The sequence below is a fragment of the Staurois parvus genome, unplaced genomic scaffold (genome assembly GCF_062004578.1).
Source record: "Staurois parvus isolate SC_StPar_1 unplaced genomic scaffold, SC_StPar_1.0 ptg000261l, whole genome shotgun sequence".
In the NCBI taxonomy this organism is placed as follows: Eukaryota; Metazoa; Chordata; class Amphibia; order Anura; family Ranidae; genus Staurois; species Staurois parvus.
Window position 1 is genome coordinate 2,037,960 of NW_028318057.1, and position 144,179 is coordinate 2,182,138.

The following is a 144,179-nucleotide window of genomic DNA, read 5'->3' on the forward strand; positions in this document are numbered from 1 at the left end:
AACGACAGGTTCAGGACTGCAAATATTCATGATGAAGGCAGGATATAGTGCAGGTGACTTCTCTGTGATATTGAAATGAAGTGTGCTTGCACTTACCAGAAGCGCAAGAATTGTTTGCATGTAATGAATCTTACAGCCATATGCTGGAACCTAGTAGTCATCAAGGATCTGGTCACTAGGGGAGTAGAGGGGGGCCAGGGGCAGACTGACCATTTGGAAACTCGGGCACTGCCCAAGGGCCCGGGGTCAGTAGGGGGCCCCATGAGATGCCCCTGGTACCTTTTTCATAGGCTTTTTTGAGTTTGGGCAAGGACACAGGGGCCCCATGATCCCCTATTGCCCGGGGGCCCCATGAGTTGTCAGTTCACCCCTGAGGGGGGCACAAATGGTTCACACTCATCCGGCGGCTCTCCAGATCACGTAGCGGGCCAATCCCATGTACAGATGATCGCAAAAAATGGTTTCTCAAGCGGTGACAGCTTCTGGTATGATGGTTTGCACTACTTGAACCTTGACATGGCTCAAAATGATGAAGCCATCAAAACAAAGGCGTAATATAGTGTAGTATGTTTATTGGATAAGGAAAATTAACTGATAAAAATAACATATAAAATCAATCGAATCTGAGCATATCAACATATAGAAGTGCTAGATTAAAGCAGTGTAATGCCAATGGCAGAGGTAGTCCATGTAGCACAAAATATGCAGATATGAAAAAAGTTGCCACTGGGCCCACTTGCAGCCTCAGTGGGGAATGCCAGTATGGACAAGGCTAATCTTTGACGAGTTTGGTGTAAAAACACGTCAAAGGGATCATCCTTACTTGTATCCTACAGCTGACATTTATAGAGCTCATAGTAAACAAAATGTTAAATTGAGTCAGCAAAGAGTATGTATCTATGTCACAAAGTATCCCAATAAAGCATAGGGCAACTGGGATAAAGTGGATGGTGTCAACAAGGAGTATACATCTATGTCACAGAGTGTCCCAGTGAAACAAAGAGCAACTGGGGTAAGGTGAACTTAATAAAGTACTTGGTCAAAGCAGGATAGCAGTCACAGCAGAGGTAGGCTCAGCAAGGAAGTCATAGAATAAATGACTGAGTAGTGGGTGTTATATAGGTAGAGGGAGGGGAAGATATCCTCTAATCTGGCCAGTGATGTTACTGGGAGCAGAGACACAGCTAACCTCACAGTTGCATAACATTGCACCATGTGATCTGGGATCCTAGACAGGTGCACGATGGCATCATGTGCCATCACGTCTCCAGTGTGCGCAGGATGACAATCACGCTGAAAATCGGCGGACATGGGCAAAGGAGACGAATCCATCACCCAGAAACCGGGCGGGAAGACTCCTCCGCCAAGCCAGATGACCTAAATGGTCCCCCCTTGAGGGGGCGGGAGAATCCACGACACCGAGAGGGACTTGCATGCCGGGCAGCAAGCCCGAAAGGGGGAGAAAATCAAAGAGAAAAAAGACCATTGTAGATTGTCAACCCCCCCCCCCAAAAAAAACTCAAATCATGTATTTTTTTTTTAATTAATGATAATATAAGGAGGTATGTGCATACATATGAAGAGAGCAGGATGCGTAGACTTGGGATGTTCAGTGAAAACACACAACATTTTGATTTCATATACAGAGATGTCCAAACATTTACAGGAATAACAATGCATATGGAAATGGTGACAACACATACCCCATAATACATACATGTAAATGCAAGAGATCTAACCAGCAACATACAGTGAAAAAAGGCCCTATGTGGATCATTATCAATTACTGTAATTACATATTTAATTCACATCCATCCGATCTGAAGTCCTCAAGAAAAGTTAAAGGCGTCATTGAGGCCAGGGGTTCAGTGGCATTGAGAGTATAGATCCACCACAGTTTACGTTGGAGGAGGGATTTGTTGAAATCACCCCCTCTGGATCTGAAGTGTGTGTGCCATGAACCAGAGCAGAATGACGCCCTAATAGGAAATCTGGATCTTGTTTACGTTTGGTCGCTAAATGTCTGTACATACAGTTTGGTTTTCCCTACATAGAAACAACCACATTCACAAGTGAGAAGATACACTACCCCTGACGTTTTACAGTTGACATAGTGTCTAGGGCGAAAAATCGTCCCATTGGGAAGGTTGATGTGGGGTCTAATGTCCATAACAGAACAGTAGGCACAGGACCCACATCGAAATGTTCCCATTCGTTTGCATGGGTCACCTCTGGATTCTTCCAGGTATTCGCTATGAACAAGCTTGTCCCCCAAGGATGGAACTCTTCTATAGATAATAGCAGGTTCATTAGGCACAAAACTGCCCACCGATTGATCCATAGTAAGTAAACACCAATATCTCTTCAAGATCTAACTAATTTGATTGTGTTGGGCCGAATATTTTGTAATTCTAGTGGTGGACTCCTGTTTGCTGTCTCTCTTTGAAACAGTAAATTTTGTTGAGGTATAGAACAGGTCCATCTGTAGGCTCTCTTTAGGGAGGTATTGGTGTAACCTTGTTCATGTAGGCGTGATAGTAACAGACCAGCCTCTCTGCGAAATGATATATCGTTCAAGCAATTCTGTCTTGTTTGTAGATATTGGCTGTATGGTATAGACATAATGAGGGGTTTAGGATGAAAACTAGTCGCATAGAGAATGGTGTTTCCTGCAGTAGGTTTACAAAACAGTTTACTAGACAGGACACTATCAGCACCCTTACGGATGCAAACATCCAGAAAGCTGACATTCAAAAGACTATATGTCATGGTAAAATGTAGGTTGTATTCATTATTGTTCATAAAGGCCAAGCACTGGTGTAGAAGATCAGTAGATCTGTTCCACGGAATAAGAATGTCATCGATGTAGCGGTGCCAGGAAAGAATGTGGCCCGCATAATTGAAAAATGATCATCAGATAATAGTTGACGCTCCCACTCCCCCAGGTATAGATTGGCATAGGATGGGGCACAATATGTGCCCATAGCCACGCCCTGCACGTGGAGGTAGTGGGAGCTGTCAAAGGAAAAAAACGTTATGCCTAAGTATAAAATCAAGGGCCTGTAGGACAAACTCGTTCATAGCAAAATCATGATGACTTCTTTGGGAAAGTACAGTACATGATGAATAACTGACAATCCCTTGGTATATGGTATCGAGCTGTAGAGAGTCTCAATGTCAATGGTGACTAATACCGTATCTGCATCAGCATGAATTCTCTAGAATTTGAAGCAAGTGAATGGTGTCACAAACAAAGGAAGGTAGACTAGAGACGAAAGGTCTGAGATAAATGTCAACCATCCGGCTGAGGTTTTCAGTTAGGGCTCCTCTGCTAAAAATGATTGGTCTACCAGGGGGACTGGCTTGATTCTTATGTACTTTGGGAAGGGCATAGAATGTGGCTATTCTGGGAAAACTGGTTTTGACAAATTCCCAGTTGGTCCTGGAAATTACTCCGCTGTGTTAGGCCTCATCAACAAGGTGATAGAACTCCCTATTGAAGGTATCACAAAGAAATCTGGGCACTTCCCTATACCAATCTGTATTGGATAATATATCCTTATACATAGGAACATATTTGTCATTATCCATTGAAACAATATTGACCCCCTTGTCGGAGGGTTTTATCGTGATGCTATGATTGTTGGATAGTATTCTAAATGCCGCTTTTTCAGAAGGAGTGAGGTTACTCATCTCAAATTTGGTAGTTTGGAGTGCATGGATCTCTTTTGAGACCAATTTTAAAAAGGACGCTACATTATGATTGGAACTGATTGGGGGAAATTGGTCAGATTTCTTTTTGAGAGAAGTATCATGGGTATTGCCAGTAGGTGGTGAGGATTCATTGGTTGTCTGAAGTAAGGACTCAATGTCTAATTGATCAATGAGATCAGTGCATTCACTTTCTTCTAAAAGGGTGACTAGGTCAAGAATGGCTCCATTCCCACAGGGGGAGGATTAGAGGAATGGGGTTGTTTGGCATACATGCTCTTCAAAATTAGATTGCAAGCAAAAAGATGCAAATCTTTGATAAGTTAAAAATTATCCAGGGTTGATCAGGACAGAAAGTCAAACCCTTAGAAAAGAGATTCATTTTGTCATCTGATAGTTGATGAGAAGATAAATTGATGACATTTAATGTGGCTTGGGGTTTGACATTTTCTTCACAAAGGTTTTTATGTCTCCCTGGTGCATGCTTGTATTGCCCCCTATTGGGCCTATAAAAGTAGTAGTCTGTGTATGGGGAAAAGGCGTGCTCATATTATTAGAATGTTGCATGTTGGTGTGATGGGTAACCTCAATAGGAGTTTGTGGGGCAGAGGATACAACCATATCCCCACATATCTGATTATAAGGGGTGAGAAGTGGGTGTGCAGCAGGAGGAGAGTGATTGTGTAATCCATTACCATGACAAAGACGTTTTTGCCGTCTATGGTTGTTCTGATGTTGTGTAGACAATTGTGAAGAAGAAGAGGCTATAGAAGAAAAAAATGGTGTTCCAAGTGCAGCAGATCTATTTGTGACTCTGGAGTGATCACCCTGTCCTCTGAAGTTTCGCTCTGTCTGTTGCCATTGATAGGCACTGCCCTCATGGAAGGCCCTTTTGTCTCCTTGGATCCCTGGGGAATCCTTTGACCTTTTGTTCGCCTTTCTTTTGTACTAATACAGTGATTGGTGCTAATAAAAAGCACTGACACTTTACTAATGACACTGGGCAGGAAGGGGTTAACTTTTGGGCGATCAAAGGGTTAACTGTATGCTGTGTGTGTTTTACTAGGGAGGCATGCTGTGTTGTATTTCTCTGCTGTGCATAAGAGATACAAAGCAGCATGTCCTTGCTGACAGGAGAGAGACCTGTGTTGTCTACACACAGGTCTCTTCCCTGTCAACTTTACATGGCGACCACCGCGCTTTGGCCAGGAATCGCCAACTGGGACCCAGTGATTGACATCCCTAGCCACCAATACCATAGGGCGAGGGGGGGGGGGGAAGCCGTTAAATCACAACATGTTTGATATCTCTTTACTTGGTATAACATTATATTTTACCAAAACAATGGGTTATGTATTGGGCTTTTTGCAAAAAAGTGTTTTCCCAAAAAAATTGCATTTGAAAAACTGCTGGGCAAGTACCCAGTGGTGTATTTAGGTTTTGTGCTGCCCTAGGCAACAAAAAAATCGTCTGCCCCAATGAACACCAACCAACACCCCACCCTTCCCCCTCCTGTGGAGAGAGCCTGACATTGACCAACAACATCCCTGCCCCCCACTCAGGAGAGCCTTCCACACTCATCTTCAAAGCTCCGGACATCCCTGGGAACGGGAGTCAGGCTCTACATACACCATCAAGCAGTCTGCAGCCTCTCTCGGATCCCACCTGGTTCCCATGGCACGCATGTCCCTTCTTTCATTCCTTCTTCTGAGGGGAGATGCTGCCCCCCTGAAAAATGCCGCCCTAGGCAAGTGCCTTGCTTGCCTTGTGGTAAATACACCCTTCAAGTACCGTGTGACATTAAGAAAAAAATGTCAAAACCCACCAATTTTCACCTAGGACCTCTGCTTTAAGAAAATATATATATCATGTTTGAAGGGTTCTAAGAAATGTTTAAGCAAAAAATACTGATGGTTACATGTAAACAAAACGTGCCAGAAAAAGCTTGGTCTTCAAGTGGGATATACAGTATGTGCTGTGTTTTCTATCTGATCTGCGGTCAGTGTCTCTTTAAAGCTGAGAGGACGAGGAAGAGAATATGAAACAAACGAGTCCAGTCATCCTCACGGGAAGAGGTCAGCAATCAGCGTTGTCAGATGTAATGACACGCAATTTCCACTAGAGGGGGTACACACCGATTGAGATGCCGAATTCGCGCAGCCGCAAACTGCGCAGACGTGTTTCCCCCGCATAGAGGAACGACAAGCTTTCCGTTTTGTCTGCAGCCAAGCAATGATATGAACATAATTTGTGCCCACACTTATAAAGAAATAACGTGGAAATAGGGTTCACCAAACTGACGTTTCCCTTAACAAATATGGCGCCCTATGTGTTGTTCCCATGAACCCCAGCGGCGGGGAACTCCATCTCCTAGTCTCCTCTAAGGCTCGAGGGCTCCCCCTGCTGACTGAATTGCAGTCCGCTGTGACAGGAGCCGATGACAGTAGTTGTCGTGCGGGCTGCGTAGCGGGTTCTGGAGTTTACAGCGGCAACATTTCGTGGGTGCGCCTGCCAATCTCCGCCGACATCAATAGAAGGGACAAGTGGAAGCCGAGGTGAGACATATACGGGGTGACCTTCAGGAGGACACGGGAGCAGCCGGGCACCCCGGGGGAGAAGAGCGGGCAACGACGACACACACGGGAGTACCGGGGAGTGCCTGAGGGGGCGGAGCTCCGGTGACACCTGTCAGTGGTCGGACACATCCGGCCAGAGGGAGGTTATTGAGGTCACAGCCGCCTCTGTAGCTGAGTGCTGGTGACAGGAGGAGTGTGGACAGGGCTGCTGTGCCCAGGGGGCTGCGGTGCCCAGTACTGTGTGCAGGAGGAGCAATCTGAGCCTAGATACACTTCTAATAGAGCGACACTACTTCATTCTATACAGCCTGCACGAGGGAGGGATCTCTAACACTCAGGCACTGCAGGTGCCGCACACAGCATTACAATACATTCTATATATATACAGCCAAGTATTTACATACTCATCAGTCCCTGCTCTCAAGGAGCTCACACTCCGAATCTGCTCATACACTAGGCTATCTGTTTGGACAATCTCCTTTACATCCACCAACAACTTGCCTGATTCGGTAGGTGCACATGTTACGTAAATCTCAACATGATTATACAGAAATTGTATGATCAGATTGTAATGTGTATGGTGACCTCTAAAGCAGAACTAAACCCATCACTTATAGGCCCCTTTCACACGAGCGGACTGATGGGGTCCACCTGTCTGGTTTTCAGGCAGACCCAATCAGTCCATCCATAGACTTCTATAGACCGGTAAGTCCCAGCGGGCAATAGTCTGCTGACACCCCACGGCATCCGATCCGATCCTGTACGTCAAAAACAGTGGATCAGATGACAATCAGGTGGAAACGGACAGGCGGTCAGTTTCCATCCGACAGTCCCATTGAAATCAGCGGGCACTGGCTGCAGCAGCAGAGTGGACAGAGACCTGTCAGCCGCCTGCTCAGCGGGGATCAACAGAAAGATTCTGCCTCCTGAGCAAGTGGATCACGCTGACTATCTGCCCCATCTGAAAGAAGCCTAAGGGTCCTTTCACACAGACGTTCCGTTTTTTTTTTCATCAGTTCAGTCACGTTTTTTTCCAAGAAAAAATGGATCCATTCACATCAGTTTTACATCCGGTTTTTCATCAGTTTACATCCTTTTTTTTCACTTTGCATCTGTTTTTTTTCATCAGTTTACATCCGTTTTTTTCATCAGTACACATCCGTTTTTTCATCAGTTTACATCCGTTTTTTTTCTTCATTTTGCATCTGTTTTTTTCATCAGTTTACATCCATTTTTGTCATCAGCATACATCCGTTTTTTCATCCATTTACATTCGTTTACATCCGTTATTCATAAATTTTTCATCAGTTGACATCCGTTTTTAATAAATATTTCAGCAGTTTACATATGTTTACTTACATTTTTAATCTGTTTATATCCATTTTTTACATCCTTTACCAACAGAAAAATGAACTGTATGTCTGTTTACATCCATTTCTGTCTGTTTACATCTGTTTTTTTCGCCCGTTCCATTTTTTTAACGGAAGAAAAATGTTTTCCGTTAAAAAAACCCAGATGTTAACAGATTTGGACATTAACAGATGTAAACAGATGATCATCCATTTACATCCGCTAGTCCATAGAAATACATGGGTGTCCATTTTTCATCCGTAAATGCCCGTGTGAAAGGGGCCTAACAGTTTAAGAAAATGGTTACATTCCCAGCACGTGCCAGAAGTGCCAACTGTCACATTGGTTGTGCCCTCAACCAAACTGTCAAACCATCAAATGTCTGGTGTCATAACTGATCACCATGGCAACTGCAGATCAAACAGAGTCTGAAAAGCTTAGGAGGGTTTAGTTCCATTTTAAGCTTGCCATACACTATACAATCCCGTTCACAATGACATATCCATGTTAAATGAGCACAGAGCTTACAGTGTAATCAAAAGCAAAACTGTTTTCTGGTTTTGGATGTAGTGGAGAGGGAGTAGAGAAACAGTCAAGTTTTTATTGCTGTCTGTGTCCCCATTTGTTCTGTTGACCACTATTAGCGAAACTGAAAGAAAATCCAAAATTGTGGGCTGCCGCAAGAACACTAAAAGGGGGGAAATCTCCCAATGGGGACACTAGTTCTGGTGACCTGGTCATACACAGGGATTCCCTCACTTTGGAGGAATTTCCTCTCGTTTCCTGATTTTTTCTATTGGACAGGAAGGAAGGGGAAATCTCCCCAATGGGGCACAGATGGCAAATAAAAGAACTGATAGGTATTATAGCCCTCCTCTGTAATATAAAAAAACCCCAAACTTTAAAGTAGAACTTAAGGCAAAACTTTTTTTTTTCATTTTGGATAGAGTAAGGGAGGGTTATAACCCCGGTCATTTTTTTTTTGTCTGTGTTCTTTTGGGGTGGTTTCCCTTCACTTCCTGTCCAATAGCCAAAACAGGAAGTGCGAGAAAATCCCTCTATAGTGAGGGAATCTCAGGGTGTCACCAGAACTAGTGTCCCCATTGGGAGATTTCCCCTTTATTGCTGTTCTGGTGACAACCCAAAATTTTAGATTTTCTTTCACTTTCACTCTTAGTGATAACATTCACCAGGATGGATAGAGAGGGTGAATCTCCCTAATGGGGACACAGACAGCGATAAAAATTTGACAAGGGTTCTAATCCATCTCCACTAAAGTTTTTCCTGTAGTCATACTTTACCTATCCATTCAATTAGTATTTAATCAGACAGTCCCTTGTACTATATAGTTTAAGGTAGATCAAAAAGTGACCACACACGCAATACAATCTGATTGTACAATCTTCTTTGAATCTACCATCAGCTATGTAGTATGAAGGCCTGCCAGATTGGAAAGAAATTGAAAGTAATGTTTAGGTTTGTCCTCATATTATTTGCTTTCAGTAAATCTAAAGGAGATTGTGTAATCTGTCAAAAGCTGGCCACACACTATAGCAGGGCTCTCCAAACTTTCTGATCAAAGGGCCAGTTTACTGTCCTTCAGACTTTAGGGGGCTAGGCTGCCCCCAGTGAGAGGAAACCATGCCCAATCTTTGTTATTAGGGGGAGAAAAGTTTGTGCCAGTGGGAGAAATAGTGCTACATTTTTGTTGTCAGTTGAAGGAATAGTGCTGCATTGTTGGTGTCAGAGACAGGAATTATGCCCCACTGTTGGTGTCAGTGGTAGAGATAATGCCTCAAGGGCCAGATAAAGGCAAGAAAAGGGCTGCAGTTTAGAGACCACTGCACTATACAATCAGATTGTTCAGTCTCTGGCGAATCACCTTTCCCCTTTAGAGCAAAGCTATGTAATAGAAGGACCTAACTAAACATGCATTCATTGTGTATCTAGTCAAGCAGGCCCTTGCACTACATAGTTGATGGTAGATCTGAAAGTGGTTGTGCAGTCAGATTGCATAGTGTATGGTCCAGATTTATTCTTCAGAATCTGATAATATGGTCGGATATATGAATTGCTGACAAGTCACACAATGCATTATCAATCGATTTTGAGCAAAACCGATCAATTTATTCAAAATTACTCTGATTGGTCTGATGGTCATAGCAAAGTAGACCAGTGATATGATTGTTAAGTGTAATGTGGATCAAACAAACTTTTCTATCATCTGATATTGTTGTATCGTATTTTTCATATGTAAAATCATTCTATGTATGGCCACCATAATGTTCACACATACAGGAGCCAAAATCAACTCACTAGCATGTATTTGGAGTGTGGGAGAAAACTGGAGTACCCAGAGGAGACCAACACAAGCACAGGGAGAGCATGCAAACTCCATGCAGATAGTGTTCTGGCAAGGATTTGACTGGGTGACTCCAGTGCTACAAAGCAAGAGTACTAACCTCTGAGCTGCTGTGTTAACCCAGAATAACTAAAAGGTGAGCATTCCAGACATTATGTTTTAGCACAGGTCACATGATCTTGTAGCATAATGGCATGTTCATCTGGCTTGAAAATGAAAGTGAATTGTTTTTCAGTATTGTACTAAATGGGGAAGGGTTAGAACCTCTGCTGGGTTTTATTGCTGTCTATGTACTCAGTAAGCTGATTTCCTCTCACTTCCTGTTCTGGAGACACCTACAAGTAGTGATAGGAAGTCTCTCCAATGTCAGGGTAAATCACACGCCTGACCGTTGTCCCCACTAAATGTTATAGTGACAACAATTTCTGTCCCTTTTACCAAGGCTTTGTTCACATGGACAGCAAAGGGGTGCAAAAATCAGGCAGTTGGTGCATGTTTTTACCGCTCCCGAACTGCCCACCTACAATTTTACATGGTGACCGCTTGGAGTGGTATACTTGGACAAGCCATGATGCCATTATTGTCCAATTTGGCAAATTTCTTTGGCATCTCACATTTGGCATCCATCGAAGTCAATATGGGACTGCACTGCAACTGTGTGCTAAACTCTTGGCGCACAGTTACGGGACAGTATTTCCATGTAAAATGCCCCTTGGTGTTAAAAAAAAAAAAAAAAGAGAGACTTTTAGGAGGAGGCAGTATTGCCTCCTGAACTCCTGTGAACCAGCCCTAAACCACCTCTGAAAAGTGATCCATCGCAAATGGCTATTCATTGGTGTATGTATACTTGCTACCCATGTGAACAAGGCCTTAAGTTCTGTGTTAACCTCTCACCACAACTCAGTGGTCACCATTTAGTGAAGGGTTAAAAAGGAGAATTATCACCGCTGCTCATAGCAATCTGTAATATTATCAAGCTTTCCAATTGTAATTCTGAAAATAAACTGAAGAATCAAGTTGCTGGTCAAGACATCTTTTCCTGAAGTTGATATTAATGAGGTCTAATGGTTTTTATAATGGCCTGACATATGTTCTTCTCCATAGTGAGATACTGTATAAGAGTTACAGCATTGGACATTACAGTGAATGTAGACTAGCCACTTGCCCCTTCCTGATCAGGCCATTTTTTCCTATTTGGCACTGCGTTACTTTAACTGACAATTGCGCGGTCATGCAACTCTGTATCCAAACAAAATGTATAACACACAAATTGTGCTTTCCTTTGGTGGTATTTGATCACAATTGGGTTTTTTATTATATTAACAACAAAAAAAAAAAGAATATTTTGAAAAAAAAAATATTTTTTACTTTCTGCTATAAGACGTCCAATAAAAAGAAAATTAAAAAAACTAAATTTCTTCATACATTTAGGCCAGGGAGGTAAGCAATAATGAGTAGACCTCACTTAGCAAAGTTTTGAGTTTGCATTCAGGCTTTGGGAGGTATACAAATGGCCTACTTCTATAGCAAGTGCATTATTCAATTTTAGAGCTGCACAATTTGTTTTTTATATACAAGTGCCCCTTATCTGCATAGGCAGTTTTTTGGTAAACCAACCCTTTAAATGATGCATCTATTGGCCCTTTGAGAGCAGAACCTACATTGTCTTGTTGAGGAGCCCAGGCAGGTGGGTATATAATTTTGTGATCCCTGCGTTCTTGGCAGGCAGTACAACCATGTCAGTGACCTCCCTTTTCTCCACTGCAGTTGATTAGTAACTGTAGCTCGGTCACTAACCCACCCCAGCTTGTGGATTGGGCAATGGAGTATTACTGTTGTCTTTGCCCTTATGGGACTGACAGCACTGTACATGGCATCAGAGCCTGATTGATTCACACTGCTAGCCTTTCCCAATCAAAGCATTGATGTGCAGAGTATGACAGAGAGCCAACATAAAAAATGTTCTTTCTCATTTATTGAGGGACACATTATTCAGAGACTATTGGGTTATACCAGCCTTTCTCAACCAGGGTGCCAAGGCATCCCAGGTGTGCCTTGAGGTTTTTCATTGGTGCCTTGGCAAAATGTCTAAAAGTTGCCCAAAACTTGTATACAAGCCAGCGGGTGGAAGAAGCCTGACTTTTAGTTACACAAAGCCACAGGTTTTCAATGTGTGCCATTATGACCTTCTAGCTGCCGATGTCCTGACAACCAATGACATCATCATTTGATAAGGAGGATATCAGTGGTCTGTACAGCATCCTTGTTTGACCCTTCCTTGCCCCTCTCCATAAGTGCTGGGGACACATTAGCTCAGTGATGGAGAAAAACTGAGGGAGAAGAGAAACACTGGAATACTAGTCAGGACCAGTGTGCAAAAATTTGTTTGATTTGGAAGAATAAATCACCTCTAGCGTTGGGTGTCCAATGTGTGTGGATGCTGCTGTGTTATATAAAACTATTAGAGTAGTATTTTACATTTTAGAATGGGGTGCCTCAAGACTGTCCATAATTTTAAAGGGTGCCTTGACTGAATAATGTTGAAAAACACTGGGTTATACCACTGCCCAAAGAAGGATATGGGCATTGTCAAACCAAAGAATAGCGATCAGCCCCTTCTACTCCCAGCATGCCTCAGGGTTTTTGCTAGTGTTCTAGGAGAATGGAAATCTTTTTACTGTGTAAAGTGTAACTATTTTTTGCTCCCCTTATTTCCCTGCATTCAAGAATAATATTCATTTTTTTACTTCAGTTAAGATTCTACCACCTGCTGCTTGAGCTGGTCTCTATGCGCAGCTATTTAGGTTGGTGTTTTCTCAGCAAAAGCTATGGAGGTCGTACCCAGACACTGCTGCTGGATGATGTCAAGGCTAACCTGGATTGTGATCTTTGGGTTAATGCTGAGAGTTGAGCACTGATATCCCTTGGGTGGAGTGTCGCACACTTGCTCACTTTGCTCTTCTTTTCACAATTTATTGTGAAGCAATGCATTCCTGTCAATGCTCCTTATCGCATGTGACATGTGGATCATCCTCTGTTGGCCTTTTCTGCCCATCTACAGTGACCTGGCTGTCTTCAGCCGTTTGATCCTTTCCTGCTACCAGCAGCCAGTTTGTAAATATTCAAGGCCTAGCGGGGTACAGTCTAGCTGTAAAGGGTCCCCTCAACTCAGGATCTACAAACAACGCCGGGGCTGCCTGTAGTGCACCCACTTGAGAGCCTGACACTGACAGCCTGGAATGTTGTCCTCTGCTTGGGACCCTGCACTCCTCAGAGTCTTTCCCAACTCTGTTAGGCCTGACCCCATCCCCTTATCCTTGGAAGATTTCACCACAGTAATGCAGGATTTCATGGGCCAAATTGCAATTTTGATTACTCAGACTGGCAAGTCCCTAAGCAAAACTCCACTCCATCCCCTGCAGAATCATAGACTTTGTCTGATGCTGAGACTCAGAAATTCTTAATGGATGACATTACCCCTGAAGAGTTTCAGGTTGCTGCCATTACTCTCAAGTTTAGCAAGAGCATATCGACTCTTATTGACATGGTGGACACCACCAAGATCAAACAATAAAAAAGAAAAATTCCCAGCTCAACTTACCAACCAGCTTGCAAACAAACCACATTGTCCTAACAGTTTGCAAATATGTGCTAACTAAACCTCTGTTTTTAATGCAAATACATGCGTAAACTGCAGAGCCCCTTCATGGCACCCCAATATTCTGCAGTTCCTAACTCTCTAAATTTTGAGAGCCTACATAGTAGAAGCACATGTATGAATGATATGAGGTTTAATGCTGATAAATGTAAGGTTATGCACTTGGGGGCTAAGAATATGCATGCATCATACATACTAGGGGGGGTACAACTGGGGGAATCAATGGTGGAGAAGGATCTGTGAGTTCTGGTAGATCACAAGCTTAATAATGGCATGCAATGCCAAACTGCGGTTTCTAAAGCGAGCAAAATCCTCTCTTGTATTAAAAGAGGTATAGACTCCAGAGAGAGAGATATCATATTACCCCTGTACAAATCATTAGTAACACCTCATATGGAATATGTAGTTCAGTTTTGGGCACCAATTCACAAAAAGAACATTGGGGAACTGGAGAAAGTACAGAGAAGGGCAACTAAACTGATAAGAGGCATGGAGGAGATCAGCTATGAGGAAAGATTAGAGGAACTGAATTTATTCTCTTTTGAGAAGAGGAGATTAAGGGGGGATATGATCAACATGTATAAATACATCAGTGGTTCATATAGTGAACTCGGTGTAAAGCTATTCACCCTGAGGTCAACACAGAGGGCAAGGGGGCACTCTTTACGTCTGGAGGAAAAGAAATTTAATCTCCAAACACAGAAAGGTTTCTTCACAGTGAGAGCTGTGAAAATGTGGAATAGACTCCCTCGAGTAGGTTCTGGCCATCTCAGTGGATTGCTTTAAAAAAGGCCTGGATTGTTTCTTGGATACACAGAATATAACTGGATACTAACATTAATACTAAAGTAGATCCAGGGACTATCCCATTGCCTCTTGGGGGATCAGGAGCAAATTGGATCGTACTTTGCTGGGTTTTTTCGCCTTCCTCTGGATCAACTGTGAGTATAGGATTATAACTTTTTTTTTTTTTAATGGTTGAACTGGATGGACTTTTGTGTCTTTTCGGCCAGACTAACTATGAATGGATAGACTGAGCGCAGTTGAGCCTGTGGGAGACCACCAAGATCAGCCTGCAGTTTCTACCAGTGTTGCTACTTGTCTGGGATCCCTAAAAGGCCCTATGAAAACCACAAGACAAATTCTAGTGCACCTGCTAGTTCCAGATGGCTTTTTTGGGGACTGGGAGACCCCTGATAAACTGTTTACACCTCCCAAATGTTTGATAGACCTCTACCTATTTGAAGAGTCCTTTTAAGAGGATTGTTTCCGTTGTAGATCCAAGAGTATCATCCCATCTAAGCACTGACGATTCCCTTAGTGCCAGATTTAAAGAATCCCATCAACAAGTATTTTGGGATTCTTTCAAAAATGTTGTTTTCTCTGGCTGGCTTGGCATCACAACCTGCCTGGATAGTGCCTATCTGAAACTTTAGGTGACTGGACTAGGCCCATGAGAAGAGATCCTGCTTTGCTCCAAACTGATCCCTCTGTTTGTGAAGTATTCAGTGAACTATTAACCATATTAAAGTTTTAAAAGACCTGCCTAGGAGCAGACACCACAAAGTGCTTGACATTACTTAATCCACGGAAGCTAGTTTCACTTTGTCACTAAGCGCTAGACTCGCCATGGTTTCAAATCGCATTACAATGCTGGCAAAATGCAGCATGTGTGTACGGGTGCCATTCACTTTCAATGGCACCTAAACATGGTGCTTTATTGTCACGAGATAAATTACGTTGCAATCCGCATCGCCCAGAAAAATAAGCAAGAGTTTCTTTTGGGCTACAAGCTTTGCTCGATGTGGTTTGCCGCAATTGCAGTGCGATTTATCATGGCAAAACCACACCCCATATAGGTGCCATTGAAATTGAATGGCACCAGAACAGGCGTGCTGCACTTCGCAGCATTGCAGTACAATTTGGAATCGTGGGCAGAATTGCAGTGATTCCGCCTATGATTTCAAATCCCTAGATGAGAATGAGGCCTTATAGATCACTGAGACACTTTCACTGGACAGGAGGATGGCAGCAGGTGTAGCTTAGACATGACATCACGGATATCGAATCCCAGGAATGAAAGTAGTGATACTGGTTTCAGAGTGGGTCAGAAAGGAGAATTTTCTGCTAGGTCCTTCGTCAGTGGGCTTTGGGCTTGTGTTGGTGGCATCAATTTGGAACACTTATGAGATCACTCAGAATTCACTTACCGATGCATTTTACCTGCAGTTGATCTCCTTCTGACTTGAATATCATCTGCTTCAAGCGGGTTTTGCATTCCTATAGACATTCAGTAACTTTCAGCAACAAGTTAGAATCCATCTTTCACTGATTTGGTTTAAACTGAATGAATTCTTCTTGGTGGGTTCTTGGCACCTTGGTGGGATTAGCCTCCGTAAGTGACGTTTTCTGGTGCCCCTGCATGAGAATTTGTAGAAGAAGTAGTGTGGGGATGGCCCCACACTACTTCTACAAACTCAGAACAAAGTATGAACTCTCCATTGTGCTAAATGGAGATTGGGGTATGCATGCACAGGTGGAATTGGAGTCAACAGTGAAGAATTTGAAGAGGAGGCTGTGTATCTTCGAGCTGGTCATACAGTGAGGATGTCGGTGGAGCAGGGAAAGGTAAGCATATGACCTGAATGAGGGGGCAAGGATGGTCATCAAAGCCCAATGATTGTAACTGCAGTAAAAAACACTCATAAAGTCATCAGAGTACAGTCAATGGGCAGGCACAATCTGACTGCTTTCAACCACCAGCTCCCTAAACACCTTTGTATTTCATCTATGAAGAAGAGCAGGGAAGTCATGCTACAGAAGCCTTTGGTGCCAGCTTTATCAGGTTTATATCAATTATATCAAATAAAGCAGTTACAAATCCAGTAGCTGCTGACTGCCTGAATAGTGCCTTTAATAAAGGGACACTTACCTGCACAGGGATCCAGTGCTGTCCTCCCCCGGGCTAGTTCTTCACTAGAATTCAGGTTCCCAGCACCGGTATCCTAACTGTGAGCAGCTCACTATGCTGTTATTGACTTCACAGCCGACTGCGCATGCGTGAGCCGCATCCCAGAAGACTGCAAGGATGGAGGCCGAGCCTAGGCGATCTGAGCGGAAGTCAGAGCGGGTACATGTCAAAGCTAGTTACCCACTCCCCATCCCCCTTCAATATAATATACCAGACGTGTTAGAGGAGGGGGGAGGATGACTTAAAGCAGAATGTCCCGTTTTAAATGATCACTCAATCTAGAGGTTCTACTGTTGTCTAATGTTATTAAAGCGGAACTTCACCCAAAAGGGGAAGGTCCACATGTTTATATCCACTCCCCTCACCACTGCCACATTTGGCACTTTTTAGGGTATTGGGCGGGTACCTGGTTTTGACAGGTACCCGCTCCCACTTCAGGTCAGATCGTCGCAGTGACATTCGGCCCCTCCTCCTTAACTCCACCTTCTTCTAGGACACATTCACAAAGCACAGCACAACTCGCGCATGCGCAGTAGGAAGCTGGCTGTGCAGATTGAAAAGATTGCTTGATGCATCATGCACTGAACGATCATCCCGAATTATCTACTTTCCTAAAGTCAAATTTTCCAACTAGACTGATCAGAATAATTTCCATTAAATGTACCTGTTTTGCTCAAAATCAATAACATATTATGGATGTTTTTGATAATTCATAGCTCTGATTATATTATCCAATTCTGTAAAGAATCGTTCAATCAGATTGTAACATGTATGGCCTGATAGTGTGTCTTCTACTAAAGCGAGATCGTTTGCTACCCACAAACTAGATGTAAAGGAGTAAAGAATTTTTGCTTTGTAATGAATGTTCATGTAGTTTAGGTAAAGATATATTTACTTCAGTTATCCAGTCACAGAAAAGCAAAAATCCTCTTGCATATGGGGTCCTCAAGTAACCAGCTTCTCTTTTCTCTTATCTAAGCCCTTGTCCACACTGGTGTGACTTCAGGTGTGACATGCAATTTACAAATCGCATCTGAAGTCACATCTAATGTATTTCGATGGCATGGTCTTAAACAGTACAATTTGAAGAAGCGCGATTTCAAAAATAGTTCCTGCACTTCTTTTTTCCAATTACCTTGCAACTTGCATTGACTTCTGGTAAATGAAGTTGCAAGCCACAGTGAAATCGGTGGTACAAATTGCACAAATCAAGTGAAGTAGTGCGATTTCAAAGTCGTATTCAGTGTGAACCAGAGTTAAGTGAGCTTTCACTTTTACAATGGGAACATTTACTCCTCTAACTGTTTCCCCTCCGCCATACAACAGAAATACTGCTACAGGGCGGCAGTGGTGCGCAAAATCACATGTATATATACGTGATTTTGCAGTTCCGGGTAGGGGTGCACGTGAGCCGCGCACGTACCCCACCCATGCCGCCTATTCGTGGCCTCGGCTGTCAATCACCGGGTCTCGGCCAGTGATTACTCACCGGCACCCCGTGATCATCAAGAATCTCTGATGGGGGAGGGAGAATGTCACCAGCATACAGAGGATCACCAATATGGGTCCAAAAGTTTTAATGAACGATCACATAGTTACAGCAAGGCAACGTTTTGGAGTCTCTCAGGACCCCTTCATCACGCATGTTGTTCATATGATCTTGTTGTAACTATGTGATCAGAGCAGAGCCATACAAAGCAGTGTGCTTACAGTGAAACACAGACACAGCCCAGGTAGTACAACAGCACACAGTTAACCCTTTGATCACCCCCCATGTTAACCCCTTTCTGCCCAGTGTCATTAGTACAGTTTCAGTGCTTTTTATTAGCACTGATCACTGTATTGGTGTCACTGGGGATGTCAGTGATACCAGATCAATTCACCCCAGTGTTAGAATGCCGTCCCACTAAAAGTCGCTGATCGCTGCCATTAATAGAGAAAAAAAAAATCCAGTATCTATACCGCCATTTGTAAACGCTCTAACTTTCAGGTAAACCAATTAATTTACATGTATTGGAATTTTTTTTTAGCAGACATGTTGCAGATTACATTTTGGCCTAAATTTATAATGAAATTTGATTTTTTTTTACTGGACATGTTTAATAGCAAAAAATCAAAAATATTGTTTTATTCTCAACATTGTCGGTCTTTGTTTATAGCGCAAAAAATAAAAAACGAACAGGTGATCAAATACCACCGTAAGAAAGCTCTATTTGTGGGGAAAAAAGGACATAAATTTCATTTGGGTGCAGCATTGCATGACCTCCACAGCGCCATATTGCAAAAAATGGCTTGGTCAGGAAGGAGGGTAAATCCTCTGGAGGGCAAGTGGTTAATAAATGAACGGCGCTGTGTCATGTGCACCTCCCACACACATAACAGTTTTTGCATAATTCAGCTGGAATCTAGGGAAATGTACAATGAGACTGTAACTTTGGTGGTTACCTTTAGATTCCCCTTTCTCATAATGATAAGTAATGAATTGTCTGCTGGTGTGCGCCCATTCTCTTTCTTTTTCAGCTTTCTATGTCGAAATTCTGTCCTGTTCATTATCACAAATTTTTGTTTAGTAAAATATGGAACAGTTTGTTTGTGAGATGTGAGGAATATTTGCAGAACTGCAGTGTTGTAACATCAGTGAGCTAATGATTGCAACATAGCTGAGATTATTGTGCGCCCCCTCCCCTCCTACCCCGCCGTTAATGTGTGTGCGATACAAGGTGTCTCAAAAAAGTTTGAGAAAATCAAACTGGTTTAGTATTTAATAGATGCCTGCAGTCACATGCAGCTTCCCTCACTGCTCCTTTGTGAACCAAGCCTGGTTTTACACAGGAGTGGCGCGGGAAACCGCATGTGATTTGGACAGGAATCAAATCGCATACCTGTTCAAGTGGCATGCTATTCTTTGCAGTGCGATTTGGACCTATTCATTTTGTATGGGCTCAAATCGCACCACAAAGGTATCTATTTTAGGTATTGGAGTATATGCACAAGTATTCGTGCAAATGCTTGCTATCGCCGTTGATGCAACCCTAATTAATGCACAAATTAACTTGGATATATAAGTGTATACCATATCCAAACCCAAAAACATCATTTTGATTGTATTCGTATTATTGTTGTTCGTTCTCTGCTATACTCTGCAAGGTTACACTTACTGTTCCTTAGTACGATAGCTGCAGGACCGTCTTTAATGCGGGGGGATAAGGGGCAGCTGCCCACGGCTCAATCATTGTTTTGGGGCCCAAACCAGCTGCCCCTTGAGCCCCCGCAAATTAGGGGCCCCATTGGCACTGCAGAACGACTGGCCGGAAACACACACTGTTCACAGATGACAGCTGGGACAGGACTCCAGGAGACAGGTAGTGGTGTAGTGTCTATTGTTTCTGACTCCCCAGCAAGGAAGGAATGGGCGGGGCCGTGAGCTCCACTGACATTCTGACCCCGCCCCATGTCATGTTGCCTGTATGCCTAGGACACCGCAGGGTAGGAGGTGATAGTGGGAGTGGCCGGCAGTACTGAGAGGTGAGCCCGCGGATGGTGAGCGGAGCTCGGCTGAACAGGACCGGGTATGTGCTTCTCCCCTTGCTGTTCCTAAACCCTGACTTGGCAGTGGCTGTTCTAGCAAGGGTGTGGCACTGGCACACACAACATCTTCCACACAGACAGCCATTGTGAATTACACAGTACTGTTTGGGCTTGATGGATTTATTTTAGGCCTGGTTCACATTTATGTGGGTTTGTGCAGGCACAGCAGCCCATTTATACTTGCGTTTTCTGCAGAAAAAATGTGCATCAGCATTTTAAAAAAGCAGTGTCCTCAAAAGCACTTACAGTTGTGACCAAAATTATTCAACCCCCACTGAAATTGAGTGTTTTGGCCAGTTTGACATTGCTTTTGATCATTCAGTCATCTTGCTTACATTTACATTAAAGAGGCACTTGTAGGTCAGACAAATATAACATAACAGTTATAATGAAATAACCACAAATGTCTTTTCTGTGCTCACAGCATTATCAGTTTTATTCAACCCCCAAGTGACATTCAATCTTAGTACTTAGTACAGCATCCTTTTACAGTTATAACAGCTTTTAAACGTGAAGCATAGCTTGACACAAGTGTCTTGCAGCGATCTACGGGTATCTTCGCCCATTCTTCATGGGCAAAGGCCTCCAGTTCAGTCACATTCTTAGGCTTGCGCACTGCAACTGCTTTCTTTAAGTCCCACCAGAGGTTCTCAATCGGATTTAAGTCTGGTGACTGCGATGGCCACTCCAAAATGTTCCAGCCTTTCCTCTGCAACCATGCTCTAGTGGACTTGGAGGTATGCTTGGGATCATTGTCCTGTTGAAAGGTCCAACGTCTCCCAAGCCTCAGGTGTGTGACGGACTGCATCACGTTTCCATCCAATATCTCCTGGTACTGAAGAGAATTCATGGTACCTTGCACACGCTGAAGCTTCCCTGTACCTGCAGAAGCAAAACAGCCCCAAAGCATGATTGACCCTCCACCATGCTTCACAGTAGGCAAGGTGTTCTTTTCATCATAGGCCTTGTTCTTCCTCCTCCAAACATAGCGTTGATCCATGGGCCCAAACAGTTCTAATTTTGTTTCATCAGTCCACAGAACACTATCCCACAACTTTTGTGGTTTGTCCACATGGCTTTTGGCATACTGCAGTCGACTCTTCTTATTCTTTGGAGACAGCAAGGGGGTACGCCTGGGAGTTCTGGCACGGAGGCCTTCATTACGCAGTGTGCGTCTTATTGTCTGGGCTGAAACTTCTGTACCCACATCTGACAAATCTTTTCTCAGTTCCTCAGCAGTCACACGGGGACTTCTCTCCACTCTACGCTTCAGGTAGCGCACAGCAGTCGAAGTCAGCATCTTCTTTCTGCCACGACCAGGTAGCGTTTCAACAGTGCCCTTTGCCTTGAATTTGCGAATGATGCTTCCTAAGGTGTCTCTTGGTATGTTTAACATCTTTGCAATCTTCTTATAGCCATTGCCCTTCCTGTGAAGAGAAATCACCTCTTCTCTTGTCTTCCTGGACCATTCTCTTGCCTTCACCATGTTTGTAACCACACCAGTAAATGTCTAGAAGGAGCTGAGTATCACAGTCATTTTAAAGCTGCCTAATTGGTGCTTATTATGCTTGATTGCTGCTCGGTGACATCCACAGGTGTTTTCAATACCTGATGGAAAGCACCTGTATGAACCTCTGTTCTTCAGAGTGGTAGTCTTTAAGGGGTTGAATAATTGTGGCAATGAAGAAACCACATAAGAACCATTTACTACTGTATTACATAAACAATTGATGTCATTTTAGTTGCATTTGGGTAGTTACAACGTCCTTGTAGGATTTGATTCTGAATACAATTCCAAATGTACACTATAGTCCCTAAACCCCTTTACAGCATTGGGGGTTGAATAATTTTGGTCACAACTGTATGTTTGTTCAAGTGTCATCATATGGTGCTCCTTCAAAACAACCACACTGTCTTTTTCCAAAGCAGACTGTATTTTTCTTGTGGTTACCTATGGGTTTCCCTTTGTATCCTGAACAATTCTTCTGTCAGTTATGGCTGCAATCTTTCTTGGTCTACCTGACCTTGGCTTGGTATCAAGAGATCCCCGAACTTTCCACTTCTTAATAAGTGATTTAACAGTACTGATTGGCATATTCAAGGCTTTGGACATCTTTTTATGTCCTTTTCCATCTTTATAAAGTTCCATTACCTTGTTACACAGAATGTTTGACAGTTCATTTCTGATCCCCATGGCTCAGTATCTATCCTAGTCAGTGCTTCCACGCAAGATCTAACAAACTCATTGACTATTTATACACTGACAATAATTGCAATTTAAAAAGCCACAGATGTCGGACATTAACCTCTAATTGGCATTTTAACCCGTGCGTGTCTGTACCAAGGCCAAACATTCCAGGGTATGTAGACTTTTGATCATGGCCATTTGGGTGATTTCTGTTATCATTATGATTTAAAAAGGAGCCAAACAACTATGTGATAATAAATGGCTTCATATGATCATCATCCTTCAATAAAAGAGCATTTTTTGGCATGATCAGTCATATTTTCAATATCAATGCCAAAATGTCACAATTTCTGCCAGGGTATGCAGACTTTTGTGCACAACTGTAGATTGCTGTATCCACTCTCCATAACTATTGTTTTTTTTTTATTTCTGTCTATTCTTTTCTAGTCGTACGGTTAAGTTGGACAAGCTGGTTACTTAACAGAAATGTGCAGTGACACTGGTGAGAGTGTTAATAATGGGTCATTGTTTGATTTATAGCTATGTGCTGGGTGAATGGGTCACAGAAAGAAATGTGTGCGGGGCCTGTCTGCTACAGTGTAGAGAAAAGCCAAAGGGCCACGTACACATTGTACTTAATAAAAGTCAATTTTAAAGGTCGCATTTTTTTCTTCTGTTGTAGCAAAGGTTGTTCATTGTAATTAATACATTTATGGAACACTTTCTGCATAAATTAAACTTAAATCAACCACGAGGCATGTAGTTATTACACCTGTAAAATAACCGATGAGTTCTAAGCTGAAATACAGTAGCGCGGTCAAACAGGCGCCCAGTAAAGATTACTCTTACCGCGCACTGTCCTCCTGTTCTCAGCTGTCAAACACATCACTTAAATTTCACTGCTATGCTTGATGCCCCCCCTCCCCGCACACTACACACCAAAACACAAACACAGCCTCCATGCTTCTGTGTCCGCTGAGCTAAATAGAGCTTGTGACTCACATCTATTGGCCTGCCTTTCATAGCTGCGCAGTTCAGTCTGTGATAACCAGTACCATTAGAATGCTCATTCAGTAGACAAATGCCTTATGTTAGCACAGGAACAATATAGATCTTTTTTATTATTCATGTTTCAGTATATAAAGAAAGAGATCGATTTACATATTCAAAATGTACTATTTGACATATCAGTATGGAAGTCATGACTTCTTCACACTCAGTCTTTCCAAAACTGAGCCTATAATATTTCATTCACCCCGCGCCCTCTAACCTTTCTGTCGAGATCAATAGCACATTTATCAGTCCCTTTGCTAGGTGTGATTCTTGACTCTGAGGCCTCCTTTTGACCCCACATCCAATCACTGTCTAAATATTACTGCCTTCACCTGCATAATATTTCCCCAAATTCTTATCCTTTTGCCAACCTTGTGATGTATACACTATATGGCAAAAAGTATTGGGACGCCTGCCTTTACACGCACATGAACTTTAATGGCATCCCAGCCTTAGTCCGTAGGGTTCAATATTGAGTTGGCCCACCCATTGCAGCTATAACAGCTTCAACTCTTCTGGGAAGGCTGTCCACAAGGTTTAGGAGTGTGTCTATGGGAATGTTTGACCATTCTTCCAAAAGTGCATTTGTGAGGTCAGGTACTGATGTCGGACGAGAAGGCCTGGCTCACAGTCTCCACTCTAATTCATCCCAAAGGTGTTCTATCGGGTTGAGATCAGGACTCTGTGCAGGCCAGTCAGGTTCCTCCACCCCAAACTCTGTCATCCATGTCTTTATGGACCTTGCTTTGTGCACTGGTGCGCAGTCATGTTGGAACAGGAAGGGGCCATCCCCAAACTGTTCCTACAAAGTTGGGAGCATGAAATTGTCCAAAATGTCTTCGTATGCTGATGCCTTAAGAGTTCCCTTCACTGGAACTAAGGGGCTAAGCCCAACCCCTGAAAAACAACCCCACACCATAATCCGCCCTCCACCAAACTTTACACTTGGCACAATGCAGTCAGGCAAGTTATAATACCAGTACAAAAAATGGCCACTGCCCCAGTCTATAACTGGCTTTTACAGCAAGGAACACATGGACGGGCAACGCATGTCAAAAAAAAGAAAAGAAAGTTCCCAGCTCAACTTGCCAGCCAGCAAGTTAATTCGGTTGTTTTCAAGCTGGCTGGCAAGTTGAGCTGGGAACATGGTTTTGTACCATGTGATTGCTGTGTCCAATCACTGCAATCACATAGTAAACAATACTAAGTGAAAGTAAAGATCGGTTCTCTCTACTCTCACTCTGAGAGCAGAGAAAAACTGTCACAGCCTGTGCGTGCACAGCAGCCTATTAGGCTGCTTGTAAACTCACACACTGCAGTGCCAGCCAGCCCTAGTGTACGTGATCACTGACCGTATCCCTGATCACTGTCCAGTGTAACCATAATGAAAAAAATGTAGCCAGCACCTGTCAGCTGTCCCAGTGCTCACAAAAACACCGCCGTACACCATACCAATTTCCTTATCACCATCATACCCCATACTAGCGCCATAATCACCTCCATTTGCCATACCAGCATCCTGATCATTACCATACGTCATACCAGCACCATGATCACCGCCATGCACCATACCAGCGTCCTGATCACCACCATACCTCATACCAGCATCCTGTTCACTGCCGTACCCCATACCAGCATCCTGATCACCCCATATGTCATAGCAGTGTCTGGATCATTGTCATACACCATACCAACATCCATATCACTGCCATACCTCATACTAGCATCCTGATCACTACCATACTCCATACGAGCGTCCAAATCATTGCCATACATCATACCAGCGTCTGTCATTTTAGGATCTCAACTGATCAATTTTCAGATATATATCCCATAGTTTCTAGACTTTATAACTTTTACATAGACTAAATAATATACTGTCTTGGGTTATTTTTACCCCAAATAATGTTGCAGAATACATTTTGGCCTAAATTTATGAAGAAAGATTATTTGCTAATTTTTCTAACAAACGTTTTGTTTTTTTTAACATTTTCAGTATTTTTTCATTTATATAGCAAATTGAAGTGGGTAATGATTGGAATACAGGGTGCCTTCTCTATCATGTGACCATGAAGGCTTGGCCCCACCCTTGCTTCCTCCTCCCTGGCTGTGTATGACAGCAGCAGGAGCCAATAGCTCCCACTGCTTCTTCTGAGCCACTGAGGAGAAAGAGCAGCAATGCTACTCTTCTGCACAGCACTGGATCGTGATGGGGCTCAGGTAAATATAAAGGAAGGGGGTGATATGGGGGAGGGGTGCACACAGAAGGTTTTTTTACCTTAGTGCAGAGAATGCATTGAGGTAAAAAAAACACTTAATCAATTACACCACAAAGCTGCTAATGATCTCTCTTGTTCTTTCTCACCTCCGCTACTGCAATTCCTTTCTCTTTGGCCTACCCCTTATGCACTGGGAGCCTGTCAATCCCTTTATTGGCTCCCAGTGCATAAGATTAAAATTACTAACCTCAACATACAAAGCCATCCACAACTCTACCCAAGCTACACCAACTTCGTCTCAAAATACCACTCAAAGGGTCCTCTTCCCTTCTGCCAAGACCTTCTGCTCTAGCTCCCTTGTCACCTCCAAGACCTCTCCAAAGCCTCTCCTATTCTCTGGAACTTCTGACCCCAATCTGTCCAGTTGTCTTCTACTCTGAATGAACAGCTGCCAGAGAGGTAAAACATAACTCTTTACTGTCCAGCAGCTGACTACAGTAGGGAGCAGTGAGGTGCACAATTCAGCGCATCACACAGCTCCCTTTTTTCTGTTGATACTTTATTTGAAGTGTACAAAAGTGACACTTCATTCATGTCATTATATAGGGAAGCCTATCTTCCCTGTACCTAACAAACTTTCTCATCAGCTCATCCCTTTATATATTGGAAACTCTCATGAGCAGAGCCCTCCTAACCCTCTTGTGTTGAATTGTAACATAACTGTACTGTCTCCTTTTCTAAAGTGCTGTGGTTCAGTATATATCCTGTATAAAAATCACAGTTTGCTGTTAAACAACCTTCCTAATTATTATACAGTATTTATATAGTGCCAAAGGGTATGCTCAGCGCTGTACAGTAGCAAGGGGGACATAACATGAGACAAGACAGTAACAATACAATACACGAGGGGTTCGAGGGCCCTGCTCTTTCGAGCTTACAATCTAGGAGATGTATTGTTAAATAGGCAGTAAACACAAACATATAGCCAATGAAGTGACCAGCTGCAAGTGATAGACAGATTAAACAAATTCTTCTATACAACCTGTACCTGTTTATCTGTAGTTTTTTCTCCTCTATATCTGTTCAACTTCCAGAATTTATACAGCTTGTTTGAGCTTCCAAAAGGCGGGGGGTTGGGGAGCTGACATTTCACGCTTCAGAGCTCAGTAAGAGATGATTGGAGGGAAGGGACACACCCACCTTCAAACAGCACACAGGAACAGAGCTGAGGCTGTCAGTCACAGGATGTGTGTTGGAGCTTTCTCTGTCACCTTTTTAGCTCTTGGTATCAGGAAAACGTATCAGAAGCTATTCATGCTACATGCTCCCATTTCAAAAACTGTTGAGCTCTTAAGACCAGCTGTGAACATATAATATCCAGGTTTTATAACATCCTGGCTGAACTGGTGGGAGCTGGAGCCCCATCGTTCTTGGAGAGATGGGAAAGAGAATGGGGTACAAAAATGAATGATCAACAGAAGAGGAAAATGGTTAAGTTAATGCATGGGGTGATGAACACAAATATAGTTGAGATGAATTCTAAATGGTTTGTCTGGATGGTACTGTACACCGAGTGTGGCACATAAACAGTGAGTATCACCTCTATGTTGGAGAGGATGTGGTGTAACAGGGACAATGGCTCATATATGGTGGGAGTGCCCAAAAGTTCAGGTATTTTGGCAAGAGATAATTCATCATATGCAGGAGATTTGTGGGACATCCATCCAGAAGGATCTGTGGGTGTGTCTTTTCTATAAAACAGATGTCAGTAAAACAATACAAAAACAGTTATTATACCATCTGATTAGTGCAGCAAAAGGCTTAATCTCTACATTTTGGCAGGCCCAGGACCCTCCGAAAATGAGGAATTGGATAGACACAACTGAATATGTTACTGGAATGGAGGGACATTGTTACATGGAGAAAGATGAAATGGAAAAATTTACAAAGATGTGGGGTAGATGGTATGAGTTTAAAACATCAGAAAAATATTTAAAAATGAAGGGTCCCCCCAGAGAATTTACCCAGCTCTTCTATACGCTCCTCTCCTGGCAGGAGAAAAGCAGTGCCAAAAATGCATCTAAAGCCACATTTCTGCAAACACGTTTAAGTGCATCAAACATTTGGGCATTTATTCATTTCTTTGGCCACAATATAAATTTTTTCTGGCTTTGAAATGAATACACACACAAGCGCTTGACGCAGCTAGTGGTGCTTAAGTGTGTTTACACGTTTGTGGGCATGTTAGCTGTTTTTTCTGACAAACCATTTCTGCTCCTGAACACGCTGGCAGTGAATTTTTTGTTTTCGACCTCTAAATGCCTATAATCACCTATATGTGCATGAACACATAGTTTAACATTGAGAGGTGTTTAGAGGCAGAAGAAAACAAAACAAAATGCAAGAAGCCTCTAGAAGAGGTGCTGTAAATGCCCAGTGTACACAAGGCCTATGTGGTATACATTAGTTATATCAGGGGTCTCCAAACAGTTTAAACAAAGAGCCAGTTGATTGTCCTAAGGTTTTAGGTGGGCCAAACTGTGGCAGTGTAAGTAGAAAATGTCCCAGCATCAATGGGAGTAAATACTGTTCCACCATTGGTTTTAACAGAAGGAATAGTTCCCCGTTGTTGGCTTTAGCAGGAGAAGCAGTGAACCATGGTTGGTATCAATTGCAAATTTAGTGCCCTATCAATGGTGTCAGTGGGAGAACTGGTGCCTCATCATTGGTCTTAGCAGGAAGAATAGTGCCCCATCGATGGTATCAGTGGGAAGAAGAGTGTCCCATTAATGGTGAAAGTGGGAGGAATGGTGCCTCCTCATTGGTGCCAGTTGGAACAATAGTATCCCAAGGGCTAGCTAGAGGCAAGCAAAGGACCTCATCTGGCCCCCGGGCCGCAGTTTGGAGACCTCTGGTTTATATGCATGGAAATAATGCAAAAACTCACTGCTGAAAAACTTATCAACAAACATGAAGATGAGATGAGAAAGAGTACTTGCATGTAACTCTTTGTGTACAAGGGAGCTGTCGGCGTGTGTTCTTGGTGCCATCATGTCCTCTGTTCTGTTGTGGTCAGGTGGATAGTGAAATATAGAGGAACGCTTGGTAAAGACTTTACTGTGCAATGTAATGCTTCACTTTAAAACTTCAGCCTCCATTCACTTGTATTTCCCTCTGTAACTACCTAGCAGCTGGCATAAGGAGGTTGATATACTAAAGGCGAAAAGGCTGTTCACTCTGCTAGTGCTGTTGCAATCTACAAGGGAATTTTCCCCAGAGCTTAAGGACTATGGTAAAGCTTCGCTTTGTAAAGAATACCGACTCATGTGCAAGGGAGAAAAAAATATTTTGATTGCACAAGTTTGGTTGCTGTCAACAGGGCCTCGCTGCATTCACTAAGCTCAGGTGAAAATTCCCTTGCAGAGCACAACTGCACTTGCAAAGTGGACAACCTGTTTGCCTTTAGTAAATCAAACCCTGTGTGTTTAATTCCAGGACCTGCGTGTATTAATCTTAACCCTAGGTTCACACTTAAGCATTTTCCGCAGCGTTTTGCAGAAACGCAGTACAGTCCATTTAACATGATTTCCTATGGGACATGTTCACACCTGTGCATTTTCACCCGGTGCGTTTTTTGGAAAGGGCCAGGGACTTTTTTTAAAGCAAAAAGTTGCATTTTTGTTTCTGTAGACTTCAATGGAAACGCTTCAGAAAAGCATGTATTGTGTTTTTGCTGCGTTCTTGATGCGTTTTGTGTTTTAAATCTGCCTAGCAACAAGAAAAATTTTAAAAAATAAATATTAAAAAAAAAATGCAGCAAAATGCAACACAAAATGCAATGCAGAAACGGCTCAAACACAGCTGGGCAAAACAGACTGTTTTTTTTTACAGCTGATCGCAAAAGTGTACCTGGTCCCAATCTGAAGATATTCTGGGAACTATGAGATAACTGGTAATCTTTTAGGTAAGCCATAGATGATTCGATTTTCTGTCCTGCCACCTCCTGTGGAGCTATTGTGTTGTGATGGGGGAGCCTTCAGCAGTAATTGTATTAAAATAAACTGACAGCCTGGTTGTACTGAATACTATTAATGGACCGACTTTCCTACAGCCAGGCTGCCCATAGATGGATGGAATCTCGGCCAGGTCTCTGCTGAACCTGCCAACATTCGATCCATCTAGGACCAGTTTTAGAGTGAGGACAGATATAAAAAATTTAGCTAAATCAAGGAAAGTTTTGTAATGCATGACATTCATTCGTTCACTAAATACATGTACTTGAGATCAGACATGCATGGCCTAGCAAATCACCAATTTGAGAAGCCATCAAGTGGAGTGAAAAGTGGATGTTTTAAAGTGAACCTACAGTCAGAATTTTGGATAGTGCGGGGGATAATGCTCTTTGGGATTCAGTTTGGTGAGTACACAAGTGATATAGTTGATCACAATGGTCAGTATCCGTTCTTCTTGTCTGACAGTCTGCAGTTGTAAATTGTGTGAAATAGGGTTGTGTCACAAAATGTGTGACAAAAACCTTCAAGCTAAACTCTGGGCACAAAAACTTACATTCAGATATTTTCCTCAATAGCCACAAAGGGTTTAAATCTTTGTGCTCTAAATTTCTTTGCAAACACAGATGTTACCTCGTAAAAGTAGCAGTGACATCATCACTTAGGAGGCCCCAACCACTACAGGCTGCCTGCAAAAAAAACTAGAGGGGGCAGATATAAGACCAGTCATCCTGCTTAAGGAGAGAGAACAGCTACTGGTCTTTATTGCAGGAAGCTCTGCACAGAGGCAAATTGTATGTGACATTACAGCACAGATCTGGAAGACGTACATGAAGAACATCAGGATTCAAGTAAGAATGCACATGCCTCTTTTATTTAGATAACATTTGTCCCAGTGTTCTCTGTTCAGCTTTATGGCAAAACCTATGCTTTGCCCATTCAGGGCAAGGCAACAGGTTTGTTTTAAAGTAGAATTCCAGGCTAAACCTATCTAGTCTTAAAAATGCCCCCTTTCCTCTCCTATTTTAACTAACATGTATAATAAAAATATACATGCCCAACTAATTTCAGCCTGTTCTGATCTGGTCACATGATCCCGTGTCAGCCAGCGGCAGCTGCAGGGTAGAAGAGAGAGAGCTTGACATTGGCTGGGAATGGTCCATCTGTTTTCAACACTTCCTCTTCTCCCCTGCAGCTGCCACTGGCTGACACAGAGGATCACGTGATCGAGCCAGAGTGGGCTGAAAATAGGTAAGTATACAGATCTTTCCTATGCAGGTTAGACAGCACAGGTATGGGAGGGGGCATTTTTAAGACTAGTTGGGTTTAGCCTGGAATTTTACTTTAACCCCCCCATATGCCCCTAGCATATACTTTTTTCCTTTGTGCCCCAGACACACTATTTAACTACTTGCCCGCCGCCCTATAGTAGAAATACTGCTACAGGGTGGCAGGGCTGTTCAAAATCTTGTATATATATGTGATTTGCATCTCCAGGTAGGGGGCGCATGTGCGCGTGCTGCCCTACCCACGTCGCCAGTAGTGGCTAGGGATGTCAATCACTGGGTCCTGGCCGGAGATTCCCCGCTGGCACTCGGCGATTGCTGTGTAAAACTGACAGGGGAGAGACCTGTGTGTAAACAACACAGGTCTCTCTCCTGCCAACAAGGACATGCTGCTTTGTATTTCTCTGCACAGCAGAGAAATAAAAAGCAAAATGTCTCTCTAGTAAAACCGCGCACAGTACACATAGTAAAACACACACAGAACACAGTTAACCCTTTGTTCGCCCAAAATTTTACTCCGTCCTGCTCAGTGTCATTAATACAGTGTCAGTACTTTTTATTAACACTGATCACTGTATTAGTGTCACTGGTTATGTCAGTGGCAATTAGTTCCCACCCAATGTCAGAATGCCCGCCACAGTCCCACTGTAAGTCGCTGATTGGCGCCACTACTAGTATAAAAAAAAAAAAAATTTCAGTATATATACCGCCATTTATAGATGCTATAACTTTCACGTAAACCAATTCATTTACATGTTTTGGGATTTTTTTTGACATGTAGGAGAATACATGTTGGCCTAAATTTATGATGAAATTAGATTTTTTTCTATTTTTTTATTGGATATGTTTTGTAGCACAAAATGAAAAAGTTTATTTTTCAAAATTTTTGGTCTTTTTTTGTTTATAGCACAAAAAATAAATAATGCAGGGGTGATCAAATACCACCGAAAGAAAGCTCTATTTGTGTGAAAAAAAAAGAACAAAAATGTAATTTCAAAATTGCATGACCGCGCAGTTGTCAGTTAAAGTAACGCAGCACCGTATCGCAAAAAATGGCCTAGTCAGGAAGGGGGTAAATCCTCTGGAGGGCAAGTGGTTTAACACTGGAAGCTGTATCTGGTACATTCAGGTAGGGAGGGGGTACATAACTTATTTCATGTCATAGTGCTGAGTTAATGCTATCACATGAGTGATATGTAATTTATAACGTCAGCAACGCCCACATTTAAATGGAGTAGCCGGGGGGGTGAAAGAAAGGAAGTATAAGTTGCCTGGGAGGTTTAGTGACCTTTCTTTTTTTGTCCTGCTGGGCAAAGCACGGGTTCATGACCATACAGACCAATAATGAGTTTTCAATGAAATCTTGAAATCAGTATTTAGCAAGTTGAGATGATCTTGCACTAACTATCTAACTGTAATGAATTGGTATTTTTATTTTTGCAGGTTTTTTTTTGTGTGCTGGGTGTTTGGGTGTGAGCATATTGTATGTGTTTGTGTGTCACCAACTTCCTGGTAACCGTATGGTAACATATTGAGGAAGCAGGATTGTGTGATGTGGGAATTACCCACACATACAGTATATTGTAGGCAAAAATCTTTTCAAAATTCTGTCTGGCCCAAAATAAGTATAAAAAAAATCTGAAGAAGTGAAGGCAGGCTGAGAGAGAAGAGGTCTTTGTGGAGTATATCATGTAAAGTACAGTGTATACAGCCAAGCAGTGTGGGGTATGTATATACAGCTGAGCAGGATAGAGTATATAATATACAGCACACTTCAGAAAGCCAAGAACTATGAGGTATATAATGTAAAGCACAATATACAACACCAAGCACCATGGTGCATATAATACACAGCTTTGTGTATACAAAGTTACATTGAAGGAAATAAGTATTTGATCCCCTGCTGATTTTGAATGTTTGCCCACTCACAAAGAGATGATCAGTCTAAAAATCGAATGGTAGGTGTATTGTAACACTGAAAGACAGAATAGCAGCAACAAATTCTAAAGAAATTTATGTCTAACAAATTATGCACTGATTTGCATGTTCATGAGGGAAATAAGTATTTGATCCCCTTCACAAAACATGACTTAGTACTTGGTGGAAAATCCCTTGTTGGCAATCACAGAGGTCAGACATTTCCTGGAGTTGGCCACCAGGTTTGCACACATCTCAGGAGGGATTTTGGCCCACTCCTCTTGGCAGATCCTCTCCAAGTCATTAAGGTTTGGTGGGTGATGTTTGGCAACTTGAACTTTCAGCTCCCTCCACAGATTTTCAATCGGATTAAGGTCTGGAGACTGGCTAGGCCACTCCAGGACCTTAATGTGCTGCTTCTTGAGCCACTCCTTTGTTGCCTTGGCCATATGTTTTGGGTCATTGTCATACTGGAACACCCATCTATGACCCATTTTCAATGCCCTGGCTGAGGGAAGAAGGTTTTCACCCAAGATTTGACGGTACATTCCCCCATCCATCGTCCCTTTGATGCGGTGCAGTTGTCCTGTCCCCTTAGCAGAAAAACACCCCCAAAGCAGAATTTTCCACCACCATGTTTAACAGTTGGGATGGTGTTCTTGGGGTCATAGGCAGCTTTCCTCCTCCTCCAAATACGGCAAGTTGAGTTGATGCCAAAGAGCTCGATTTTGGTCTCATCTGACCACAACACTTTCAACCAGTCCTCTTCTGCATCATTCAGATGTTCAGTGGCAAACTTCAGACAGGCCTGGACATGTGCTTTCTTGAGCAAAGGGACCTTGCAGCACTGCAGGAATTCAGTCCTTGTCGGTGTAGTGTGTTACCAATTGTTTTCTTGATGACTGTTGTCCCAGCTGCCTGGAGATCATTGACAAGATCCTCACGTGTAATTCTGGCATGATTCCTCACTGTTCTCATGATCATTGACACTCCAAGAGGTGAGATCTTGCATAGTGCACCAGACCTAGGGAGACTTGACAGTTGTTTTGTGTTTCTTCCATTTGCGAATGATTGCACCAACTGTTGTCACCTTTTCACAGGGTCACAGAAAGAAGGGGAGGAAAGCAGACGTTCTCCACCCACCTTCACCCGCCTTGGCGCTCCCCGGGCCTGCAGATGGGCACGTGGGGCCCAGATACGTGATGGGAGCTTGTATGTGGGATGAGGGGTGGTACAGGGGGCTGTGGAAGCAATCGGGCAGCAGCACAGCTGGCCACCTGCTTCCACCTGACAGGCAGGAGGCTGCTAGTCAGTATTATACACAATCCCGGTGTGTGTATAAATCCCCCCCCGTACAATGTATGGACCTGGCGGTGAATGGGTTAAATGTGGCAGCTACATTAGTTTTTCTTTTTTAGGCTTTCCTATATTGTTACCTGGTGTTTCTAACCTTTAACACCCTTTCTGTTTTAGGGTATCTCCACTGTGGATGGAGGAACAACGGAAACTCCTCTTGACAGCAGCAATGTCAATCTGGAGAGGGTTGTACAGGGATTTTGGATTCTTATCACCTGACACCCGGGACATGTAGCCCCGGGCGCCAGGCAGGTCGTTTTTTGTTCTACATTTAGCCCTGCTGCGGGCAAGTAGCGGGCTCACCTGTCAGGTGGAAGCATTCGGCGTCAACGCTGCCGCCGATGCCTTCCACACAGTGCCAGCCTCTCCACGCCCCACCCCCCCATGAGGTTTCCCGAGCTCCGCTTGCCCACCTGCAGGCCCAGATCACCGTCCGCTCCCTCCCCTTGTGCTGACCCAGAAGTGACGTTACAATGTCACTTCCAGGTCCCCATTGAGAGCTTGTAATGCAATCCCCGGGAAAGAATGTAATGCGATGTGCACCACATTACATTCAGTGGAGCAGAGGGGAGACATGCAGGGTCTTTTAGACCTTGGATGTCTGAAAGAGAACCTGTCACCAAAAATCATCTCATAGGTGATGAAAAAAAAGTAAAAAAAATAAAGTAAAAAAAAAAAAGTTTTTTTTGTATTTAAAAAAAATGAAAGTTACACCCAATTACATACCATCCCCCCAAAAAATATATTGAGACCACCACATATACGCACGTACAAACGTAAAAGAACATGCTGGGGCGCCTACACATGAAACGGTCAGTTGCGATACACATGTTACATATCACTGCGCACGCCAGAATAGGAGCAATAATTCTAGCACCAGACCTCCTCCGTAACACAAAACTAGTGACCTATGAGGAGCTTTAATAGAGTCGACCTAAGTTTACTCAGTGCAACCTCATCTTTTATATTTTACTACCCTAAAAAATAGGGTAATTTATTGCTTTTTTGTGCCCTAAAATTAACTTGTATTTTTTACAAAAATTTTGCGGTAAAATTATGCGACACAAAAAATTGGAAATACCATTATTTTATTCTCTAGGGTCTCTGATTACAGAAAATATATCATGTTTGGGGGTTTTATGTAATCTTCAAGCCTAAAAATATTTTTTAAACGTGTGCAAAAAATGCAAAAACGGCTCTGGCAGCGAAAGGGATAAAGTATAAGCTCTGATCCACCCTTTCCTGACGAGCAGCCAATCGTTGTTCATTACACTGCAAGGTCTCCCCCCTCCCTGCTAGTCCCCGGGTGTGGTGCTGGAGACAGACAGGGAGGGGAGGAGGAGATAAACAGGGCAATGTTAAAATGATTACACATTTAAGTCGCCAGAAAGCCTCTTTTGTTTTTAAAAGTCCCAGACATTCCTAAAATCACCTCCGATTTACATAAGGTTTTGGTTAAAAAACTTTTATCTGGACAAGTAGATTGTCATAAGGGACAAGTAGATTGGGGTCCTGATTTAGTCCCTGGACAAGTAGTTTTGTAAAAAATTTCCATTTCCCTGGTTGTATTAGATGAAGTAATAGATTTACAGTCAGGTCCATAAATATTGGGACATCGACACAATTTTAACATTTTTGGCTCTATATACCACCACAATGGATTTGAAATGAAACGAACCACACTACGGGGGGTGGGGGGGGTGGGGAGGACAACTTCCGATCGCAGCGGAAGTGGGAGCGGGTACCTGTCAAATTCGGGTACCCGTTACCCCCCACTCCCCAAAGGTGCGGGGGGACAAAGGCTTAAATCAGAACTTCCCCTTTTGGGTGTAGCTCCGCTTTAATATGCACTTGTCTGCCTTCTTGCTGCCTTCTTCTGCATGTAAACTTAGCTGTACATGCACAGCTTGGCTTATACTGCCAGCCTGGTCTCTGTGTGCTGGGATGACTGCCTCCTGGATTGACGTCATCCCTAGCCACCCATAGAAGATGGCCAAAGGCCAGTACACATCAGAAGATGTTTGGTCTGTAGTTTGTCTCAGCCCTCTGACACTTTAGCTGGACAGCTTGGTTTGTTCATAAATAGACTTACTGGCTGGATCACCAGGTGGAAAAAATGAAAAAAAGCCCTTAACAAACAAAACGAATGCAGCCGCCATATCTAAGAATTGCTAAGCTGCAAAATAATAAATTTTGAGTGTTAAGACTGATTTAATATACAATGGTGTATAAAGTGTACCAATGTGGCATATTTAATGTGCATTGAATGTAACATTTATTTTTATATTATCAGTTATTTCAGCAAAAATAGAAAGTGTGTCTTAAGGCTCCCAAAGGTGACCAGAAGATTTGCAGCAAATGCCTAACAACCTGCAGGAAAAAAATGCACGAAACTCAATGCCCAAAAAGGTGTGGTAGCTTCATGTGAATGGGTGGCTTTATGCATGTCTCAAAAAAAGTAAGAAGAAAAGCACATTCACAGGATGTTCACAGCATCAGAAACACCATTGGACTGCAGTATTGTCAGTTTGGGGGGGGGGGGGGGTATTAGATGTGCTAACTAGCAGATTTAGATACACTAACAATTTGATGCCAAACTCTTGCTAACATGGTTTAAGCATTTACAGCAGTTTGTACCTTTTGGGATAAAGGTTTTACATAAATGTTGATCATTGCAAGCACCCCTGCCAGCGGTAAATGGCCCTACCACATTTGCAGGACAGATTGTTCTGTTGAAAAATACCAGACTTACTGGCTGGATCACCATGTCAAAGCAAATCAAAAGAAAGAAAGCATTAAAAGGAAAACTTAATGCAGCCATCACATCTAAGAATTGGTAAGCTGCAATATAATAAGGCCCCTTTTACAGGAGCGGACTGATCAGGTCCGCCTTTCCATTTTTCAAGCATACCCAATCGGACGCTCTATTGCTCTCTATGAAGCAGCGAGCGTAAACAGACATGTGTCCGTTTACACCCGCCTGCATCTGATCTGATCTTTTCTGCTAAAAACGGATGGGGATCTGTTCCCCATCTATCTGGCTGATCTGATCAGATGACAGTGGGATGGAAACAGACAGGCGGTCAGTTTCCATCCGACAGCCCATAGAGCAGTGGTTCTCAACCTTCCTAACGCCGTGACCCTATAATACAGTCCCTCATGTTGTGGTGACCCCCAACCATAAAATTATTTACCCAGTAATCATAATTCATGAGTGTCCTTTTACCTCCAATACTGCTGCTTTCAACACAGTAGCTGCTTTTAACAGAGTAGCTGCTTTCAACACAGCAGCTGCTTTCTACACAGTAGCTGCTCTTTACATCGGAAATATGTGTTTTCTGATGGTCTTAGGGGACCCCTGTGAAAGGGTCATTCGACCCCCAAAGGGGTCGCGACCCACAGGTTGAGAACCACTGCCATAGAGGATAGTGGGCTGTGTCTCCTTATGCAGAGTGGACATGGATCTGTCACCCGCTTGTTCAGTGGGCAGATCCCCCAATGAGCAAGTGGATCCGCTGACAGGTCCTCCTCATGTGAAAGGGGTCTATATGTTTGCTCTTGGTTTTAATACCGCTTTAATGTACAGTGACTGGAATGTGCTGTAAATGGAGTCTGCACAGTAAAGCATTACTGTAGATTGAATAGAGTCATTATTAGGCTTTAAGTGTTACTAAACCCACAACAGTAAAATCTGTCTGTATATGTAGTAAAGCATGCTTGTTCTACTCACTGTGGAACCGAAGGGGTTAATCCTCTGCATTGTGTAAAAATGCTGTTTGATCCTGACTTCTCTGATCCTCCCCTTTTTTCAGTGTCTACTTATCTCCTGATAAGATATATCTGTGGAGTCACTCTGCATATGCTCAATTTTGTGTGTATTGCCAGAGAGGTTTTTTTTTCTTGGGAGAATGCATGTGATCAGCACAGGGCCAATCAACACTGTCCAGACAGAGGTCAGGGGTTCTACATCCGCCTAGAGAAAACTCTTCCTACAAGCTTTAACCAGTGCTCTGCTGAACACTGATAGAAGTCACAGGACGGCTCTAACTGCTGATGAGAAAAGGTATTTAGCCGTTTATATTTACTACAATAATTGCATTTCCATGTTTTGTGTACTGCTGGAGACCAGCGAGCTGTCACTGGGGTTGCACAGTAAAGGGTTAACTCCCATTAAATAGAATGGACATAGTAAGGTTCCTGGAATGTGTTTAATGAAAGGTTTAAAAAGAGGGAAATGAAAGTGCACAGTAAAGGATTCAGTGAGGAGGTGGATAAGAAAGGACGGTAATACACAGTAATTGTATTGCAGCTCTGGGTATGGTGCATGCTGCTGTGTGGTTTGTGTGTTGGGTATGGTGTATGCATCTGTGACTGCTTTGTATTGTGAGGGTTGTCATGTTTTGTGTGCTGTGGTGTGTGCCTGCCTGTGGGGTTTCCATATTGTGCCTGGTTTGGTGTATATTATGATATATACACCCAGATTGGCCGGGACTTTTCACCTTTTGTCCCGCGGTCCCTGTGTACAGGGGCTTTGTCCTGCATGACTCTATCTATTCTTTATAGGACCTGCAGCAGTGTGAACATCTAGCAAAGCCAGAGATTGGTGGGCAAGCCAGTGGGGCTTGCAGCCGCAATGAGAGTAAGCGAGCAGCTGTCAACTCCAACCTGTGATGTCGGGGATGGACGGGGCCAATATGCATTGCATGTCAAGCAAGCACTGCATAGACAAACAGCTGGCATTTATACATTGCTGGCCAGGGAAGCGGTGTATAATAAACCTGCATTATACACCACTACAGGTGCACATGCAGTAGTTCCAGTTTGTCCTGCCCCTTGCCACCTTTTTCCCAGTTGGCACTATATAAATGCAGGCCGTTTCCCCATGAACGGATTGTTTTTAAAAGGGCCCCATCCATCCCTGACATGACAACTCCGCTCTCTCATTGCAGTCGTACCCCCACCGGCTTGTTTGCCAATCCCAGGCTGTGCTGGATTGCTGGATGTTCACACTGCTGAGGGTCCTGCTCGGCTGTTCTCATTTGTTACCCATCTAATGCCTGCATTCTCGCCTTGGCTCCTGTATGCTATTGCTGTATGCTGTCAAGATTTTAGAATGCAACTGTATATTTAATTGGAGTGTTTGCGGTTTAAATAACATCTGAACTTTGCACTTGTAACGCATCCCTGAATCCTGCACTCTATATAAAACACACACCTGAACCTTGCACTCTGTATGTACTCTGTATGTAACGCATGCCTGAACCCTGCTTTTTGTATGAAATGCACTCCTGAACCCTGCAATTTTTACGTAGCACACTCCTGAATCCTGCACTCTGTATGAAACACACTCCTGAACCTTGCACTCGGTACGTAGCACACTCCTGAATCCTGCACTCTGTATGAAACACACTCCTGAACCTTGCACTCGGTACGTAGCACACTCCTGAATCCTGCACTCTGTGCATATTGCACTCCTGAATCCTTCCACACTTTGTGTACACACTCTTCCACAGTTTGTGCAAAACCATTTGTAATGGACGCTTTTTATTCTTTTTTTTTTTTTAATAATTCTGCTGGGGTTTGTGTCCGGGAGACTCTTTCTTGTGGCACAGCAATCACAGCATATTTTATAGGTACAAGGAAGTCTGAGTTTTGTTTAACCACACCCCTTAGGCTCCTCCCACTGCCAAACATGTGGCCACACCCATTTTGCCATGACGCAGGTCACTTCCTCCCTTAAGTGTCTCTCGTTCTAAAGTTCATAAGTTGGGAGGTATGTATACTGTTGTTGAGTATGGTGTGTGCACATCACTTGCAGCGTGTTTGAATATCAGTGAGGGTATAAGTCAGCTACAAGCAATAAATACTATATGATAAATGAATTCATAGGAGAGGTATAATAAAGGGGCGTGTAAACAATATAGTTCCATGGAAGTGCACAATAAACCATGTAGCTGAATTCTGTTTCACTTTGCCCTGGCCTTTTCAATGTTGGGGCTCATTCGCATGGACACATGCGTTTGCTGGCTAAGCTAGCAGATCTAGCATGAAATTTGCACCTAAAGTACTTTCAGATGCGTTTAGACGCATACAATTGAGATATGTACACAAGGAATGCACTCATTTTGTGGCATATTAAGGACTCATGCACATTGCTACAATAAAATTGCAGCATTTTTATCAGTAAATGTATTTTTACTCACTGTGGAACCTAAGGGGTTAATCCTCTGCATTGTGTAAATAGGCTGTTTGATCCTGACTTCTCTGATCCTCCCCTTCTTCCAGTGTCCCCCTCTTATTTCCTGATAAGACATATCGTGTGGAGTCACTCTGTATATGCTCAGTTTGGTGTGTATTGCTAGAAAGGTTTTTTTTTTTTTTTCTTGGGAGAGTGCATGTGATAAACACAGGGCCAATTGGCACTGTACAGAGAGATGTCAGGGGTTCTGCATTCTCCTAGAGCAGAATGAAAACTCCTCCTACAAGCTTTAACATGTGCTGGGCTGGACACTGATAGAAGTCACAAGACTGCTCTAACTGCTGATGAGAAAGGGTATTTATCAGTTTATATTTGCTAAACTAATTGCATTTTCATGTTTCGTGAACTGTGGGAGACCCGATACAGTGAATGCAGAGTCCTGGGTTTAGTAAAACTTTAAGCTGTGTACAGATCTGCATCTGTAGCCACTAATTTTACGTGTACAGTACAAATGCACTCTATTTGAATTGCCTACTTTTTAGCAACAAAAGGACTATAAGCGGCTTAGTTAAGAATCTGCCTACATCCTAGCAACAGAAGGAAACTTGATGGCTGAATTGAGAAATCATCTTCTTCCCAGCAATGGAGCATTGTTAGACTTCTAACAGAATTGGCCTACTTCATTGGGAAGTTGCCTGCTTTCTTGCAATGAAAGGACATTAGGCAGCTTTACTGAGAAGTTGCCTGCTTCCTAGCAACAGAAGGATCCTAGGCAACTTCATTGAGAAATCACCTGCATCTTAGCAACTAAGATGCTAGGCGGCTTCATTGAGAAGATGCTTGCTTTCTACCAAAAGAATGCTAGACAGCTTCATTGGGAAGTCAACCTGCTTCCTAGCAATGGAAGGACATCAGGCAGCGTCACTAAGGAGTTGCCTGCTTCCTAGCAACGGAAGGATGTTAGGCAGCTTCATTGAGAAGTCACTTGCTTCATTGCAATGAAAGTATGCTAGGCAACTTCATTGAGAAGCTGCCTGCGTACTAACAAGTGAAGGACTCTAGGGGGTTTTCTTGAGAAGCTGCCTGTGCCCCAGCAACAGGACATATACAGTCCATTCATAAAGTATTCAGCCCCCCTTCACTTTTTTCAATTTTGTTATGTTGTAGCTGGATACTATAGTTGTTTAAATTCTTTTTTTTTTTCATTAATCTACACTTAGTACCCCACAATGACAAAGTGAAAACAGAATGTTAGAAATTTCTGTGACTTTATGAAAAAGGTAAAACTGCAATATGACATTGGCATAAGTATTCAGACCCTTTGCAACAACTCTTGAAATTTAGCTCAGGTGCCTTCCATTTCTCTTGATCGTTGCTGAGATGTTTCTACACCTTGATTGGAGTCAACCTGTGGTACATTAAATTAATTGGACATGATCTCCATAAGAGGCCTGATAGCTGAAAATGCACACTGTATCAGAGCAAAAGCCATGAGGTTAAAAGAACTGCCCGCAGAGCTCAGAGACAGAATTATTGCAAGGCACAAATCTGGGGAAAGCTACAAAAAATTCTACTGCACTGAAAGTTTGAAAAACACAGTGGCCTCCATAATTCTGAAATGGAAGAAGTTTGGCACAACCAGGACTCTTCCAATAAATGGTTGCCCAGCCAAACTGAGCAATCAGGGGAGAAGGGCCTTAGTAAGGGGTGACCAAGAACCCGATGATCACTCTCACTAAGCTCCAGAGATCCTGTGTGGAGATGGGACAAAGTGCCAGAAGGACAACCATCACTGCAGCCTTCCACCGATTTGGTTTTTATAGCACAGTGGCTAGACAGAAGCATGCTTGGAGTTTGCAAAAAAGCAGCTGAAGGACTCTCAGACTGTGAGGAACAAGACTCTCTGGTCTGATGAAACCAAGATTGAACTGTTTGGCCTCAATTCTAAATGTTATGTCTGAAAGAAACAGGCAACGCTCATCACCTGCCCAAAACCATCTCAACAGTTTTCAGTAGTAGGTACTGGGAGACTGCTTTATTCAGCTTTCCCTCAACTCTGACCAAAGTCCAGAGATATCCTCAATGAAAACCTGCTCCACTGCGTTCAGGACCTCAGACTGGTGCAAACGTTCACCTTCCAACATGGCTATAAGCCTAATCACAAAGCCAACACTAGACTGGCTTGAAGACAACTCTGTCAATGTCCTAGAGTGGCCCAGCCAGAGCCCTAACTTGAACCCTATTGAATATCTCTGGAGAGACCTGAAAATGCCTCTCCACCGTCATACTTAATAGATTTGAGGCTGTAATTGCTGCCAAAGGTGCTTCAAGGTACATGTGATATTTCAGTTTTTCCTTTTTCATAAGTTCACAGACATTTCTAAAATGCTGTTTTCACTTTGTCTTTATGTGATACTGAGTGTAGATTAATGAGAAAAAAAAAATGAATTTAAACAACTGTAGTACCATGTTTACCAACATGAAAAAAAGTGAAGGGGGTCTGAATACTTTATGAATGCACTCTATGCTGTAACGCTATATGCGTGTCAGCCTTGATTCACACTGATGCGGTGCGGCATATCGCATGTGATTTGCACAGGAACCGCACTGCATTCCTGTGCAAATCACATGTGAATTCTTTGCAGTGCAATTTGAGCCATACATTTTATATGGCTCAAATCGCACCGCATCTGCACCAAAAAGGTGCAGGACCATTTTTCTGGTCCACACTAGAATCGGATTGAAAAGTTATTCACACCCATGTGATCCGATTCTGCACATCGCACCGAGTTTTGCGAACCGATTTCAGGGTGTTGTTAACTGAACATACACACTTGCGATTGTGATGCAGTGCAGAATTCGCACAGAAATTGCTGCAAATTCCACAGCGCATCAGTGTGAACCCAGGCTAAACATTGCTCAAATGTTACAAGTGCACAGCATACAGAGTACTTTTTGCACAAGCTGCTTCTGCCCACTAGTTTCTGCCTTTTTATTTAGCTGTGTGCATTAGTTGTGCTGTTTCAGTGTCACTCAGTATGTTTTTTTCTACTGGTCAGTCAGGCAGCACATTGCAAGGGATAAGTTGAATCATAAGATACAGATGATGAAAGATCTTATGGTATATTAGCGTATACTGGAATTAAAGGGAATGTACAACAAAAAGCTTATGACAAATTTCTGGATATAGAAACAGGTTTCTTGAGATGAAAACATATTTTTATTCTTGTTTTACTGTTATTGAAGTATGTGAATACATAAAGAGGAGGTGTATAATTATGCAAACATGATATTTTGTATAAAAACTATGCTTGGTAAACAGAAATGTTTTATAAGAGAATCACATTATCATCCCATACTTTGCTTACATTGTGGTATGTTCATTATGGAATACCCCGAAGTTAATGTGTCTGTCCTATTCATTTAAAAGGGGTCAAATAATACGCTTTTGTGGTGCAGCTGTCTATCTGGAGAGCATGAATGCAATTCCCATTAAGGTGTGAGTAACAAACAAGATACACTATATTGGCAACAGTATTGGGACACCCATCCAAATCATTGGATTCAGGTGTTCCAATCACCTCCATGGCCACAGGTGTATAAAATCAAGCACCTAGGCATGCAGACTGCTTCTACAAACATTTGTGAAAGAATGGGTCGCTCTCAGGAGCTCAGTGGATTCAAGCGTGGTACTCTGATAGGTTGCCACCTGTGCAATATGTCCATCCGTCAAATTTCCTTGCTACTAAATATTCCACGGTCAACTGTTAGTGGTCTTATAACAAAGTGGAAGCAACTGGGAACAACAGCAATTGAGTCACCAAGTGGTAGTCCACATAAAATGACAGCGCGGAGTCAGCGCATGCTGAAGCACACAGTCCACAGAAGTCGTCAACTGTCTGCAGAGTCAATGGCTAAAGACCTCCAAACTTCGTTTGGCCTTCAGATTAGCACAACAACAGTGTGTAGAGAGCTTCATGGAATGGGTTTCCATGGCCGAGCAGCTGCATCCAAGCCTTATATTACCAAGTGCAATGCAAAATGTTTGACGCAGTGGTGTAAAGCACGCTGCCACTGGACTCTAAAGCAGTAGCGACATGTTCTCTGGAGTGACGAATCACACTTCTCTGTCTAGCAATCTGATGGACGTGTCTGGGTTTGGTGGTTGCCAGGAGAACGGTATTTGCCTGACTGCACTGTGCCAAGTGTAAAGTTTGGTGGAGGGAGGATTATGGTTTGGGGTTGTTTTTCAGGGGTTGGGCTTGGCCCCTTAGTTCCAGTGAAGGGAACTCTTAAGGTGTCAGCATACCAAGATATTTTGGACAATTTCATGCTCCCAACTTTGTGGAAACAGTTTGGGGATGGCCACGTTCTGTTCCAACATGACAGTGCACAAAGCAAGGTACGTAAAGACATGGATGAGTGGGTTTGAGGTGGAGGAACTTGATTGGCCTGCGCAGAGTCCTGGCCTTAACCCAATAGAACACCTTTGGGATAAATTAGAGTGGAGACTGCAAGCCAGGCCTTCTCATCCAACGTGAGTGCTTGACCTCACAAATGCTCTTCTGGAAGAATGGTCAAACATTCGCATAGACACACTCCTAAACCTTGTGGACAGCCTTCCCAGAAGAGTTGAAGCTGTTATAGCTGCAAAGGGTGGGCCAACTCAATATTGAACCCTACAGACTAAGCCTGGGATGCCATTAAAGTTCATATTCGTGTAAAGGCAGGCGTCCCAATACTTTTGGCAATATAGTGTAGCTGAGGTTACCATATTTAAAGATATAGAGTATTGTAACTAGACCGTAAGACTGTGGGATGTACAAAGTACATCTCCAGTAAATACACTTAACAAATTCCCTTCCTGCACTCCCATCCTACACAAATTTAAAAAAAATGTCCTTATACAGTACATACTTTTGGGGTCCATTCACACCTCACTGTGTGCATTGGCATGGTGCGGTGGGTTTTAACCAGCACTTTTTTCCTCTCTTGCTAAAACTTGTGCTGGCCTGCAGCTTTTCGTGCATCAATGCACATTGTGCTGTGATGACACACATTACTGTTGTTGTTCTTAAAAAAAAAAAAAAAAAGTAAGTCTTTCTCTTTTTTTTTTGTCTTTTTGGCTTTGCATGCCACCATAAAGCACAATGCACGAGTGTGAACTGTTCCCATTCATATGCCTTATTTCTTACAGGTCCTTGCATTGGCAATGTGCCAATGCATCTGGCATGAATTGACTCTAAATCTCGGGTCCTCTACTTGTTGTTGCAGCAGTGGGTGGTCCTTAAAGTGTTCCTAAACCCACAATAGCAAAATCAGTCTGTATATGCAGTAAAACATGCTTGTTATACTCACTGTGGAACCTAAGGGGTTAATTCTCCACGTTTTGTAAAAAGGCTGTTTGATCTTGTCTTCTCTGATCCTTCCCTTCTTTTACTGTCCCCAATACATCTGCCATAGTACAGAGCAGCAGTGGCAAGCCTGCACATGCTCTGTTTGGTGTGTATTGCTAGAGTTTTTTTTTTTGCTTGGGGGGGAGTGTGCATGTGATCAGCACAAAACCAAACAGTGCTGTCTGGACAGAGGGTCAGGGGTCATGCAGCCTCCTAGGACAGTCAGAGAATGAAAACTTCTACAAAATTACCCAGTGCTTGGCCGGACACTGATAGAAGTCACAAAACTGCTCTAACTGCTGATGAGAAAAGGTATTTAGTAGTTTATATTTACTAAAATAATTGCATTTCTATGTTCCATGTACTGTGGGAGACCAGATAGAGTTAATGCAGGGTCCTGAGTTTAGTAACGCTCTAATTTTCCAGAAAGTGGTGTCTGAAGTATTGTATAGTTTACCTAGGCCAAGAGGGTAGTGGGTTGAGTGTCATTGGCCTTCATTCAACCCAAGTGAGGAGCTGCACTGGACTTTAGAGAGGTAAATCAGCAGGGAATGGCACTACAGAAGACCATTGTAGATGAAGTTGCTTTTCTTTAAAAGAGAAGTGCGGGGTTTAAAAAAAAATAAACATGCATACTCACCTATGTGGATGCAGCATCAGTCCGATGCTTCATCTGTTCCTCCCTTCCTCCAAGACCAAGAAATGAGTGATTAAAGACTGCTGATTGCTCAATTCTTGATCTTCAGTGAGCAGAGAGTAGGGGACTATCAGTCACCGGCTCTCTGCTCTGCCCCTCCAATGCTCACTGGAGCGCCGGATTGTGGAGGGGCAGGAGCGGCTGGCTCAGGCTCTCAGCAGAGTGCTGAGAGGTCAACCAAGGTGCTGGTCAGGTATCTGAGTGGATCTGAACAATAAAGTTGGGATCTCTCCAGAGTCAGGACTGGCTCAGTGACATCAACCGACAGTGGACTTCAGCACACACAAGGGTGGAGAACTAAGCGCACTCCTGTGAAGTAGGGCCAAAAGAGCTTTGGCTATACATCTCATTTAACCATGTGGGGCTACATTAAAAAAAAACTGGAGTTCCAATAACTAAAAAAAAAACTGGCGTTCCAATTCATTTGACACTGAGTATCTTGCGTAGACTTGAAAAGATACTTCAACATACTTGGTGATTTACTAAAACTGGTGCAGCTGCGCATAGTAACCAATCAGATTCCAGGTTTTATTGTTAAAGCTAATTAACCAAGCTGAAGATAGAAGCTGATTGGTTACTATGCGCAGCTGCACCCAATTCTGTGTGCACCAGTTTTAGTAAATCTCCCCCTCCGTGTCTGTCTGCCAAAGCTCAACATCTACTTACTGTACATTTTGCTCATGGTCCAGTTGTTATTTGGTTGCTCTGCGTCATATTTAAATTTGACACAACATTTATGCTTATGGTATAACAGGGGACTTCACTGCCTAAGGCAGCTGATTATTTACATTTTTTTAACCAGAAGTAGCAAAATATCACCTTGAGACTTGTTGGTTTCTGTGTTACACCTCGGCTTTTGTTTTCTCCAGATTTTCAAATCTCACCCTTCTTTCTGTAGATAAGATGGTGAGTCAAAAAGAAAGCAGAAGTCACACACAAACAGGCTGAGCTAAAGCAGAAGAGAGCTATTTCGGGGCATTGATTCCCCGCCCATAGCATCAGACCCCTTCTTATGAAGAAAGATTCATCTGACACGCATCCAGGGATATATAGGTAAACACCTACCTGGATAGAAGCACACTGTACACATCCAGCCATAGAGGTAGGCTACACACAAAAAGACACGCAAAGTGGTCAAATGACCGACATAGGGGTAACACTTTCTATATACGTTACACTGCCTTTCATTACAGCAGGGGACAGATGGAGATTTGGAATCCTGACAGAACATACTCTGTAGTGTAAGAGAAGAGGACATTGCTCCCAGATAAACATCTCTCTCACTATGTGCACCCACTGCAAAGTTTCTCCTTTGCATAAGTATTGCTGGCCTCAAATTAAAATGTATTTGGTGCAGGTGCATATGTTCTGGTCCACTGATCTAGCAGAAAGATTTTTTGCCTTAAGCAAGGACAGAATCTTCTGGATAAAATGTAACTAGTCCAATTCATTCTGTACAGTGGGTGACATTCTATTCTGTGATAGATCCTCTGAGCCAGTCATGCTGTGTTTTTAGACATTATGGGACTATGATGAAAATCATATGAGAAATGATTGCTGTTTGAGCTTTGGGTTACTCTCTTGTAGAAAAGTTCTTTTTATAACTAAGCAATATGTTTTAACAGTTTTTTTGAAAATATCATATACTTATTCACCCAACTGGAGTCATAGCACTGTGCTTATACTCCAACTGTAAATCCATAGACCTTTATGTGTGTGTTGGTATCTTTACATTTAGACGGACATACAACTCATAAGCTTATGTTTTTTCTTGAAGTGATTGTAAAAGTAAAACATTTTACCTTTAAACAGGTATATACTTACCTGTTTTGTGCAGTGGAATTGCACAGAGCCAGTGGCATTACTAGGGTTGCTGTCACCTGGTGCCGTATAACATGGTGTCACCTTTCCCCCTTGGCACTGGGCTTTCTGAGGAACTTCAGATCTGGATCCCCTTTAAAGAACTAGTAGACAATTACATCTTCTGGTGGAGAACCCCTGATCTAGACCCCCACCCCCAAGGAACCAATATGTGATTTTCCCCTCTAAGGAACCATTTTACCATTCCCCCCTCTAAGGATCCAGTACATGATTCTACCCTTTGAGGAACCTCGATCTATATGCTGGAATCCCCCTCTGAGGATCCCCTGATCTAGACACTGAACCTCACTTCTGAGGAACTCCCAGTCTAGAGTATGAGCCCCCCTTCTCAGGAACCCCAATCTAGGCTCTGGACCCCCTTCCTCTGATGAACCAGTAGATGATTCCTCCCTCTGAGCAACCAGTAGATGATCCAGTCCACCACCTTCCACCCATAAATGAAACACAACATTAGGGTGTATTGTATTTATATAACCTGCCAGGTTGTCCCTCTCCACTTCCATGCTGGCTTTCTCTTTGGTGAAGAGGTACACCTGCCTGTGAAGGTCGCTTATCTCCCCTTCGTACAGATCCCCCACCCTAGAGGTACCCTTGCCCTTCAGCTGCTCCAATTCAGCCAATAAGACCTTGTTCTGCTGCTCCAAGAAGCAGACCTTGTCTGTGAAGTCATTGAGCTCCTGCATCGCAGCCTTCTTGTTGGCTTTGCATTTCAGGTTGATGGCATCTGCCAGAGTGAGGTCCATGGTGTCCTGGAGCTGGGCTGGGGGGAAGCTGCTTCTCAGCCTGACCAAGGAGGACTTGAAGATCGCTGAGAGGAAGAGGTGAAAACCACCCTGCTGCTGGGCCGACCATCGCTGCAACTACCGCCGCTGCCCATGGAGCACTTGCTGCTGGAGGTGACACAGCGACTGCTGGAGGAGCTGGACCTGGGGTTCCCACCCAATGATCCTCTTGTAGGATGAAGACTTGGTGGCATCTAGGGTGGCTTATATACCTGGGGAGATAACAAGGCTTAGCAATGTTCCAGGCGACTAATCCTGGCATTGACAGCGGAGGACTACACTAATTCACAGCCAGGGTATGGCCGTCCAAAACTAATTCACATCCGAGTATGGCCGTCTGGAACTAATTCACAGCCAGGTAGGAGTAGGCGAAGCCGCTGGGTGTCACCCCTCTGACTAGTGTCACCTGGGTGCGTATCCCCCATAGGGATGCCACTGCACAGAGCAGCCCTGAACCTCCTTTTCTCTGGACCCCCGCTGGCTCTTCTTGCTCCTCCTTTCCAGCGAGAGCCCCCATAGGAAGCCACTTCCTATTGGCACACTTGCATGGGTTTGATCCCAAGCTGGACTGTGTGCGTTTGTAGACACAGCGCAGCTCGGCCTTACCCTCACTGCAGACAGGCACAGCTCTGGATCAGATGAGGTATGTATGGGGTGGGGGGGGGGAGGGGGTTGAGGGTGGATATTATTACCTAAACACCAAAACATTTTTTCCTTAATGCAAGAAATGGATTAAGGTAAAAATGTTTAGGCTTTATATCCACTTTAAATAAAGAATTAAAAAAAAATGCCTTATATACCAGATTTCTATATTTGTAAACCACATGAAGGTCATATTACCTAACCTTGAAATAAAGTCGATTTCAGAAACCTTGGATTGGAATAGTTCTCTGTTTTGGGAAAAAGTACTTCAGGCGTCTGTAGAAATGCTATATTGGCCTTTATAAAAAGGGACAGGGGTATGTTCAAAGATAACAAAAGAAGCCAAAGTAATAGGGAATATAAATGCTGCCCAGCCCTGGACAGGGCATGATAGTGAGTGGCATGTACTACCACATGTTCCATTTTCACTCTGTGTTGCTCAATGGTTGCAATGTGAATGGGCCCTTAGAGTGATATCATGCTCACTCATTCAGAAACAAAATAATGTAAGAAGGTGCTGCTGTTCGGCAGCTACTACTGTGACGCTGAGTGGTGATACAGCTTGGATGGATGACAGCATTGTGAGCAAGACAGCAATTCACAGATCACCAGCTCATTTTATGATTAGTATCAGAAGTAAACAACAGCATGGTTACTGCTTAACTCAGGCGCTAGAGCAGCCTTACAGAGAATTGTATTGGGCTTCTGCCAGCCATCTTGGGGAAGCTATAGTCTGATTAGACGCCGAGTTTTCCTAAGATTTGGACAGCCATCTATTGATGTAAATGTAATCTATTTCATTGTTGGTAACTCTGCATGGGTGGGGGTGGGAGGGTCTTAAGATCTTCTTGTGGATGGCCTTCTGTAGAAAGTATGTATTTCTAATGCAGAGATTGTTTGCATTACAGAAGAGCAGTAGACGCTCCCCATTGTCATTTGTTTGGATGATTTTCAGAATCCAAGTATATCCTCCAAACCCTGATGGTTGTTGGCATTTTGAGAATTAGGTCTCATTCGGGGTGCCTTCGGGGCTGTGCACACGCACCTGCATGGATGTCACATTGAGAGCAGTGGTTGTGTCTATGTGTCCCATTTAACAGCAATGGGACTGTCAGTACAGGGATGCATGCCTGTTCTGGTAAAACACAAGGGATACAAGGGGTGCAAGGGATACAGATAAAAGCGCCCTGTGTGAATGAGGCCTTAAAATTGCCAATAAGAAGCTTTACATTGTAACTGGAGATGACATACTGGGGTTTATTTACTAAAGCTGGAGAGTGCAAAATCAGACTCACTTCTGCATAGAAACCAATCAGCTTCCAGGTTTCATTGCCAAAGCTTCATTGAACAAGCTGAGGTTAGAAGCTGATTGCTTTCTATGCAGAAGGGAGTCTGATTTTGGACTCTCCAGCTTTAGTAAATAAACCCCACTGTATCTAAGGTTCTTTGTAACAGGTCATAAAAATCTTCTTTCTTATCTTCGTTTGCATCTTCAGTAGGTGCAGACACTTATACAAAAGTTGTCTTAGCATGTCTGGACTGCAACTGTGCAGCAGTAATATGGGCGTGGTACAAACATTTGGGCAGCACAGTGGCTAAGTGGTTAGCCCTTCTGCCTGGCAGCACTAGGGTCGTTGGTTCGAATCCCAACCACAAAACAACCTGCATGGAGTTTGCTTGTCCTCCCTGTGTCTGCGTGTGTTTCCTCTGGGTGTTCCTGTTTCCTCTCACACTCCTGTCTAAATTGGCCCTAGTATGTGAATGTATGAATGTCAGTTAGGGTCCTTGGATTGTACATTCCTTGAGCGTTAAGGACTGATATTGTATACTATGTATATGTAAAGCGCTGTGTAAATTTTGCGTCATATAAGTACCTGTAGTAAATAAAATGAATAAATACATTTAATGTTCCTATCTTGTTAACAAATGTTTCTCTAAGAATACTGGATCACATTGGAGGTTGGACACATGGGTGGGTTTCCTCCAATGTCACCATCAGAACTGAGCCTGCGCATATGTGAGATTTTTAGGTTTGTGTTTAATGTTTCTGTAGCAATAAAAGGTTTTATGGGGCTGGGTTGCTGGCCCAGTGCCCCATTCCTCTTCTTTCTTAGCAAAGGCTTGGGATTGGCCATGACACTTGTTTTTTTGCACTGGGAATGTATTTAGCTTACCTAAAGTGAAAATAAAATTGGGATTTAAGTAAACCTGTACTTTGCTTGTAACTGCTCCCCCACAATTCATGGCTCAGTGCTTGGCCAGTCACCAGGCCAGAGCAACCAAGTGGGCTCGGTGGTAGGTTGTTTAGCTCTGTGTATGTTTCTACTTTTGAGAGTCTAAATTTGCAGTAGCTGGTTGAAGGTTGAGGTGGCAGTGAGCATGGGGAAATACAAGTACAAACAATTTTACAAAGAACCTGTGACTTTGTCTAGTGTGAGCAAAGCACAGATTTGCTTTAAGTACCTCCTGAACTCTCAGAGCAGTGCACACTTTTTTGGAACACCGTTTAAACTATAAGTAACAGTTTTCTTTCTGTATCAGTTATTCAGCATTAGTGAAAAGCCTGTAGGAACACAATTCATTTTTTGAATAGGAGAATTCAATGAACCGTTTTTGTTACAATTATGGCACATTCAATTTGCAATAAAACAAAAGTGTGGTCTACCATTTATAAGGCCTAAGTGCCCTCAATACATGATGGTTTAGATGGTTTGCTTGAGAGGAGGAGAGGGGAAGTTCCAGCACTTGATAGTGGGAACTGGGTGGACATTTGGGAGTATTCCATTTTGCAGCTAGTCTTGGAGACCAATTAAATCAATTTAAACTTCTTAATGGGATATATTTTACCCCTCATCCTTTGCACAGAATTTGTACTCTCTCACTACTCTACTCCCTCGAAATGTTGGAGATGCATGGTTGATTTCACCCATGTGTTTTGGACCTGTCCTGTGATTCAGACATTTTGGGGTGACCTTTCATGTTTCATCTACATATTAACAACTGTCCTGGTACCAATAACTGTAGATATTTGTATTTTGGGATTTGTTAACTCCTTGGCCCCTACAAGGGTGCTGGGACCCTGTTAGGTCTTCTCATATTTTATGCATGGAAAGCTATAATCCTCAAGTGTAAGTCTCCTTTAGCTCCTACTCTGGATTTCTATAAACACTTGGTCAACTCAGCCATTCCACTCTATAAATATACATATGAGTCTAGGGGTTGTTCAAAAATCATTTACAAGGTTTGGGTTATCTGGCTCATTTCCAGTTCCGCTACTACCTCTTGGGAACCAAACCCTTTGCATTGAGTTTTGTACATCAGTATCTGGGGTTCCCTTCAATTCTTAGGATTCTCTGTAACATGATGTCTTTAGATGAGATGGAACAAGTATCGCTATCCCAGGAGGTGCATCTGCCAAACTGATATAATACTCATGCCTATTCTTAGGCTGCTGTTGTGATCATGAGTGTTGACAGTCGCTGTCAATCACCGGTTCTCTGCTCTGCCCCTCCAAAGCTCACTGAAGTACTGGGCTGTAGAGGGGTTGGGAGTAGCTGGCTCAGGTTCTCGGTGGCTCACTGAGAAGCTGAGCCAGCTGTCGGTTCAGGCATTTGTGTGGATCCCAACAGTAAAGTCAGGATCTCTCCAGAACCTAGACCAGCTCTGTGACGTCAGCCGCCAGTGGGCTTTAGTTGAACTATAGAACTAAGTGCACTCCTGTGACCCACAGGACATATAGGGCCAAAAGAGCTTTGGCCCTGCTTCACTTTTTTAAAGTGATTGTAAAGCCACATTTTTTTTTGTTAAACTCACCCCTCCTCCCCTACTCTACACAAATAGGGCATTTTTTTTTAAATTATTTACCTTTTTTTAACTAAAATACTTCTGGTCCGCCCCCCATGCATGTCACTTGCCTAGACAAATGATGTGCACTATGCTCCCTGTGCCTCCTGAGATATGTACGCCATATATTCCAAGAGGCATACTCCTTTTTTGACAAAGAAGGAGGGTGGTGGCCTAACAGCGTGTCATCGGGAGGCCCTCCAACTAACCCCAGAAGAGCCAGCAGCCTGATGATGTCACACAAGAAGATGGTGGCAGAGAACTGAACAGGAGCAAAAGAGAAGAGATTCTCAGAAGCACAACACTGGACCCGCTGGGTGGGTAAGTATATAAAATGTGCAGAACACAGCATTGGGTAAGCAGGGTTTAAAAAAATGAGGGAGGGGGCAGGGTGAAGATTTGCTTTAATCAATACATTCTCCCTCAGTCCAAATCTTTAAAAGCAGCTCTTAGCCTTGGAAGATGTGCTCTCTTAAAGTTAGGAGTTTTTATCTTTCTAGTATGTGCTGCTAAAATCATGCTGGTCACTGTTACCTAGATGTTCCTTATTATGAACATTAGTAATACACTTTGCAATGTTTGAGGTTACTAGGTCCAGTAGGGTAACCTTTCTAGTTTTGGCTTCTATAAACTGTACCTTAAAAATGTCTTGCAATAGGTTTATAAATTTCTGCCTGTTTCTGTTACTGTTTCAGCAGTGCCATTACTCCAGTCAACCTTAGGGTCGTTAAAGCGATACAAAACATACAATGTTTAATTGCCATCATCCCTCTATCAATGTGTAAAAATCACACCACTGTATTTAATCTAAAAAATTTTTTTATTTTAATTAAAATAGAATGTGATATGGAGCACCAATACATGGTGTGCCTCCATCCCTATATTAACATGTAACAAATATTCGTGCATTCACCCTGGGACTTTAAATGACTCGCATCAGGCACAGAAGTACTATATAGTAAATACACATGATTACAAATATTTTAATGATACTATTAGAAATTCCATCATGATAAAATCCAGTTAAAAAGATATTAGGCTAATTTGTAGTATATATCGTGTGGAACTATAAATTAATTCACAAGCATAATAATGTTATATATACATCCCAAATATGGATACATGATTGACAGTTTGCATTTAATAATTCATATATTCCACATACATACATGATTTTCAATTTGCATTTAAAAACTCAAGCACTTCGTGAATCTCTGTTCACTTCCCCAGGGCGAGTGCATTAACATTTGTTACGTAAAAAATCATCTGAGTACCTTATTTAATCATTGCTTTTCAGAGTTTACCTGACACTTCCCAGGTCTTTTCTGTCTTCAGGGAAAGTTCTGCGAGAGAAGTTTCTAGTATTCTGCTGGTGTATGAAACTGTGTCTGCATGTGCTGATTGGTGCTGTGCTGGTCACATAACATAAAAAAAGGCTTTCAGAATAGAGAATTATAATAAATAATTATTAGCAACAAGGTGTTTTAAAGCTTCATACAAATTTATATTTCAAAGCAAATATTTATAATATTTTTGCAATAATATGGTGTTGACTGACAATAGCTTTCACTTTGTTCACACTGTAAAGAGATCTGGAGGAGGTTCTGCCAATCACAGGGTTTGTTACACCCCTACAGCCTCTGTGTATGTGCTGGGCTTAGCAGGGAGGTGAAACCTCCATCAATCACTATCTTATACCCCCATAGTGTTCAACAATATGTGTACATGGAGGAGGATGGAGGGAGGGGGAGTGTCATTTACCACTTTGTATATGCCCACATGAGTGACTCTATAGACATGTGGGCTGCACAGGTAAGAAAAAGGAGGAAATTAACTGCTTTGACGGGTGCTGAAACTGGAGCATGCTCAGTAGATGTCAACAGCTGGTCTACACAATCCCATCTTCAGCAAGTGCAGAAAGTGAACAGCAGGATCAGCCAGGATTTTTTTCATCCTAGAGAAAACAAGTGCTCTAATGAATGTGTATGAACAAAATGTATGATAGCATGTATTATAGCATGTACAGTTTTTTTATGATTTGGATTTACTGACACTTTAAAATCCCCCATTATTAAGGTAATAATATATATAAAAATAAACAAAATTACCACTAGCCATGCCCTCTTAAAAAATGTATTTTACAAAACCGTATGCAAAAATTACAGGTATACCTATCCCCAATAAAAGAATCCTCCATACCTCCCCCCTAACTGAGAAGTCCCCATAATACACAATATTGACAAAGTGCCCACTGGACAAGCCTATATATTTGATTCAGCAAGAAAAGAGGGGTTAATATCCTTATTTACAAATCTGTTCAGGACTCACAAGGTAAAGTATTCAAAAATACAGCAATACACGTGTAATACAAAAGGATCCAAAATATATAAGATTCGCATTGTGGAGCAAAGTGGTTTGTGGCCTGTGTCAAATGATTTGGAGATCCAAAAATGAGTATGCATATCTTAAACAGTAAGTTGTATAACTGCAGATCCACTGCTTACTCATAAAGTAAATTCAATCGCCAAGGTTTTATTTCCAAGTATGTAAGATGAATATTGAGGTGTATTTCAGCAACTATTTACACATAATAGCTGGTACTAAATGAACCAGTTCTTGCTAGATCCAGGAACAGATGCTGTAAAATAAATCCTACTGGATATCGAAAAGCAAGAATTCACTGCGAGTGTCAAAAATCAGAATCCTTTTGGATGACTATGCTGGGTCACACAGATTGTTAAATTTTCTTGTATAGGCAAAAGGTTCCAGAGAAGTCCCAAAGGACAATGTTGATGTACAAAATCCACTTTTAAATGTACTTGGTGCACCCACATAGTAAGCATCTGGTGTCTGTAGCCACTATAACTTAAAGGGCAGCCATATGTCCTGCAACTCTTGCACAGTTTAAACCTCTGTGCAAGAGGTGCAGTACAGGTGCCAGCATAGACTAATTATCTGATCTTAGCTTTCCTAGAAGGTATCTGTTCATTTAAGCCAAACAGGCTTGAGAACACTTCCATTCTTCCATACTCCTAATTCTACTGTGTCCCACCCTTGGACTCCTTTAGTTCCGCTTGTGATGCTAGCTTGGAAACAACACCTCTATCCTGGATATCCGCCCACAGTTTGTCCACTTAAGTCGCTTCCTCAGTAGCAATGGTTCAAAAAAGAGCACTTCCTCACTCCCGACTGTCTGCTCTGTTGGCAATACAAAACCTTTTCCTGTTTCTAAATGGAATCCACTCTTGAGCTACCTGTTCTGATTGCTCAGTCATCCCTTTCACTGTCAAAGCTAGCTCTCCCCCCAAATCACTAACCTCAATTTTATAATAAGACAGTGCTTCTGTCATGTTTAGAGTTTCCTTTGGGTACATAGTGTAAGCGTTACTAGAACTGGAGGGAGGTGGGAGTTTTGAAAATTCTTATTGACTTTCCAAAGAACGTTTTTCTTTCACTAATTTGGCTTCCAGAAAGAGTTTATACATTTTTTGTTGATACATTCATACTTAACTTGGCCTAAAACATTTTTATATTGACAACGGTGCTAAATTTGTGGCATCTTGTAGTTGTGACAAAAAAGTATGTTAGTCTTCAATTTGATTATTGTTTTCTCACGGAGTCCCATTGAATCCAGGGACTAGGGTGTACATGGGGCTTAAACTTCTGGCCAAGTAATAATTAAGCCCCACTCCTCCTAGTGCTAAACTTAAAGTGACTTGGTCACTGTATTAAAGAAACCAAAACAAAACTTTCCCTACAAATGAAAGAGTGAATACTTATCTGTCCTGTCCAACGCCACCTATCTTTGCCTGTTTGAAGAACTAAGTTTATTCAGCATGCAACAGTTTTCAAGAGTGTTGAATGTCTGGTCCCCCTCTGCATGGTCACAGGTCCCAGGAGACTGCTGGACCAATTAGGAGGCACAGCACGACTCGCGCATGCGCAGTGTGCAGCAGGCTGTGAAGCTGCAACCTGTCACAGCCTGGTGCCCACAGTTAAGATTCCGGCGTCGTGGAGGAGAGAAGCGGAGAAGAGACGGCGCGGGTGAGCACATCGCTGGACCCCGGGACAGGTAAGTGTGTTTATTAAAAGTCAGCAGCTACAGTTTTTATAGCTGCTGACTTTTAATAAACACAAAAACGACTGGAACTCTACTTTAATACTACACTAGCCTGAGACAGACACCCCCAGAGGATAGGTGTGTCCATGATGGCTTGGGCTCACAGGAAGTGGCTTTGATGACTTTGGGTGCTGGATTGCAGAGCAGGGTGTCTGCAAGTCTGCAGGTAACTGAATATTTTTATTTTTACCACTGCTAAGCGGCTCCTTTTTATAGAAAATAACAAAGGTGAAGTTGGGCTTTAAACTAGACAAACTTGTCAAGTCATCCCTCTCTGACCTACCACAACTTACACTGTAGTGTCAATATGGTGAATTAAACAAGATGGCTAGAGGAGAACCTCAGAACTAAGCCAGGTCACATACTTTGTAGCTGGGGCTGGTCTTCTGATACTCTAGTAGACAGATGAATGAAAAAATTATATTTCCAAAAATGGAATTATATTGAATTCATACGCTTTAGTGAGTTATACTGTTATCTATACATTTCTAACTAGCAAAATATGTGTTATGTATAAGAATGAAACTGACCACTCTGACTTCTTTCAGCATTGTTTGCAAAGTCTTTTAGGTGTTTTCTATACTAAAGTTCCCCTGAGCTCTAGCTGAAAACAGTCAGTGAGTTGAACAGTGTTAATGTAAAAGAAAACCAGCAGTAACAACGACATAAAAGAACCTACAGTGTATTGCTGCTAAGTGCAATATTTTCACAGCTACATTATGAACAAGTTGATGACTTGTTCGTTTGCATTTCTTTAGTAGGGGGTTTTCAGCACATGCAGTAAACATTGTTAGATAGGACTAAAGGAAGGTAATAAAACAACACTAGAGTTAAAGCTGTGTTAAAAATATTGTATTCTGATAACTGTATGGAAAAAAATTATGAATAATATTCAATATGAATTCCTTTTCTTTTCACGTGGTCTTTTTCTAAATATGTTTCTCTATATTTATACTTTTCCAGCTAAAGTCACAATGACAAAGGCCAAGATAAACTATAGCATTGCCAGGAATGCTTGACCAGTTGTAACATATTATTTATTTATTTATTACAGGTACTTATATAGCACCATCAATTTATGCAGTGCTTTACATATACAGTATATTGTACATTCATATCAGTCCCTGCCCGCAAGGAGCTTACAATCTTAGGCCCCTAACTCACATTCATACATACACATATTAGGGCCAATTTAGACAGGATCCAATTAACCTACCAGCATGTTTTTGGAGGGTGGGAGGAAACTGGTGTACCTTGAGGAAACCCATGCAGGCAAAGGGAGAATATGCAAACTCCAGGCAGGTAATACCATGGTTGGCATTCGAACTGACAACCATAATGTTAATTTATACCAAGTGACCAATATAATAATCCAACAGAGTTATAGTTTGTTCTATCCCGTGTCAATTTTGATGGCCGCTTGGGTTTTCTTGTAATTGAAAAGCAAATCAGGACAGGTTTTTATTGCTGTTTTGGCTGAAGTTTGGCTTTGAGGAGAAAGGACATTTTTCTTTAATATTTATGAATAAATCATCTTTTAGTATCTGAAGGTAGCATGTGTGAATATGTGATGGTGGAATAACCTTTACACATAGCAAGATCCCCAAATAACCTGAGATGAAAGCTATATGTTGGTGAGTGATTCTGTCATTTTAAGCTATAAATATGTGTTTTTTTGCAGGGGTCAACAGCTACCCAGTCCGTGCTCCTGCAATCATGGCTTCTCGGATTGGATTACGAATGCAGCTGATGCGAGAGCAAGCTCATCAGGAAGAACAGAGAGAACGGATGCAGATACAACATCAGCAACATTTCATGCAGAGGCATCACCTTATGCCTTCCAATGCATCCCCTGCAATCAGCACACCCGACTCTTTTCAGGCACCACCACCTGTTCCTGTTGAGGTCCTACAGGTAATTTTGCCAGTGTGCCCAGAAAAAAAAAAAAAGCAGACGGTGGGCAAAAGATAAGCCACCATTATTGCCAGTGGTTTCCCAAAAACTGATCTTTCCCCCATTACTGACTTGTCTTGTTCTGCACTGCATCTGTTTGTTGAGGCGGTCATCTTGGTAGAGGCAGGGTTTTGCCTTCTCCATGTCTGAGCCTCAAGCAAGGAGAACAGTAAGCAGCACAGTGGTAACATCACCAAATCTCACTCTAAATCTTTTGAGACAAGCACTCAATACAATTATAAGGCTTTAGGTACAGGAGTATACTCACATACCAGGAAGTAGAACTATAGACAAAACCTTTTTTTTTTTTATTGTAGATAGAGTAAGGGGAGTTTTTTTATTATTCTGCTATCTGTGTCCCATTGAGCAGAGTTACCTTCACTTATTATCCCATAGTCAAAACAGGAAGCAAGAGGAAATCTCTGGAAATTAAGGGAATCCCTTCGGGTTGCCCAGGTCACCAGAACTAGTGTCCCTATTGGAAGATTTCCCCTTTTTACTTTTCTGCAGACAGCCCAAAATTTGGGATTTTCTTTTACTTTCAATGATAATGGTGAACAGGAAAATAGAGAGGGTGAACATCGCTAACGAGAGGACAGACAGCAATAAAAACCTAATAGGTATTTAATCCCTTGAGACCCTATCCAAAACTAAAAAAAAAAAAGTTTGCCTTTAGCAAAGAATTCCAGGCGAATGTAAATTTTTCAGGATAGTGCTTAGACACAATGAACACTTCTAGATGTTCCCTATAACATAGCAAATATTTATTTTTTAATAAGAGACCACGTTAAATCCTATGGGAACTATTTGGACTTCAGCAAAAAAAATAATATATGCAGAATGTTCCCAATTTTTGTGACTATTTCTAGAACTAAAACCTATACGTTAGGTCATATGTTACTAAGCAGATGGCAGCCAAGCAGTCTCTTTTTTTTCTCTCAAAAAGCTGTAATGGTCCGCAGTACATTTAAGTGCAATTTACAACTAATCTAATTCCTGTCACTGCACTGAGAAAACATGTTGGCTTGTGTAGAGGCCAAGTGATTACTACTCACTGCTTTATAGTGTTTGTATTAAAGGCCCTGGATGGCTTTTACTTAAAGACCGTTAAGGGAGAGGGGTATGCTGCAGACATAGAAGTGGGGACTTCTTGAGGAAAAGGATACAAGAGCACCTCCGTACACTGGGGCCCCTTTTACATGGGCCAGAATCCGCTTGCTTAGTGTGGGATCTCTCACTAAGCAGAACGGAGAAGGTTGACGACAGGTCTGTGTCCCTGGACAAGGGCACAGCCCACTCTGCTGTAAGGGTAATTGGATGTAAACGGACTAGCTGTCCATTTACACCAGAGAGCCCTCCAATCCGCCCAGACAGAAGACAAGGTAGCATTTCTGTTTGTTCTTAGCAGAACAAATCAGATTGGAGGTAGGAGGGTGTAAATGGAAAGAAGTTAATTTACATCTACCACTCCATAGAGGAGAATGGAGGGTCCAAACAGGTCTGCCTGAAAAAATGGACAGGCGGATAAGATTGGATCGATCATGTGAAAAGGGCCTAATGCTTATTAGAATATTGTTCTATAACATTCTAGAAAAACTTCAACATTGTAACATGCATCTTGGCACACCTGGAAAATAGGTATTGTTGTTTGCAACATCTCCAGTATCATTCACAACTTGTTCAAATGTTTATAACACTTGACATCTTTCTGTAACACTGGTATTCTTCAAGCTCCGTAACATGGCATTCGAGTTTTTGCATTTCTTATTACATTGCTCTGTGTGAGTATCTGCATATTGGCTTCTGTTTAGTAGGTGGCTGTATGGGGTGGGGCTAAAGTGGTTTGGCTTTCTGTAATGAATTCAATCCTGATAAGTATTGTAATTTCCTGTAAATTAAAGTGACTCATTCTGTCCTGTCCAGGCCATTTCTGGAGAAGCTTTTATCTTCTGCCACCTAGCATTGCATGCCAACATATTATTTCACTCATATAATTGCCATTCTCACACTTTTTTTTTTTTTTTTTTTTTTTTTTAATTTAAATATTTATTAAATTTTTCATATTAATACAAAAGTCCCAAAACAGGGAAAAAAATTCTCAATACAAATAAACATTTATAACATTTCTATCTTTCCCTTATTAAAAAAGAACTCTTTTCTTTCCCATCCCACTATCTCCCCTTCCCGCCCCTCATCCCCCCTCTTCCCTCTGCAGACTCCAATCCATTCTGATCTAATAAGGCTTATCCATTTTATTGTTAACCTTTTAGTTTATATTTTCTTATATTTCTCCTTCAATCTTGCTCTTTCCCACTTTTCCCATCTCCTAGAATACACTCCCATCCTATCTTCATGCATATGGTATGATTTTTCCATTCTACCAATCTGGTCCACTCTGTTAATCCAGTCTTCCTCCTTCGGTACCTCGGCTCTTCTCCAAAACTTGGGTATCAGCCCTTTCGCTGCATTCAAGAAGTACCAAATACCTGAATCTTTATGTTTATTTACAGATGTCTCTACCTTGTGTAGGAGACACATCGTTGGGTCTAACCCTATGTCAATTCCGGTTATTTCCCCAATCAGTTTAACTATTATCTTCCAAAAGGCCTGAATTTTCGGACATTCCCACCATATGTGAACCGCCGTGCCAATCTCTCCACATCCTCTCCAACACTTATTTGAGTTTTCCCCATTCATCTTATGCTCTACACTCGGTGTAATGTGCCATCGTGTCATACACTTGTAATTAACCTCAACCTCTCTCATACTAACATTATCGTGTATCAATCTAAACATCTTTCTTTGACTATCTTCGTCGAACTCAACTCCCATGTCCCTTTCCCATTTTGTAATAAAAGTTAACTTTGTGTTTATGTCTAATTCTGTGAGTATTCTATACACTTTTGAAATACCGTGTTTCCCATCACCTCGTGTCCCCAACAACCTTTCAAACATATTCCACTCCTGTTTTATTCTCAGGGGTTTCGGTAAATTTCCAATAAAACATTTCAATTGATGATACTTCCACTCATCTATTCTAATAAAAATATCTCCCTTCTTCTCTATTAAATCTTTAAGTGATCTCAGTTCCCCTTCCACCAAGACATCACTCAGTTGGGTGTCCTCCTTTCTAAACCATCTCCCTGATATCTTATTCTTTCCCGGGGGGAAATACTCAGTATTTGTAAGAGGCATTAATATAGAATTGAATTCCCATTTCATATTTTTGTGTAAAGTGTCCCATACCCTAAAAACATTTAATGTGTACATACTTGTGCTTTCTTTAATTCCCCTAAACTGTGTTGGGACCCATATCATCTGACTCAGTCTAGTGCCACTAAGATCATTTTCAATTGTTACCCAACTTTTTCCCTTATGGTTAAATGTCCAGTCATATATTCTTGCCAAAACCACTGCTTTATAATATCTCTTGACATCTGGTAGACCCATTCCCCCTTTCTCTTTAGTCCTACTCAATGTTTCATATGCTATTCTAGGTTTCTTATTCCTCCATATATATTTTGTTAACATTCTTTTCATTATCTTAAAGAAGGCCTCTGGGATTTTAATTGGTACCATTTGAAATCTATACAGTATTTTAGGCATAATTACCGTTTTGACCAGGTTTATACGTCCTATCCAGGCTGGGTTTCCTCCTTCTAATCTTTTTAAATCTTCCCTGATCTCATTTATCAAAGATATATAGTTTAATCTATACAAGTTCTTGAGTGAGGCAGTAAGCTTTATTCCTAGATACTTTATCTCTTTTTCTCTCCATATAAAGGGGAATTCTTTTTGTAGTTTTTCTTTTTCATTCTTTGATATATTAATATTCAGGATCTCTGTTTTCGTTGGATTAATTTTTAAGTTTGAAAGTTCACCGTACTCCTTCAGAATCTTCATTATATTTGGGAGAGTTATTCGAGGATTCCCCACATAGAACAATAAGTCGTCCGCAAAGGCCGCTACTCTATGTTCTGTGGATTCTATCTGTATTCCCTTTACCGATCCACTATTTCTTATTATTGACAACAGAGGTTCGAGTGACAATACATATAACAGAGGGGACAGTGGACAGCCCTGTCTTGTCCCATTAGACATTCCAATGGGTTCTGATCTCTCCCCGTTTACCGTGATGATTGCAGTAGGCTCACTATATAATTTGCTTATCCACTCTCGCATTCTATCGCCTATCCCCAGCACTTTTAAATTATCCATCATGAAGCCCCAGTCCACTCTATCGAATGCCTTCTCTGCGTCAATCGACAAGAGCACCACCGGGTCTTTCCCTTTTCTACTCTTCTGAATAAGCATCAGGGTTCTCAAGCCGTTATCTCTACCTTCTCTCCCTGGTACGAAGCCCACCTGATCTCCATGGATCCATTCAGGCATCAGATCCCTCAACCTGTTTGCTAACACCTTTGCATACAGTTTAGTGTCAGTGTTCAGTAATGAAATAGGTCTATAGCTGGAGCACTGAGATGGATCTTTTCCTTCCTTATGAATAAGTACCACATGGGCCTGCAGGGATTCTCTCCTCACCTCCGTCCCACCTCCCAGAGCATTCATATATTTCTCCAGCTTGGGTAGCAATACCTCACTGAATTTCTTATAGTACCTAACTGTATAACCATCCGGGCCTGGGCTTTTTCCCCCCCCTGTGCTTTTCAATGCTCTTTTAATTTCTTCCTGGGAGATTTCTGCATCTAGGGATTTCAACTGTACTTCACTTAGTTTTGGTAATCCCGCATTTTTTAAGTATGTCATCTTTTTTTTATTAATTTCCTCTTGGGCTTCTTTTAGAGGGCCTTGGGTACTGATATTATATAATTTCTTATAATACTCCGTAAACACTTTAATAATCTCTTTATTTGAGTGGACCAACTCCCCCTTTGAACTTTTTATCTTTTCTATGTAGTTCCTATTTTTCTTTTTATTCAAGGCTCTCATTAAATATCTTCCTGGTCTGTCTCCCCATCTATATCTTTCGTTCAAAACCCTGTTGTATACTCTTCTCTTCTCCTCCTCCATCAACCTCTCTAGCTCATCTTTTTTATCCACTAGCTTCTGTCTCGTATCTTTTGTTATTTTCTTCTTATGGATCTGCTCCAGTTCCAATATTTCTTTTAAGAGCCTACTGACCCTCTCTCTTCTTTCCTTTTTTTTCCTTGCACCTGCCGCGATCAAGATTCCTCTTATAAATACCTTGTGGCTTTCCCAAACTGTAGCTATCGATACTCCCTCTGTTTCGTTCTCCTTAAAATATACCTTAATCTCTTTCTCGATTTTTTGAACTATATCCTCATCCAGAAGAAGGGCCTCGTTTAACCTCCACCCCAATCCTCCAGTCCACCTTCCTCCCCATCTCATTTTCATCACAACCGGAGCATGATCCGAGAACGTCCTTGTTTCTATGTCGATTTTAACCAGATGATCTATCAGTTGGTGGTCTATTAAGATGTAGTCTAATCTCGAGTATATCTCGTGTGCATTCGAGAAGAAGGAATAGTCTCTGTCTTTCATATGCGTTATTCTCCAGGTGTCCACTAGTTGATATTCATGCATCGCTTTTTTCAAAGCTCTCAGAGACCTACTCCCCTCTCTTTGCACAGAAGAGGTATTATCCTTTTGTGGGTCCATACAGAAATTTAGGTCTCCAGCTACTATCAAACGCCCTTTTTTAAATTCCATTAATTTTTTTAACAGACCCTTCATATATATCTCCGGATTTTTATTAGGGCAGTATATATTGGCTAAAGTGCACTCAATCCCCTGAAGTTTACCTTTTAAGAATAAAAACCTCCCCTCCGGGTCGGTTCTTCTATCCTCCAGCTCAAATCTCATATTCTTTGCCAAACCTATTGCAACCCCTTTTGCTCTTTTAATTGGAGAATCTGCATAATACCATGTTGGATAGTATTTGGATCTCAGTTTTACATTTGCCTCTATCTCAAAGTGTGTCTCCTGTAAAAATACCACTGACGTCGCCCTATGATGTAACTCATTAAACAACCTAAATCTCTTCCCTGGGCAACTCAGCCCGTTCACATTATATGTTATAAACTGTATTTCTTCCATCGTTCCCAATTGGCTCCATCTCTCTTCCTGATTGCCTTTTCCTCTTTATCTCTTCTGTCTTGCAGAGTATTGACCCCGTACCTCCTCCCCTCCCTCCCTCCCCTTCCTCCCTCCCACCCAGCTTCCATCCCTCCCAACTTCCCTCCCCTCCCTCCCACCCCCCCCCCTCTTTTTAGGCCTACTATTTGCCTACTAATCATTTGTGGAAATACAATCCACCTTTGATTTAATCTCAGGGCAAAAAAAGTAAAGAACTCCACCCATGGACAACTTTTCCCCCTTCTCCAACCTCCCCTTCAACCCCTAACTCCTCCCTGAATATCTCAATAATAGTGGTTAGGAGACGGTTGGGAGATGGCCGAAAAAAGACAGGAGGGAGAGAGAGAGACAAAAAAAAAAAAAAAAAAAAAAAAAAAAAAAAAAAAAAAAAAAAACCCACATTATCTCTCTCCCTCTCCCCCTCCCCCCCCTCCCCCCGCCTCCTCCCTCCAACAGGCTGCCAGCGCTCCTTTCCTTTTATTCTAATTTCCCAGTGTTCTTCTTCCCAACCAGGGATCTCCAGTCTTTGTAGTTTAAGTCTATCACAGAAATACTGCAAATCTTCTGGGAACCTGAGATATGCTGTAGTTCCATTTCTCCACCCTATTAGGCACTCAGGGGTCCCCCATCTATATTGGACGTTCTGTTCTTTCAATCTTTCCAATAGAGGTCTAAGGATTCTCCTTCTCCACAGAGTCTCTGATGACAAATCCGCATATATCTGTATTTCTTTTCCTTCGAACATGATTACTGATTTTCCCTTAATCCTTTTCCAAATTTTATCTTTATCTAGGAAGTCACAAAATTTAACAAGTATATCTCTTGGCCTTTCCTTTCCCGAATTTCCTTGGAATTTTCCTTGTCTGAAGATTCCTTCCATTTTAATCCTTTCCATATCAGTATTGTCCATTATGGAGTTTAATATTTTACAGACCACCTCTTGCAAATTTTCTCCTTTTGAATTCTCTGGGACTCCTCGTATCCTAATGTTTCTCCTCCTATTCCTATTTTCTTGTATCTCAGTCTTATAGCGCAGTTTTTCTTGGGCTTTCCCTATATTGGTTATTTCTTTTTCTAATTCAGAGATAATTTGGGATTGTTTTTTAACTTTTTCCTCCGTTTCTTCCACTCTCACCAAGAGATGTCCCAGATCATTTCGAATATTTACAATTTCTTGTTTTATTGTTTTTTCCAGACCTTTAAACATTTCTGCCATTTCCTTTTTATTTGGTATTTGTAACTCTGTCTCCATCACTGTATTAGCTGATGTTTGTTGGCTACTAATGTCAAGGCCTAATGATAGTCTAGGGCTACATTCCAGACTTAGGTCTACTTCTCCTTTTCCACTATTACCCTGAGATCTTTCTGGAGTTATGTTTCCCTGGGAGGTATATTTTTTAATGGTACCGGTCTGAGTCCCTTTAGGCCCACTTCCTTTTGCATTTTTATTTTTCATTCTTCTATGAATCTTATTCTTCTTTATAGGCTCGGGGTTATGGAGAGACTGTTATTAATAAACGAATCGCACCTTATCCACTCACTTGGTTTTCACACTTTTCTTTCGTTTACCCTCTTCTCTTTTCCACTCCTTTACATTCCCCTGTCAGGGGGGGTCCCCTTTTTACTCTCATACACTTCTTCCTCTAAACAGTTTACAACAGGGGACCATACTTATCAAGTGTCAACCAAAGTCACTCACCCTCCTCGTGTCACTCTTCCTCTCGTGACCCGGCTAGGAGCTCTCTTCCACTGTTGTTCGGCTGGGCAGTGTGTACATTTAGGGGGCTCCCAAGTGTATCATCCGCCTTTGTCTCTCCAATCCCCAGTGCCTCTCCTCCTTCACAGGCAGGGCTCCAAGCAGTGGGCCAGTCAGCAGGACGCCGGACAGTGGGCCACTAAGTATGACTCCATATAGTTGACCAGCAGTCAAGTCTTCGGCTAATAAGCCGGCAAACAGATCTCCGGGTAGGGACCGACCACCAGGACTCCGAGCTCTGGGTTTAGCATACAGAGCTGCAAACCGTGGGCTAGCTAGCAGGGCACCGGATAGTCAGCCGGCAAACAATGGTCCGAGTATTGGACCGGCAACAGGGCTCCAATTAGTGAGCCTGTAAGTCGGGCAGCTGCTCTCCTTCCGCACCAAACACCGGCCGGCTTCCTGGTCTCCCAGCGGTGCTTAGCGGCTGACCACGTGGCCACACCGCTCCTCCACGTCTCACAGAAGCCAGACACGCCTTCACCATCGAGCACCGCAGCCGAACCCCTTCTCCCAGATCAGCTCTCCCACAGCGCTTCAGTCTATCCAAAGGGGACCACCATGCTGCAGTAAATTTTCCCACTATGCTTCCCCGTTACAGGTAGGGGTTTGGGGAGGTCGGGTGGAGGAGCTTGTCCGAGAGCTCCTACATCGGGCTCTCCTCAGCCGCCATGGTTAGGCTCCGCCCTCCACTCCATACTAAACAGGAGCTGTGCCATTCTCACACTTGACAACAATTATTTTCATACCACAGTAGCAATACAGATCTTGGCATTCTCTTCTGTCAAATTCTGAATCTCAGGGACGCTTTTAATACTGCTCTGCTACATGGGAATATTAACCTGCTGAAAGGTTCTGTTGGTTTGAATGGAGGTCCCCAAGGACATCTGCAGCTTGTTGTTATCCTATAGACAAGTTTACATAGTTACATAGTCAGGTTGAAAAAGACATCTAGTTCAACCAATGAAAACAAACAAAAATAGCCCCCATATATAGTACATAATACTGTACCCACAACCTTATTACCTTATGAACACTCTGACTACCTACAGTTACAGTTAAGCCTCATTTACACCATATGTGCAGAAAAACTGATGGAAACTGATGCACAGATTTCACTTGCAGAGACATCAGTTTTCATGAACACTGCAATGAGTTTTATACATGTTGCAGATTCCTGCACACAAAAAATCTGCATGTGATACTAGTGTTGTGGTGTGAACAGGTCACATAGAGAACAATTGATTAAGTTGTGCCCTTGCAGATAGTATGCAACAATTCTGACATCTCTGCACTATGGTGTGAACGAGCCCTTAATTTTAGATTACCTTGAGTAGTTTGCATACTGTGCTTGTTTTTTATTATAGATCACCCATCTACTCTCTGTTCCTTAACCTTTTCTGTGGGGAAAGAAAGAAAAAATAAATATATATATATATAGAGTCAGGTCCATAAATATTGGGACATCAACACAATTCTAACATTTTTGGCTCTATACACCACCACAATGGATTTGAAATGAAACAAACAAGATGTGCTTTAACTGCAGACTGTCAGCTTTAATTTGAGGGTATTTACATCCAAATCAGGTGAACGGTGTAGGAATTACAATGGTTTGCATATGTGCATCCCACTTGTTAAGGGACCAAAAGTAATGGGACAATTGGCTTCTCAGCTGTTCCATGGCCAGGTGTGTGTTATTTCCTCATTATCCCAATTACAATGAGCAGATAAAAGGTCCAGAGTTCATTTCAAGTGTGCTATTTGCATTTGGAATCTGTTGCTGTCAACTCTCAAGATGAGATCCAAAGAGCTGTCACTATCAATGAAGCAAGCCATCATTAGGCTGAAAAAACAAAACAAACCCATCAGAGAGATAGCAAAAACATTAGGCGTGGCCAAAACAACTGTTTGGAACATTCTTAAAAAGAAGGAACGCACCGGTGAGCTCAGCAACACTAAAAGACCCGGAAGACCACGGAAAACAACTGTGGTGGATGACCGAAGAATTCTTTCCCTGGTGAAGAAAACACCCTTCACAACAGTTGGCCAGATCAAGAACACTCTCCAGGAGGTAGGTGTATGTGTGTCAAAGTCAACAATCAAGAGAAGACTTCACCAGAGTGAATACAGAGGGTTCACCACAAGATGTAAACCATTGGTGAGCTTCAAAAACAGGAAGGCCAGATTAGAGTTTGCCAAACGACATCTAAAAAAGCCTTCACAGTTCTGGAACAACATCCTATGGACAGATGAGACCGAGATCAACTTGTACCAGAGTGATGGGAAGAGAAGAGTATGGAGAAGGAAAGGAACTGCTCATGATCCTAAGCATACCACCTCATCAGTGAAGCATGGTGGTGGTAGTGTCATGGCGTGGGCATGTATGGCTGCCAATGGAACTGGCTCTCTTGTATTTATTGATGATGTGACTGCTGACAAAAGCAGCAGGATGAATTCTGAAGTGTTTCGGGCAATATTATCTGCTCATATTCAGCCAAATGCTTTAGAACTCATTGGACGCCGCTTCACAGTGCAGATGGACAATGATCCAAAGCATACTGCAAAAGCAACCAAAGAGTTTTTAAGGGAAAGAAGTGGAATGTTATGCAATGGCCAAGTCAGTCACCTGACCTGAATCCGATTGAGCATACATTTCACTTGCTGAAGACAAAACTGAAGGGAAAATGCCCCAAGAACAAGCAGGAACTGAAGACAGTTGCAGTAGAGGCCTGGCAGAGCATCATCAGGGATGAAACCCAGCATCTGGTGATGTCTATGCGTTCCAGACTTCAGGCTGTAATTGACTGCAAAGGATTTGCAACCAAGTATTAAAAAGTGAAAGTTTGATTTATGATTATTATTTTGTCCCATTACTTTTGGTCCCTTAATAAGTGTGAGGCACATATGCAAACTGTTGTAATTCCTACACCGTTCACCTGATTTGGATGTAAATACCCTCAAATTAAAGCTGACAGTCTGCAGTTAAAGCACATCTTGTTCATTTCATTTCAAATCCATTGTGGTGGTGTATAGAGCCAAAAATGTTAGAATTGTGCCGATGTTCCAATATTTATGGACCTGACTGTATATATACACTGCTCAAAAAAATTAAAGGAACACTTTTTAATCAGAGTATAGCATCAAGTCAATGAAACTCCTGGGATATTGATCTGGTCAGTTAAGTAGCAGCGGGGTTGTTAATCAGTTTCAGCTGCTTTGGTGTTAATGAAATTAGAACAGGTGCACTAGATGGGCAAAAATGAGATGACCCCCAAAACAGGAATGGTTTTACAGGTGGAGGACACTGATATTTTTGTCCGTACTCCTCTTTTCACTAGTTTTGCATTTGGCTAGGGTCGGTGTCACTACTGGTAGCATGAGGCAATACCTGGACCCTACAGAGGTTGCACAGGCAGTCCAACTTGTCCAGGATGGCACATCAATATGTGCCATTGCCAGAAGATTTGCTGAGTCTCCTAGCAGAGTCTCAAGAGCATAGAGGAGATTTAAGGAGACAGACAGTTACTCTAGGAGAGCTTTACAGGGCCGTAGAAGTTCCTTAACCCATCCGCAGGATGAGCACTGCCAGAGCCCTATCAAATGACCTCCAGCAGGCCACTGGTATGAATGTCTCTGACCAAACAATCAGAAACAGATTTCATGAGGGTGGCCTAAGGGCCCGACGTCTTCTAGTCCTCCTGTGCTCACTGACCGGCACCACAGCGCTCGATTGGCATTTGCCTTTGAACACCAGAATTAGCAGGTCCGCCACTGGCGCAGGTTCACCCTGAGCACATGTGACAGATGTGAAAGGGTCTGGAGAAGCCAGGGAGAAAGTTATGCTGCTTGTAACATCATTCAGCATGATTTTTTTGGTGGTGGGTCAGGGGAGGCATATCCATGGAGGGATGCACAGACCTCTACAGGCTAGACAATGGCACCTTGACTACCATTAGGTATCAGGTTGCATCTCAGACTGTCCAGGAGCTCAGAGATGCCCTGGTCCAGATTTGGGAGGAAATGTCCCAGGACACCATTCGTCGTCTCATTAGGAGCATGCCCCAACATTGTCAGGCATGCATACAAGCACGTGGGGGCCATACAAACTACTGAGTACCATTCTGAGTTGCTGCAATGAAATTTCAGCAAAATGGACTAGCCTGCTGCATCATTTTTTTCACTTTGATTTTTGGGGTGTCTTTGAATTCAGTCCTCTGTAGGTTGATAATTTCCATTTCAATCAAATGGTGGGGCATCCTTTCGTTCCTAACACATTACCCAGTCCATATCAGCATAGATACCCAGCATGATATTTTTCCCCATTGAGATCTTATATGTTTTCAAAGTGTTCCTTTAATTTCATTATATTTAGTAACTAGTGGAACCTCTTTTATTGGAAACCCTTAACCAACTGCTTTTTAGAGTTGCTAAGCTGACCTTTACAGCATTAATGAGCACAAAGGTCAGGACTTGTGTTTTAAAGAAAATATTTTATCAATTTTTTTTTTAACCATGTGGCTTACATTATTGTCATATTGCAGGGCTCAACTTTTTTTGAGATGGTCGAGCCAGGCTTCGTGTTTCTGTGGATGCACACAGCTCGGCTCGGGAGCATGTCTGCACAGGCCCCCCATAGCACATGACTTGCTATGGAGGCACTCTCAGGGAGAAGATGCAGACAGCATAGGCAGGGAACCGTTAAAGAAGAGGTAATGGGTCGCTCTGTGCAATATCGTTCCACAGAGTAGGCAAGGTTAAACCTCTTTTTTTTTTTTTATTTAAAAAAAAAGAAGCTTTATTGTTACTTTAATTATCAGAAAAATGCCCTTATTTATTCACTGAGGGTTTACTGATTACTAGCCATCCAACCTCTGGGGCAGCAAAGCAGTCCCTAACTATTATAACTGCTTCATCATGCTTCACAGTTGGGATGAGGTATTGGTGTTAGTTGGGGCTTTCCCCCCAAACATAACATTGTATACATATATTAGTAATGAGAACTAATCAGAATCATTACCACAGAGTTAATATGTACAAGAAATGCCTGCAAATCTTTTGCTGTATCGGCAGGGTTCTCTGTAATCTTGAGAATTGCATTGTGCTCTGCAGAATGTCCATTTCTGACAGTTGCAGCACTGCTGAATTTGTTTCTGTTTGTAAACTATGGGGTGATGGCATCCTAAGATTTTGTTCAGATCTTTTTCCAGAGTGTCAACAACTCTACCCCTGATGTTTACTGAAATCTCTTTTGATTGGGCTATATCCCACTCTAACAGAACTGTGGTGTGAAGATCAGATAATAAGAAATGGATATATATATATCTTTTTTTTACTGCAGAACAGGTCCATACCACAGCTCAACTGAATAGAAAACACTTGTTAGACTAAAAGACCTGACCCTAGTTTCCCCCTTTTCAGGTTGTCATGATCCTAGAGGTTTACAGATGTTTTTCTCTGTTAAATAACACTTTTTATTATGACTTATGTAAAACATTTTTAAAACCATTCATGCAGTTATCCATAACTTTTAGGGTTCACAAACATTTGTGTGTGCATGTACAGTTGAGTTCAAAATAATAGCAGTGTGAAAAGTGAATAAAGCTCAAAATCCTTCTAATAGCTTTTATTTCCATACACACAAATGCATTGGGAACACTACACATTCTATTCCAAATCAAAACATGAAGAAAAATATATCAAATTTGTGTTGTTCCTCTAAAAAAATTGAAGAAAAGTGAATATTAGACTGTTCAAAAAAATAGCAGTGTTTGTATTCTTCTTTACAAACTCAAACATTCACTATATAAACTGAAAAATGTTTGAAGATTTTGCTTTCCTTTGAATCACTTAATTAATATTTAGTTGTATAAGCACTGTTTCTGAGAACTGCTGTACATCTGTGTTGCATGGAGTCAACCAACTTCTGGCACCTGTGAACAGGTATTCCAGCCCAGGATGATTGGACTCATTCCACAGTTCTTCTCTTTTTCTTAGTTTTGCCTCAGAAACTGCATTTTTGATGTCACCCCACAAGTTTTCTATTGGATTAAGATCCGGGGATTGGGCTGGCCACTCCATAACGTCAATCTTGTTGGTCTGGAACCAAGATGTTGCACGTTTACTGGTGTGTTTGGGGTCATTGTCTTGTTGGAACACCCATTTCAAGGGCATTTCCTCTTCAGCATAAGGCAGCATGACCTCTTCAAGTATTCTGATGTATTCAAACTGATCCATGATCCCTGGTATGCGATAAATAGGCCCAACACCGTAGTATGAGAAACATCCCCATATCATGATGCTCGCGCAACCATGCTTCACTGTCTTCACAGTGTACTGTGGCTTGAATTCAGTGTTTGGGGGTCGTCTGACAAACTGTCTCAGGCCAGTAGACCCAAAAAGAACAATCTTGCTTTCATCAGTCCACAAAATGTTGTGCCATTTCTCTTTAGGCCACTCAGTGTGCTCTTTGGCAAATTGTAACCTCTTCAGCACACGTCTTTTTTTCAACAGTGGGACTTTGCGGGGGCTTCTTGCAGATAGCTTGGCTTCACATAGGTGTCTTCTAATTGTAACAGTACTCACAGGTAACTTTAGACCTTCTTTGATCTTCCTGGAGCTGATTGTTGGCTGAGTGCTTGCCATTTTGGCTATTCTTCTATCCATTCGAATGGTAGTTTTTCGCTTTCTTCCACGTCTTTCAGGTTTTGGTTGCCATTTTAAAGCATTTGCCATCATTTTAGCTGAGCAGCCTATCATTTTCTGCACTTCTTTATATGTTTTCCCCTCTCCAATCAACTTTTTAATCAAGGTACGCTGTTCTTTTGAACAATGCCTTCAACGACCCATTTTTCCTCAGAATTTCAGAGAAAAATGCACTGTAACCAGCATGTACAACATTTGCTGCCTTCCTTCCTTAAATAAGGGCAATAATTGCCACCTGTTTTTCAAAGAATGAATGACCTCACTAATAGAACTCCACACTGCTATTATTTTGAACATGCCCCTTTCAATTAGTGATTCAATTACACAGAATCAGCAGCATGCATGTCATGACTGTTGGGTCTGTTGGATTTCTATTACTCTACTACACCTGCTAGTAAATTATTTCTATATAATTTCTACCAAGAACAGTGATTGATCAGGTTAGTGATGTCTGATTGCTATTATTTTGAACACAACTGTATATTAGTGTGTTAGTATATACAATATTTGCATGAACTATTTATTTATATTTTTATACAGGTGCAAACACACCTTGAGAACCCAACATCTTACCACCTGCAGCAGTCCCGAGACAAGAAGGTTCGCGATTATTTGTCGGAAACCTATGGCAACAAATTTGCTTCTCATCTTAGTCCACTCAGGTTGTCTCCTAAACCCCCACCTGCTCCTCCATCTCCTGCAAACCGTACTACTCGCCTTTCATCATCAGCAGGAAACAGTGCACCAAACAGTCCCATGGCCAGAATGAACTTGTGCTCCAATCCAGAACGTGAAGTAAGTACATTGAGAGTTGTACTTCCTACTACATATATCAGTGTCTGCATCCATAGTACTTACATTTCTTGAAATTAATAATGTCCTGTACACAAAAAATGTAAAGGGCAGGAGGAGAGGACCAGTAATGTTTGCATCTCAATATCTACAGTTAACTTTCCAATATCCATCCTGTCAATGAGATTTGCACTTTAGTAGACATAGCTCATATAACGTATCCAAACCATCCATTAGATGTGCTTGGCAGTGCACACTACTTACTCTTCAAGTATCCTTACCACATAACATAGCATGCACAAGCCATTCCTATGGTCGTCCTAGTCCTATCCTACGTTATTGAGAAGAAAGTGATGCCACCTTTCATGAGAGCTGTGACTGGCCATCCAACACACTTGTGTGGTTTTCTGGGTATGTTTTACCCTCCCCACCCCACTGTCACTTTATTTCTGCTGCACACATCTACCCTGTGAAACTGGGTCTCTTAACAGCTTAGGGATTTTTTGTACATCTATATTAAATGCAGTGCTCATACTACTCTATTACATTTACTGCACTATTCTTCTGCATTACAAGTAGTGTTTATGGCTGTGGAAGTCACTATGAAAGCCCACACGACCAACCCCTTGTGTCTTTGTCGACAAAAGATAAGAAGTGGTTAAGCATTGTGGACACAATCAAAAGCTCTGTCATTTCCCTTATGTATAGTACAACATCCCTTACTATTACAAACAGTGCATAGTGCTTTTATCACTCCTCATGTCTCTCTATTACTTAAATGACCTAACATGTCTACAGGAAAAATGGATACTGGACACATAAAAATGGAAAGCCTGCCCCTTTGAAGCTATAACTGCTTTCGCCATACAGAGTGCCAGTTAGGCTTAGTGACCTCAGGAGAATGGGTGTCTCATTCCTCTCTGCTAGATTTTTTTTTTATTAATTTGGAATATGTTTTACTATCCTCTGCATTTGGTAGATTCATGCTGAATATTTAAAATCCTGGAAGTCTCTCCAGTCGAACAGTGGTAGGGTTTCCATACTGGTGTTCTCACTGTGATTGTCCCACATTCTTAACAGTGACAATCCTATCTATCACAAGACTCTGCATTTAAGGTTGGTCCAGGACTTCCAGAATGCCATTTCTTAGAATCCATGCCAGGATTTCCAAAAATTCCTTCTTTCAAAAACCCTGTCAGGGCTTCCAATAGTACTTGTAGAACTTAAGCTTCAGCCTTTGAAGTAGCTAGTGCTGTGTCTTTTTGCCAGCTACTTGTGAGCTGAAGAGCTATAAATCTTGCCTGCCAGTTGTCTGTTGCCAACCCAGACTGACTGGACTACTTCCTCACGTGCTGCCTGCCTAAACCTCTACTTGGATCTGACTACTCTCTCAGTTGCCTTCCTTGACCCCTGCCTGGACCAGATTACTCTCTCATCTGAACTGTATCCTTACCTTTCCAGCCACCCCCCTTTGCAATCCTAAGGGACAAGACTGGATGTCTGTTTGCAGAAAAGTAATCTAGAAGCACAAGGGTTCTGATAGAAAACAACTCACTTAGACCTCAGCTGAGTCCATGTCACCTAGCAGGGGGCACCGTAACAGTGAGAAACAGTCATGCTGTTGGATAATGAAATGAGTTCTCTGTTTGATGAACTCTGCAGACACATTTCTAATCTCGATATATTTGTACAAGAGCTCCAGAGAGGGTATTTTCAATTAGGGGGCTGCTGCTTAGCTGTACTGTGCCAGTCCCTCAGCTGTTCTTGCCCCTGCTTTTGCTACTACGCTTAAGCCCAAGCTACCTCTTCTGGATCATTTCCCTGAAGACTGTAGCCAGTTGAGGGCCTTTCGTAATGCTGGTCTCCTCTATGTTTCTTTACAACCAAAGATCTTGGCTGGTGAACGCATTATAATGAACACCGTAGTTTCCCACATTCAGGAGAAGACCCATGCCTGGGCTTTTCTTCTCTTGGTACTGAGATTTTTGACAGTGTCTCCTTCCTGTCTGAGACACTGACTAAATTTCACAATGACCCTTATTGAGCTGCATCAACAGAGTCTGCTCTAGGAGACCTTCACCAGGGTTGAAGACCCTTAGAGTGTATCTCTGACTTTATTAAATAGAGTAGTCACACTGCAGTTACATGTGGCTGTGCTGCAGATTCAAACCATGTACTGCAGTTGTCTCATTATGCAGCACTACCGGTGAGGAATACAATTTCCTAATATTGATAATACAAGATGCGTACGGTGTTTGAAACTTTAGGGTTTTTCCTTCTTTTTGCTATTGCTTGGGCAGTGTATCTGTCATGGTGGCCGGGCAGTGAATCCTGTGGCTGGAACTCATGGAACTTGATAACATAGTTTTAATTCTGTGCATATGCATGCACATGCACACTGGCGGCTTCCTAGACTTGCTTTGCTCCAGCTCCTAACTGTATTAAAGAGGTGCTCGCATGCACACTTATACTGCTTCCTTGATGTGCTCTGCTCTATCTGTGAGGTTGTTCAGCTTTAGGTATGCCTTGCAAGTGCACAGCAGACCACTTTTGTTCCATGCTCTGCAAAGGTAAGGGGTAGTTGTATTCCACTTAAAATTTAGAGCATTCCACTACTACATCTACTACGATGTCTAGCCTCTGTTCTCCTAATTTGCACCTTTCCACAAAGATTCTTCCTGCTCATCCCCAATCTGATAGATTTATTTACAAATACTGGAAATTCCCTGATAAGCAATCCCTTGCTCCTAAATTATTCCAGACATTGTATGCCTTTCCAGAAGTGATCTGTTTCTCCTGAGTTTGGCTGTATGGTATCTTTGCCTTAGAGCACTCCAATAGGACAGCAAGTACCTTTTGCGCATGTCATCATCAAGCTTATGTGACTCAGAACTATAGGGCAAGTCTGTGACTTGGTCTTCTGTCACATGTTTTTTTAAGTCTGACAAGGTTTTTGTATCAGCCCTTTGTGAACACTAGATTTAGCTGAAAAGTTCTTTGTTTATTGCCTATGCTTTTTGTTTTTTTTCCTGTATTGGGTTGTTTCTTGTCACAGGACTGTTGATGAAATTCATGTTATCTATATGTTTCCGCCTCTCTGTTTGGACTGCTTTTCGACATGTCTACATTGCCTAATACCATAATGTGTTTTTATTTTCTCAATTGATGATAGAGAAAATTGGATTTATGTACATATTAGTTAGGTTGAAAAAAAGACACTAGTCCATCTAATTTACCAATATAAAAAAAATAAACAAATTGAAACCCTCAATATACACAATCCTCTACCCACAGAAGTTCCAGAGGTAGTCAAAAAACCCCAATAAAGCATGATCCAATTTGCTCCAGCAGGTGAAAAAAATTCCTTCCTGATCCCCCAAGACACAATCAGATATTCCCTGGATAAACCATGCACAATATTTTTTACATTTAGGAATGCATCCAGCTCCTTTTTAAAACAATCTACTGAGCTGGCCAGAACCAGTTCTTGAGGGAGTCTATTGGACATTTTCACAGCTGTTACAGCGAAAAGCCTTTCCTTGAAGGTTAGATCTCTTTGTCTCAGGATGTAAAGAGTGACCAATTGCCCTCTGTAATGAATAACTGTACACCAAGTTCACTATATGGACTGACTATGTATTTATAGATGGTGATCATATCCCCCCTCCCTTAATCTCCTCTTCCCAAGTGAGAATAAATTCAGTTCCTTTAATCGTTCCTCATTGCTGAGTTCTTCCACGCCTCTTATCAGTTTGGTTGTCCTTCTCTGCACTTTCTTCAGTTCTCCGATACCCTTTTTGTGAATTGGTGCCCAAAACTCAACTGCATATTCCAGATGAGGTATTACTAATGATTTGTACGTGCATAAAATGATGTCTTTCTCTCTGGTGTCTGTACCTCTTTTAATACAAGATTTACCTCTTTAAATGTGCACTCACTTTAAAATCCTTTCTCTGGATCCATTCACAGTTCCCTCTCCTTTTACCATTTACAGCGTACCAGTGTATCATCAGATCACTGATGCATGCTGACACTGCTAAATTTGACCTGGGCCAGATTTGGCCAGTCATGATCTCTGGTTATGAAACAGCTAATCATTTGTTCTTGTTATTGTAGAGGATAATTGATGCAAATGAATGTATAATTGACAGTTTATTAATATGTGTATGGCCATCAAAAGACACAATGATAAATAAATGTATATAACCATAGTAATAACACATTTTATGTGCTGCCTTTAGTAGATTTCCTTTAATTTCCAGTTCCATACACCAAGAAGTAGAAATCTCCATAGTAAGGGAAAATCCCCTCACTGGAAATGTTTTAAATATAGATTCACTTTAATTATAAAAATGAAAAAACTGGAACCAATCATGCCCACATCACTATTTAAACCTCCATTCAATTAATACAATTCCCCAAAATACCAGTTGTTCTGCATGTGTCATAAATTGCTGTTACCAAATGTAAGACATGTAAAAACATATGTTTTCCTACTTTGCAGATGGATGATGTACTTGACAGTATAATTAGCTTAGATGATATGTATGGATGCACTGAACCAGCCCTCTCCATGCCAAATACGGTATGAATGTTTATGTCATTTATGGGCTTTCTTGTATCTGTCCTATTCCTTATTGGTTTTATTCCATCATTCTTTTCTTTTTACTTTTTTCCTTCATTTTCTGTGCAGTTGCCATTTTCCAGTAGCCATTTGGGGCTCTATAGTGATAGTCCACGGCTTAGTGATACCATTGTAGGTATCACCAGCAATTCATGCCCAGCCGACTTACCAATAAAGAGGGAGCTATCAGGTAAGAACACTTCTGTCATATAAAATTTTTCCTGAGCACCATTCTGTTAACTGAAAGTCCAATACTCTGTTATACATGAAACATGGCATCCCAATAATTGTCAATTTATATATCATGTGGATCTCATTCTTTCTGCTTCACTTTCTTTACCTTTTAACGACCATGGGTCATTAATGTATACATGCCCAGACTAAATGTACCAGTGTCAGTATGCATTAGTTAACTTGTCAATATTTATATGACCAATCTGCAAATTTAAATACTTTTTACATTGTTTTAAGGGCAGGCTGCCTAATGTTTTTGGGCATTGTTTTTGGGACACATAGACATGTAATGAACAAAATGTATATACTTACTTGATTAGTCAAATTATGAAGCAATAGAGACCATTATGGACAAATAGAAATTTCTGTCATTTTTCCCCAAACATAAACATTTTACCCAAAAATATAATTTAAAAAATTCTTCTGATTAGAAGGATATCTCAGAAGTGTGTAATCTTTATTATTGCAGTGGAATGGTAAAGCTCATAATTTGGATTTAAATTTAGGAGAAGAACATAGGATGTATCCGTAAATTTTTAGCATAGCTAAGGTCAAATTGGGTTTAAAATTTGCAAATTAAAATGAGCATCATTTTTACAGGAATAATTGCTTAAATACTAAATGACATCACTTTTATATGAGCATTTGAGGCTCATGCAAATAATGATGCATCATCCAACCTAATTGTTGGGACCTGGGGATTTATTAGGTTATAGGATTATTTTCTAATTAGTTGATACAAATAATTAAGATATAAATAATTTTATATAGTAATTTTACATAGTTGCATAAAAACACAGGTCCATCCACTTCAACCAATATGTGTGTGTATGTGTGTGTTTTTGCTTATCTTGCTATCAGTTTCCATTTCCCAGTACATTGTGTTCGCTGAGAATTTATCTACACTCCCCACTGACACCACTAACCGTGGAATACCACTAGCATCAAACAGCTGGGTGATGAGGAGGAATCATCCAGGGTCTGAGGAGGAACACTGAAGGGGCTCTGGTGCTCCTTTAAGAGAGACTGTTGCTATTTCACATTGTTGTTAAGGAGTTGACCTCAAGTTCTACAGTTCCTCAGGCATCCCATATACCCCTAGACCCCATACAAGTTTAACCACATCCGTGCCGCCCTGTAGCAGAAATACTGCTTCAGGGCGGCACGGGTGCACAAAATCACGTATGTATACATGATTTTGCAGTTCAAGGTAGGGGGCGCCCGCCCCTTCATTCGCAGCCTCCATTCCTGCCCAGTGTCATTAGTACAGTGTCAGTGCTTTTTATTAGCACTGATCACTGTATTAGCGTCACTGGGGATGTCAGTGACACCAAGTCAGTTCTCCCCAGTGTAAGAATTCCCGCCGCCATCCCGCTATAAGCTGATCGTCGCCATTGCTAGTAAAAAAAAAAAAAATTCCAGTATATTTACCACCATTTGTAGACGCTATAACTTTCATGTAAACCAATTCATTTACACGTATTGGGATTTTTTTTTTTTTTTTTTTTAGCAAAGACATATAGCAGAACACATTTTGGCCTAAATTTATGACCAAATTTGATTTTTTAAACAAATTTTACTGGACACGTTTAATAGCAAAAAGTAAATAGTTTTTGTTTTTTAAATTGTCGATCTTTTTTTGTTTATAGCGCAAAAAAATTAAAATGCAGAGACGATCAAATACCACCAAAAGAAAGCTCTATTTGTGGAGGGAAAATGGATGTAAATTTCATTTGGGTGCAGCATTGTATGACCGTGCAATCGCCAGTTAAATTAACACAGTGCCATATCGCAAAAAAATGGCCTGGTCAGGAAGGGGGGTAAATCCTCTGGAGGGCAAGTGGTTAACCCCTTAATAAAATCACAAAACCAAGCTCAAGATCTGTTCTTTGGCTGCACTGTGCAGAGTGTGGAAAATGCACATTACCTGGCCATACAGAGCATATGGGGGGACCCAATTCAAACCTCAGTGGCCCCTAAGGGGGTATTGCTACACACATATGCATCAGCAATGGCCTATAAAGAAAATCTGTACAAATACTAATATACCATTTTAAAAAATGTTTGTGTTAATCCCACAGATGCAGAAAATCGTGCTCTTGTTCGTGAACGTCAGAAAAAGGATACACATAACATGAGTAAGTCATGAATATCTCATATAACATAATTCCTATGACCGTCTCATATCTTTAGCTGATTTCCACAGCACAGTGGAGGCTCAGTCAGTACAGATATTGCTAAAGTTTTATTATGCATGTGGGTGGCATTCTGTGTCTTGTTTATGATTGGTTTCAAGATTTGTTGGTTTTGTGTGTCTTTCAGTTGAACGAAGGAGAAGATTCAACATTAATGATCGCATAAAGGAGCTGGGTACTTTAATTCCAAAAACAAATGACCTGTGAGTTTCACACACAAATCTTTATACCTAAAAACATGAAAATAGCACAAAGTAACATACAGTATATGTATAATATATTTCCCTCTAGGCCTCTTTTAGGGGTTGAGGGAGTGTAGCTTAGCTCTTGTACATACATGTTTTGGTTTGTATAAAAGCCATGTGTTTGACAAATTTTAACAAAACATTTACAAAGCTTTCAGCAAAGCTACTTTTTTAATGTGACCCCCCCCTTATTACAGGGACACTTGTCTGTTTCCTGGCTGCTGCAAATATTCCACACTACCGGGTGTGCAGAATAGTGGCTCTTGCGCCACATGCAATGGTTTCTTCTACAGACTTGTACAGGTGCCCTTCCCAAAATACCACTTCCCCATGCTGGTAGATACCCAGTTCTTCAGCATCCCCAGTATCCAAGAAAGTGTGCGGACAGGGGACTTATATGCTGCCTATCTGCCTTATTGGCAGGAAGACAAGTAGGTGTTCACCCATCCTTTCTGAACTGGTTTTAGGGTTCCTCTGTGTGCCGGTGGAAGGGGAAAGAAAAACAAACTTACATGTTATCATTATAAAAATATTTTTAGGTTTTGTAATATTTACTTCTAAATGTTCCTGTGATACCTAAAAGTATCCACTAGCTGGCTCATTGTCAGATCTCCATTGGCTTCTTCTCCAGAGAAGGAAAACAGTTATATCCCTCCTCACTGCTTTTTAAAACATTTTTTTTACATAGGTATATGTGGAATTGCACCCCAAAACACATTCTGCTACTTCTGAGTATGGGGATACCACATGTGTGCAACTTTTGGGGAGTCTAGCTACGTACAGTGGCCCAAAACGGATGACCACCTTCAGGCTGTGAAAGGGCAAGGTTTTGAAAACAAAAATAAAAAATACTTTTTCGTTTTCCTTCTTCATTTTCCAAAAACTTGTGGCAACAAATGAGATCTTCAAATGTTCGCCATGCCTCTTAGCAAATAAATTGGAGTGTCTAATTTCCAAAAAGGGTCATTTGGGGGGTGCTTGTATGATCCTGGCATCTCCGGGCCTCTGAAAATGTGATACATAGTCAGGAAGTGAAATGAGGAAATTACACCCTTTGAAAGCCTGAAGGTGGTCATTGGATTTATACATAGCTAGACTGCCAAAATGTCTCCCACATGTGGTATCCCCGAACTCAGGAGAAGTATCAGAATGTGTTTTGGGGCGTAATTCCATGTATCCACATGACATGTGTGAGAAATGGCTCATTAAAGTGACAACTTTGCATAGGAAAAAATCGACGCCTCCCATATAAACATTATAGTTGTGGACAAATAGAGGCTTTTCAGCTAGACCAGATGCTGCGTTAATTTAGGCCGTCATGTTTGCATGAATCGAAGGCAGAATGAATACCTGTCGTTTGTCCTTCCACTTTCTCCCTCTTTCTATGTGGGGTGTTAATAAGCAATTGAGGGAAGCCCCTGCGATTAGGTTGCATGGTGCCACAGCAGACAATTTCTTAAATGACTAAATGTCTAAAAAGTGGCATGCTTGCATAAAAGTTGTCCACTATCTTGTTACTACTCCCCATGTAGTCTGGGCATCTAGGGGGCTCCACTTGACTGTTTTCCCCCTCATAAACTCTAAATCGGTATGTATAGCCTGTTGTCCATTCACAGAGTTTATACAGTTTGACCCTGTATCTGGCATGCTGGCTAGGGAGATACTGCTTTATTGCAAGCCTGCCAGTGAAATGTACAAGCGACTCATCTACACAGATGTTTTGTTTGGATGTACACACATCTGCGACTTTCTGGGAAAGATAATTTATGAGGAGCCAAATTTTGTAGAGCTGATTAAAGTCAGGGTCACCCCAAGGACAACAGAGGGCATTGTCATTAAAATGTATTATATTCTCATATCTTTTCCTGGCCATTGCAGCAGAGAACATGGGCATATGATGAATTGGGTCTGTGGACCAATATGACTGCAATTGAATCTTTTTTTAAATGCCCATGTTAAGGGTTAGGCAGCCCAAAAAAGTTTTAAGTTCAGAAACCATGATGGGTTTCCGCTTAAATGGCCTAGCAAGAATTGAATTTGGGTTGGCGGTAATGTTTGTTGGGCATGAAGATTGCTTTGGCCAACAATCAAATTGTAGAGGCCTTTGGTGAAAAACGGCTCAAGCTAGTCAAGGGGCACTGTTAAATTGGCTGTTTCCACCTGAACCCCAGGCTGGGCTTTGAATGGGGTGGACAGCCAATTTGGGGTTTGCAAGCACCTCTAGACGGCTACTACTGGCCTGTTCTAAAATTCTTGGTGGTTTGTTCTGCACTTCTGAAGCTCACCGCTTCGCCATGAGATACTGCAGTGCTGGTGTCTAAAAGGCCAGGATGTAGTAGGCCACTGGTGCTTGCCAGCTCACAAAAAATTAATGCATCTCTTGTACTGGCATTCTGCTGCATATGAACATAATCATGCATTTCTAGCACAGCTGCAACCTGGGTTTGGGTATGACTGATCTTAGCAGGAGCCTCGTCTCCATCGTCTGAGCTACCTGTTAGGGTGCTGCTGCTTTCTACAGGTTCATATTCTGATCCTGATTCTGACAGTGAGGTGTCCCTTTCGATCTCATCTCTCATGCTCAAAATCCTGTAGGCCTCCTCACTAGAGTACCTTTTCTTGAGACATATTAGGCACTAAATGTATAGGTGCCCAGTGGCGACTATGGGAAATAGAGCTCCTGGCTAGCAATTCGGGACTGCTTATGCGCTAGAAATAAAAACTGTTAGTGCTAGCAGAGATCAGGCCTGATTCTGCCAACACTGCGGTTTTGTGTACAATGCATCAGAGGTGTATCAGTGATCAGGACAGTTATACTGACACTGCACTTTTTGGGGGGGGAGGTGGAACTAAACACCAGTGCTGGCATTGATCAGACTGACCCTGTGTTTTTGGAGACACTATACTAATGGAGACACTAGTATAGTTCTCTTTTGTGATCAAAATACTGATCCCTACAGACACTATACTAGCAATAGCAGTGATCAGCAACTTATGGTGTGACTATGATAATTTGCTGCTTCAACTCACTGTGGTGTTGCTTTTTTCCCAAACTGAAAGGGATTCAAGAAGAGAAGTGCCGAGAACATTACTGTTTACAAACACGACACAGGATAGTTCTGTTATTGAATACAGTCGATCAGCAGGTTCATGGCCAAAATCAATGGCCAAAACCATTGGCCAAAACCTGCTGACAAACCGGCTAAAGCCAATGACAGCATAGGTCAGCAGGCGGTGAGTGCATGCACGCTTGCAAATCCAGAAAACTGTCCTGACATTACAGGTACATGATCGTACCTGCCGCCTGCTTGCAGTATATTTATTGTGAGCAGGTGGTTAAAAAAAGACCGTTAAGCATCCTGGTGCTGAAATGCTGAAAATACACTGAAGCAAAATGTAGGCAAGTATTTTCTGTATACATGAAATTGGCATGCTTAGGATAACAAGCTAGCCTCTCTCTTTTGTATTTTAGTGAAACACGTTGGAATAAAGGGACAATCTTGAGAGCTTCTGTGGAATATATCAAACACATGCAGAAAGAACAACAACGGAGCCGAGATTTGGAGATGCATTCAAAGCAACTGGAACAAGCTAACAAGCAGCTTTGGCTTCGGATCAAGGTGAGAGCAGTAGATATAATTACATTCACATTAAGTATGATTATCTCAAGATTACTCATCTGTGTCAACCTTTTATTTACATACACACATAAATTAAAAACTTTACCACAGGGGAAGAAAAGGAATTGTCTTGGGCCACACATAAAGTACACTAATAATAAGCTTAGCTGATAAGCAGAAAAACTCGGGCAGAACACAAGTTATCAATCACTGATATAGATAATATACCTATCTAATAAAACATATTTAAAACAAAAAACATTTTTTATTATAAAAGTAAAAGAGGGCAACCTAAAATTAGTACTGTATTTCACACAGTTTTTGATAAACAAGTGCATCAGTATCTGGTCCAATGGATGTAGTAGTAATTCTCAATGAGTTCTCAAGGTGCTTATAAGATATTTTTCTTTGTTTGGGAAGATAAAACTTATAAAAAGTCCAGTAAAGAGGTACTGACCAATGTTTCTTCACCCACATGTGTTCATTAAGTGTAAGCACATTTGTACAAAAATGTTTTTAAAAAATCAACTGCTACAGGGCGGCACGGGTACGCAAAATCACGTATATATACACGTGATTTTGAAGATCTTGATAGGGGGCGCGCGCGCCCCCTACCTGCGCCGTAATTCGCAGCCTCGGCTGTCAATCACTGGGTCTCGGCCGTTGATTCACAGCCGGCACCCAGTGATCGCTGAGTATCAGCAACGGGGGAAAGACCTATGTATAAACAACACAGATCTCTCCCCTGTCAGCTGCTGCACAATGGTTTGTATGGCTCTGCATTGCAGAGCCATACAAAGCAGTGTGCTTACAGTGTAAAGCGCACACACAGCACACAGTAAAACAGCACACAGTAAAACAGCACACAGTTAACCCTTTGATCGCCCCACATGTTAATCCCTTCCTGCCCAGTGCCATTAGTACAGTGTCAGTGCTTTTTATTAGCACTGATCACTGTACTGGTATCACTGGGGATGTCAGTTACACCAAGTCAGTTCCCCCCAGTGTCAGAATGCCCGCCATAGTCCTGCTATGAGTAACTGATCGCCGCCATTACTAGTAAAAACAAAATAAAAAAAATATCCCAGTATATGTACCGCCTTTTGTAAAAGCTATAACTTTCACGTAAACCAATTAATTTACACGTATTGAGATTTTTTTTTAGCAAAGACTTGTAGCAGAATACATTTTGGCCTAAATTTATGACGAAGTTAGATGTTTTAATTTTTTTTTACTGGACAAGTTTAATAGCAAAAGTCAAAAATGTAGGGTTTTTTAAAAAAACTTGTTCTCTTTTTGTTTATAGTGCAAAAAATAAAAAACGCAAAGGCGATCAAATACCACCAAAAGAAAGCTATATTTGTGGAAAAAAAAGGATGTAAATTTCATTTAGGTGCAGCATTGTATGACCGCACAATTGTCAGTTAAAGTAACGCAATGCCGTATCACAAAAAATGGCCTGGTCAGGAAAGGGGGTAAATCCTCTGGAAGGCAAATGGTTAACCACTTGCTGTCCGGCCGTTGTATATAAACAGCCGGATGATGGCATTCCAGGGGCGGGTTGCCGTTCATAAACGGCACTCGCCATTTTGGACTGTGCGCCCTCCCTGGGACACAGTGGAACACCAATCGTCGTACAGGACCTCTGTGCGAGGTCATGATCATGTGATCACTCACTGGCCAATCCGTAATCACGTGCAGAGTAGTAAGCAAGATGTCACTTCTGACATCATTGCTGAGTACGCGTGAAATCTGTGAATGATCACAGAGGTCACATGGTACAAGGCTATTCACAACAGCCTTGTACCATGTGACAAGCTGTGACCAATCACAGCTCACACAGTATTTCTCAATGGCTGCAAGAATGCAGCCAGAGAGAAGGAGAAATTATTGCTTTTACAGCCTTTATGGGTGTAAAAGCAATCAGTGTAAAAAAAAAAAAAAAAAAAAAAATTTCATCACCCCCACAAGTAGTACAGTGTCACCATGGTGACAGTATGTAAAAAAAAAAAAACATAACTAATACTATAAAAAAAAATTTAAATGTAAAAAAAAATTTAAATAATTATAATTTTTGGTTATAAACTAATTTGGGTATTTCTTTTACTAAAAAGATAACTGAATACATTTTGGCCAAGATTTATGATGAAATATTATTTATTTGCAAAATTTTATAAGAAAAACACTTTTTTCTAATTTTTGGGACTTTTTCATTTATATGGCAAAAAAAATAAAAATCCCAGCGGGGAATAAATACCAACAAAATAAAGCTTTATCTGTCTCAAAAAATGCAAAAAAATTCATATGGGTGTACCCACTACCCACTGTAGTATTGCATGACCGCGTAATTGTCATTCAAACTGTGATAGCGCTGAAAGCTGAAAATTGGCCTGGACAGGAAGGAGGTGAAAGTGTCCGGACATGAAGTGGTTAAGTAACTTTAGGCTTTTGGGTTGGGTCACAGGTTGGACACCCCTGCTTTACAACATTAAAATGGTGCTTTTTGTACGTAGTATTGTGTATTTGTTGTGTCTTTACCATCACTGACAAACGTCACAATAATACTTCAACTTTTGTGTTTAAGGAGCTGGAACTGCAGGCACAGGTACATGGTCTTGCTGCAACGTCCCCTCATGGTTTGAACCCCACTGATGCCGTCAAGCAAGAATCAGATCCTATGACTGGTGTTCAACAGCAACTCACAGTTCCTCAGCAAACGACATACCAGCACGCAGTGGACTTTTCTGCAGGCCTTGGATACCAAAACAGTGCCTGCGCAGACACTTCTTTCCCTGCAATATCCAAGTCAGAGCTTGATCTCATGCTTCTGGAAGACACCATGCTTAGCTCTGATCCCATGATGACATGTGATCCACTTATGTCTACCCTTTCCCCTGGAACCTCTAAGGCTAGCAGCAGAAGGAGCAGCTTCAGCATTGATGAAGTGGATGGTCTGTGACATCATAAACTATAGGACCTGGGATCCTCGTTTATTTTGTACAGTGACTGGTATTGACATCACTGCAGACTTGGACCCGGGTATCATGTTACTTTATTTATGGGACAGTTTGGTAAGAAGCACATGACCACTAAATTCTATGCACTTGAGAAGATGCAACTATATAATCAGATAGTCTAGTGCTTACAGGTAACCATGCATAAATTATGATTTGGGAAGGTCCTTTTTTTGGAAAGCAATGGTTCAGAATTTTGGAAAACCTGTAAGCGTTCTAACACCTAGGCACGCCATTATCAGACTATCTTCAAAAGAAGTACTAAATACCTACTTTCCTACCAGCATCATCTTTCTAAAATCTGTGCGTGAGTGACACTTACATACAGATGCCTCAGCTCCTACACTGCCTGTTTCCTCTGCGGCATGCACAAGGGACACTTGCCAAGAATATGAAGTGCCTTCACTGAGAACCACTGTGCGTATGGATTTTGACTAGCTTGGGTATATCAATAAAGATATACCTTCTTTAAATTAAGGATTGTTACAGTTCTTTTGATAACGTTGTTTTAAAACGTTGGAATGTGTGCTTATGTATTGATTTCCCATACAATTCGTCAACCTGGAAATATCATGACATTGGATTTTTGAGCAATAATCCACTTTCATCTCCTTTTAAATTACTGGATCAAACTGTGGCTTAACATTTTTTTAAAATTACAGATATACTCTGAGAACCTTGGATATTGTCATACATTTTTGTATACACCATGTATACTCTGTATGCTGTAGACGTTAGTGGTTAAGACCTTTGTACACAGTTTTAAATTGTCACTATTTAAAAAAACTTTATTTTCCATTGTTGCTAGTTGACTATGCACAACTATGACTGATTACTACTAGGATTGTGAGAAATGATATTGTTTAAAGCACAAGTGTGAGACATTAAGGTTGATTTACTAAAACTGGAGCGTGCAAAATCTGCTGCAGCTCTGCATAGAAACCAATCAGCTTCCAGGTTTTAGTCACTGGTCACACCACTGCAATTTCAGGTGGGATTTGTGAATTGAAATCGCATCTAATGAATGTGAATAAAGTAGTTCTTGCATTACTTTTTATCCAGTTTTGGTGCGATTTCACATACATAGAATATAATGGAAATTGTACTGCAAATTTCAAGAAATCTTCACAAGTAGCAATAAATTCTTCAGAAATTGCACCTGAAATATATTTTAAATCACAGCGGTGTGACCACTGACTTACACCCCGATCGCACAGGGTGTGACTTGGCATGCGACTTGCAATGCGTATGCCAAGTTGCACCCTATTGCCCCCAATTACAGCTGTCAAATCGGTGCCGTTCTGACAGTAGTAACGCACTACTTTACGTGCAATTTGTATAGACTTGCAAATCGCACCTGAAATCGGCAGTCCTCTGACTTTGAAATCGTGCAACTTCTTCACTGTAAAGCAGGCCATACATAGGTCAAATTCCAAACGATTTTTCGATCGAAAATAGAAAACATATTTCGTTCTGTAATCCGATGGTGCCACCAATGATTTAGAAAATCAGTTGTTTTTCATTAATTTTCCAGCAGGCCCGATAAACAAAATGGGGAGGAACCACGAAAATCGTCCGGTGCCATTGCCCCACTAACAGAGCAAAAATCAGCCGATTATTCTTACGTCCGATTTTAGAATGCAAATTCGTTCGAAAATCGACCCATGTATGGCCGGCCTTAGTCGCACGATTTCAAAGTTGGGTTTGATGTGACCGTAGACTTATTGTCAAAGCTTAAATGAACAAGCTGAAGTTAGGTGATTGGCTGCCATGCACAGCTGCACCAGATTTTGCACTCTCCAGTTTTAGTAAAGCAACCCCATTATGTTGTTTAGAGCACTTGGCTGTTCAGAAGCCGCTACAATGGATTTTCAAATCCAGTTATCAAAGCCAAAGATTTTCCTGCACAAGTCAAGCATTTGTCCCCAGTGGGGGGAACTAATTTAGCCACTCGTGCCTACGTCATCTCAACGGTGTCATCCCTTTCATTTTACAAGCCAAACCTGAAACCTTTCAGTGACCATGTGGAATTATATTTATATTCATCCAGATTTCATTCACTTTTCTTTATTTTATAATAATTCAGACTTGGGTTGGTCATACATACTGTAAGGAAAAAACTCAAGAAAAACATGCAAATTACCTCTAGTCAGAACTGTAGATCTGTACTACAGTTTTTAAATTTATACTCATGATAATTCTCTGCTTCTACCATAGAAAATGCTGTCCTAGGTTTTTAATGCCAAACCGTTTAGTGCCTGCTTTGAACTTTTAATAACAGAGTGTCCATGCTCTGTAAATGGGAAGTAAGATTTCCACACACTTCTCAGGTGTCCAGATCTGTCAAGTTCTTTGTGTTATTATTTTGATTCAAATGTTCACATTTTATAACGAACTGGATTTTGCTTGTGATAGAACTCTATACACTATACAAGTTGTATTGTCTGTTTTGCTACTGCAGTTCATTTCCTGCAATGAACCACAAGAGGGTGCTGCATGTATAAAATAAATACTGATGAAAACAGCTGTGAATTTACTTTACATTCTACTGCTCTCTATTTTTACACAAGAAAAATACTTTGGGCCTTGTTATGGAAGGCATTCTACAAACTGTGCTCAGCAGAAGTCATTTATTTTCCATTTCAGTCCCTTATGATCAATACATTCTCTACCAACTTAATTAAACTATAACATGTGCTTTAGCATCCTAATAAATGTGTTTTCCATAAAATCAACAAAAATAATTGCAGGAGAAATAAAATAGAGCATAGAGATTTTTTTTCTGTGATTAAATCTTGCAAATTATTGTATTGCCCAGCTCTCATTTTATGCATTGCTTTAGGCTGGCTATAGACAGGTTGCAGGAAAAAAAACGGGAAATGGGGGTAGGGAGCCATCCCTGGTGGAAGAACACAGTGATTACTGCTAGCGGCTATAATTGCATGTAAATTCTGACAGGCTGGTTGTACCCAAATTGATCGATCGATCGATCAACTTGGGTACATTCAGCCTACACATAAATGTTTTGATTCTTGGCCGGTCCTTGCTGAACCAGCCAAGATTTGAACCTTCTATGGCCGTCTTTGCTATTGAACTAGTAACATCATTTACTGTCTTAGGGGAGATTAGAATATATAAATTGGTTAATAGACTAACACAGGAATTTTACTCACCCCAAGGGGGGGGGGGGAACGACCTCAAAATTTAAAGTAGATCACTGACTCACCACATTAGAAGGTGGGGTCCTCAAAAGTTCAACTCCAGAAAATTTTGGGGAGACCAAGAGGGCCCCCTTAGGAAGAGGCTATATAAAGAGAACCAACCGCGGTGTAAACAATTATACAGTTTTATTGAGATCAATTCTAATATAAAGGCTAATTATCCAACAATGCTCCAGACACCATTAAAATAAAGTAAGATACCGTTATCTCCTTAATAAAAACCAAGCCCGGGCAACGCACATCCACTTACATATGCTAGATAATATATACTCTGTCTCAAATAGAGCATAACCAGTCAGGCCAGCAATCTCCAGAGTAACAGTCAATGGGTGCCAGTGTGCACAATAGTGACTCTAATGGCTACCCAAACCGTGGACACTAGAAATGATATAATGACTGTAGTCTGGAGCGTTAACCCGATTCACTAATAATCAGCAGTAACATTGATAAATGTCATAAAATGGACGTCCAGTTAGAAAGGACATTGGGACCAAATGAGGGCAGTGTAGGAAGTCCAGAGACCAGAGAAGATGAGGTGCCTCTGTTGGTAATAGAATGGTGGACTGCCAGGCTAGAGTGTGGACATGCTGGCAAAGAAAATTTCCTGGGCATTTTAGTTGGTGGGCTGGAAATGCCAATTCAGAAATGTCCATGTACAGTCTACGCTTTTAATAGGCTATCCTAAGGGACACCCATAGTGTTCACAGTGAGAGCTGTGAAAATGTAGAATAGATACCCTCAAGAGTTGGTTCTGGCTTGCTTTAAAAAAGGCCTGGATTCTTTCTTGGAAACACAGAATATGACTGGATACTAACATTTATAGGTAAAGTTGATCCAGGGAATATCCAATTGCCTCTCGGGGGATCAGGAAGGAATTTTTTGCCTGCAGGAGCAAATTGGATCATGCTTTGCTGGGTTTTTTTGCCTTCCTGTGGATCAACTGTGAGTATAGGATTATAACTTTTTTTTTTTTTTTTTTTTTAATGGTTGAACTGCGTGGACTTCTGTATTTTTTCAGCCAGACTAACTATGTAACTATGTTAATAGTAGCAAAGTGGAGTCAGATTGTAGCATAGGGTATACATAGTGACCCTTAAAGGTAGGTAAGGCCTCTAATCATATAGTCTGAGTGGCAATAAAGTACAGCACAGATCACGGCAGCTGCCGCTTAGGTATGCCCACAGGCTCTCACCACTCCAATGTGCTAATTGTGCTCTCCTCGGTGGTGTCTCGTCCTCCACTCGAGGGATATAGTGAAGTAGATGCAGGGTGTCCTTCTGTGCTAAACCATGGATAAACTGCCTCCAAACACCAGCCAAAGGTGATGCTGCCATGAGATGCTCAATGCAGAGATCCATGTGTAGAAGGTGCACAGATATTTCCACCATCCACAGTGTTAGCGTCGGGCGGCATGGAACATCACCGCCAGTGGGGTGTGGTTTGAAGCTTGTTGACACTGCCTACATGGACATTTCTGAATCGGCATACCCAGCCCTCCCACTAACAAATGCCCAGGATATTTGCTTTGCCAGCATGTCCGCACTCTAGTCTGGCAGTCCACCATTCTATTACCAACAGGGGTACCTCATGTTCTCTGGACTTCCTACACTGCCCTCATTGCCCCAATGTGGCTATGTCCTTTCTGACTGGACGTCTATTTTATGTCATTTGTCCATGTTGCTGCTGATTATTAGTGAATCGGGTCAACGCTCCAGACTACAGTCATTATGTCATTCCTAGTGTCCACGGTTTGGGTAGCCATTAGAGTCACTAATGTGCACACTGGCACCCATTGACTGATACTCTGGAGATTGCTGGCCTGACTGGTTATGCTCTATTTGAGACAGAGTATATATTATCTAGCATATGTAAGTGGATGTGCGTTGCCCGGGCTTGGTTTTTATTATGGAGATAATGTTATCTTACCTTATTTTAATGGTGTCTGGAGGATTGTTGGCTAATTAGCCTTTATATTAAAATTGATCTCAATAAAGCTGTATAATTGTTTACACCGCGGTTGGTTCTCTTTATATAGCCTCTTCCTAAGGGGGCCCTCTTGGTCTCCCTAAAAATTTCTTGAGATTAGAATATAGTTTCTTGGAACAGTCACACGACCCTACTTCCTTTAGAATTTATTAAGATGGCTCAAAAACTGTACAGGAATCAAAAACAACCAATTAATTTTTACCTTTCATTATATAGTTACAATAAACAATACTGAGAAAAGGTTTGGGAACCCTTCGTTTATTTATTACAAACATTTATGAGTCCCTTCCCTCAAGAAGCTTACAATCCAAGATCCTTATTTCTCATACATAAATACACACACATATACTAGGGCCAACTTAGGAGCCAATTAACCAACCAGCATGTCTTCCGAGTGTGGGGGGAAAACAGAGAATCCAGGGGAAATCTCTGCAAGCACAGGGAGGACACACAAACTCCATGCAGATAGTTTCCTGGCCTGGATTTGAAGTGAGGACCCCAGTGCTGCAATGCACAAATGCTTTTTTAAGTGACTCCTAAAATGTAATTTCAAAGCCATAATAATAAACAGGCATAAAAAAGCTTTTTTTTTAAAGAAAATTGCTTTCTCAGGGTCATTGGTGGCTTGGTTAATATGAAATGTAGAAGTTCTGCTCTTTCTGATCCTGATTAAGGATCGTTCTGCAGGACCAAGCTACTTTTATGGTTTTATGATTTTAGTTATAGAATATGTAAACCCAACATTTCATATTATCAATATGTGCCTGCTGTACCATGTATTTGTATGAAAACGTATCCTGTTCTCTTTATATTGCTTCCTTTGTGTGAAATCCCTGGTGTTCTTTCCAGTCATTCTGCTTTCCTATTAAAAACTGAGCACACTAGACATGAGAGCACAGCGTGATCAGTCCCCCCCCCCCCCCATCTATATACAAATGTTTTGCCTTTCATTTCTGTTTTAAACTGAATGGGTTATTGTACAAGGCGAGGAAAATTCCACTTTCATTAGTTTATTGGTCCATCATTGATTGCAAGCCATCAAGTCTCCAAGGCAATAAAGCAACCCAGTACAAGTGTACTTTGTCAACCATGCTTAAAGCAGTATTAAACCCAAAAGCAAATCTTTATTATATTGCAGCTTACCAATTCTTAGATGTCATGGCTGAATTAGCTTTCTTTTTATTTTAGACTTTTTTTTTCTTTATTTTCACCTGGTGATCCAGCCAGTAAGTCTGTTATTTTTCAACTTACTCGAACTTGTGACCTTTAATCATTGGGAAATCGGAAGTCAGTGGGGGGATTGATAGACACTGAATGGTTGGTAAGTAAGACGAGTCTGGCTGTAGCATTCAAGAGAAACTGACAGTGAACAGGCTGTGTAGAGATAGGTCTATGAGGAAAAAGGCGAGAGGTAACAAGGGAGTGACTGGTTTTGGAGAGGAAGATTTGGACAGCAATTGGATTTGAGACTGAATTGACAGGTCAGAGTCCAGATTACATTTAGCAACCTTGCACGCGGGGAGGGGATAATAAATATACTGTTGATCTTGATGGAAAAGGGCATGTGGGGTGAGAGGGATGTAACATTAGCTAAGTTTTGGAAAGATTTAGAGGAGGGAGGTTATCAAGTAATCAAGGGAAGTGTAGATAGAGAAGAGAAGGGGCTTGAGGACAGAGCCTTGGGGGACCCCTAACAGAGGAAGTGGAGAGGAGGAGACAGAGTTGTATACAACACTGAAGGAAAGCTTTGATAAGTAGGAGGAGAACCAGGTAGTAGCAGAGTCTTGGAGGCCAAGGGAGTGGAGTTTTTTGAGGAAGAAGGAGTGGTCAGCTGTTTCATAGGCAGAAGACATGTCTAGTAGTGTGAGTATGGAGTAATGGCCATTGGTTTCTGCAGTTAGTAAGTAGTTAGTGAGTTTTAGACTAAATGTTCTAGAAGTTTAGAGGGAAATGGGAACAAAGAAATGGGTCTTAAATTATTTTATGCTGGTTGGGTCCAGTATGGGGTGACCAGTGGCTGCTTTAGAGGGCAGGGGAAGGTAGAGAGGCAGAGACTGAAGATGTGAGAGAGCAAAATTAGAGGAAGAGGGTGACCGTAGTAGTTGTGAGGGAACAGTGTCCAGAAGACAAGTCATTAGGTGTCTGAGGAGAGTTTGGTAACCTCTATAGTGACAGGGTCAAAAGAGGAAAGTATTGAATATGGTGGTAGACAGGGTATGTTAAGTGAAAAAGATATCTGTACAGTGGAGCTATCCCTTGAATTGTAACACTCTTGTTTTTTAAATGATTGGCAATCTCTTGGACAGTGTGTGTTAGTGGGAGCAGGTGGAGGGGGACAAAGTGGAGAGTTAAAGGCTGAGAAGAGCTGATGAGAACAGGATGGAAGGGTGTTAATGAGAGTGACAAAAGGGCAGATTTGTGAAATCTTGCAAATATTTTGTTTTAGATGGGGACAGCAGAGGGTGCAGGTGAGTGTAGTGGTTATTAAAAACATTAGTTTAGTAGATGGCAAATTACACATGGCGATAACTGGCATGTAAGTGTAAGCACAGATACTGTATGTCAGCCTCTGCGGGTGAATCTTCTCACAGCAGGAAACACCTCCTCAAAGCAATTCCATCATCTGGGCTTATGGTAACATGGATGAGTCCGCCTCATACTGGTCCATCAGTCTTTCAGCTTCTCAGTAAACAGGAAGGCCACTTGGGCTCAAAGTAGTTGGGCTATAACAGTGGATATTTCAGAGTTGAGAAAGTGGGGTTAGCAGGCAGAGAAGCCATCAAGAAAGTGTGGCCCTGGTCCAGAAAACCGATAAATCACTGCAATTCTCAAAGAAACTAGAGAAAACAGAAACAGTGAGGCTCAAAAGATGCACAGAGAGGAAGGTGTAGAAAGGGCTTGAAAAGTGCTCAGTGGGGTTTAAAGAAGAGCCAGATTCTTGAAGCCAGGTTTCAGTAATAGCAAGTAGGTTAAAGGAATTGGAGATAAAGAGGTTATGGACAGATGTGAGCTTGTTACAGATATAGTGGGTATTTCAGAGGGCACATGAGAAAGGGGGACTGGTTCTTGAAAGCAGGGGATGGAAATTATAGTGAATAGATTGCGGCTGTTGCCGGGGGGGGGGGGGGGTGCTGGATGTGGGGATGGCAGGATTAGATAGCGGAGAGTCAGGATTAGAAAATAAATCCCCAGTCATTAGGAGAAGAGTGAGGAAAGTAAAATGGACGTGAGATGTATAAGAGCATACCTGCCCCACTGTCTAGGATTAAAAGGCAGCATTTCAATATTTTCAGGAGGTGATGATTGCAGTAATAGTGAAAAGGTATGGGTGAGGGTGATAAATGTGAGAAGGAAGGTGTTCTGTCCCACTTTAATGTAATTTTTCTGTGTTGTATTGAATTGCATTAACCCCTTGACGCCGATCGCACGCAAATATGCGGCCTCTCGGCGTCTGGGCCTTGACGCCGAGCGGCCACATATTTGTGTACCAATAGAAAATACATATGTGCTGAGAGCGCGCGCCCTGCGCGCTCCCAGCACATATGTCTGTGACTCCTGGAAAGGTCCCGATCTCTCCTTTCGATCAGGACCTTTTCCAATCATGTTACCGCCGTGATTCGACATGACCCTATAACCCCACCCCACCTCCCGGCTTCTGAAACTCTTAAAGGGCCTGGAGGTGCCAGCACCAACAGGTTAAGTTATTGTTTTGAGTATGCGGACATCTATTGGTGATTTTGGGCCACTGCAATATGTTTGCTTGTTTATTTCCTCTGGTACCTTCCTCTGGTTTAGTATTGGCTAGACCCTCCCCACTTCTTCCATGTTCCCTGAGTCATATATAGTTAGTCTGACTGAAAAAAGACAAAAGTCCATCCAGTTCAACCATAGAAAAAAAAAAAAATTATAATCCTATACTCACAGTTGATCCAGAGGAAGGAACAAAAACCCAGCAAAGCATGATCCAATTTGCACCTGTTAGGAGAACAATTCCTTCCTGATCCCCCAAGAGGCAATCTGTTAGTATCCAGTTATATTCTGTGTATCTAAGAAACAATCCAGGCCTTTTTTGAAGCAATCCACTGAGCTGGCCAGAGCCAACTCTTGAGGGAGTCTATTCCACATTTTCACAGTTCTCACTGTGAAGAAACCTTTCTGTGTTTGGAGATTAAATTTCTTTTCCTCCAGATGTAAAGAGTGCCCCCTTGTCCTCTGTGATGACCTCAGGGTGAATAACTCTACACTGAGTTCACTATATGAACCACTGATGTATTTATACATGTTGATCATATCCCCCCTTAATTTCCTCTTCTCAAGAGAGAATAAATTAAGTTCCTCTAATCTTTCCTCATAGCTGATCTCCCCCATGCCTCGTATCAGTTTAGTTGCCCTTCTCTGTACTTTCTCAAGTTCCCCAATGTTCTTTTTGTGAATTGGTGCCCAAAACTGAACTGCATATTACTAATAATTTGTACAGGGGTAATATAATGTCTCTCTCTCTCTGGAGTCTATACCTCTTTTAACCTCCCTGGCGGTATGATTATGTCAGGAATTTTGTGCTGAAAGCGGTACCATTTTTTTGCATGGAAATATGTAGTTTTTTATTGTAGTCTGTAATTTTTAGGAATAACTCACTGAAATCTATCCGAAAAAGAGTCTATTAAACATTCCGGATATGATAAAACTTGAAACACGAAATCATAAATTATAATTTAATAAATAATCATAAAAAATAATAATATAATAATAATAAATTTAATTCAATAATATAATCAAACCAAAAACACTGAAATTTGAAATACAAAGGCAAATTCGCACATCGCTGAGCAAAGTCGCAAAATCATTTTCAGTGTCTGATGACGAATTTCCCCCACAAATTATTATCACTCAATTCTGCAAGTGGTTCTGATTTACTATCGCTGTTCTCTAGCTGTTCTAAAACCGCTTTTGACGTAAAGGGATGCTTTTTGGCCGCCATGGACTTTTCTAAGTTTCCAGGCAGAAAGAACAGTCAAAATGCAGGCAGGGCACAGGACAAAGCAGTGGGGACAAAATGTATGTGAAATGCAGTGAAAAAGCAATGACAGCAAAAATGTCATTTTTTTAAAAATTTCAAATTTCCCGCCGGTTCCGCCGCCCGAACGTTCCGACTTCACAGGGACCGGAACACGGAAGCCAGATGCCGCATCTGCCGGAGGAGATGGACGGGGACGCTGCAGGGGACACATCATGGGAGCGAAGGACAAGGTAAGTGCTGCAGGGACCCCCAGAGAACGCTGCATGGTAAGCCCGAGTGTAGCTCGGGGTTACCGTTCTTGGTATAGAAATTCTACCCCGAGCTACACTCGGGAAAACCGCCAAGCAGGTTAATACAAGAGAGGATTTTGCTTGCTTTAGAAACCGCAGCTTGGCATTGCATGCCATTATTAAGCTTGTGATCTACCAGAACCCCCAGATCCTTCTCCACCATTGATTCCCCCAGTTGTACCCCCCCCCCAGTATGTATGATGCATGCATATTCTTAGCCCCCAAGTGCATAACCTTACATTTATCAACATTAAACCTCATTTGCCATATAGTTGCCCAATTAAATAGTGCATTGAGGTCGGCTTGTAAGTTGAAAACATCCTGTAAGGACGTTATTCCACTGCACAGCTTGGTGTCATCTGCAAAGACTGAAATTGGATTTTTAATCTCAGACCCTATATCATTTATAAATATATTATAAATATATGTACTATAAATATATATACTGAACCCTGGGGTACACCACTGATAACCCTAGACCATTCAGAGTATGAATCATTAACCACTACTCTCTGAATACGATCTTTTAGCCAGTTTTCTATCCAATTACATACAGATTTTTCCAAGCCTGTAGACTTTACCTTACACATTAGCCGTGTGTGGGGAACTGTGTCAAACGCTTTTGCAAAATCCAAGTATACCATGTCCACCGACACCCCTCTGGCTAGGGTTTTGCTCACCCCCTCATAAAAAGAGATCAGATTTGTTTGACAACTTCTGTCTTTCATGAATCCATGCTGTCTGTTGCTTAAAATTATTTTTTTTCCAGCAAAAACTCATCTATGTGGTCTTTTATTAAACTCTACAGTATCTTCCCAACTATAGAAGTTAAACTAACAGGTCTATAATTACTTGGTAAAGATTTTGAGCCCTTTTTAAATATTGGCACCACATTGGCCTTATGCCAATCCATTGGTACTATACGCCAATCCAGTGGTACTATATGCCAGTCAGTGTTAGTTATTCACAGAGACAGGGCTTAGGAAAGTCATTAACTTCTTACACATCAAAAGACTGGAAACACATCCTCTGTACTATAATTCGCTTAAGTAAAATTGCGTTGGATTCAACTTCTGTGTCTTATTGAAAAGATAAGCTGCGTGAAGATTGTTCCAAGTCAGCTGGGGCCATACTGTCCAGATAGACTGGGTCTAAGGAGGTTTGTCAAAGCATAAACTGGCATTTAAACCAAAACAGAAGGCTAGAGGGACAGTAGGAATCAGATTTAGAAAATAAGCAAATCTTTACAAAATGTCGGTTTTAAGTCTGTCAGGAGTAGAGCGCAGTTGTTAAACTGCTTGATACTTGTGCAAAAATATTTAGGCAAATGTAGTGCTACCCCTGAAGGAGCCGTTTTCCACGGTCTCCCCTTTCCTCTCCTCGCAGCCAGGCACAGTGTATTTCTGCAGCCAAATACACTCACACTCACTTCTGCTCGTTGTCTTCAATGACCAGTCTAGGGAATTTTTTTTTTTGTTTTGGAGTTTTATTGTAGAACTGGGGATAGGGATGGGGAATTGTATTAGGATACTCCAAATCAAAACTATTCACACTGAGGACATCTAGCTGATCTCTTAGTTGAACACTGTAGAATTCTTGGCTGACAGTAGAAAGCAGACTTCCTTTGTGGCATATAGCAGCAACTAGTTTTAGGAGTGAGCAAAGTCCCTTTTTGCAGTAGTAGTAGTTACAGAGCTGAGCTCCTCAGGCACAAGATAGTTACGATAGACTGCGACAGCCCAACGATAATCTAGCTGAGCAAAGACCTTTGCAGAAGCAACACTTGGACAAGCTTTTCAGAACACTAGCCAGTGTTTCCTTTTTCCAGACTCACGATGACTATCAAACACCAGGGGAAGTAGCAAGCACACAGTGTCCCCAAATTCCTCGATGTCACTACTCACAAGGTTAACAGAGAAAATGGTTGCTTCGTTCCAATCATCCAAGCAAAACCCTCCAATGATACCAGGCAGCTCCCCTCAGACAGCTTACTGAAGAATCAGGGTCACTATCTCCAACCTCAGACCCACCTAAGACTGCATGGCAGTGTGTGCCAGACACGACTGCCTGACTCCAGCCTGGCTGCCTGATTCCAGCCTGGCTGGTGCAATCCACTCCCGGGAAAGACACTGAACCCATGTGCTCTCAGAATATAAATACCACTCCCAGCATTCCATTGGGCAATCCTCCCCTGCAATTGGCCAGGGCGGTATCCAAATTCATGCTGTGCATTTGCCTAGCCCCTACCCATGTTCTGGAAGGCTCTCATAGCTTCCTTAAGGTGGGCAGAACTCAGACAAACTTCAACAGCTCCAGAGCAGCATGAGCAGACCTAACTAATCCATCAGCGCACTCTGTTAAGCAGAATACCACCTTAAACTTACATGACAGCCTCTCTGGTAAGCAGAGAAACACAGCTATACTTAACCTAACTATATACATCCTAGCACCTATCTAGGAGGGTGCCACACAAAAATGGTAACTATCTGATTTTTCCCCATCAACTAATCTAAATTTATACGGAGATGGAACAGTGAAGTACTCGTCAATTAATCATTTAGGAATTTATAAGAGACACTTGAATGGAACGGTACTTTTTCAAAACCAAACTAGCCACAGACACAGGCGAAAGTTATAAAAAAGATTTATTTGGTCACAAAAGGCAAAAAAGGTGACTATCTCCAAAAATAGACAGGTTTAAAAGTTTGAGAACATTTACCATGAAGCATTTGCTAGGAATGTGTCAGTTTTTTATTCTTATACAATGTCGAGATAGTTAACATGGATATTCAAAAGCAGCAACATTTAACATGGAAGATTACTAGTCTTTTTTCTTTTCCAAGATTGGTACGCAGAATATATCAGCTAGCAGGGCTTGGACTGAGGGAATGGAATTGTCCCTAGACCTGCAAGTGCTCCAGAACCTGTGTCACAGGAGGGGCACTCCAGATGTGTACCTCCTGCCCTCCAGATTCAACATCAAACTGGACAGGTTTGGCTCCTGGTACAGAGGTAGTGCCATGTTGTTAGTACACCCTTATCTGCCTTTTCTCCTCTAAAACTCCTTCCTTGTTTTCTTTTCACTAGTGAGAAGGAGGGCATTTCAGTGATCCTCACATCTTCAGATTGGCCCATGCGGATGCGGTACTCCGAATGAATCAGATGCCTGGCAGATGCTCTGAGGGCTGTCTAAGATTGACCAGATCTTCTATTCAAGAACTGATTTAACACCCTGCTTCACAGTTGACTTTAACCACAACCCTACAGGGCACTGTTACCCCCTTTCTGCCGAGGCCAATTTCCAGCTTTCAGCGCTGTTCCACTTTAAATGACAATTGCGCGGTCATGCAACACTGTACCCATATGAATATTTTATCATTTTTTTGTGATAGATAGAGCTTTATTTTGGTGGTATTTAATCACCTCTGGGTTTTTTATTTTTTCTTAAACAAACCAAAAACCTCTGAAAATTTTGAAACAAAAATTTTTTTTCTTAGTTTTTGTTAGAAAATTTTGTAAATAAGTGATTTTTCTCCTTCACTGATATGTGCTAATGAGGCTGCACTGATGGGCACTGATAGGCTGCACTGATGGACACTGATAGGTGGCACTGATGAGGAGGCACTGGTAGGTGGCACTGATGGGCATTGACAGGCAGGCATCACTGTTGGGCACTGATAGGCGGCACTGATAGGAGGCACTGACTGGCACTGTTAAGTGGCACCGACTGGCACTGTTAGGCAGCACTGATAGGCAGCACTGACGGGTACTGGTAGGCGGCACTGATGCACACTGATAGGCAGCGCTGACTGGCACTGATAGGTGGCACTGATTGGCAGCACTGATAGGTGACACTGACTGGCATTGATCACATGACCGAGCTGACATCTTCGACTCTTTCCGTGGATCGCTGATCCGCTGTGTCCGGGGGGACACAGCGCACCGCTGATTGCCACGCTGCGGGCTCCAGGAGCCGCGCATGCGCGGTTAAAATGGGAGGACGTCATATGACGTCCTCCCAGAATGAGAGAACCACCTTGCATCCGTCATATTATTATATGGCAGGAGGGAGGAGGTTAAAGGCATTGCAGAGGTTCTCTCCATTCAGTGAGTTCCATGATGTTAAAAGCCAGATAGTCCTTCTCTCAAGGTCCACCATGGCATATGGAAGGCGTATTTCACATGGTGCGAGGAAAGAAAATTCAATATTATAATCAAACCAAAAACACTGAAATTTGAAATATAACGCCACGTTCGCACATCACTGAGCAAAGTCGCAAAATCCTTTTCAGTGTCTAATGACGAATTTCCCACAAATCATTATCACTCCATTCTGCAAGTGGTTCTGATTTACTGTCGCTGTTCTCTAGCTGATCTAAAACCGCTTTTGACCTAAAGGGACGCTTTTTGGACACCATGGACATTTCTCAGTTTCCAGGCAGAAAGAACAGTAAATATGCAGGCAGGGCACAGGACAAAGCACTAGGGACCAAATGTATGTGAAATGCTTTGATACAGTAATGTTTTACTGTGTGATTTTAGTGTATTAGTGAATGTCACTTTTTGACATTTTTAAATTTCCCGCCAGTTCTTTCCCCATACACCCTGACGTCGCAGGGAACGGAACCCGGAAGACAGATGCCGGCATCGGCCGGAGGGCATTGCAGGGGACACTGCAGGGGGGACATCGTGGGAGCGCAGGACAAGGTAATTGCAGAAGTGATCCCAGAGCAACGCTGCAAGGTATTCCTGAGTGTAGCTCGGGGTTACCGCTTGTGGTGCTGAAACTTTACCCCGAGCTACACTCAGGAATACCTCCAGGGAGGTAAAGACCTTCATACAGGGTTTTCTCATATGGCTCCCCTGCTCCCACCTATGTATCCTTTCTTTCTTCCAGCACTTTAAAAAACACTTTTTGAACCTGTCAGGGATATTCTCTTTTCCAAACTTATTAACAAGGTTGCATTCCTTCTTTGCCATCATCTCTGTGAGGCATGTGTCTGAAGTGGGGGCTTGGTCTTGTAGAGAACGTTTTCTTATTCTCCAGTAATTTATATTATTATTATGTTGTTTTTTTGTTTTGTTTTTTTAAACTTACATTGGTCTAGCTTGGCTACATCTAATTCTTCATATCTCATGCCCAGAGGGCTTTTGGTAATGCAGGAATTCTCTGTAGTAACCTGTGTTGCCTACAGTCAATGCATTCATCTCTTCTGGATGTTGCTCAAGTGACTTGTCATCTATATACTAGACACAGGGGGTCATTTGCTCAGCATCTCTACCATTCAGAGAATGATTTGTAATTTTTTTTAGGATTAAACAGCTTTCTCTTATTGGATTAGTCAGAAATTGTGATGTCATCCTCCATTCCTCTCTGCCATATCCAATCAGAGAATGCCTTGTAAATGCACCCATTTTTTTTCTCATAGCAATACAAGGTAACACGTGTTTTCTATAGTATTTATTGCGGTACATTGAGGGTTAAATTTCTATAGTCAGGAAAACACTTGAGAGTTTAATAAAAAGAGTTTTTGCTAGAAAACACATAATTTTAGCAATAGACAGCATGGATTCATGAAGGACCAAAGTTATCAACTCTGATTTCTTTTTATGAGGAAGTAAGTATAAAGTTAGACAAAGGAGTGGCTGTGGACATAGTATACCTGGACTTTGCAAAAGCGTTTGACACAGTTCCCCAGACATGGCTAATGCGTAAGGTACATTCTACAGGCTTAAAAAATTCAGTTTGTAAAAGGATAGAAAATTGGCTAAATGACCGAATTCAGAGATTAGTGAATAATGATTCATACTCTGAATTGTCTAAGATTACTAGTGGTGTACCTCATGGTTCAGTGTTGGAATCCTTACTTTTTAACATATTTATAAATGATATAGAGGTTGGTGTTAAAGGTATAATTTCAGTGTTTGCAGATGACACCAAGCTTTGCAGTGGAATAATGTCCTTGCAAGATGTCTGGCTTGCCTGTATTTTGCTTGCTGGACTTTTGATTAAGTGAACATTTGATAAGTAGAGTTAAAAACCGGAGTTGGAAACAAGAGTTTATAACTGGAGTCTAATAGGGGTCTACTGACCTGTAAGTGATAACTGATATTTCCTGTTAATAATGTAACTGGGATAATGTGTGCTAGCGGTGTGGAAGGTTTTGTGCAGTGCATGTATGCAGCAATGCAGCAACAGCTTCAGGGTTGATACTGCTGCGACAGATGTGAGTGGGTTGACCTTCTGGAAACTGGCGCTAGAGATCTGAAGGAGCAAGTCGCAACACTTGGCAGAACCGACAACCTTTCAAGGGGTCTTCTGCTCTCTGAGCAGGTAGCTAATGGGATTGATGTGGAGAGCGGAGAAGCTAATCAGGATTATCAGGTAGGAAGATGGGTTACTGTAATGAGAGGGAGTGGTAGGGGCTCACAGAAAAGGAAGGCCGGCCCTGAGTTTCTGCACCCAAATAGATTTGCCAAGTTGGGTGAAGATGTGGGGGTGGCAAGCTCAGGGGTCGCATCCCTGAATGTCACTGCTATCCCTAACAGCCGGGAAGGGCAGACCATCTGGGAGAGGTGGTGAGATTAGTGCAGGAAGACCTAGACGGTAGTAGGTAATTCTATAATCAGGAGGACTGATACAATAATTTGTCGCTAGGATTGCCTCAACTGAATGGTGGAATGGGGAAAGATGGGGGGAAGGCTATGGCAGATAAGAAGGTTACAAACAACCAGTGGAATTGGTACCATTTGTATGAAAATAAAAATTATGTAAAATACGTTTGAACAAGGTGTCAATTGATTAAAGTGTTTGTTCACCAATGCCAGAAGTCTGCAAAGCAAAACAGGTGAATTGGAAGCTTTGGTGCATGACGAGAACTATGATTTCATTGGTATTGCTGAATCTTGGCTTCATTCTTCACATGACTGGACCATTAATATTCCTGGTTATGTTCTCTTTCAGAGAGACAGGGTAAATAGGAAAGGTGGTGGTGTCTGTCTCTATGTGAGAAGTGATCTCAGAGCAAGTGTGCAAGAGTGTGATGAGGCTGAAGTATTATGAGTGGAACTGCACATGGGGGTGCGTACTACAAAGGTAATCATTGGAGTTTGTTATAGGCCTCCCAGTGTTAATGAGGAAGTGGAGACTCAGCTCCTTGCACAGATCAAAAGGGCTGCACGGGCTGGGACTGTGATAATAATGGGGGATTTTAACTACTGGAAATTGACTGGAGTAATGTTACTGCAGGAACAGTTAAAGGGCAAACATTTTTAAACCTACTACAGGACAATTTTATGGTACAGTTCATAGAGGCCCCTACTAGGAATGATGCTCTGCTGGACCTGGTAATCTCAAACCATGCAGAGCTTATTATGAATGTCCATATAAAAGAACATCTGGGTAGCAGTGACCATAACATGATTTCATTTATTGTTAGCTGTAAACAGCAAGCACATAAGGCAAAAATAAAACCGCTCAACTTTAAGAGAACTAATTTTCAGAGGCTAAGAGCTGCTTTCCAAGATTTAGACAATTCCAAGCTGCGGTTTCTAAAGCGAGCAAAATTCTCTCTTGTATTAAAAGAGGTATAGACTCCAGAGAGAGAGATATTATTTTACCCCTGTACAAATCGTTAGTATAACCTCATCTGGAATATGCAGTTCAGTTTTGGGCACCAATTCACAAAAAGAACATTGGGGAACGGGAGAAAGTAGAGAGCAGGGCAACCAAACTGATAAGAGGCATGGAGGAGCTCAGCTATGAGGAGAGATTAGAGGAACTGAATTTATTCTCTCTCGAGAAGAGGAGATTAAGGGGGGATATGATCAACATGTATAAATACATCAGTGGTTCATTTAGTGAACTCTGTGTAGAGCTGTGTAGAGCTATTCACCTGAGGTCATCACAGAGGACAAGGGGGCACTCTTTACGTATGGAGGAAAAGAAATTTAATTTCCAAACATGGAAAGGTTTCTTCACAGTGAGAGCTGTGAAAATGTGGAATAGACTCCCTCAAGAGTTGGTTCTGGCCAGCTCTGTGGATTGCTTTAAAAAAAGCCTGGATTCTTTCTTAGATACACAGAATATAACTTTATAGGTAAAGTTGATGCAGAGAATATCCATTTGCCTCTCGGGGGATATGGAAGGAAGTTTTTCCCCTGCAGGAACAAAGTGGATAATTTTGTTTTTGCCTTCCTCTGGATCAACTGTGGTTATAGGATTATAACTTTTTTTTTTTTTTTAATGGTTGAACTGGATGGACTTTTGTCTTTTTTCAGCCAGACTAACTATGTAACTATATGTTATATATATATATAGTGCAGCGCTGTGATGTAATTTTTAAAATTAATAAAATAGTTCATAAAGTCTTTGTCACAATAATAACATCAAATATGTGCAGGCCTTCTCCTCATTAGGTGACTGGAATCAGATAGTAAAAATGCGCACTCACCGACCGCACATTTTAAATGCGCCTGTGTGTAATAATATCCAGAAGACCAGCCAGTCATGCAGCTCCAGAAAACACATGGATCCCCCTCTTAAGCGCTGACATCAACCTTGGGTGTAGCAATGCCTCCAGATCCAGAGACCCTCTCGCCCCCAATGATAGGTAGACCGGGATCCCCCTTCTGGTTCCAGGTACCCCAAAAATGGAAGGTGTAGATCTGCAACCCTCCAACAGGAGAGTCAAGGAAAAAAAGGGGAACGCCAATAGTGTGGTAGGTTCAAAACTTTATTGGAGCAACACTCATACAGCCAGGGTCACATGTGCATACATACACTATTAGCCAGTAAGCGGACAGGTAAGTATGAGAACAAAAAAACTTGTACTAACCCGGCAGTGGTAAAGATCAGAGACCACTGGACCTCCTCGTGGTCTCAGTGGTCAGGAAGTCACACTTGCTAATGGCTCCTCCTGAGGCCTTTCGTGCTAAATGCACTTCATCAGAGGATGGACGCCACTAGCAGTGTGACAGCAAGACTTCCTTTTAAATGCGGTTCGCGCATGCGCAAAAATCCTGCTCTATCGTCCGGAGTCCGAAAAGCGGTACTGCGCATGCGCGAATAGCCGCCATTTTGCCGTGGATCGCGGCCGTGCAGTATCAAACTGCGCATGCGCCGCCAGATCGCCGCCATATTGCCATGGATTTTAAAACAGCAGGCTATGCAGATTAACAGCTGCTGCCTGAGAAATAGGGAAATAGAGAGATAAACACATAATCAAATGTTAGTTCCCCATAGATGGTACTAGAGGGATGGATAATCCTATTACCGAGGTATGCATATACCACACCTCCACAAATAAAGAGGCCCAACATTGAGTCACTTGTTCGAATACAAAATATGTGGAATGCACCAATAAGGTGCTGTAAAAGCCAGAACCCCTCTTTATAATGGTTATTATACCCATGGCATAGGGGCTATAGTCGGTTACCCATAGATGAAAATATAAAAGTAAATATAAACGTAATTATCAAACCATGAGAAATAAACATTAAAAATCATGAGAAATATACATTAAAAATCCCAAAATCGCATATAGACATCTTAAAAAAGGTGCACCTCTACTGAATTGGGGCATAATCTATTAGCGTAATAAAAAAAAACAAAATTATGGGTCATAATATCCTGGTACCCTGTAAATGTATACAAAGGGCTGATGTAAAAAGAAGGTGTTAATTACACAGACTTAATAGTTCTATAATAAGGAAAATATCCCATTTCACCATTTATAGCTCTCTACGTTATCCAAGACTAGAGAGGTCCATCTAGGTGCTGCGTACAAAGGTACATTGGTAGGACCATAAACAATAAACCTTAAAATTATCTCAAAAAATCTAAATATCTAAAAAACTAAAAATCTGCACTACACTATATCCTGAAATAATGGGAGAAATATCCATGTCCTAGCTATTGGCAATAAAGCAATTGATATCCACCTCCACATTGTGTCCATGAGGGTAAAGAGTGCGTAATTCATAGACCCAACGGGTCTCAGCCTGCGAGACTGTCCTGGTCTTATGAAGTCCCCTCCAATACGGTGACACCATCTCTATACCCACAAACTTTAAAGAGGTGGGGTCACTATTATGAAACAGTCTAAAGTGATTGGATAACGAGTGGTCCTTATAGCCTTTTTTGATGTTGGCTACGTGCTCCCGCAGACGATCCCGCAGGTGCCTGGTTGTCCGCCCCACATATTGCTTGACAACTGAGGAGGTAGACTACAAATTTACTACTGCACGTTATACATTGCTTAATGCCATAAGACTTCCCGGTTGATGTTGAGACAAACTCGTCAATTTTCCTTTTACGAGTATTGCCGCACCTGCATATAATACATTTGTTGCATGGGTAAAATCCCTTTAAATCCCCGAAGAAAGAAGTTTTCACAGGGGGATTCACAACATTTGGTGCAATACGATTTCTCATAGCCGGAGCTCTCCTAAACATAATCTCAGGCTTGTTGGGTAATATTTGTGAAAGGACAGGGTCCATCTTCAAAATATCCCAGTTCTTCTTTATAAGTTTTCCTACCTGTTTATATTGCACTGAAAACGTTGTTACAAAAGGACATATTTTCTCATTTTTTCTTTGTGGTTTGTGTGAAAGCATCTCTTTCCTGTCCAGGCCCGCAACCTTCGCCAAAGACTCATCAAGCTCAGGTTCCCTATATCCTTTCTCAAGGAATCTATTTTTAAGGATATTCGCTTGAGACCAATACGCCCCCAGATCCGTGCAATTTCGTCTTATCCGAGTGAATTGGCCCTTCGGTATGTTACTAAGCCAATTCGGATGGTGACAGCTACTCACAGGGATATAGCTGTTACGGTCGGATACCTTGAAGAAAGACTCAGTCACTATCCTCCCATTATCTTTCTTAAGTGTAAGGTCCAAAAAATCGATCTGGTGTCGACTATAGGTATAAGTCAGATGAATATTCAGGGTGTTATTATTCAATGTCGTGAAAAAATTGTTAAGCGCACTTTCCTCTCCATTCCAGAGGAGGAGGATGTCATCAATATATCGCTTATATAAAACCAGTTCTGGCCAATCTCTGGCATAGATGACATCCTCCTCCCATCTGGACATGAAGAGGTTGGCGAGGCTGGGGGCAAACTTTGCCCCCATTGCAACACCCTTGATCTGCAGGTAGTAAGACTGATTATACCAAAAATAATTATGGTACATGGCAAAGTGTAACAGATCCAGGATAAAGTGCCTCTGTATTCCCGACAAGTGACTGCAATTTGTTAGATAGAAATCAGTAGCCTCCATGCCATCTGTATGATTAATGCTGGTATATAAGGAACTGACATCCGCTGTAACAAGAAACATATCAGGTGATATGTCTATTGTGTCAACTTCATTCAGGACCTGCTTGGTGTCTCTAAGAAATGAAGGAGTCTCGGCAACCAATGGTTGCAGATGGAAATCGATATATTCCCCAATCCTGGATAGTAATGACCCTATCCCACTAATTATGGGTCGGCCTGGAGGGTGTATCGGGTCTTTGTGTACCTTCGGAAGGATGTACAATATAGGAAGTTTTGGGGCCACCGGGCATAGAAAAGCCTTCTCCTTCTTATTTATAATTCCATTAACAAAACCTTTCTTGATGATGGCTAAGAGAGACTTTTTATAATCTGTAAGGGGATCACCAGGTAGAGGTCTATAGGTGGAATCATCCTCCAGCAATTTACTGACTTCCCCCATATAGTCGGCCTTATTCCAGACCACCACTCCACCACCCTTATCAGCTGGCCTGATCACAAGATCTCTCTTCTCCAAGAGAGTCTTAATGGCTAACCTATCACAGGGTTATCGTATACCCGTTTTACAGGCATGTTTTCCAGATCCCTTAGAACTTTCTCCTTGAAGACATTTAAGTAGGAATGTGATTGTGGAGGGGGATTGAAGGTGGATGCATTTTTTAAATTGGAGTGAACCATGCCCGAGGGAGACTGATTCCCTAAATTAGGTCTATTAAAAAAATATTTTTTGAGGGACAATTGTCTAATAAATTTGTGCACATCCACATAGGTATTAAATTTATTTATCCGTGTAGCAGGGGTATATTATAACCCTTTATCAAGAAGGTCAAGCTCTTCATTAGTCAGCTCAGCACCACTCAGGTTAAAGATACCCTGACCTTTCAAACCCGTCTCTTTTTTGGAGTGTCCTCTCGTTCTCCTTCCTCCTCTCTTTCCCCTTCTATGTCTCTCCTTTTTCGTGGTTGACCTGTCCCTAAAAAAGACTGTTTAGCTTGATTATGTTGTTGGGAGTTTTGATGTACTGGAGGTTTGGTACTACCCTGGTTAGTGGAATTGTTACCCGGTCTATTATGTTCCTGACGCTTAGGATATTAAGACACAATAGACATATCACCTGATATGTTTCTTGTTACAGCGGATGTCAGTTCCTTATATACCAGCATTAATCATACAGATGGCATGGAGGCTACTGATTTCTATCTAACAAATTGCAGTCACTTGTCGGGAATACAGAGGCACTTTATCCTGGATCTGTTACACTTTGCCATGTACCATAATTATTTTTGGTATAATCAGTCTTACTACCTGCAGATCAAGGGTGTTGCAATGGGGGCAAAGTTTGCCCCCAGCCTCGCCAACCTCTTCATGTCCAGATGGGAGGAGGATGTCATCTATGCCAGAGATTGGCCAGAACTGGTTTTATATAAGCGATATATTGATGACATCCTCCTCCTCTGGAATGGAGAGGAAAGTGCGCTTAACAATTTTTTCACGACATTGAATAATAACACCCTGAATATTCATCTGACTTATACCTATAGTCGACACCAGATCGATTTTTTGGACCTTACACTTAAGAAAGATAATGGGAGGATAGTGACTGAGTCTTTCTTCAAGGTATCCGACCGTAACAGCTATATCCCTGTGAGTAGCTGTCACCATCCGAATTGGCTTAGTAACATACCGAAGGGCCAATTCACTCGGATAAGACGAAATTGCACGGATCTGGGGGCGTATTGGTCTCAAGCGAATATCCTTAAAAATAGATTCCTTGAGAAAGGATATAGGGAACCTGAGCTTGATGAGTCTTTGGCGAAGGTTGCGGGCCTGGACAGGAAAGAGATGCTTTCACACAAACCACAAAGAAAAAATGAGAAAATATGTCCTTTTGTAACAACGTTTTCAGTGCAATATAAACAGGTAGGAAAACTTATAAAGAAGAACTGGGATATTTTGAAGATGGACCCTGTCCTTTCACAAATATTACCCAACAAGCCTGAGATTATGTTTAGGAGAGCTCCGGCTATGAGAAATCGTATTGCACCAAATGTTGTGAATCCCCCTGTGAAAACTTCTTTCTTCGGGGATTTAAAGGGATTTTACCCATGCAACAAATGTATTATATGCAGGTGCGGCAATACTCGTAAAAGGAAAATTGACGAGTTTGTCTCAACATCAACCGGGAAGTCTTATGGCATTAAGCAATGTATAACGTGCAATAGTAAATTTGTAGTCTACCTCCTCAGTTGTCCCTGGGGCGGACAACCAGGCACCTGCGGGATCGTCTGCGGGAGCACGTAGCCAACATCAAAAAAGGCTATAAGGACCACTCGTTATCCAATCACTTTAGACTGTTTCATAATAGTGACCCCACCTCTTTAAAGTTTGTGGGTATAGAGATGGTGTCACCGTATTGGAGGGGACTTCATAAGACCAGGACAGTCTCGCAGGCTGAGACCCGTTGGGTCTATGAATTACGCACTCTTTACCCTCATGGACACAATGTGGAGGTGGATATCAATTGCTTTATTGCCAATAGCTAGGACATGGATATTTCTCCCATTATTTCAGGATATAGTGTAGTGCAGATTTTTAGTTTTTTAGATTTTTAGATTTTTTGAGATAATTTTAAGGTTTATTGTTTATGGTCCTACCAATGTACCTTTGTACGCAGCACCTAGATGGGCCTCTCTAGTCTTGGATAACGTAGAGAGCTATAAATGGTGAAATGGGATATTTTCCTTATTATAGAACTATTAAGTCTGTGTAATTAACACCTTCTTTTTACATCAGCCCTTTGTATACATTTACAGGGTACCAGGATATTATGACCCATAATTTTGGTTTTTTTATTACGCTAATAGATTATGCCCCAATTCAGTAGAGGTGCACCTTTTTTAAGATGTCTATATGCGATTTTGGGATTTTTAATGTATATTTCTCATGATTTTTAATGTTTATTTCTCATGGTTTGATAATTACGTTTATATTTACTTTTATATTTTCATCTATGGGTAACCGACTATAGCCCCTATGCCATGGGTATAATAACCATTATAAAGAGGTGTTCTGGCTTTTATAGCACCTTATTGGTGCATTCCACATATTTTGTATTCGAACAAGTGACTCAATGTTGGGCCTCTTTATTTGTGGAGGTGTGGTATATGCATACCTTGGTAATAGGATTATCCATCCCTCTAGTACCATCTATGGGGAACTAACATTTGAATATGTGTTTATCTCTCTATTTCCCTATTTCTCAGGCAGCAGCTGTTAATCTGCATAGCCTGCTGTTTTAAAATCCATGGCAATATGGCGGCGATCTGGCGGCGCATGCACAGTTTGATACTGCACGGCCGCGATCCACGGCAAAATGGCGGCTATTCGCGCATGCGCAGTACCGCTTTTCGGACTCCGGACGATAGAGCGGGATTTTTGCGCATGCGCGAACCGCATTTAAAAGGAAGTCTTGCTGTCACACTGCTAGTGGCATCCATCCTCTGATGAAGTGCATTTAGCACGAAAGGCCTCAGGAGGAGCCATTAGCAACTGTGACTTCCTGACCACTGAGACCACGAGGAGGTCCAGTGGTCTCTGATCTTTACCACTGCCGGGTTAGTACAAGTTTTTTTGTTCTCATACTTACCTGTCCGCTTACTGGCTAATAGTGTATGTATGCACATGTGACCCTGGCTGTATGAGTGTTGCTCCAATAAAGTTTTGAACCTACCACACTATTGGCGTTCCCCTTTTTTTCCTTGACTCTCCTGTTGGAGGGTTGCAGATCTACACCTTCCATTTTTGGGGTACCTGGAACCAGAAGGGGGATCCCGGTCTACCTATCATTGGGGGCGAGAGGGTCTCTGGATCTGGAGGCATTGCTACACCCAAGGTTGATGTCAGCGCTTAAGAGGGGGATCCATGTGTTTTCTGGAGCTGCATGACTGGCTGGTCTTCTGGATATTATTACACACAGGCGCATTTAAAATGTGCGGTCGGTGAGTGCGCATTTTTACTATCTGATTCCAGTCACCTAATGAGGAGAAGGCCTGCACATATTTGATGTTATTATTGTGACAAAGACTTTATGAACTATTTTATTAATTTTAAAAATTACATCACAGGGCTGCACTATATATACTGTATATATAATATTTCTGATATGAGGTCCAGTGATCCCTTGAAGTGTTCCAGCTGCTGGTTTTTCTGAGCGCTCGCTATATTTACTATTCATTTATGTAACTATATGTAACTATGTAACTATATTTCCAAATTACAAGCAAGCCTTAAAGCACTATTTAAATGGGCAACTATAAGACAAATAAGGTTTAATACAGTATCTACAGTTAAGTACTTGGGAGCTAAAACATCATCATACATTCTAGGAGGAGGAGCCAATGGTAGTGAAGGAGGTGGATGTTCTATATATTTATTAATAGAATGTAATTCCAAGCTGCATTTTCTATGCCAAGTGTAGTGCTACCCCTGCAGCAGCCATTGGTTGTATTGGGTCCTTACCTTGACCTCTACAAAGACCTCTGTACCTTTTTGTTAAAAGAGGTAGAGATTCCAGGGGAAGGAGAGAGACATAATTTTGTCCCTGTACAAAGCATTAGTAAGACCTCATTTAGAAGTAGAGTTCAGCTTTGGGCACCAGTTCACAAAAACGATATCAGAGAACTGGAGAAAGCGCAGAGAAGGGCAACCAAACTGATAAGAGGAATGGAGGAGCTCAGCTATGAGGAAAGATTAAAGGAACTGAATTTATTCTATCTTCAGAAGAGGAGATTAAGAGGGGATATGATCATCATACCTAAATACATAAGTGGTTCATATAGTGAACTATGTGATTAAAGAAAATAACTGTTCACCAAGGACAAGGGGCACTCTTCACGGCTGCAGCAAAATAATAAATAATAAATATTTAAATCATAGGAAATAATCTGGTATACAATTTAGGAGTCCAGGAGTGGAGACCGTAACTTACACCCTTTTACAAATTAAAATCCTACTAGATCAATCAATTTACTTGCTGGGCCCCCACCCCCCCCACCCAACAGAGGTGGCCTGTGATGATCAGGGGTCAGGATCGAAGACCAGTTGCTATAGCAGTGTTCACCAGAACTCCTGATGGTGGAGATGGATTTTGCTGCATGTTAGTACCAGGTCCCGGTCCTCAGAATCGCCCCACCAGGAGGTGAGCAAGCCGGGGGTCCAGTAGTGGAGTAAGCAGGTAAAAATCAAGCAGAAGCGAAGTCGGTAAACAAGCCAAAGGTCAGTAATGAGTAGTCGCAGATTGGGATTAGGCAGAAGTGTAGTCGAGGAACATGCCAAGGGTCGATAACGAGTGGTAGCAAAATATGGATGGTAGCAGGGAAGACAAGAGCAAGATATTGACTGAAGATAGTACAATGATGTGGCAAACAGAAAGTGCAGAGACATTGCTTAACCTCCTTGGCGGTTTTCCCGAGTGTAGCTCGGGGTAAAATTTCTATACCAAGAGCGGTAACCCCGAGCTATACTCGGGCTTACCATGCGGCGCTGCTCTGGAGGTCCCTGCAGCACTTACCTTGTCCTTTGCTCCCGTGATGTGTCCCTTGCAGTGTCCCCGGCCATCTCCTCCGGCCGATGCCAGCATCCGGCTTCTGTGTTCCGGTTCCTGTGACGTCGGGAAGTACGGGCTCCGGAACCGGCGGGAAATTTGAAATTTTTAAAAAAATATAATTTTTGCTGTCATTGCTGTTTCAATGCATTTCACATATATTTGGTCCCTACTGCTTTGTCCTGTGCCCTGCCTGCATTTTGAATGTTCTTTCTGCCTGGAAACTTAGAAAAGTCCATGGCGTCCAAAAAGCGGCCCTTTACGTCAAAAGCGGTTTTAGAACAGCGATAGGAAATCAGAACCACTTGCAGAATTGAGTGATAATGATTCGTGGGGAAATTCGTCATCGACACTGAAAATGATTTTGCGACTTTGCTCAGCGATGTGCGAATTTGCCTCTGTATTTCAAATTTCAGTGTTTTTGGTTTGATTATATTATTGTATTAAATTTATTATTATTATATTATTATTTTTAATGATTATTTATTAAATTATAATTTATGATTTCGTGTTTCAAATTTTATCATATCCGGAATGTTTAATAGATTCTTGTTCGTACAGATTTCAGTGAGTTATTCCTAAAAATTACAGCATACAATAAAAAACTACATATTTACATGCAAAAAAATGGTACTGCTTTCAGCACAAAAAATCGGAAAGAATCAAACCGCCAAGGAGGTTAAATCAGGAGGTTCATAGGAGGAGCACACAAAGTCCAAAGAAATTGATCCCCACACTCTTGACGGAACAGGGAGTGGTTGGAGCAACCCCAAAGAAGATGCTTGAGATGTCTTATTGAGTGCTCATGTCAGGCATAAGGCCACATAGCTCTTGACATTTTTTTTGTAACCAAGCCACCAAAAGGAACGTGACAAAAGTTCTTCTGTCTTAGAAACCCCATAATGCCCTGCAAGTTTTGAGTCATGAACTAATTTGAGGGCTTCAACTCAAGCAGACTCAGATACATAAAGACAATGAGATTAAGTCCAAAATCAGTTCTTGTATTCAAGGTTAATGTCCTTAGGAGGAAGATTGAGAATCGGATCATTCTCATACCCCTCTTTAAGGAGATTTAAGAATGTTTTGGAGCTTGTGGCCCCTAGGAAGTTCTTTTGAGGTAGGATAGTACATTCAGAGCTGCATTCCTGGGGGGGTTCAGACAACATCCTTGATGAGGCATCAGCCTTACCATTTCTTGATCCAGGTTGATATGAGATAATATCATTTAACCTAAAAAAATAAAAAATAGAGACCAATGTGCTTGTCTAGAGGACAATCTCTTGGCAGAGTGAATGAATTCCAAATTTTTACGATCAGTTGGAACAGTTACAGGATGATTAGCCCCCTCTAGCAGATGCCTCTATTCAAAAAAGGCTTTCTTAATTGACAGTAACTCTATATTCCTGATATCATAATTCCTTTTGGCTGGAGACATTAAAACAAGAGAGGTAAGCACAAGGATGAAGCTGCATCTTTTCACCACTTCTCTGAGAAAGGATAGCTCCCATGGCAGAATCAGAAGCATCCACTTCCACTATAAAAGGTAACTCAGGATCAGGATGTACCAATACTGGCGCAGAAGTGAAAAAAGATTTGTTTAGCTTCCCAAAAGCAGCCTGTGCCTCAAGTGACCACATGAAGGGACACCTTTCTTTGTCAGCTGTGTCATTGGACACCTTAGAGAAGTTTCTTGAATTTTCTGTAGAAGTTGGCAAACCCAACAAATCGTTGAATTTCCTTAACATTTCCTGGGGCTGGCCAATCTACCACTGCTTTAACCTTCTCAAGATCCATGCTCACTCCTTCTGGAGAAATAGTATACCCTATGAATTGGATCTGGTTTGTTCAAACTCACATTTCTACAGTTTGATGTAAAGTCGATTTTTCCTTAATCTTTTAAAGACAGTCAAACATGCTTGCGGTGCTCCCCAGTTGATAGAGGAGTTGTGAGTGGAGAACCAAGGAATGCCCAGAATGACAGGGAATTTGAGTGATAGATCAACTGAAAGCTGATGGTCTCACGATGATCAGCCTCAACCTGGAGTATCAGAAGAACAGTCTTATGGGTAACAGGTTCTGAAGATAAGGGTGAACCATCAACTGTCTTCGTCTCAATAGGAGCAGATGTATTTCTTGCTTGAATATTATTGCTATGGGCAAATTCTATGTCCATAAGTTCCCCCCAGCCCTGGAGTCCTGCATAGCAGAGCAAGGAATCTCATTGCCCTCAAAAATAAATTTAATAGGGATGACAAAATGAAATAGTAGATAACATACTTTATTTTCCTCGAGAACCAATGGGGAGATTGACTGGCTAATGGAGTTTAATTGTTCACCTCAGTCGCAGCAATTGTTCTTCTAACCGTGTTAGGACAGTTAACTACATAATGACCAGAGTCCCCAAAATAGAGACATAGGTTCTCTGAATGTCTTCTCTCCCTCCTGAATGGAAATAACATCAACCTGGATAAGCTCTGGAGTGTTAGAACCTGGAGACACTTTTGAATCCTGCTGAACAAATGGACTAACAGAGAAACGCATGCCATACATAATTGGATGAAGGTCTCAAGGTCATTAGGAGTCCCCACTCTGGCAAGTTCATATTTTACCTGTTCACAAAGCCCTTGGTGGAACTGACTTTTTTGCACTGCAGGGTTCCAAGTGGAATCTGTGGCCCAACATCTAAATTCAGCTGTGTACTATCAAGATGGACATCTTACTGAAATTGTTATATACTTTTCAGGCTATCCCACTTCCTCCAACCTCGGATTTCATTTGTCTTTGAACAGGGCAATACATGGTTTTCTGTGGGGCCATAAGAAACCTAGAACGTGATCCACTATTCTATCTTTGCCGAAATGTAGGGGTGGTGTGGCCCTACCCAATTTCACGCTTTACTGTCATGCCACCTCTCTGCTTAGAGTGATTGACTTGTTCCATGGTCAATCCTCTAAGCTATGGGCTCAGTTGGAGAATGATCTTTTGACCTCTGGTCTTACATCCTTGGTGTGGTTGACACCTCAGAGAGAATTGGCACCCCTTACGGTTCATACAACTTTACAAACGTTTACAAACTTGGGATACTTACTTACATAAGGGTCTAGTGTCTTCTAGGCCAAGCCCTTTAACCCCATTGTTTGGGCTAACTTCATTCCCTTCCACAGAACAGTGTTCTCAGTTCCTATGTTGGTGTCGCCAGGGTGGACCTCTTCCTACGTTGTGTGGCCAGACCCTTAAGCCTCTTTCCCAAATTCTTCCCTCTTGTCATAGTACGTCACTAGCACAGTTGGAATACACTCAACTGAAACATTATTTGAGTAAGCGGCACTGTACGGATTGCCTGACACAGTCTTCATCGACTTTTGAATCTCTCCTATCCCAATCATCTAGATTTTAACACACTGTTTCGCAGGTATACCAGATCTTAAAGCGAGAGACCTGTCTGAATCCCCCTCCATTCCTTTCTACAGGGGAGCAGGAATTAAACACGGCGTTAGAGGGACTGGACTGGGACAAGATACTGGCTGTATCATACAAATTATCTGTATCTTCTTATGCTCAAGAACGCAATTACAAAATCCTATCTAGATGGTATCCTTGCCCTACGATTTTGCATAAAATTGACCCATCTATCCCTGAGATATATAAAAAAGAATATGTAAGCGAGCGCTAATTGAAAACAGATATAAATAATTATAAAGATAAAAACAATTATTTAAGTAGCTGCTGGCACTCAGGGTATAGGCAATGATGTCAATGTGTATATAAAGTGCAGCGCTATAAACGCATGAACATTACCAAGATATTGATGCAATAATCATTAAAATTATGTAAACAAATAAAGTGAAAAACGTGCAGCTGTGCAACTGAGTGAATCAATAAATGCCTATAATGATAATATATATCAATCAGCAAATTACAAACGATAATAGTCCTCAAATAAATTGCAATGTATCCAAGTGAAGAAGTGCAAATGTGCAAATATCCATGAAGGGAATCCACCACCTTGGACAGATGCACACTCACCAGAAAGCAAACATTAATACGCATCTGTTTATAATCTGTCACATCTGGAGGTGCAGAGGTGCACAGCCAGCTCAGGGGTTAATGCTACAGCTTCATCCATATGCAAGTGGGGCAGGTCTCCCTTGTCCTGGGGAAAATCAGCTCAACCACAGGAGCCAGAAACGCTTATATAGTGTAGTATTTATTTGAGTAATTCACAAAACAACAGTAAAAATCCACGTGGAGTAAAGTAGAAGGTGAAATAAAATACTGAGATGGCCGCCACTCCATTCTTTGGCAGCGGTGGCATGACGTCAGCAATGTAGGCTCCACCAGACCTGTTTCGTGCAACAGCACATCTTCAGGGGTACACCCATTTTCAACGTTAAGTGCTGGTCTCATTAAGATAGCCCACAAGGTGCAAACTACGGAGATACAGGCGCCATTTTGTCATCGATTTTGCGATCACGTGATTACCGGCGGCCATTTTGCCGGAGTCCGATCCGGAATTACTGGCGTCCATTTTTTTAAGTTAAATTTCCACATGACCAAAACTGCGTGGATGTGACAGCACAACCCATTTATGCAGTATATTCGAATTGGGTACTACATAAGTGCTAATTAAATAACAAAAACTGTGGCCTTAAACCGGTACCATCTGATATCAACAATCAGGGATGGTATATAAAAGATGTGTGGCTAAAATAGCAGACGTGGGACCAAGGTATATCAACCCATATCTGCTGTAAAATATGCTAAATCTATCTAAATGAACAAGAACAAATAATATAAATATATAATATACAAAAATACTATATACATATGTGTAATATGATGAAAGATCACATATGTAGGATACCTAAGCTTGATAATAGATAAGAACCAAAGTTCAATAAGTAACATCTAATATACTCAATATTATAGTGTTAGCTAAATATTCTGCTATATATAAAATATTAGCACCTTGCGGGCTACAAAAATGATGGATAAAATTATATTACGATAAAATTACAATGGATCACTTATAATCAACAAATCGGGACAAAAATACTAATGGTTATGAATAATATAGACACACATATAAATTCTCAATCATATAGTCCCATTATTAAATGATAGCAAATAAACTATTAAAAGGAACATACTAATAAAAATAATAATGATAATAGTAGTAGTTAAGGATATCATAAATATTAAAGTAATCATTGAGAATTATATATTATGAGATCAAGTATGGATATTATTATTATTATACAGTATTTATAAAGCGCCAACAGTTCGCTCAGCGCTGTACATTACAATGGGAGACAGTACATGCGACAGTACAATAACAATACAATGCGATACACGAGGGGTTTGAGGGTCTTGCTCCTTGGAGCTTACAATCTAGGAGGGAGGGGATAGTGGTACAGGAGGAAATAGCTGTGGGGGATGGAGTGGTGGGAGGGTGGAGGAGGTCGGCAATTAGCGGGGGGGGGGGGGGTAGGCTTCCCTGAAGAGGTGGGTTTTCAGGGTGCGCCTAAAGGGGAGGAGAGTAGGTGATAGTCTGATTGATTGGGGTAGGGAGTTACAGAGGATGGGTGATGCCCTGGAGAAGTCCTGGAGGCGGGCATGGGAGGAGGAGACCAGGGAACTAGAGAGAAGGAGGTCTTGTGTAGTTTGGGGCAGTATGATGGACAGCTTTGTACATCAGTGTTAGGATTTTGAATTTGATCCGTTGGGCAATCGGAAGCCAGTGGAGGGATTGGCAGAGGGGGGTGGCGGAAACGGAGTGGTTGGATGAGTCTGGCTGCTGTATTCAGGATCGACTGAAGCGGGGATAGCCTGTGGCGAGGCAGGCCAGTGAGGAGAGAGTGGCAGTAATCGAGTCGTGATATGATGAGGGAGTGCATGAGCTACTTGGTGGTTTCTGGGGTTAGGAACGTGTGTATTTTGGCGATGTTGCAGAGGTGGAGTCTGCATGAGTTTGTTAGTGATTGGACTTGGGGCTGGAAGGATAGATTGGAGTCAAGAATGACACCAAGTACTCTGGCCTTCGGGGCGGGCCTGATGGTGGCATTGTTGGACCTGATGGAGAAGTCAGTGGGGGGTGGTGTGCGGGCTGGGGGGAAGACTAGGAGCTCGGTTTTGGAGAGGTTCAGTTTAAGGAAGTGGAGCGACATCCAATCTGATATGTCGGTCAGTAGGCTTGTGATTTGGGCGGAGACTGAGGGGGTGAGGCGAGGGGTCAAGATATAGATTTGCGTGTTGTCAGCATAGAGTTGGTAGTTAAAGCCGTGAGAGTGTATGAGTTGGCCAAGGGAGGAGGTGTAGATGGAGAAGAGAAGGGGCCCAAGGACAGAGCCTTGAGGGACCCCAACAGAGAGGGGGAGTGAGGGGGAGGTGGTAACGTTATAGGTAATGCTGAAGGAGAGTTGTGAAAGGTAGGAAGAGAGCCAGGAGAGAGTGGAATCTCTGAGGCCAAGGGAGTGTAGTTTTTTGAGGAGGAGGGGGTGGTCGACTGTGTCGAAAGCCGCGGAGAGGTCGAGGAGTAGGAGCACTGAATAGTGGCCATTAGTTTTGGCGGTTAGCAGGTCGTTGGAGAGTTTGAGTAAGGCAGTTTCGGTGGAGTGTAGGGGACGGAAGCCGGACTGTAGGGGATCGAGGAGGTTGTTGTCGTTGAGGTGGGAACTTAGGCAATTGTAGACTAAGCGCTCGAGGAGTTTGGATGTAAATGGGAGCAGGGAGATGGGTCTAAGGTTGTTCGGGTCAGTGGGGTCCAGGGAGGGCTTTTTAAGTATGGGAGTGATGTGCGCGTGCTTCAGAGGGGGGGGAATGCTCCGGAAGAGAGGGAGAGGTTAAAGATGTGGGTGAGGGAGCGTAGGATGGAGGAGGAGGGAGGTCTTAGGAGTTGTGAGGGGACAGGGTCAAGGGGGTAGGTGGTGAGGCGGGCTTCAGAGAAGACCTTGGTGACCTCCTCAATGGTAGTAAGGTCGAAGGAGTGGTGTGTTGAGGGGGCTTCAGTGTGAGGAATGTTAGGTGGGGTGGAGGTCTGAACAGTGGTGAGGCCGAGGGAGAGGGATGATGAAGGTTGCTGTGTGAGAGGGGATGGGTGGGGAGGAAGTCTGAACAGCGGGGATGCCCCTGCGAATTGTGTCAATCTTGTTTTTGAAGTGATTGGCAATCTCAAGGGCAGTGAGTGAGGTGCTGGGTGGAGGTGGGGGCAGAGAGAGTAGAGAGCTGAAGGTGGAGAAGAGCTGGCGAGGATTGGAGGAGAGGGTCTTGATGAGGGTCAGGAAGTAGGCTTGTTTGGCAGCATGGAGGGAGGAGGTGTAGGTGTGGAAGGCAGATTTATAGCGGGTGAAGGCTAGTTGGGATCTGGTTTTGCGCCATAGTCGCTCCAGCGCACAACTACGTCGTTTGAGAGTTTTGGTGTGATCAGTCTGCCAGGGCTGGAACAGTCGGGGTCTGATGTTTCGTGTGGTTAAAGGCGCTAGCGAGTCAAGGGCAGTTGACAGCGAGTTGTTTTAGGCAGTCATGGCCAGTTCGGGCCCGGACAGGGGAACGATGCTGTCGTAAAGCTGATCAGCTGCAGAGTGGAGGGGGCAGGGTTCAGGTTGCGGAGGTTTCGGCTGGTAGTAGTACGACATTTGGAGGGGTAGGCGTTAGAGGACGAGGAGACAGAGAAGGTAATAAGGTTGTGGTCAGAGAGAGGGAAGGGGGTGTTTTTGAGGTTGTGGGGAGCGCAGAGATGGGAGAAGACAAGGTACAGGATATCCCCTTCCCCCATTGCTGCTGCTGCATTCACTTCCGGTGTGAGAAAGAGGAGGCCGCCTGTGGTGGGATCGCACGCATTTTCTTTCTGTTTTGGCAGAATTTAGGTTTTGTGAGGAAAAGGGGAGCCCATGCCTTCTCCTGAGGAGCCGTAGTGTCTGTGAGTCATAGAGTGTGAGTCCCGGGAAGAATGCCTCCTGTACAGCTAGAGAGCAGTCAGCTGGTGGTGACTGGGGCTCCCACCACTGCCCTCAGCCTCCTCCCTCGGGGGCAGTAGTCGCCTCAGCTATGGCCAGTCATGGCTACCGCCTCAGTACACTCATCGACTACCTACTACAGAGGACCTACCAGGAGATCAACGTGCTGGCTGACCTGCATGTTCTAGTGCTTACTATTGACCTAAAGGACTAGAACTCTAGCTGATAGACAATACAACAAGAAACCCCACTGCACGCTAGACAATCTCCAATCAAGCTCCCCTGGAAACCATCTTTCCTTACCCGATCCCCACTCCCTACACCCTTAAACTCTAGCTACCGGAAGACACAGCGACGGGATATGCCACTGCACGCTGGACTATCCGCAGCCAAGCCTCCCACCACACCTATCTGCCACCCCGTGTACCTCCCTAAAATGCCTCTTCCACTCCTCCTCCTCATATTCCTCTCCTCCGCTCCCAAAATCTCTTCTCTATATTCCTCTGCTCCTCCCAAACAACTGTATATTGTGCCCTCACTGCTTCCTTCGCCCCTCAACGGCACCCACCACCTTCTCCTAATACTTCACTCTCCCACTGACCCGAACACCTCCACTGGTAGACTTACACGCTCCTGCACATCCCGCTCCTATGCCACCTTTCTCACCCTTCTTCCCGGGTCTGAGTTAGTGACATTAACAGTTAATGTCTATATCTACGTTGTGACCCCGGGGAGTTAGGGATTTCATCACATATATCCATTTTGTCTCAAGTTGAGAAATTGCCCTTCTTTTATTACAACCTCTCCAGTGTGGGTTGAGTATATCTATGCTTACAGATTTGATGTCATGTGGATGAACATCCCTAAAATGTTTAGACAGAGAATCTTCTTTATATCCCTTTTTTATGTTATAGATATGCTCTCGCATTCTATATCTGATGTGCCTTGTAGTTCTTTCAATATATTGCTTCTGACATGAACATTCAAGGAGATATACTACATGTTTGCTGTTACAGGAGATAAATGCATCTATTTGGTAGGTCTTGTTAGTTACACATGAGGTAAAGGAAGTGATTTTAGGAAGTCTTCTACACTTAATATACAAATAGGGCATCTATTACAGGGATGAAAGCCTTTAAGTTCTCCAAAAAAAGATATTTTTCTAGGCGGATCAATAATATTTGGAGCTATTTTATCCCTTACCATAGGTGCCCTTCTATATACTACCTCTGGCTTCTGGGGAAGAAAGTTCTTGAGCACCGGATCATTTATAAGGATGTTCCAATGTTTATTAAATATATTCTTTAGCTGAAAATGCTGCGAAGAGTAGTTAGTTACAAATGGACAAACCATCTGGGATCGAGATCTCTTGTTGTCATTTGTTATTAGAGTAGCTCTATCTACATTGGCTACTAATTGGATAGTCTTGTTAAGGGAGTCCATTGAATACCCTTTTTCCAGGAATCTCTCTTTAGGAATGTTGGCTTGTGAGTGAAAATCAGATGGTTATGACAGTTGTGTCTGATTCTGGTAAATTGTCCCTTTGGTATGTTTCTTAACCATAAAGGGGGATGACAACTGTGTGTATAAAACTGTTTCTGTTTTCTTAAAAAAAGTCATAGTCACGATCCCTGTTCAATGTTAGATCAAGGAAGTTAATCCTATCCTGGCTGTATGTGTGGGTTAACTTAATGTTTAAGGTGTTATTATTTAGTGTACTAATAAAGTTATTTAAAGGGACCTCCTCACCCTGCCATAAAAATAAAATATCATCAACGTACCTTCGGTAGAATATTAGCTCTGGCCAATCTCTGGCATAAATAATGTCCTCTTCTGCTGGAGATGCTTAGGAGAACCTGGTACCATGACCCATATTTGTGCAGTTGCCCAAAAATTTTACCTTTTTTCGAGAAGATTCTCAATTTGTTTACTATATTAGTGGGAGAATATATTCCAAATGAGCCTAGGATTACTATATTGTCTATGCTGCCAGGTTCGTATAAGCAAATTTAAAAAAGCCTGGAGCGACACTTTATTACGGCAACTCGTTCTGTAATCTCTAGGCATTGGCATCAGACTGAGGCTTCGTCTATAGCGGAATGGACTTGTGAGGTTGACAAGATTGAGTATATGGAACGGATGATCGCTTGGGACAAGAATGAATCCGAATCATTCAAGCTTATGTGGACAGTGTGGTCTCACTTCAGATTTTCAATGGGCTTTGACTCCTGTATCTAAGCTTAGGTCAACATTCCCTTTTTTTTATTAAAATTCTCCCCCCTCCTCCCCGATGTATATAGGGGTGTTTTTTTTCTCTCTTCCTTTCTTCTCTGTTCTCTCTGTTTTTCTTCCTTTTCTGTTTCCTATTCTTTTGTCCTATCCAAAAACAGATTCACATTGTTATGGTATCACTTATTTACAGGGCGCATTGACTTTACATATGCTTTACAAATTATATCTCGCTTACTTGTATAGGGTACAATAACATAATTAATCCCAAGGCTTTGACTATATCTGGTGACAGCTGTTTCGCGTATTATTTCCCTCTGTTATAGCTTTATAATGTTATATATTGTGTTTTACGCGTGAGGGTGTTATGCTTTTGTTCAGTTATTCATATGCTTTGTTTAAATGCAGTGTACTTCTGTATTATTTGCAAATGCTTTACACTTTATAATAAAATGATATTAAACATAAATTCAGCTGTGTACTCAGTGACAGAGCGTTTATCCTACCGAAGGCTGTGCAAGCGGTTGGGATCATCAAAAACCTAATTCATTACGGTCAAAAAATTCTCAAAATTATTCAAAGTGTCACTGTCTTGTTCAATATAAGGGGAGGCCCACGCTAGAACTTCCCCAGTCAGAAGCCTGATAACAAATAATACCTTATTTTCTCAGAAGAAAATGCAGCAGGATGCATTTGGAAATATATACGACATTGGTTAATGAAACCCCTATAATAGCGGCAGTTTCCATTGAATTAGGATGGGTGAGGCTGAGGCAAATGTGTACTAGTACCACTCTGTTCTAGAAGTTGTTTCTTTAGCGCATGAATCTCCTCCTCTTTGCCTTTCCACAAAACTTTTTCTTGGTAGGTAACACTGAATTCCTGCAGCTCTGCAATTTGCTGCCTAGGAGGAGCCACAATGTTTGCGGCCTCCATGTTTTGGTCAGATCATTCTGTCATGATCAGGGTCAGGCTCGAAGACCAGTTGCTATAGCAGTAGCAGGACCACCACCAATCAGTAGGATAAGTACACAGACAGATCTCCCTGGCGGATGACGCAAGTTCACCTAAAGTATGGAGTCTAAGTACTAACCGGTGTTCACCAGAGCTCCTGATGGTGGAGATGGATTTTTCTGTGTGTTAGTACCAGTTCCAGTAGCAAGTAAGGATCAAGCAGAAGTGTAGTCGGTAAACAAGCCAAAGGTCATTAACGAGTAGTCGCAGATTGGGATTAGGCAGAAGTGTCGAGAAACAAGTCAAGGGTTGATAATGTGTGGTAGCAAAATATGGACAGCAGCAGGGAGGACGAGAGCAAGATACTGGCTGTTAAGAGAGCACAATAATCTGGCAAACAGGAAGTGCAGAGACATGGCTTAAATCAGGAAGTTCATAGGAGGAGAAAAGAGTTCAAGGTTTAAAACAGACAAGGTTATGGCAATATCATTCAAGTACTTGTACAGGGAGCTGTACAGCACTTCAGGTGGTTCAGCAAGAAAAGACACTGCCAGACACAACAGAGGTCCCAGGTTTGAATCCAGACTCTAACATGGCCTAAGACAGCTAGAAAATTACTCTCACACACCCTTCCTGCAATCAGATGTCTCATTGCTTTGCAGTGGAGGTGAACCCATGGAGCCACAATATCAGAGCTGCAGTCTTGCAATTGTTGAAGTTAAACTGATGTAAACATTTACAGCAAGAATGAATAACACTCTTGAAATGTTTGAATGGATGTAGGATCCCTGGGTATGCATGGACATTTTCTCAATAGTATGGGTGGACAAGGTAATTCAGTCATATTGGGCTTTCTCCTACAAGCCTCAACCCCTCTACTCCACTTCTTCTCATACTTACTTTCTATGAAGAAAGTGTTTAACTTCTGATCTTCTCCTGATGATATATACACTATATTGCTGAAAGTATTGGGACACCCCTCCAAATCATTGGATTAAGATGTTCTAATCGTCTACATGGCCACAGGTGTATAAAATTAGGCACCTAAGCATGCAGACTGCTTCTACAAACATTTGTGAAACAATGGGTTGCTCTCAGGATCTCAGTAAATTCAAGCGTGGTACTGTGATAGGCTGCCACCCGTGCAATAAGTCCATCCGTGAAATTTCCTTGCTACTAAATACTCCATGGTCAACTGTTAGTAGTATTATAACAAAGTGGAAGCAACTGGCAACAACAACAACTTAGCCACAAAGTGGTTAGGCCACATAAAATGACAGAGCAGGGTCAGTGCATGCTAAAGCACACAGTGCGCAGAAGTCACCAACTCTCTGCAGAGTCAATAGCTAAAGACCTCCAAACTTCATGAGGCCTTCAGATTAGCACAACAACAGTGCGTAGAGAGCTTCATGAAATGGGTTTCCATGGCCGAGTAGCTGCTTCTAATGCAGTGGCCTAAAGTATGTCACCACTGAACTTTAGAGCAGTGGAGATGTGTTCTCTGGAGTGACTAATCATGCTTTTCTGTCTGGCAATCCAATGGACTTGTCTGGGTTTGGAGGGTGCCAGGAGAACAGTACATGCCTGACTGCATTGTGCCAAGTGTAACGTTTGGTGGTGGGGGGATTATGTGTGGGGTTGCTTTTCAGGGGTTGGGCTTAGCTCCTTAGTTCCAGTGAAGGGAACTCTTAAGGTGTCAGCATACCAAGACATTTTGGACAATTTCATGCTCCCAACTTTGTGGGAACAGTTTGCGGATGGACCCATCCTGTTCCAACATGACTGCGCACCAGTGCACAAAGCAAGGTCCATAAAGACATGGATGAGTGAGTTTGGGGTGGAGGAACTTGACTGGCCTGCACAGAGTCCTGACCTCAACCCGATAGAACACCTTTGGGATGAATTAGAGCGGAGACTGCGAGCCAGGCCTTCTCGTTTGACATCAGTGCCTGACCTCACAAATGCTCTTCTGTAAGAATGGTTGAACATTCCCATAGACACACTCCTAAACCTTGTGGACAGCCTTCCCAAAAAGGTTGAAGCTGTTATAGCTGTAAAGGGTGGGCCACCTCAATATTGAACCCTATGGATTAATACTGGGATGCCATTAAAGCTCATGTTCGTGTAAAGGCAGGCATTCCAATACTTTTGGCAATATAATGTACCTCCAAGGTATGTTGCCGAGAATGTTTAGTTAAAGTTTTGAGCATGACACATATATTTTAATTTAATTAATTATTTGATCAAGTAGATGTGTTTGCTATTCATATGACTTTACTACATAAACAAGGTTTACATAGCCTGCATAAAATCTAACAGCCATCTGTGGAAGCCTGTCCTGGATCCTTGCAGAGAAAGCAGTCTCAGACCCACCAAATGCTGGAAAGTCAGCAGCGTTCACAGCATCCTTGCAGCTGGAAAACATTTCAAACTTTTGGAGACAGTTGCATTTCTATGGCTACACATTTTGGTAGCCTTTTTGCAAAAACTTAAAGTCTCCATGCATGTAGACAAGCGATGGCTGTGTGACATTTCTCAGGGTGGGTTTCCTGATGAAGACAACAGTTAGCCATGTCTGTGCAATCTGTACTCAAACATCCTGTTTTAATCTCTATTTAAAGCCCATGTGACAGATACAAAGACCTTAATGGCAAGATCACTGGGTATTATCCCATTGAAAGCTGCAGATTTAAACAGATTTAAAATTACTTTTAAATAACATGAAAATGTTAATGCTTAAATGAGATTTTAGCAATTGAGTTTACATATACTTTAAACCAGGATCTTTACAGAAAGAGCTGTGAAATGTAGAATAGTCTTTCAAGGGAGATGGTTCTAGCCAACTTACTTGTTTTTTCAAATAATGGCTGGGTGTGTTTCTAAATGGTTAAACTGTAAATGGATGCTAATATTAATAAAAAATATATTTATAGAATGTTCATACCAGGAATTATCCTTCCTGTTAATCTCACCACATACATTCCAATCTCACTTTGCAATCTCCTTTCAATCTGCCAACAACTATGTGCTACAGGGGGCTGTCTGGACACAAACTAAATAACTAAATGAATGTTAAAGCCTACGTTTACCTACAAAAAATACAAAATAAACACAAGGGAGTTTACTTATCTTTAGTGTGATGTGTCCCTAGTGCTTTTGCCCCCCCTCCCCCCACCTACGCCATCATAATCTTCTGGTGCAGCGGAAGTTAATAGAACTGAAGAGCTGTCACAGGCTTTCATCAAGACCCATTCTGCCCAGCTCCTCCATTCCTACAGCTTCTATGAATGAAATATGATCTATGAACAGAGAAAGGGTGGATGATTGAAAGGTCTGCCCCCTCCATTAATAGGTCCATTGAATTTACTTTTTGCCAGTTTACAAATAATATTTGAATAACAGATTGGAAAAGTAATAAACATTTTTTTGAGTTCATCTTTAAATCAAGTATTTATTACCCACAAAGAAGTGCCATGGGCAGAAACACTCCATTACAACTTTTTCTATTTTAAAAAAGTTTTAAGAAAAATGCTTTTTAAAAATGTCCTTGTATTTGATTGTGTATTCTATACAAAGTGGAGCATTGCCACATTTACCCAAGAAAACAGGTGCAACTGCGCTTGCAAAGTACACAGTCAATTTGTACTTGACAATGTGGGGTTTAAAGACAAACAGACTGTGCGCTCTGCAAGTGCAGTTGCTCCATTGCTTAGTAAATGAGGGGAAGCTCTGTTGATGTCCATCACCCAATCATGTGCAAGCAAAAATGCTGTTTTTTTTCTTTGCATGTAGTTGGGTATTCTTTGTAAAGTGGTACTTTACCGCATTACTATGCTCTGGAGTACAACTGTAATTGCAAAATGCACATCCTATTTGCCTTTAGTAAATAAACTCTAATTTGTCTAGGAGTATTAATTCATAGCTTGGTACGCAAAAGGACCTTATTCATTTTATAACTTAATATCCCTAGGAGGTTAGTGCATATAAATATGTATGAAGGTTAACTTACAAGAAAGATAAAGGACATAAGGAAATGTGGCTATATGCTATAAAATAAAAAGAGAGAACAACAGACAAAAAAAAACATTTGGGCAGTATTGTTTTACTTGCCTGACAGCAGGATGCAGAATTCTGCAATGTTCATTTTTCAGGCTACTTAAAAGGGTTCTAAAGGCTCAAAGTTTTTTTACCTTCATGCAATCTATGCATGGAGGTAAAAAACCTTATCTGTGCAGCATCCCCCCCAGCCCCCCCTAATACTCACCTAAGCCCCTTTTTGATCCAGAGCTGTACACTGGAGTCTCAGCGATCCTGGGACTCCCTCTTCACAGCCAGCGAGCCAATGAGAAGAGAGTGGGGGTGGAGCCGAGCCACATCTCCGCGTGTGCATGGACACATAAAGCAGTGGGTGCTCCCATAGCAAGCTGCTTGCTGTGGGGGCACCCAACAGGAGGGAAGGGCCAGGAGCACTGGTGGAGGACCCAAGAAGAGGAGGATCCGGGCTGCTCTGTGTAAAACCACTGCACACAGCAGATAAGTATAGACATGTTTGTTATTTTTTCTTTACATAAAAATTAAACCTTTAGAATCACTTTAATTTGTAGAGGAAAGATGTGGGACAAACTTATCCTCTTTAGCCAATCCTCTGATCTACAAGACCAAAAGCTGTCTATTAAAATTAAAATTGTGGACATCTGTCTACTCTGTTACCTAATTAATTAATTACATATTTGTAATATGACTAAATCAATAGAATAAATGTGATATCATACCACTTTTTATATCTTTCCCCCTCAAGAATGTTGCATGGCTTTGCCTAAATGGTTGAAGGTTCCACCTGGTGGGACAGACCATCAACATTTGCACCATCATTTACTTTCTTTTGCTGAATGGTAAAAGAGTACATCGGAAAAACTAGACTCCAGGATTGTGATGACTAATTACCATGAAGTCAGGACCATACGGCTGTAACTTTTGTAGGGCCCATACAATAGCAAAGAACTACCTCACTTAGCAGCAGCTTTTGGCTGAGGTACAGGACAGGTTACTCTTCCCTAGATAGATTTACTTGGTTCAGCATGGCACCCAGGCTATAGGACAAAACATTGATCTGAAGCACAAACAGATATCTGGGGCCTGTAGCATTGGAGAGTTGACCATGACATTCTTAAGAGATGTGAATGACTGTTCACATTTTCTCATCTAGAGCGCCTATTTTGGCAGCTTCTTCTGGATGCTGGTAAATGGCATCTGTCTTCCCATTCTTTGGCCAGACCATGGCTCCCCCTCTACATGTCTTAGAAATTGTACAGTACGTTCGTTGTGCCAACTTAACACTTGCTGTCATGTTACATATGCATCGTGACCTGTTGTTTAGCATTTCAAAAATGTTGTTCATACTCCCCTCCATAATTCATTTTCTCTACCTTCTCCCATAGTTTAGTTTTCCTTTGTTTTATTAACGCCACCCATCAAATAGACATGTGCGGTTCATTTCGTTCCGAATTGAAATTTGGATGACATCTTTGTTATTCTGAGATTCAGATGTATCGGAATTTCCGAATTACAATAGTAATGACTTTAAACGAATCCGAAATAATGAAACAAAATTTCATCTGAAATAACAAATTACCTGAATTCGAACAATTAAATCGAATTCGAAAACAAATTCGAAATGTAACGATATTGCTGAATATTGCTGATTTCCTTCAAAGACTGTGTGTATTAGAATATGGCTGTCTTCCGAAATTTGAATTTTGAAAAGAATAGAATAGACAATAAAGGAATAGAATAGAATAGATTAGAATTCGAATTTCAAATAGAATAGGATAGAAAGAATATAGCTGTCTTTCGAAATTTGAATTTTGAAAATAATAAAATAGACAAAATATAGCTATTTTCCGAAACTCGAATTTCAAAAAGAATAGAGTAGAATAGAATAAAACAGAATAGAATAAAACAGAATAGAAAAGAAAAAATAGAAAAGGATAGACTAGAATAGCTATTGACTCTGCAGACAGTTGGTGACTTCTACGCACTGTACACTTCAGCATGCGCTGACCTAGCTCTGTCATTTTAGGTGACCTACCACTTCGTGGATGAGTTGCTGTTGTTCCCAGTAGCTTCCACATTGTTATAATAACATTATAACACAATTTGGTATAATACCACTAACCAGGGGCGGACTGACAACTCATGGGGCCCCCGGGCAATAGGGGATCATGGGGCCCCTGTGTCCTTGCCCAAACTCACAAAAGCCTATGAAAAAGGTACCAGGGGCATCTCATGGGGCCCCTTACTGACCCCGGGCCCTCGGGCAGTGCCCAAGTTTCCAAATTGTCAGTCCGCCCCTGCCACTAACAATTGATCGTGGAATATTTAGTAGCAAGGAAATTTGACGGACGGACTTATTGCACAGGAGGCAACCTAGCACGGTACCATGCTTGAATTTACTGAGCTCCTGAGCGCGACCCATTCTTTAACAAATGTTTGTAGAAGCAGTCTGCATGCCTAGGTGCTTGATTTTATACACCAGTGGCCATGGAGCTGATTTGAACATCTGAATCCAATGATTTGGAGGGTTGGCCCAATACTTCTGGCAATATAGTGCATGTATAGTATATTTGTTTTTATAGATGTTGATGTTTGCATTATTCTCCTCTTGTTCTTCCCTTCCTTCTTGTTTTTCAGATGTTCCAGGACAAGAGTCATCATTACATATGTTTGGACATATTTATTATGTTTGTTTGTGGTTTTGAAATCTCAAATTTCAGAAGTGGGGTGACATGTTACACATGCATTTTGACCTGCTGATTAGCATTGTTTGTTTCTAATTTGCCATGTTCTGAACCTGATCCTGTAGTTCAGTTTTCCTTTGTTTTGTTACCTCCACCTTTCAAACACAATATGCTAGTCTCCATTCCATCTACATGGGTATTCCTAGAGTGGATCATAGTATGATCTTTTAACCTATCTGGATTTTCATTGTTGTTAATATCTGTAGAGTTTTGGATTACATTTCTCAAAACCTTTAAGGTGTTATTTGATGACACTTCCAATGTTTAAACTGGGAAGGTAGGTAAGGCCAGCTGCTGTGATTTGTTCAAGACTCATAATAGACGGTTTAAGGCAACCCATAGATGATTTTTTTTTTTTTTTATTCAACCATGGGGTTGGATGAAAAAAAAAATGCTTTGATTCCCCCATCCACACATTTGAAGTGGATGGGGGAATCCTCCTGCTGTGCCTTTGTATTCTAACAACAGGGAGACTTTCCTGATGGTCAGAATAAACTGATCAGTGCTGCTGACTAGGGCTGGTGGTGCTGATTGGAAATTTTCCAACAGGGAGTTTGGTAGATTGATTTCTGTACAATCACAACCATTCTGCCCATACATGGATAGAGATGTGTCCAGTCTCTGCTAAACCAGCCGAATTTTGATCCATGTATGGCCAACTTAAGTCTGAGTGCAGGTTCACATATATGAGGATTGGACCGCATCCAATCCGCATGACATATGAAATAACACTGCTTCCTATGGTGCCTGTTCACATACTGTATGCCCATGTACTAGCGGTGCGGATTCAGTGCAGTTTAAAAAAGAGTCATGTACGATTTCTGAGCAGTGCCTTCAGGTTCAGATGCGGATTATATGCTATTGACTTCTATGGGAACCGTTTCTAAACCGCATATATGTGTGAACAAGAGAAAACAGCACTTAATCCTGTCCTGAACCTGATGTAAACCTGACCTGAACCGCTGAACATCTACTGTGTCAATTAGCTGTGAAACCTGAGCTTCAATCTGCACCGCACATGTGTGAATCAGCACTAAGAGGGAGATTTACTAAAACTGGAGCACTCAGAATCTGATGCAGCTGTGCATGGTAGCCAATCAGCTTCTAAATTCAGCTTGTTCAGTTAAGCTTTGGCAATAAAACATGGAAGCTGATTGGTTTCTATACAGAGCTGCACCAGATTTTGCACCAAGGAGTTTTAGGAAATAACCTCCTACATGTTCCTCCTAGATGGTACTGAATACTATAATGTCAACATGATAGGGTGTTCCAATCCTTCCAACAGACAGTTCACAGTTTTTTCCACTCTGGTCCCATCATGTGATCCTGCAGACCATGTAAGGGGGTGCTGGACAACCGCTCTGAATTCCAGGAGCCATGATGACATTCAAAGGCCACCATGGCCCATTCAATGATGGTGCTCTCCACTTGGCAACCTCTTACTGACATAGGGGAGCTGGAGCTGCAGGATCACATGACCGAACTGGAGTAGATTTAAAATAGGTAGGTATACAGATCGTTTTATACAAGTTAGGTAGGAGGAGGGGTAGGTAGGAGGAGGAGGGGGGAAGGAACATTTTTAAGAATAAATACAGTTAGGCTTTTCTTCCATTTTAATAAATATATTGTTGCTGTTAGTTATATTAGATTTAAATTCCTATATGTATTTTATTATTTAACAGGATGTGTGGTTTTTTTATTGTGAATTTTTTAAAATGTCCAATTTTAGCTGGTATATGGTTCAACTTGCTCTTGAATGTGTTGGTACATAGCTGAAAGCCATCTTCTTTCTGCCTAGCAAGGTATGTATTAATAAATATATGTTGCTGCTGTTAGTAGTGGTGGTAGTTGATACATGGCTGCAAGGCCATCTTCTTTCTGCCTAGGTATTATTCCCTGTGCCACTAACCTGCATGCAGCAACAAAAGGTAATATACAGTATGTGCTTAACGGATTGTATTGTGTTTTGTCTTAAAATGCTTCCTGTTTTCCCAGATGTGTGGTTTGGCTTCAAAAAAGTTTTACTGTCTTTGTTCCAAAGAGGATTCTAGCTTCTCCAAATATAGCGTTCAGGTTACAGACTGTTAATGAGCTGGTTAGGAATGTTTTCTCCTGAAAATGCCTGCAATTTATTTTATGTAAACAAGTGTCCCATGAACTGCTTCTACCAAGTCAGGTAAACATTCATGTAAGTACTCTGTGACTATAGGCAGAAGTTTATAAGATGATAAAGAAGTAGTACAGTGGATATAAAAAGTCTACACACCCCAGTTAAAATGTCAGTTTTCTGTGATGTAAAAAAATGAGACAAAGATAAATCATTTCATAACTTTTTCCACCTTTACTGTAACCTATAAACTGTACAACTCAGTTGAACAACAAACTGAAATCTTTTAGGTGGAGGGAAGTAAATATAAAAAACAAAGAATATGGTTGCATAAGTGTGCACACCCTTAAACTAATAGTTTGTTGAAGCACCTTTTGATTTTATTACAGCACTCAGTCTTTTTGGGTATAAATCTATCAGCATAGCACATCTTGACTTGCCCACTCTTAATTGCAAAAACACTCCAAATCTGTCAGATTGTCCGGGCATCTCCTGTGCACAGTCCTCTTCAGATCACCCCACAGATTTTCAATTGGATTCAGATCTGGGCTCTAGCTGGGCCATTCCAAAACTTTGATCTTTGGGTGAAGCCATTCCTTTGTTGATTTGGATATATGATTTAGGCCGTTGTCATGCTAAAAGATGAACTTCCTCTTCATGTTCAGCTTTCTAACAGAAGCCTGAAGGTTTTGTGCCAATATTGACTGGTATTTGGAACTGTTCATAATTCCCTCTACTTTGACTATGGCTCTAGTTCCAGCTAAAAAAAAACAGCCCCAAAGCATGATGATGCCACCACCATGCTTCACTGTGGGTATGGTGTTCTTTTGGTGATGTGCAGTGTTTTTACACCAAACACGTCTTTTGGAATTATGGCTAAAAAGTTCAACATTGGTTTCATCAGACCATAACAAATGTTCCCACATGCTTTTGGGAGACTTCAGATGTGTTTTTGCAAAGTTTAGCCGTAAGAAAAGGTTTCTGTCTTGCCACTCTACCCCATAACCCAGACATATGAAGAATATGGGAGATTGTTGTCACATGTACCACACAGCCAGTACTTACCAGATATTTCTGCAGCTCTTGGCAGCCTCCCAGACCAGTTTTCTTCTTGTCTTTTCATCAATTTTGGAGGGACGTCCAGTTCTTGGTAATGTCACTGTTGCGCCATATTTTCTTCACTTGATGGTGACTGTCTTCACTGTGTTCCATGGTATATCCAATGCCTTGGAAATTCTTTTGTACCCTTCTCCTGACTGATATCTTTTAACAATGAGATTCCTCTGATGCTTTGCAAGCTCTCTGCGGACCATGGCTTTTGCTGTAGGATGCGACTAAGAAAATATCAGGAAAGACCTACTAGAACAGCTGAACTTTATTTGGGGTTAATCCGAGGTACTTTAAATGATGGCAGGTGTGTGCTGATTTAACATGGTTTGAATGTGATTGCTTAATTCTGAACACAGCTACATCCCCAGTTATAAGAGGGTGTTATGCAACCACATTATTTTAGTTTTTTATGTTTACTTTTTTCAGTTTGTTTTTCAATTCAGTTGTACAGTTTATAGGTCACATTAAAGGTGGAAAAAGTTCTGAAATTAATTATCTTTGTCTAATTTTTTTACATCACAGAAACCTGACATTTTAAAAGGGGTGTATAGACTTTTTTATATCCACTGTACATGCTAAAAAAGTAGGGATGGCTAAATGATTTACTGTATTTTTCGCTCCATAAGGCGCACTTTTTTGCCCCCAAAATATGGGGGAAAATATCTGTGTGTCTTATGGAGCGAATATGGAGCTGCCAGCCCAGTATTCCTGCCGCCGCCGTGTCAGAATACCGGGTCGGCTGCTCAGCTCTTCTCTGCAGCAGAGCCTTACCTGTTCCTTGGTCCAGCGGAGTCCTCATGGTCTTCTCTCCCGGCACGGGCATCTTTAGTGTGGGCACCCGGCTGTGACAGCTTGAGGCTTCACAGTCGGGTGCCCACTGCGCATGCACGAGAAGCGCTGCGCTTTGTGAATAGTCCGGCAATCTTCTGGGACCTGTCACGTGTCCCAGAAGACGGGGATGGAGGAAGTGGGAGCGGGTACCTGTCAAATTTGGGTACCTGCTCCCACACTCTTCCCAAAGGTCCACAGTCTCTGGTCATCCCCTGTACTGTGTCCACAGTCTCTGGTCATCTGTAGTAAGTCCTCAGTCTCTGGTCATCCCCCGTACTGTGTTCGCAGTCTCTGGTTATCTCCTGTACTGGGTCCGCAGTTTCTGGTCATCTCCTGTACTGTGTCTACAGTCTCTGGTCATCTCCTGTACTATGTCTGCAGTCTCCGGCCATCTCCTGTACTATGTCCGCAGTCTCTGGTCATCTCCTTTACTGTGTCCGCAGTCTCTGGTCATCTCCTGTACTCTCCGCAGTCTCTTGTCATCTCCTGTACTGTGTCCACAGTCTCTTGTCATCTCCTGTACTGTGTCTGCAGTCTCTGGTCATCCCCTCTACTATGTCCGCAGTCTTTGGTCATCTCCTGTACTGTGTCTGCAGTCTCTGGTCATCTCCTGTACTGTATCTGCAGTCTCTGGTCATCTCCTGTACTTTGTTCGTAGTCTCTTCTCATCTCCTGTAGTATGTACGCAGTCTCTGGTCATCTCCTCTACTATGTCCACAGTCTCTGGTCATCTCCTGTACTATGTCCGCAGTCTCTGGTCATCTCCTGTAGTGTGTCCGCAGTCTCTGGTCGTCTCCTGTAGTATGTCCGCAGTATCTGCTCATTTCCTGTAGTATGTCCGCAGTCTCTGGTCATCTCCTGTACTAGTAAAAAAAGAGATATTGGCCAGACAATGTACAGGAAGTTGTACATTGCATTAAAACAATGATAAAGAACAAAAGATGGGAAGAATCACTTTCAGAAGAAAAAGGGGTGGTACTTTAGTGGAGTGCCATTTGGTTAGAATGCTCACAACAACTCCTTGGGTTTATGGACATGCCCAGGGCATATAAATTTCTCATCTTATCCCCCTCAGGAGCTCAGAGAGACCATATCCGATGAGGCAAAGGCAGCTAGGCAACCTCTAAAACAAGATGAGTGGTCCTCAGTCAGAACAGCATGCAGCTTGCATAATATTAGAGCCCCTCCCCGACTGCTACTAGAGTACTACAGTTCCAGTGGGAATGGCCCTTTGTCCTAGGATCGCCTTTGTTACCAGAGCTACTGTGCTTCCCAAGTATGAGCCATACATTTTGCATATAAAGGAGATGTGGAATCTGCATATGAATGAGCAGAGGGATTTGCATAATGAATAAATGTGACTCATTCATATTGAAAACCCATGGCTCATTAATATGTAAATCTAGCAGCTCATTCATGTTCTTGTGTGTTTCATGGGTACAGAAAAATACCTCCTTAGGGGGAGGGGCCAAATTCTGGTCTGGCACTGGAGAGAAAGCTGTAAATGGTGAGATGCTGCTCACCCACACTATCCACACTGTGTACCCATACAGACATCTGGTCTCTGGGGGTCCTCTGTGGGGAAAGGCAAAAAGGGGCTGCACTGTATATTTCTTGCTGTACCTTATATTCCTGAGTTGTGCATTGTACATTATGTACGCAGTTTTTATTGCACAGCATTTTTGCTGCCTACAACCCATCAGCAGCCACAACAGGTGTCGCAGTATTCAGCAGAATGGTCAGTGTCAAAAGATGTTTTATATGCCAAATGTGTTTGCAGTGTAATTGATGTTTATCACTGTATTCTTTGCAAGAGCTGTTGGGTTGCTGCATCTTTAATATGTTGTACAGACTAAAAGTTGGAGCTAGCTAAACAAATACATGCATCATTTTACTAACAAAATCTTCTAGGCTGTGTTTCAGTCCTTATTGTAGTGCTTGTAGGAGGGGCTTGGCAATTGGCTAGTAATGGGGTCAAGAGTACGAGTCCCTAGCCCCCTCTCCTGTTCTGCCAAACCCTCTGCCATATTGTGCCCTGCTCTATGCCATATTCTTCCACATGACATTCCTGGCCGTTGACTTTTATATCCCCAAAGGAAAGAATATCCACACATTAATAAGGTTTCTGCACTTTACTGGAGGTACTCCAGTATAGTGCAGAAAACAGTCACAAAACAGTCACATCGACATACATTTCAGAGTCACTTGACAGTGTATTCCTAATCACATTTAGTGGACAGTATGCAGCAGCTGCAGTGCTCAACATACATGAGTACACCCTGCCATTTTGCGGCATTTTACAGCGTTTTTCAGCGTTAGTGCGTTTTTACAGCTAAAAAACTCCTCTAGAAACCCACTAGTCCTAGGTTTTTTTTCTAGCCAAATTACTTCCCAGCCAAAAAATGTTGATTACAGTCTATGCTGTACAGCAGCTGTAGAAATGTGAAGTGTGCATGAGAACTTAGGAGAAAAGCTAAATTTTAGACAACAAAATCCTAATTAACAAGAATTCAACTACAGGTGAGTCTAATTATTCATTAAACAGGTGTCCAGCAGATAGTTGATTATAAAAGGGCATTACTTAAGGCTAGGTTCACACCTATGCAGCTGTTTCTGCATTTTTGCACAAGCGTTTTTATGCATTTTTGGTGCGTTTTTACATTTCTTTTTTTCATTTTTCTCTTGTTGCTAGACAGATTTAAAACTCAAAACACAGCAAAAACGCACTACATGCTTTTCTGCAGCATTTCAAATTAAATCTATAGAACCAAAAACTTAACTTTTTGCATTCAAAAAAGTCCCTGGCCCTTTCCAAAAAATGCCCTGGGTGAAAACGCGGAGATGTGAACATGTCCCACAGGAAATCATGTTAAATGGACTGTACCGCATTTCTGCAAAACACCGTGGAAAATGCTTAGGTTATATAAGACTTGGTATTATGCCCACCATAGAACACTATTGTGTAAGAACTGTATAAAAAGACCTGCCTGTATCTTCAGATTATCGCTCTGTGTCAGCATGCAAGGGTGATCCAATGTTAACATTGTAACTCTGCATTAGTTAACCTATATCAGATGAAATGCATCCCGATTGGCGTAGATGTCCTTTATTGAAAAGGTCTACTTAACACTAGTGTAACAAAGAAAACCCCTTCCCATTTCATGCTGTCAGCAATGGCACCACATGGAAGAGGAATGTCAGGAAGGCCAGAGAAAGGAAATACTTTCGCTACACAAGAAAGGTGAAAGCTACAAGAAGATAAACAAAGCTTCACTTATCAGTCAGAATACTGTAGCAAAAGTGATACAAAAATTTTACAAAGATGGAACTGCAACCATCTTCAGGCCATCCACGGAAGTTAACACCTCGACAGGAATGTTCACTGCAGTTAGAAAAAGAAGTAGAAAGCCAAACTGGGGTGATTGTTTCCCGTGACACAATATGGCGTACACTGCAGAGGAATGGCATGCATAGGTGTTGTCCACGAAGGAAGCCTCTCCTAAAGCTCATGCACAAAAAAGTCTGCCTATAATTTGCCAGGGCCCATGCTGAAAAAGAAGGCTACCTGGACTCTGTACTCTGGAGTGATGAAACCAAGATAAATGTTTTTGGAACTGATGGCTTCAAAACTGTATGGTGTCGCAAGGGTGAGGAGTACAAAGAAAAATGCATGGTGCCTACAGTGAAACATGGTAGTGGCAGTGGCCTTCTGTGGGGCTGCATGAGTGCTGCTGGTGTCGGGGAGTTGCATTTCATTGATGGTACCATGAATTCACAGATGTACTGTTCTATATTGAAAGAGATGTTACCATCGCTCTGTGCCCTTGGTCGTCGTGCACTTTTCCCAACATGAAAATGATCCAAAACACACATCTAAGGCTACTGATGCATTTCTGAAGAAGAACAGGGTGAAAGTGATTCAGTGGCCAAGTATGTCTCCTGATCTGAACCCAATCGAACACCTATGTGGAACTCTGAAGAGACAAGTTGAGTATCACTCTCCATCCAGCATCCAGGCTCTAAAAGAGGTCATTATTGAAGAATGGAAAAAGATAGATGTTGCAATATGTCGCCAATTTGTTCATTCCATGCCTAAAATACTTAGGGCTGTCCTTACAAATCATGGAGGTCATACAAAATATTAGATGTAGTAGTTTTTGTTGTGGGGTGTATTCTTGTTTGCATTAACCAATTTGAGTAAAACTGAAGATTTTGTAATCTAAGTTACATTATTAACCTTACTTTCATGTAATGAGCTAAACAAATGTTCAAAAAAACTCAGTTTTGACAAAATTTGGGGAATTGTTCTTGTGTTCATTGAGATATTGATTAGAATCTTACTTTTCAAAAGGAGTGTAGTCATTTATGCTGAACACTATATATGTGAAAGCATTAGCAGCAGCCAACTTGCCTCAAACAGTCTTTCCCGTCAAGTCTCACTTTATAGCTCTGCCCATCCAGGTATGCTCCCTGCCAGGGGCAGACTGACCATTTGGAAACTTGGGCACTGCCGAGGGCCCGGGGTCAGTAGGTGGCCTCATGAGATGCCCCTGGTACCTTTTTCATAGGCTTTTTTGAGTTTGGGCAAGGACACAGGGGCCCCATGATCCCCTATTGCCCAGGGGCCCCATGAGTTGTCAGTCTGCCCCTGCTTCCTGCATTTTATCTCCTGATCATCAGTCTTTAGTATTCACTCAGGGGCTCAGACTTGACCATTAGGCTTTAGTCATCCAGCTCACAACTCTCCTTTAGTTATTCCAGAGACAGGATGGCTGCAGCTGCTTCTACTGAACTATGTACACCTCTCCTGGGACTTCTGCCCTGAGTCGGGATTTGGCTGTGCTGACTACATTAAGAGGCATGGAGGAGCTCAGCTATGAGGAAAGATTAGAGGAACTGAATTTATTCTCTCTTGAGAAGAGGAAATTAAGGTGAAATATGATCAACATGTATAACTACATCAGTGGTTCATATAGTGAACTCGATGTAGAGTTATTCACCCTGAGGTCATCAAAGAGGACAAGGGGGAACTCTTTATGTCTGGAGGAAAAGAAATGTAATCTCCAAACATGAAAAGGTTTCTTCACAGTAAGAGCTGTGAAAATGTGGAATAGACTCCCTCAAGAGTTGGTTCTGGCCAGCTCAATAGATTGCTTTAAAAAAGGCCTGGATTATTTCCTAGATACACAGAATATACAGTAACTGGATACTAACATTTATAAGTAAAGTTGATCCAGGGAATATGCGATTGCCTCTCAGGGGATCAGGAACAAATCTTTCCCCATGCAGGAGCAAATTGGACCATGCTTTGCTGGTTTTTTTTGCCTTCCTCTGGATCAACTGTGGGTATAGGATTATAACTTTTTTTTTTCTATGGTTGATCTAGATGGACTTTGTCTGTCTATGTAATTATGAACATCTGCATCAGTGTGAAGTGCTTGGCTCCCCATCTGTAACTAGGGCTCATCCAAACCTGCCTTATATATGGGCCCATGATGTCACTACAGGAAGACCATTTCTAAAAGGAGAGCTATCACTTGTTTGTAACTTTTCCTTTTACCATACTATTTTAGGAGAGACCCAACTAGTGGCAGACTAGCTAACTGCAGCTGCTTACATACTTAATCCCGAAGGAGCCGCTGTTTCTTGGGTCCCCTCTTCCTGTGCCCACGACTCTGCAAGTAGCCTCATGCAATTGGACACACATGGAATGAAGGAGGGGGGATATTTATTGAAAATACTG

General features: G+C 41.9%; 1 protein-coding gene across 1 annotated transcript; it reads left to right on the forward strand.

Annotated features, from left to right (window-relative positions):
• Positions 1 to 6,109: 6,109 nt before the first annotated feature.
• Positions 6,110 to 91,596, forward strand: TFEB (transcription factor EB). The gene is made up of 9 exons (XM_089681171.1): positions 6,110 to 6,266; positions 59,487 to 59,719; positions 74,877 to 75,131; positions 79,633 to 79,713; positions 79,822 to 79,942; positions 82,068 to 82,124; positions 82,309 to 82,384; positions 85,899 to 86,046; positions 88,631 to 91,596. The coding sequence occupies exons 2-9, from the start codon at positions 59,522 to 59,524 to the stop codon at positions 89,003 to 89,005; spliced, it is 1,311 nt and encodes a 436-aa protein (XP_089537297.1). The 5' UTR covers positions 6,110 to 6,266; positions 59,487 to 59,521; the 3' UTR covers positions 89,006 to 91,596.
• The last annotated feature ends 52,583 nt before the right edge of the window (positions 91,597 to 144,179 follow it).

What these genes read in the sequence shown, in the direction of transcription:
- TFEB (XM_089681171.1), top strand. Translation starts at nt 59,522, where the DNA reads ATGGCTTCTCGGATTGGATTACGAATGCAGCTGATGCGAGAGCAAGCT. An exon ending in CCCTCTCCATGCCAAATACG is followed by an intron (nt 79,714 to 79,821) that starts GTATGAATGTTT and finishes TTTTCTGTGCAG; the next exon opens with TTGCCATTTTCCAGTAGCCA. An exon ending in ATTCCAAAAACAAATGACCT is followed by an intron (nt 82,385 to 85,898) that starts GTGAGTTTCACA and finishes TTTGTATTTTAG; the next exon opens with TGAAACACGTTGGAATAAAG.